Raw genomic sequence first — 144,179 nt, forward strand, 5'->3', positions numbered from 1 at the left:
TCCCGCGCCCTGGTACCCCTTTATCGTCCAGAAATCATCTCTTCAGGAACTGTCTCTGCTCTGTGACCCTCTGCAGACCACACCCATCGGTGTCTCCTCTTCCCAACTGCTAAGATGTTACCAAGTTAATCCATCGCCTGGATCATGTCATTCCCCAGCTTTAAAGCCTTCAGAGCTCTCATTTTTCTTCCGACAGGGCGCTGGGTGCCCTTCCAGGGTGACCTCGCGGGTGCCCACTGCAGTTCCTGCTTCTCCCCATGGGAACTGAGCGTGCCGCTGGGAACACAGCACTCACTGTGCACAGCTCTGCACATGTACTTATGTGGACACCACCCGCTTGCATTCATTCTCTCCTCCTCATCTCTCCCTTGCTGAGAGGCAGCGAGCCTGCCGAACGCTTCGTGCTGTTTCTGCAACGCTCACGTGCGGTCACACAGTTAGACATCCAGATGATGGATAGATGAGGAGACACAGTGCAGACTGGGTGTGGCTGACCACCACACGTGCCCCTGGAGCCACTGGCCACTATGTGGTCACACAGTTAGACGGCCGGCCACATGACGGATGGATGACAAGACACAGTGCAGACTGGGCGTGGCTGACCACCACACGTGCCCCTGGAGCCATGGGCCACCGGCTTCATTTCCAGGGCAGTGTTACAATCAAAAGAATGAACATAGAGTGATTTAAAGTCCAACCCCTTCCCTGTGTTTTCTGCACAGCTTGGAGGCCGCGCCCAGGTCCTGGACGCTCCTGGTGACTTTTCCTCTTTGCCCTTTGCTCTCCTGCTTGGAGCTCCATGCTGCTCCCTCCTGTTGTACTGAACCTGGCCCTCGTCGCCCCTGACGAGGGAAGTCCCTGTCCTCTCACGGCTTCCTTTTTATCCCCATCCCTCAGACTCTTCCTAATAATTATACAATACTAATTCCAAACGGAAACTGGAGGCACGGAGCCTATGCCGGTGTCTCCAGCTTCTCCAGAGGTAGGAATGGACACTCAGGTCTCCACTGCATACTGATGGATTTGGGAGAGCGTGATCCATCCAAGCCATGCGAAAATCTGCACGACTGAGTCATGGGACAGTGGAGCTTCGTGATATCGCGTGCTTTTAAATCCGAAAGGACAGTCATGATTTAAGGATTTGAAAGTCACACATTTAACATCTGGATTCACAGTCGTAGGTCTTAAACCATGATAGCTCGTGCTTCTGAGGGGCACTGAATTCATGCGTGGCTTTCCTAGACTTTATCCCATGGAACCTTCATGCGTCAGGCTATGTAGAGCCCTGAATCTCAAAGGGAGAGCTTGGTCCCAGCAGGTCTCATTATTTTGTATTATATTTTAATAGTTTATTTTCCCTCTTGCTTCTTCAATTCCAGGTACTGAATAGAAGCTTTACAAAAGATCCCGGTACCGGTAATAGCTCTGGGGCGCCCGCTTCACCGGGCCTGCAGGAAGTCCTGGGAAGGGACTGTTTCCACAAGTGGAACAAGTGGGCCCCCCACTGCCCTCGCCGCCTGCCCCTCTCTCCTCATTAAACCTTCAGAAAACACAAAGAAGCCGAGAGCCCCTTGTCTCTCCATCTTCCAAAGAAGACTTTTCAGTATAAAAGGTGCCCTAAATCCTTTGTGATGCCCGCCCACAAGCAGCATGCGCTGACACAAAGCAACGCCGCCGGCCGCTGCCGCCTGTAGACAAGAGGCCGACTCTTGTCCTTGTCCCGGGTCCCAAGAACGGGAGTGACTTTGTGGACTGGCACGCAGACATGTGTGCGGGGCAGCCCCTGGAGACACAGGCAGCTGCGATGTGAGTGTGTCAGGCAGAGGTTCAGCTTTACATCAGAGTTAAAGAAAAAACCTGTGAAGAAACTATTCAAGACATGCAAAAGGAGTGTTTCCCATGCACCCAGGGCAGGATGCTCGGTGAGGGGTGGTGGAGCCGTAGAGCAAACATCCTCCAAGAGCCAAATGTGCCTGCCCTTTGACCTTTCCCCTTCAGGAGTGTACAGTGAGGGAATACTCGGGTAAGCACAGAAACACCTGCAAAAACAACTCACACATTCGCCAGCAGGGACTCGGTCAAACCAACCAGGCCCAGGCTGTGCAATGTTAGGTGGCAGTTAAGACTCACGAGATAGGCACCTTCAGATGGGAAAGATGGACATGACCTGTCTCAGTGGGAGAAAGACAGCTGCAGAAGCTTCACACAATTTAGCCCGATTCCCACGAATAAACAGAAGAAAGGGCAGGAGGCAGACAGGTTTGTACCAACGGAGGAAGGCACTGGGACCCCACTTCAGTCGGGCATGAGTTTCCCCCAGAGAGGGGAAGAGGCAGGCAGAGGACTTCACTTTCTATGTAATCTTTGCCCACAGAGTTTGATGTTTTATAACTTTCCTGTATAATTTCCATCATCTGAAAGCCTGAAAAAAATAGCCAATTAAAAAGCTGCCATTGGTGATAAGAACGAAGCTATTGCCCGGATGGAGGAGGGGCTTCTTCAGAGCGGCCCCCCGCCCTGCACCTTCTGCCTCCCATCAGGGCTGAGTCTCCTCAGGCGGCTGAATATTTCCCACCTCAGGCAAATGGACACTAAGCTCCTGAGTCAGACAAAACAGTGACTCCCTGGAGGGCTGTGTGCCCAGCCCCTTCTCCCCATTCCCACCTGCTTTGCTCTTAGGAAAGTCACCAAAGGCTGGTTGGTCTGGCTCATTCTAGGTTTGACTCCTTAGGAATATGGCTTTTACCGGCGTGCTATATCCCTCCTGACAACGCAGCCGTTTGGTGGAGCATGGAGTTCATTGGAAATGTATTTTATTTGCTTGTAGCATACATGTGGCTAAGGCTCAGCACACACGGAGATTCACATGTGTGTGCACACCCACCCCCCCCACACGCACACACCGACACACATGTGCACCATCTGAACACGTGCACACACACACACTCCTGCACTCAGTCCTGCTCTATTAACAGGTTCTTGGGCTCTGCAGAGCTGACAGAGGCCGTGTTGGGTGCGGCAGGACAAGGCTGGGCGTGCAGGCGCCTCCTCCACAGGGCACTGCTCACGCGTCACAGCTGCCAGACTGAGGCTCCCCAATGGCGATGCTCTGACAGGGGTCCGTGACTCTCTTCAGGGAGGGGTGGCTGTTTCCAATGTCCTCCCTGGTGCCCTGTGGCTGGCGGGACCCTGCCCACCCTCTCCCTCCCCGTCCAAGCTCTGTTTTCGTCTGAACGCAGCAGCCATGGCTAACACGCCAAGTGTGTCTTCCATGCTCCAGAGCCTCAGGTCTGGTCAGAGCAAATTCTTACTCAGCGTGCAGATGTGAAGTCAGGTTTTATTAAAGTATTTACACAGCTCATTGCCGCCACGTGGAGGAGTCTGTGACATTCCACACACAATAACAGTTAAAGATACCTGCTGACCACTGGGTCCTGCATCTCCTGCTCACCAGGCATCTGTCAGGAAACAGCCGGCAGCTTGCCCCTCTACCAGGAGGAACCAGTCCTCGGCTCCGCTGAACAGTGGCACATGTGCGGTTGAGGGGAAAGTGTCCCCTGAGCACACCTGATGACTGATGACCACCCACACCCAACCATCGACCATCAACAACCAGTGCCTGGTAACTGCCTGACACGACCATTCATGCCCACTTCCTCAGTGTCCCCTCTGGGTCACAGCTCAGTGTCCGCACCTGGCCACTTACCCAACACCTTCAGTTACCACAAATCTTTGTTTTCTCAAAACCCTGAGAGTGGGTGGGGGATGCTCCCTTTTGTCCTTTGAAAGCTGGGCAAGGCTGGGGGTGGGTCTGTCCAAACCCTACAGGGGAGGAGCAGCCGAGGGGCGGCACTGAACCTGGGGTCTGCAGCGTCCACCTGCCTCCCTCTCGCTCCACACGCTCAGCCGTCCTTTCCTGGGCACCTGGCCTAGGCTGTGTGCTCCCCAATATTAGTCTGTGATGGAGGCTCTGCGGCCCCCAGAAATGGTGGGTGAGTTGTTCTGTAGATCCTCTGACTGCCTCACCTGTCTGCCCAAACCAACCTCGGGTTCATTCTCCCAGAAGTCCAGGGATGAGCTTGTTGCAGCAGAGGGGTGTGGCCGGCATGGCCCAAGGCGTGCAGGACAGGGTGTGGACCTTTGGGGATTGAGGGGTCTCTGGACACTGCTGCTTTGCTGTCTTAACAGCCCCTCTGTCCGGCCTCATTTTACTGGGGATGTGGGTTTTGCAAACCAAGGTGATGCTGACAGGATGTGTGAGCTTCCCTGTGGCTGCCTCCCGGCACGGCTGTCCCAACCTCTGGCATTGCGCTCCAGCTGGGGTCTGTGATGCCACCAATGCACAGGAACAAGGCATTCATTTTTAAGGGAAAAGCGGAGTCAAATGCGTTCAGAACAACTGAGTCTTGCGGTCGGGGCATCTGGGCCAGGGCTGGGCAGCCTGCTGAGGTCCATCGAGCGCTGTGGGGACCAGGGCTTGGCACACGCATGGAGACTGCACCCTGATATCCCCACCCTTCTGCAGCCGGCTCAGCAACATCTCCAGACACCCTCCCCACATCTGCAGATAACCCTTCGCCTGAAGGAGCAGCCGCTAGGGCTGCTGAGCGCCACCTCTGGGGAGGAGAGCTTGAAACAGTTTTATATGTTGTTAAAATAATTCTTACCCTACGATTATTTTTGTTAAAAAGAATAGGTTTCCGGTTCCCACTCAGCTGTATCCCGCACCCCAAGTAACCCCACCACCAGGGGCCTGCAGGTCTGGCCGCAGCTAGCCTGGGGCTGAGCGTCGGGTTCTGTGGCTCCCACAGGGTGGCAGGTGACCTCCTGAGGCCTCCGGAGCCAGAGCTGCTGAGGGTCCCATGGAACACCTGTGGGGAGAGGCCCCCTCCTTCATGGCCTTGCTCTCCTGATCTGGTTGTCTCCTCAGCCTGCCTTCCGTGGGGAGGCAGAACAGCCCTGTGGAGTTGGGTGGGGCAGGGCTCGGGCGGGCCCGGTGGGCGCCCCAGGAGAGAGGACGGGCTGCCCTCCTGTTGATTTCTCCTGGTCCTAACATCAGGGGGGCCCTGACTGGCTTCCCTGTGTCCTGCAGATGAGGGGGGCTGCCCTTATGGGACCTGGGAGGCCGCCCTGATGTGGGACGGATGTCACCCGGTGGTCGCCCAGGCTCATGCTGGGCCACACAACTGCGTTTCCACACTTGCTCCTTGGCTCCCCTATTCTCTTGGGCCGGGCCCAGTGGCTCACGCCTTTAATCCCAGCACTTTGGGAGGCCGAGGCGGGCCCATCACCAGGTCAGGAAATCGAGACCATCCTGGCTAACATGGTGAAACCCTGTCTCTATTAAAAATACAAAAAATTAGCCGGGCGTGGTGGCGGGCGCCTGTAGTTCCAGCTATGGGAGGCTGAGGCAGGAGAATGGCGTGAACCCGGGAGGCGGAGCTTGCAGGGAGCAGAGATCAGGCCACTGCACTCCAGCCTGGGCGACAGAGTGAGACTCCGTCTCAAAAAAAAAAAAAAAAAAAAGTGGACCCACTATACGGCTGAAACACATTTTGAACAAGATTATCTAAATGCTGGAGTTTAAACCGAGTCAATGACAACACGACCCCAATTCCAGGTATGGGGTTTAGTGGACAACCAGCTTGACGGAGTCAGGACCGCGCTGACCTGCCCGACACGGTGCCCGGGCTTCTGGAAGGAGGAAGCCGGCGTCTCAGCCCCGCAGAAGTCCCGCACCGTGCGCCTCCCGCAGCGTCCGACAGGCAGGGGTGGGGCTAGATGACCGAGGTCTCCGTCTGCAGGAAGGACTGCGCGCGGGAGCCGCGATGCAACTGCAGGGCGCCCTCCGAGCCGTTGCGGGAGAAGGAGGAACCGCAGACCCTGTAATCCCGGCTCGCGGACGGGGTCGGGCACCGGCTTCGCCATTTTCGCTTCAGCTCGCACTGCACCTGGGAGGTGAGGGCAGCGGGCACGCCTGTGAGCCTGGGCAGGTGCGGGCGGGTGCTATGGGAAGCGCGGCCCGCGAGCCTCCAGCTCTCCCTCCCGCCTGCTCCCGTGGAGGGTGGGGCTACATCTGTGTTCCCATCAGATGGACAGAAACAGAAACGGCCTTGGGGGTAGAGGCTGGAGGGAGCGGGAACTGGACGGCCACAGGAGGGCGGGGGACGCTGCCAGACTCTAAGGCTGTGCATGGGTGGTTCGGGGGTCGCCACTGCCACGGCAAGCGCAGTCCCACAGTCTGAGATAGTTAATATTTTTCTGAAAAGATTTTCCTTAGCAGCCAGGGATGTGACGGTGCTGGGCCTCCGTCTCCTTCCCTGTTCCCAGAGGGCAGGGAATGTTAGCCCTGGGAGGGGGTGGGGATGAGTGAGGGGTGCCCGGGGATGAGAGGAGGGAGAAGGACAAGTGGCACTATTCGGGCTCAGCTTTGCAGAAGCCCTGCTGGTGAAAGTTGCATGTCAAGCAAAGAAAGCACCAGCGACCGCAGCTTGGGGCGGGAGGGTCAGGGGTCAGGGGACGGGGCCAGGCCATTGGAGCAGCCCGGAGACAGCGTCCCTGGCTGGGGATGAACGCACGGCAGAGCTCGGCTCCCGGCTTCCTCCCCAGGGACTCACAAAACGCTGTGCAGCCCCACCCCTCAACCCAGGCCCGGCTTTCCGGGACTCACAAGCTATGGTCAGGAGACAGACGCTGACCATGGGGAAAAACGGATTGTCTAGACCCGGCTGGGAGCTTTCCCGAGAGGGCTCCGAGGCGGATGGCAGTCGATGCTACTTGGGGTGGAGGGAAGGACGGAGGGGTTTGGAAGCTGGGCCCAGAACAGTGAGTTTGCCTGTGTCGTTGTGGGTTCTCTGATGGGGACACAGAGAACTGTGGGGGCCTGGGCAGTGAGTCGAGCCCACGGGAGACAGGCGTGTGTGGGGGCCGCGGCACCAGGCTGGGCAGCATTTCAGGAACCAACTGAGTACCTGTGCTTGGTTCCAAGGCAGCCATGAACTTACCTCACTGTTCAGGAAACAATAGAGGATGGCCACCACCAGGCCCTGCAATGAGAAGAGATGGTCAGGCAGGACCCGCGCTTGGGGGAGGGTGGCCGCCTCTGCACACCTACCTGGAACGACCCCAGGCACAGTTCAAACAGTATCTGGTATTTGGAGGAGATGCTGATGGGAAACACGGCAAACACCATGTAGTGGACGCCGAACAGCGGGATGAGCAGGAGTGTGGACTTGGCCAGCCTCCTGCACAGAAGGAGAGGAGCCAGCTCAGTTGCTGGACCCGCGGACCCTCTGCAAGCCTGGCAGGGTCCTTCTCAGGAGGGGGCAGCTGGCTGTGGGAGGGGCTCCACACCCCCTCTCCACTACTGGAGTCGCCGCCCAACAAGAAAAACCACTGTTTCTTTACATTTATGTCTGAGGCCCCCGTACAGATCCAGCACTCAGGGCCTGGGAACATGCATTCCAGAAGTGTCCGTTTCTCCCAAATTCCCTCACAAGGACACACGCTGTGTCCTGGGGTTCATGGCTGGCAGGGGCAAGATTCCCTGTGAGTGACCCAAAACCTACACAGGCCCCGCCTGGGAGCCCCGTCCATCCTGAGGCAGGCACGGGACAAGAAGGCCAGCCTCCACCGCAGCCACGCGCAGGTTTAAATGATGAGGCCCGATCCTGCTCCCGGAACCGCAGCTCGTAACAGCTGGGCTCCGTGGGAGCCAGGTCCCTCAGTCAGTGGCAGAGGACCTGCCTAATTCCCTCTATTAACACATCTGAAGTTTGCTGGAAAAGAGGCCTCTCTGCGGCTGAGCTCCTGGCCCCTGTCCAGGGAGGTTTTGCTACTTCTGTGACCAGAGAGTTACACAGAAAGGACCTTGTGTGGCCTCAAGGGTGTCTCAGCCTTTTCTGTTGTCCTGGAAAGGGAACAGATTTTGTTTCCAAATAAAAGCATCCATCTCCAAGTCCAATTTAACAAACACTCCCAAAGAACCAATGCAAAAGTCAGCATAGAAACTAAACAAGATTCACAGGAAATCCAAGTTCAACCTGAAGGGCAACCAAGAACGATCTTACTCGGGGGTCTCTGCCACGCAGGCACCACCGGACTCCCCTGAGCAAGGACAAGGTCATGCTGCCATGCAGGGTCTGACATGGAATCCCATCCCTCATGTGAGCAGGCAGAGATGGATACTCCCCTGGATTTAGACACCACACAGCAGAATTAGATTCTCTGGTTTACCAGATTCTTTTGCAATACTCTGGTGCCAGGCAGCAAATATCCGGCAAATATAGACTGCATTGATCCTCCTGACCTTAGTGACATTATTACTTCCATATTACAGATGGGGAAGCTGAGGCATGGAGTGGCAAAGTGACTTCCCTCAGGGCACCGGCCGGTATCTGCACCCAGCTTTAGGGATCTTGGCCATGCTCCTGTCTAACGGCCCCTCCCCAAATCCATCCGTTTTCTAAGGTGGGAGAAAAGGGAAATGCAGGCCAGGCACCCTCCTAGGCCGGGCGGCAGGGTTCCTGCCACGGCGCAGCTCTGTGCACAGCCGCCCTTCCACCCCCGGTCAGTCTGAGCCCGAGGCGCCTTCTGGGCTGGGCCAACCACTTCCACACCAAGCCAGTGTTTAGTTTATACTTGAATTTTGGTTTTTACTTTAAAAAAAATAAATTCTTGATATAAATTTATGGAGTCTTTGCATTACTTTATAGATTCCCTGGATCATCATGAATTAGCTGGATGACTGGGGGTGACTGGCTGAACGTCTGCCCTGTCTTCATCTACTGAAGGGAGATCGCATTGCCATCTTCATGTAATCACGTGGGCAGGAAACGCTTTCTGAGTTTTTATTAAGCACAAGGCCTGGGATTAGGGCCGGCAGTAGACACACGGCCATGGGCTATGTGCTCTGAGGGGGGGACAGAATTAAATGTAAGATAAAAAATAATGTGTGGCCAAGGAGAAAGACAGGCTGTATAACATGCAAGTGGGCGGATGCTTAAACAAGCAAGCTCACTAAAGATGACTTTCTTCCGGCCTTGAAATAAAAGAAATGGTGCCTGACTTTCACAGTCGCCAAGGCCAGAAGTGCCCCTGCTGAGTCCTCCCAGGTCATCAGGTGCAGAATCACACCCTATCTAGACGGTGGGTGTTTTAAACCACCAGATTTTGGAGTGATTTGTTACTTCGCCAGGGAAATGCTGTCCAGGGCCTCTCTGAGCTTTGGGCAGGAGCAGAGCCCTGGGGCCCAGCCTTGAGGCGTGACGGTGGTGGAGGCAGAGTCGCCGCACCTCCAGGGCCTTCCTGGCAGTGTGGGGGTTTCCTGTCTCCACACACAGCATCCTCATCGGGGACGGCCAGGACAGGACACACACTCACTTGTACTGAGACTGGTCGTTGCCGCCGACATCTGGGGATGTTAACTTCTGCAGCAAAATTCGTATAATACTAATGAAAAGGACAAAATTGACCTGCACAAGAGATAATAAGTTTGTGAAACAGACACGTGGATCCCTAATTTGCCCTGAAGTCCACCTGATTTCGACCCTCCCCTCTGCTCCCTCAGTCCCTCCCTCCTTCCCCGGGAACTGTCTCTGGGGGTCCACATGCCTGAAGAGGTCCTTCTCCGGGAAGGCTGAGTGGATGAGTGGAATAGGGTCAGTTCTATTTAATAAAGGATGGCAGGCTTGCTGTCTGCCCAAGTGTGTGACTCCACAGATAATCCACATTTCAACAGGGGCTACTTACAATGATGGAAATTAAAATCGGTATTCGTATGACCCACCAGGGCACACTGTGGTCGTTTGTATCCCAGCAACTGTCAGAGAGAGATGGGAAATCAGGTTACCACCAACCACTTTCACAAGACAGGTACAGGAGAATGAGCGCCTGTGCCTGCCAGTGGGGCCGTCTGCCCCTCCCAACTTGCCCGCTCCCCTCGCCGTGGAAGCACAATTTCTCTGCACGGACAGATCGTAAAGGAATCTGTCCCAGGGAGTGATTGTGTTTTGTTTTATGCTTTCAAAACAATAGTCGGCTTGTGGGGAGGAGGAATGGAGGTGCGGCCCCAGAAGCCAGGACAAGGGCAGGAGGGCTGCTGACGCCCTCCACTCTGAGCATGAACTCGTGTCAGCCCCATTCAGCCGACATCAGGAAAAAAGAAACTTCCTCCTGAAAATTAGCTTCCCCTCCCCTCCCGAATGGTTTGCATGTGTATGGCAAAGGGTTTAAAATGTCCTTAGAGCCACCAGCTCTCCATCTCGTAGAATTTCGTTTTGATTTTCAGCGCATGGGGTGTCTCCAGCAGGAAGCTGTGACCCCTGGCTTGTAAAACGCCTCAGTGATTCTCCCCAGGGTCCACACCCTGCGCTGGGAGTCTGCAGCCCTCCCATAAAGCAGAATCTCCATTGTAGGCCTAGGTCCATGCTTTCCTCGGGGGCCGAGGGCAGGAGCCTTCCGGCTGGTGCAGTCTCAGACTGGCTGAAGGGGACCAAGGGGAACCAGTCCTCAAGGCCAGAAGTGCCCCTGCTGAGTCCTCCCAGGTCATCAGGTGCAGAATCACATCGTAACTAGATAGTGGGTGTTTTAAACCACCAAATTTTGGAGTGATTTGTTACTTAGCAGTGGATAACTGATGCACACTGAGGCCCTTTAAAAGGCAGGATATTTGTGCTGTAACCACACGTGCTCATGTCTGGGCCATGGTCTCGCTCAGGGTGAGCACAGTGGAGAAGCGCTCTGGGCCGCACGAACCAAGACCGTGCTTAGGAAGTGCCGGGGGGCCCTGCAGCCACCATCACCTGACCTTCCACTTTGCTCCGGGTAAACAACGTGCAGGGCACTTGGTTTTCTTCTGTGGACATCGTTGTACCCACTGCAGGGGCTGCCCCAGTCTCTGCCTGGCTTATCCCAATCTCAACTATGCTGCAAAACCTGGCTCACTTCCTGTCTCCTGCACGGGGCTTCCTCCAACACTCCAACCTCACAGGATTTCTCCCCATGAATCGCCCAGATGCTTCCTGCGTGGCTGTCGGTTGGCCGCAAACGCTCCCTGTCCTTCCAACCAGGTAACCTTCTGGCTTCCAAAGGACTTCGTGTTGCCAGATGTTGCCGGGCCCGTTTTCGAGGTTGCAGTCTGGGCATGGACTCACCCGGTGTCTTCTAAGTAGAGCCTGGCCGCAGTCCACGCACCGATGCAGACGGTGGGGAGGCCTGCAGAGAGACGCCTCGTTACACAGGTGGAGCGGAGCGGTGTACACGCACACAGGTGGGTGCCTTCACCAGCAAAACCCTCAAGGACACGCTTTCTCACGGGAATGTTAAGTGCAATCTCTTGTTTAAAGTCTTTGTAAATATTTACAAGTTTATGCTCTTGCCTTAGTAAGCAGTGAAGATAATTAAACACACGCTTGAGAGCTGAGAATCTGAGACTTGCCATTCCACATGAGAAGTGTTATTACTGGAGGCCACGGAGTTGAACGAGCGGAGGAGATGTGTTCACTGATTTTATGACCACCCGCGGAGCTATCGGCTACGTTTGCCTCATCCTGTCCATGAGGATGTCCCGAATTTGCACCCCTTTCCAACCCTGGGCAAGGCAAGGCTTCCGCTACCTGGTGTGCCTCTCCTCTCTGATCCCCACCCCCAGTGAAAGGTGAAGTGGGTAGAGGCGGGGAGGAGGAAACCGTTTTGTTACTTAACAGCCCAGTTTGAATGGGGGTACAAGGGGCCAGGAATGGGAGTATTTTAAACTAGGTTCCTGGTTACCAGAAATATTAACGTGTTGTTCGTAGGAGCCTCCAGTCATCCTAGAAGAGCTCTTCATTGTACGACCCTGACATGCATTCTATGGGGGCGGCACAGTGTTTTCTGAGCTGAAGATGTTTGCGTCGTTTGGTCCGATGGGATGGGATGGAGGGTTTGTGGGTGGGAAGGGGCACGCTTACCCCATCCGATCAGGAGGTAGGCCAGGAAGCACCTTCTGGGGGGGAGCATGGCCACCAGGAGGGTGTGGAGGTAGAGCCCCTCCACCAGCAGCCAGAAGAAGTTGGCCATGATGCAGTACTGCAGGAAGACCAGGCTCAGCTTGCAGCCCACCTGGAAACCGCAAACAGAGGAGAGGAGAGCATGACCTCATCCGGTAACAACAGCTCCCAGCAGGCAGCGCCGCTCCAGAACACAGGGTGCTTGGTATCTGTGCAAGGAAGGAGACACTGGTGCCATTGGGAAGGAAAGTGATTAACACAGTGGCCAGGGCGCTGGCCAGGAATGCCTGCTGGTAGCACCGGGCCCTTTGTATCCACGGCTCCAGAGGAAGATCACTGCAGAGGCAACCGTGAACAGCCCTCCCTGAGATGAGCTTACTCACTGTTGCGGGCCAGGAGCGCACTCACTGATGGAGGGTCCTAGACAGGCCGCACAGCTCCCTGGCCCTCCCGTTCTCAGCCCCTCCCCTCGGCTCCTCTACTTCCGCTTCTCTGACCGGCTTCACCACAGGAACCCCCGCAGTGGTCCTGCCGGCCAGCGAAGAACCAGAAGAGCCGGCAGGAGTTCATGTGTGGGGTGAGGTATGGGTGGCAGGGGTCCTGCAGGTGCCCAGGGCTCTGGCTTCTGTCCCTTTGTGTGAACAGAGCACGAGTGCAGGTAAAGGGTGTGGCACCTGCCAGCTGCCCTCACTAACAGCTCAGGTGAGCAGTGCCTGGGAAGAGAAGGCAGTGGACCCACACCAGGACCCAGACTTTTCTTCTAAATTTTTGACAACTATGTAAGTTCCTCAATTGTAAAAAACTGGTTTTAATATTGGGTAACTGCATTAAACATGAAAAAATAAAGGGGAAAACGAGAAATCTAGCAAATAAAATATTTTCTGAGATTTTAAAAGGATTTTCACTGGGAAAGAATTGCATATTATATAAAATAAATCTATTTTAATCTCTCAGACCTTCATCTAACTAAATGTACCAGGCATTTCAGCTTCATGAGCAACCATGAAACTACTTTTAATCACTAAGCTTATATAAAGTGTGCTGAAAAAGAATAGTATTTTCATTTCCATTCTTATTTCTATGTTTATGTTCATACATATCTATAGACATATGTAGGTGGGTGTACATATGCACGGCAGATATATGTATATCTGATACATATATCAGATGGATACACCTATACATATTTATGGGTGGATATACTATAAACATATAGCAGATGGCTATCCCTATACATATATATGGGTGAATACACTTTTTTATATATGGGTGGGTATACTTATATACATGGGTGGATACAGTTATATATGGGTGGATATACTTATACTTTCATATGGTGGCCTTTCAATTTGGCCTCCAGGGTCCTGAGAGCCACTGAGCCCTGCAGGCTGCCCCTGACCTCCACTGAGCCCTGCAGGCTGCCCCTGACCTCCACTGAGCCCTGCAGGCAGCCCTGACCTCCCCAGTGCTCTGGATCTGCCACCTTCCTTTGCTTTTCCTTTTTCCCAAGCATAGCAGGGTGGGTGCTTCATTTTCTGAGGCACTGCACAGGTGAGAGCTACCCTTATTGTCCATCTTTGCCACCAGAGCGAGGCGAGCGCCTGCACGTGGATCTCATGTGTCAACGCCTGGTGAATGGACACTCAGATCCCAGCAAGTTCTGCCCTGGGCATCAGGACACAGCCTCTTATGTGGAAAGATGATAACACAGCCATGGACACAGAAGAGTCACAGTATGTCAATTTGTGACTTACGGCCACTCATTTGAATAGTAAAGTGAAATAAATCAGGTTTTAAAATCTCTGGGAGGTGAGATTCTGGGAGTTGGTGACCCATCAGGATGCAACGTGCCTTCTTTTGTCTCTCGGTAAAAGACCGCATCTTAAACACAAGGAGTAAAGTGCAGATGAACCAAGTACACAAATGAACAATCTCAGAATAGAAACCTCTTAACCAAGATGGGAAATCTGAAATGAAAACAAGAAGTGCTAAAAGGATAGAAAGCAATTTTGGTTATATAAACTTTAAAAGCTTTTAGATGGTAAAAATACCATAAAAATACAATTGACAAATGATGAATTTGGAAACATATTTACAATAGAAATGACAAATGTTTAATTTTTATGACACCAATATTACAGGTGAATGCGGTGTTTTAGAGGGCCGGAACAGCTTGTGGAAAGATGCCAGTTCTCAGCAGGTGCCCTGCCCTGGAGTGTGCATGACAGCCACAGAGGCAGGCCAGCGCCCACCAGACAGGCAAAACGGTAAAACCAGTCAGGTCTTTGGGCTCTGGTGTGATCCTACGTGCAGCTGTCAGCTGTCTCAGCCTTTTGGAAGGCAATCTAGCAAAACAGACTTACTACAATTTAAAAATACACATGCAGCCGGGCGCGGTGGCTCATTCCTACAATCCCAGCACTTTGGGAGGCCAAGACGGGGGGATCACTTGAGGTCAGGAGTTCGAGACCAGCCTGGTCAACATAGTGAAACCCCGTCTCTACTAAAAACACACACACACACACAAAAATTAGCTGGGTGTGGTGGTGCCTGCCTGTGATCCCAGCTACTCAGAAGGCTGAGACATGGAATTGCCTGAACCTGGGAGATGGAGGTTGCAGTAAGCTGAGATCCTGCCACTGCACTCCAGCCTGGAAAACAGTGAGTCTGTGTCAAAAACAAAACAAACAAAACAAAACAAAACAAAAAATAAAAATATGCATGCCCTTTGCAATGGGCTGGAGGCTTCTTTATGCTGCCAGAATTCATGTGTTGAAGCCCCACCCGCTGTGGGAGGGTGTTAGAGGGTGCGGCCTTGCCACAGGGGTGGAGCCTTGCGATGGGATTAGTGCCCCTGTAGAAGGACCCCAGCAACATCCCTCGCCCTTTCCACCACGTGAGGACACAGAGAAGTCAGACCCGAATCTGGTGGTGCCTCGGTCTCAGGCCTCCAGAACTGAGAAGTAAATGTCTGCGACAGGAGCACACATGGATGGAGACACCCTCTGACCTGGCAGCCTCACTGGTGAGTTCCACCCGACAGAAATAAGAACACCAGTCCATAAAGACGCATGTCCAGTGATGCTTGCAGTGGCAAAAGAGAAAAATAAAGTACAGAGCGGACCCCGTACCAGGGGATGGGCTATGTGGAGGACGTCATGCCACACGAGGGGCCGTGTGCCGCCTGAAAGCAGGTGCCGACCTGGTGGGGCCCTGGCACATCCTGCTGAAGGAGCAAAGAGGATGCAGAAAGAGTGTGCTGAAGACGATTCCATTTTCTTCTTAAATGGTAACAAAAACATCTCTGCATGTTTTCGCATGTGCCCATTCGCCAAACAAGCACACTGAGGAAGGGAGGTTTGGGGAATGACGAGGCCTCTATTGACTTCATTTTCAACAGTGTGACCTTCAAACCTCATTACACAGGCTCCAGAGCACTGCAGGAGGGGCCCAGCGGGCCACAGGGGGTCCTCCAGGGCCAGCTGCCACCCACAGGGTTGATGTGAGGACCCCCAGCCAGGAGACCCACCAAGGCCCGGTGCCCAGTCAGCAGCTGGTCCCTCCTCAGCCCCGTGGCCTTGTCGGGGAGCCTCTGTGTGAGCGTGTGAGTACGCGCACATGTGCACGTAAGGCAGGCAGGACTCAGCTTAGTAAGCCTGGGGGTGTGCTTCTGGGAGTCCCACAGACCCCACGGGGAACCTGCTGTGGCCGATGGTGAGAATAAAGGGCAGCTTTGCTCCATGTCCCGGGACAGCCCAGGGCCCCAGAGGAAACTGTGTTTCTGTCTAGGCCACGTGGAAGGGGCCAAGAAGAGAACTGTTCATATTCTTGGCTGATCCTAATATCATGAGAAAAAGGCCCTGCACCTATTTTTGAGGTGCTGCCCCAGGTGTTCTGCCTGGGAGAATAATCTTGGTTTGGTGAAGTCAGCTGGGAACAAAAAATATACAAAAAAATGCAACTGGAAGGAAAGATATTTTTCCTGTTTCTTATACTGAGGTCTGACTATTTCTGGCTGACTTGTTTATTCAAAGCCTGAGCATTCTTTAGAGGACAGCGAGAGGGAAGACCCAGCTTGGCTCCTCTCTGGCCTCAGGCATCTCCCCTCCCTCCTGTCCTCTGTTCCCTCCCTCCTCTGTCTGTCACATGCTTTTCCCTTTGCCTCTGCTTTCCCCTTGCTGGTACTAGAGTCACGGGGCATCTGGCACAAGGGGCAAAACTGACTCCCTCTGTCCTCACAGAGCTCGACTCGGGGCACAGGCTCCGTGCTGCTGGGTGTCATGGGGCCCCACATGCACCTGGGCTTTGGATCCCGAGACTCCGGGCCAGTTGCTGGCTTCCGCTCAGCCTAGTTTCCTCGTCTGTGAAATGGGGCAACTGCTCTTTTAAAGGCGAATGAGTGTTCACCCAGTGTCCATAGAAACAGCCCAGCATTTAGAGGACGCTCTGCGCAGTGTGTGGGAGGCCAGGCCCTCCCGGTGGGGCAGCCACGCTGGCTCAGATCCACTCTGCCTCGGAGGTTCTCGACACTCCTCTCGGGTTGAAGCAATAGGGGAGAGTAGAGAGCTGCTGCTCCAGGCCAGCATCCAGTCCCGAGGGCCACCACTTTCTATGTCGCAGGTCTTCCAGGGTCCACTGGGGTCCACTGAGGGTCTATCGTGGGTCCTGAGGGTCTGTCGAGGGTCCTAACGGTCTGTCGAGGGTCTGTTGTGGGTCACTGCTTTCTATGTCGCGGGTCCTGAGGGTCTGTCGTGGGTCACTGCTTTCTACATCACAGGTCAGTTGAGGATCCGTCAGGGTCCTGAGGGTCTGTCGTGGGTCACTGCTTTCTACATCACAGGTCAGTTGAGGATCCGTCAGGGTCCTGAGGGTCTGTCGTGGGTCCTGAGGGTCTGTCGTGGGTCCTGACGGTCTGTCATGGGTCACTGCTTTCGACGTCATGGGTCCGTTGAGGGTCTGTCATGGGTCCGAGTGGTCCTCTGAGTGTCTGTCAAGTGTCTGTCGAGGGTGACTGCTTTCTTCATGAAGAGCTAAGGGCAAGGGATCTGCAGAGTGAAGCCTGAAACCATCTCGGTGAGAGAGAATCTGACACCATCCTCACACTTCTTATGGGCGTTGACCACTGTTACACATGTGGGAAGACCCTATTACTAGGACAGGAACTCCAGGGGCCCAACTCCACCTGGGGACAGGGGCTTGCCAGGTGAAAAATTTGTTTTTAATTTTGTTATCACAGCAAATCTGATTCACAGGCATCACGCGCCAGCTTATCCCCAGAGGCACATTTCCTGCATGAAGACGACGATGGGCTATGAAAAAGCTGACGTCTGTGTGGTTATAAACGGCTTTACTATCTTAAAACTAAGTTAATTCAAATCTGTTTAGACTGAGCAACTGTGCCAGCAGACGGACCTATCTGCATGGAATGCGGGAGGAGAGTCTGGAGCTCCTGGCTCCTTGAGAAGAACCTTGGTAGTGAGGGTCTCCGGTCGACAGTGAGGAACCAGGGGCACGAATCCTTCACAAAGATGTCGAGCATGTGGAGTGCTCTGGGCCAGCAGGGATGTGCTTGGTAGAATGGCCTGCATGTAGGAGGTGCTCAACAGCACTTGCTATGTTAAACTGACTTGATTAGGTGCTATATAACCACCAATAACTACCACAAATACAGCTGAGGGAGAAGGGCGTGTGTGGAGTGAAACGCCCTGTACTGCATTTGTAGGAACTAATAATTAAGATTATCCTCAAATCAAAGAGTTGGACGCAAGATATTCATAGACATGCAACTGGGTTCACAATCAGGCTTTGCATGGAATTTACCCATGGCACAGATCAAGTTCTTCCAGCAATCTGGAAGGAAGCCTTTACTGCTCAGAATCTAGGAGATTCAGACAGAAAGCAACAGAGTTGTGTGTGTTCATCTGTGCCAAGATTTCTCAACACAGATATGTGTGAGGAAGGGTGTGCCTTTCCTCAGTCTAGCTCCATGGGGTTCAGGGCTCAGGACCCTTTCACTTCCCAGCCCTGATGGTGCCTGGGACCCCCACCCTCCCTGCCTCAATGCCACCCCCCCATGTCTCAGCTGCCAACTGGGCCTGCTCTGGCCCCAGCCTCTCTGCCAGGCTTTGTTTCTCAGCCATAACCCTGTGCCCTGACAGGGACCCTGCACCAGCACAGAGGCATCCTCATCGTGAGAAGGGGGAACAGAGACAAAGGGACAAGACAGTCGGACCCTGTGGTGGGGACAGCCTTACCCAGGAGGATGGCTGGTCGGGGCAGTGCAACGTGCCCGAGCTGGAGTAGAGAACGTCATCCTTGACCAGAACTGAGATGGCTCTCAGGATGAAGGACAGGAACAGGTTCAGGTGGATGTAATTCCTGGTGCAGTGCAGCTTCCTGAGGTGGGGGAAGGGGAGAGAGAGGAATTGGAGGGGGAAGGGGAGGGAGGGAGAGAGAACCAGACAGAGATGAGAAACTCATACTATGATCAGAGAAGCACAGAAAAATAAGAGTTGAGGGCATGAAGCAGATTTCACCATGAATGGCAACTGCAATTTGCTGTGGCAGAGAAAAATGAAAAAGATCTGTTAAGAATTTTTTTGAGATAATAAAGTGGATGAGATGAAGAAATGTTTTTAGCAAATACACATTGAATTTGATAAGAAGTTTCCTATCAACAATTAAAAAACTGTTAAAATCCCAACAAAGGAGGTCAGTGAAAATGGTGGTATAGGGACCATTCAAGAAACAACAACAACAACAAAAACAAAGATACTCAAAGGCTTACGGCAACCAAATGAATCCTTAGGCGGGGGAAAGGCCCTGAATAGGCAGAAAGCATGCTGTATTTAGCTCACCTTTTGTCCACCCCACCCCAACATGGTGGTCATTTTGAAGACAGAGCTCATGTTCCTATTGTGGGTACTTGGTCCTGGAGGAATTTCTCATAAACCCAAGGAATTGTGTTTGTTTTGACCTTTCTGTGGGTTCTGGGCAAAAGACTCAAAGATTCCTCAGGCTGAGAAGTGGTTTTGCAGACATGCTGGAAGCTGAATGAATAGGCTCCTGCCACCTCAGGAAACACTTGGCAGTGGAGGCAAACATCAGGTCCTCTGATAGCCTGAGAGGAAAAGCTGGGGAGTGAGAATCTTGGAGAATAAGGGCTTCAAGAAGCTCTCACATGAAGTGGGGAACCTAGAAATCCAGGTGCACATTCAGGGCAGAAAGGACCAGAGAATCCCACAAGCTGTTATCTCAGGCTGCTCTTTGGGCTTAGCACAAGCAGGCAGCGAGAGCTAAGGCAGAGCTGCAGACAGTCTGGTAAAGTATTGAAGGAGTGCTCCCAACACAGAGCCAGCCACAAAGGCCTTTAGAGGGCACTTTTTCTTTTCTTTCAGTTTTTTATCTCTTTGACTCCAGGTGTTTGTGGAAATCTCTATCAAATAACTAGCTGACGACTGAGCTAAAAGTATAGAGTCTTCAGAGACCAATAAAGACCAAGAGTCTTTATAAAAATAGTTTTGAAAATCCCTAAATAAACAACTACAACCTGCAGCAAGAAACAACAAATCCTAGAGGTGGGAGACTGTGATTCTAGAGTCATCACATCAGAATATTCAAAATGCCCAGTTTCAACAAAAAATATAAAGCAAAAAATAATAATAAGAAAATATGGCCCATTTATAGGAAAAAGAAAATGAATCAACAAAAATTATCCTTGAGGCATCACATGAAATAGATTTACCTTAAGTTTCTGACTTAAAGTCATAGGCAACAACTTTAAATAAAGTGTCTTAAATATGCTTAAAGGGTGCAAAAAAAAAAACAAACCTAAAACAAAAAACTATAGACAAATAAAGGAAACCAGGAGAACAATGTCTCAACACATAGACAATATTGATAAAAGAGACAGAAATTACAAAAAGTAACCATGTAGAAATTTTGGAGCTGAAATACACAATTGAACTAAAAGATTCACTGGGGTAGGTCAAAGCAGTTTTTTTTTTTTGAGACAAATTCTCGTTCTGTCACCCAGGCTGCAGTGCAATGGTGCAATCTTGGCTCACTACAACTTCTGCCTCCGTGATTCAAGTGATTCTCCTGTCTCAGGCTTCTGAATAGGTGGGATTACAGGCACCTGCCACCATGCCCAGCTAATTTTTGTACTTTTAGTAGAGATGGGGTGGGGTTTCGCAACATTGGCTAGGCTGGTCTCAAACCTCTGACCGTATGTGATCTGCCTGCCTTGGCCTCCCAAAGTGCTGGGATTACAGGTGTGAGCCACCGCACCTGGCCTAGGTTTGAGCAGGCAAAAGAAATCATCTGTGAACTTGCAGAGAGGTCAAATGAAATTATCCAGTCTGAGAAGCAGAAAGAAAACAAAGAATGAAGGAAAATGAAGACAGCCCAAGAGCCTAAGAGACTTGTGGAATTCCGTCAAGTGCACCAGCACACGCATGGGGGAGTGCCAAAATGATGATCCTGAAGTCATGTGGAATTATGAGGGATCCTGAACAGCCAAAACAATCTTAAAAAGAACAAAGCTGAAGAACTCACCATCTCAATTTCAAACTTACTACAGACTACCAAATAGTGTGGCACTGCATATAGATCAACTGTATAGAACTGAGAGTCCAGAAATAAACCTACACATCTAAGGCCATTTGATTTTTGACAAGGGTGCCAAGGACATTCAATAGGGAAAGAATAGTCTTTTTAACGAATGGTGCTGTGACAACTAGATGTCCATATGTAAAATAATACAGCTGGACCCCTACCTCACAGCATATTAAAAATTACTCAGAATGAATCAATGACCTAAACATAAGAGCTAAAACCATAAAACTCTTCTGAAAAAACATAGGAGCAAATATTCACGACCTTTGGATTTCCTGTGTACTTGTGGTGTCAGCCACAAGTCTATTAGGCTCTGTTGGATTTCTTATGTTCTTATGTATGATACCAAAAGCACAGCAAGAAAACAACAGATAAAGTGGACTTCATCAACATTAAAAACTTTTATGTATTAAAGGACATTACTAAGAGAGTTCAGAGAAAACCTACAGAATGGGAGAAAATGTCTGCAAATTATATATCTGATAAGGATTAGTATCTAAAATATATAAAGAACTCTTACAACTCAATGACAAAAACCCAATTAGAAAATGGGCCAAAACTCAACTATCTATTTCTCCAAAGGAGATATACAAATGGTCAATAAGCACATAAAACCATAATGTGACATCATTGCATACCACTAGGATGGCAATAGTAATAATAATAATAAATCAAGAAAACAAAATAAAAAGTATTGGATGGGTGTGAAGAAACTGGGACCCTCATATATTGCTAGTGGAAATGTAAAATGGTACAGTCGTTGTGGAAAGCAGTTTGGTGGTTTCTCAACACAGAATTACAATATGTCCCAGAATTCCACTTGTTGGTATATGCTCCAAAGAGTTGGAAACAAGTATTCAAACAAAACGTGTACATGAATGTTCACAGCAGCTCTATTCACAACAGGCAAATGGTGAAACAGTTCAAATGTCCATGAGCAGATGAATGGATAAACTAAATGTGGCATATCCATACAACTAAATACTATTCAACCATAAGGAGGCATGAAGTACTGACGTGGATGGAACTTGAAAACATTATGCTAAGTAAAGACACCAGTCACAAAAGGCCACATACTGTATGATGCATCCAGTAGAGGCAATTCCATAGAGAAGGCAGATTCCAGCTTCCAGGAGCCGGGGGGGGCGTCGATGGGGAGTGACTGCCTAATGTATAGAAGGCTTCCTTTTGGGACAATAGGAAGTTCAGGAACTAGATAATGGTGATAGTTACACAACACTATGAAGGTGCTTAGTTTAGTGCCAAGGAATTGTGTACCTTAAGATGGCTCAAATGGTAAATTTTGTGTTATGGGTATTTTACCACAAATTTTGAAAATCCACCCTCCCCCTCAAATTTTTAAACAATTATGGCCAGCTGAAACAATTTGGATTCTTGCATAAAAAAGAAAAATAATTTTAGTCCAAAAGGATGTTAAAAGAAATTTTTATTTCATTTGTTAGAGAAATATAAAGACCAAACTAAGAAAGATATTTTACAAAAAGTAAAAATTTTCATTTAAGCCAAATTATTGCCCACAGAGTACAAGCCCTTTCTAACATTATTAAAGATCCTGGGCCAGGCGTGGTGGCTCATGCCTGTAATCCCAGCACTTTGGGAGGCCGAGGCACGTGGATCACCTGAGGTCAGGAGTTCAAGACCAGCCTGACTAACATGGTGAAACCCTGTCTCTACTAAAAATACAAAAATTAGCCGGGCTTGGTGGTGGGTGCCTGTAATCCCAGCTACTCAGGAGGCTGAGGCAGGAGAATCGCTTGAACCCAGAAGGCAGAGGTTGACATTGAACCCAGGTGCTTGAACCCAGGAGCCAAGATTGTGCCATTGCGCTCCAGCCTGGGCAACACGAGCGAAAATTTGTCTCAAACAAACAAACAAAAAAATTATAAAAGATCCTTTAATTTAAAACTTGAAAAGTTGCAAGTACTTTTCTTTGGTTTTTGATGAGTTGTGTGGTTAAGAGAAACTCACTGGACAATTAATATTTTGAATTCTTTAATTTCAGAAGAATTCCAAATTTATAAACAAATGTCAAATGATGGCCTAAAAATTAGAAATTATGGTGTAAATATTTTTTCATAGTTTCCATTTGTCAAAGAATTCGGTTATATATGAAAAAACTAGTTTCTATTATGCCAGACACTGCTCCAGCTATGGCAGGTCAAAAATCTGAATTTATTGCAATTCATTTGGAATTTAAAACAAGGGACAGATACTTCCATTATTGCTTCTTTCTACTGTATAATACTATTGAAAGTATTTGTGTTCCATTTTATGAAGGAGACTCTAGAAAAACCATCAAGAATGTAGTTGTTAAAATCTTTCAGTATTTATGTGCAAATGCTTTGAATCGCTGAGCGTTTACACAACAGCTGAAAGAAACAAGACAATGAACTGAATGATCTAGTGTTCTTTGCCAATGCTTGGGTGAGTCATGGAATAATTTTACAATATTCACTGTATTGGTAACTCCAAGTCAAGATTTTTCTCAAACAATAAGTGCTTTCCAAATATTCAATTATCAAAAGCAAAATGACAATATAATTTATGTTTTCTCACTGCTATCCTGTTGATTTTGGAACCTTGAAGAAAGGAGAGCTCATTTGTGACATAGCTAGGTATGAAAAATTATGTGGAAATAAAAACTTTCCATAATATAAATCATAACTAATGATTCAATATTTTTCTAACATGAATATGCAGAATATTTTAATTACAATCAAGAGAACCATTTAAACTGGCAGAAAAATACCATATAAATTTGAGAAACATTTTTTCTAATCAATGGATTTAGAGTTGTTTGCCAATTTATGCATTGCCCCTTGAAATTTGACATTAGTTATACTGAGCTGATACAAGGATAAGCTTATTTAATTTGAGAAGACATAATTTGCAAACAAAGGTGCTTTTGCCTCAAAGTTAAATCAACTCTTTCTAAAAATGGCGACCTAGTTTTGTTAACGTGGATATGAACAGTAAAGGGAAATGACTCCTGGTACCAGAGTGACTTGCTGGAGAACTTTCATGTATGTTTGGACAGCTAGGTATGTTTGAACAACTTTTTCAACTGTAAAGTTTAAAAACTCTAAAGGCAGATCAAGTATTTCCAATACAAATCAGTGACCAAATTGAACTACACTGTGTGAACTACAAACTGGATTTTGAAGACTTACTCTGAACACAAGAATGTAAATAGCTCATTAACATTTTTATATTGATTACATATTGAAGTAGTATTTTGGATCTGACAACTTTAATAAAATGTATTATTAATTTCACTGGTTTCTTTTTATTTTTAAAAGAAAATGCTAAAATGAGGCTACTAGAATGCTTACAATTATGCTAGTGGCTTGCCTTATGTTTCTGTTGGACACTGCTGATCTCAACAGCTATCAGATCGTGCTTTTTCAGCTCTTTGGGCTGGCACCTGTCAAACTCCTCCACAGCCAGCGTGCACTCAGCTCAACCCTTCCTGATGTCCTGCACAGCTCCAGGGGCTTTCTCTAGTTCTTCCACAAACCTCTGCTGGGTCCACTTGTTCAAGGCATGGAGGACCCTTCTCTCCCACTCAAAAGATTCCTCATTCTTAGCCTTTAGTTTCTTGAACCTTATTTTTATTTTTTCTATCAACATGCCACCCCCATTCCTGCACCCTCCGTGGACACTGAGCGTCCCTGTTCCTCTGCCAAGCACGCACTCCCATAAAACTTTCTCTCTTGGAATTCTCTTCTTCCAGCAAGACCCTCATCAAATGTCAACATGAACCTTTCTTGGGGCTTAACTTTATGTGACATCTTGCTTTTCCAAAAAGTATTCAGAACATTTCGTTTATAACTCTCTTAGAACACTTAAATTCTGCTTCAGAGAAGACTTAATTGGAACACACCCTAAAGAGGACCTCCACTTGTGGCTGTGAAGGATACCTCAGGAAAGGATCAAGGTGACCCTAAAAAGCAGCCCAAGGGCTTTGGGGAGCAGCTGCAGCCGTGGGGACCAAAGGGCTGGATTCTGGGGAGAAGGCAAGGGCACTGTGGGGAGCGCCTGGGCCCTCCAGGGCCTCCGTGGGTGTCTGCAGCTTTAGCTCTCCGGGCACAGAGGGTGTTCAGAAAGGACAAGCCCAGAGCCAGGGTCAGAGCGAGGGCAGCCTCACCCGCCAGAGCAGAAACGGGAGATAAGGGCTGTTGGGTGACCCTCGGGGAGCAACGACTCTGCAGGAAAGGAAATAGAGTCTGCATCCAAATCCTTTTGGTCTCTGAGATGGCTGTGTGTTGGGTGAGAGGCTGAGAAATAAACCAGAAAGCAGTGGCCAAGGGCGAGTACTTGGGAGAAATGCCTGCAGTTTCATGGGTGCCGGGTGGCAAGCACCAGGATTCAGGGCCTGAGGGTGGCGGGGTTCCCAGGCCTTCATGGGGAAGTCCCGAATACCTGTGGCCCAGAGTAACAACAAACCAGAGAGCACCTGGCTGCTTGAAACCTGAAACGCAGCCCCAAACCCACGTGGCCCCGATGGCCTAGGCTGTCTGCCCTTGTCACCACGAAAAATTCAAATCCTCTGCAGTAAGATAATCATCTGAAGTCTCTGCAATTTAAATATTTGTAATTTCAGTAACAATTACTAGGTATGCCAGAAACAAGACTAAGTAATCAAAAGCCAAGTTAAAAAGAAAAAACACTGGCCAGGCACGGTAGCTCACGCATGTAATCCTAGCACTTTGGGAGGCCGAGGTGGGTGGATCACTTGAGATCAGGAGCTCGAGACCAGCCTGGCCAACATGGTGAAACCCTGTCTCCACCAAAAATACAAAAATTAGCTGGGCATGGTGGTGCACGCCTGTAATCCCAGCTACTTGGGAGACTGAGGCAGGAGGATCGCTTGAACGAACCCGGGAGGCAGAGGTTGCAGTAAGCGGAGATCATGCCACTGCACTCCAGCCTGGGTGACAGAGACATCCTCCATCTCAAAAAAAACAAAAAAACAAAAACAACAAAAAAAACCAGACAACAGAGATTCAGCTGCTAGTGTTTTAAGACATGGACTATAAAATTAATATATTTAAGAAAACAGATAAAGAAATGGAGAATTTTATTAGATAATAAAATTAAGACGATCAAATAGAAAATTTAAAACTTAAAAAACCTTGAAATTAAGAGTTAAATAGAGGGGACTAACATTAATTTAACACAGCAGATGCGAGTACTATGAATTGGATCAGTAGTGTGTCTAGATTAAAGTAGAAACCAAAAATATGAAAAATATAGGAAAAAATAGTAATATAATACATGGGAAATGGAGTTTTAGGAGGAGAGGAGAATTAGGAAGGAGCAGTATTTGAAGAGATGCTAGCCACAAAGTTTTTTGAAACTGGCAAAAGACAGTAACAGATTAAAGAAACTCTACAAACCCCAAGAAGGAGAAATATGAAGAAAACCACCTTAAGTCCTATGAGAGTGTAACTGCTAAAAACTGAAAAAAGTCTTCAAAGCTTTCAGAGAAAAAAAGACACACTACCTCAAAGGAACAACGGTGCACTGGCAGCTGACTTTTCAGAAGAGGTCACAATGTACATCTTTAATGTGGTGAGAGAAAATAACTGCCAACAGAATTCAATCCTCTCCAAAATAGCCTCAAAAATGAAGGCAAAATTAAAATGATTTCAAGCAACCAAAACTCATAAGAATTCACTGCTGGTGGGACCGTGCTGAGAGAAACACTACAGGGAAATCTTCCTGCAGTAGGAAAATGATCCCAGATGGAAACACGAAACGCAGGAGAATGAAGAGCACCAGAAAGAAATGTTAAGGGAACGCTAAGTAAATGCGACTTTTAACACAACAACAATAGTATTTATATATGGAATTAAAATACATGACAAAAACACAAAACACATGAGAGGTAAAATGGAGCTAAAATGTTGTAAAACTCTTGAATTGAATGGAAAGTGGTAAAAGTAGTAACTGGAGGTTACTCATGAGAAAAGGATGCCTATTGTGAATCTGGGGTGACAACTAGAAGAATAATAACAATCCAAAAGGGGAGAAAACCAGAAGAATAAAAATATTTGATCAATTCAAAAGAAACAAGAATATGTGCAAAACCAACAAAGAACAGTTGAGACAATTAGAAAGCAAAGAAATGAAAGGTAGACTAGAACTCAGAGTTGTCCTAAGTAGACTGTGCATATGAAAATGCTGCGTTTAAAAATAAAGATTGGAGACAAAAAGCAAATTCCAATTAAATGGAGCTTATAAAATATCTACATTTAATGTAAAACACAGGGAAGTAGAAAATAAAAGCACAGAAAACCATATACCTTGAAAATACAAAACAAAGCTAATAAAATTATCTTAAATATCAGACAAAGCAGATTTTTAAGGTACGGGACATTACTACACGTTGGCAGTTTAAACTGATATACTCCTAATGACATAGCCTTAAAATATAGATGGTAAACAGTGAAAGAATTAAAAGGACAAATAGACAAGCCCACAATTATAGTTGGAGATTTTAATACATGTCTTTCAGTACTGGTAGAAAAATATATGTCTTTCAGTTCTGGTAGAAAAAGCAGTTAAAACAATCAGTAAAGATTTGGAATAATTACGCAACATTGAAAAAACGATGTCAATGACCTATGTAGCACATAACCAAGAACTGCATAATTTACATTATTTTCAAATGAAACTTTTACAAAAACAGATGGCATGCCAGATCATAAAGCAAGTCTCAACAAACTTCAGAGGACTGAAGTTGGTTCTTGGAAAACATTGATAAAATGGCTAACACTTTATTCAGTAAGACTCATCAAGATAAAAAGAAAGAAAACACAAATTGACAATACCAGGACTGAAGGAGCAGAGATCTGTATAGATCTTATATACATTAAAAACGTAACAGAACATTGAAAACATTGATGAAATGGACAGATTCCTTGAAAAGTACAACTTAGCAGAACTAACATACAAAGAAACAGAGTCTGAATAGTCCTGTATCTGGTTTAGAAATTTTGGACAGCCAAATAAAACCTGCTCACAAAAAAAAACTCTGCCCTGTTGGCTCTTCTGGTGACTTCTTCCAAACATTTAAAGAAGATATAACATCTTATCTAACCTAAACTACTCCAAAAAATAGAAAAGAGAAAACACTTTCCTCTTCACTTTATGGGCCAACACCAAACCTTACCAGATTGACTCATGGGAAAGGAAAACAATAGATCAATTTCATGAATGTAAATGCAAAAATCCCCAACAAAATATTATCAAGCTGAGTTCAGCTATATATTAAAAACATAATATATCAAAACCACATAGGGTTAATTTAGGAATGAGAGGTGGATTTAACATTAGAAAATCTATCCATGTAATATTTCAAATTAAATGAACAAATGATAAAAACCATATGTATGTACATAAAAATCATGATAAAATTCAAAAGCCATTCATGACTAAAAAGTCTCAGAAAACTGGGAATTGAGAGGAACTTAATTTGGTAAAAGGTATCTTCAAAATATCTACAGCAAACATCATGCTTATAGTGAAGTATGGAAAGCTTTCACTCTGAGTTCAGAAATAAGAAAATGTTGTTTGCTATCACCACTTCTATTCAACATTGTACTTCACAAACAGCATGAATTACACATAGAAAAACAAGTGAATTTATGGAATAAAGAATCCATAAATGAATTTAGTGAGGTTGCTGAAGCAAGAGGTTTTTTTTTTTTTTTTTCCTTCTAAGACAGGGTCTCACTCTGTCGCCCAGGCTGGTCTCAAACTCCTGGGCTCAAGCAAGCCTTCTGCCTTGACCGAAAGTGCTGGGATTACAGGCATGAGCCACTGTACCTGGCCTTTGAAGCAAGATTAATATACTAAAATAAATTTCTTTTCAAGAAACAATTAGAAATGGAATTTAACAAAATATTTATAATAGCATAAACAAATATCTAGGGATGACTATTAAATTATGTATAAGACTTCCACTCAGAAAATCATAAAACACTGAGAGAAATTAAAGAAAACCAAAACAAATGGAAGGATCTACTATGATCACAGGCTGGATGATTCATAATTAGAACGATGTCCTGTCTATCCAAGCTGATCTATAGATACAATGCAATACCAAATGAAATTGCAATAGAATTTTTTTTTGTTTTTTTGAGAGAAATGGTCTTGCTCTGTCGCCCAGGCTGGAGTGCAGTGGTGTGATCACAGCTCACTGCAGCCTCGACCTGGGCTCAAGTGACCCTTCCACCCCAGCCCCTTAAGTAGCTGGGACTGCAGACATGCGTAACCATGGCCAGCTAATTTTAAATTTTGTTGCAGAGACTGTAGAGATGGGATCTCCCTATGTTGCCCTGGCTTGTCTTGAACTCCTGAGCACAAGCAATCATTCTGTCTTAGCCTCCCAAAGTGCTGGGATCACAGGCGTGAGCCGCTGCAACCAGCCTGATTTTTTAAAATGGCAATTGACATTAAAAGTTTATTTTTAAGAGTTGATTTTTAAAATTCACGTGTAAGTACAAATGGCCAAGCTCTTCCTAATTAAAAAATAAAAAAAGGTTGATGGACTTGGACTCCTAGGAATAAAGACTTATTAAAGGCAAGGTAATTATAATAAACAGAAACAGTGCGGTGGCAGAAGGCCAAAGGAGCAGAACCAGGACTCCAGGCCCCCACACATGACACCGCCTGCTCTGTGAAGAGAAGCATTGCAGGCCATAGAAGCTCCTTCCTGTACCCGCTCCCGGACAACGGGATACACATGCTGAAAGCTCTAAAGAAACTTTACCCTGCTTCACACCATAGCAGAAATAAATCACAGGTGGATTATGGACAGAAACATGAAAAGTTAAAATAATAACATCTCTAGATGATAAAAAAAGAATATGGCAAAGATTTCTTAAGAGGACTCAAGAAACAATGTCATAAAGAAACAAATGGCAAATGAGCTTCATTAAAGTTAAGAGCTTCTGTTTATCCAAAGACCACAAAGAGAGCTTAAACCCAGTCACAAAGCTGGAGACAAAATCCATAATACTCATATGTAATGAAAGGCTCTAAGACTCCTAAACATTGACTTAAATAGAGGGAGAGACCAAATAGAAAAATGAGCAAACTCATTTTGAAATGGCACTTGAAAAAAAGCAAGATTTTGAAATGTATGAACTCATTTTCCACCAGGGAAATCAGGGAAATGTAAATTAAAACACCATTCTATGTTATTACAGACACACAAGAATGGCTGAAGGCTTAAAAATGAACAATAGTGAATGGAGGCAAGGGTGTGGTGCAAATCGAAGCCTCCTGCACTGCTGGTGGGTATGTACACTGGTAACCACTTTGGAAATTACTTGGCAGCATTCATTTCTTTTTTATAAATTTATTTATTTTTAATGGACACATGGTAACTATACATATTTATGGGGTATACTTTGATGCTTTGATACATATCTATGTGGTATGATGATCCCATCAGGGTACTAGCATATCTACTGGCAGTATTTAGGAAGACTAACTCTATGTATAGCCTATGACCAGTAAATATAAAATAAACACAAATGTAAATATAAATGTGTACATATACACACATACCTAAAGTAACATGTGCATCTGCACATGAGATGATGACTAAGAATATAACAGCAACATTATTTATGCCTCAAACTGAGTAACCCATATGTCCATGAACGGTTGATTGGATAAATACGTTATATTTTTGAGTGGAATACTATACAGCAAGAAAACATGGTAACTACATGCAACAACATGGATGAACCTCCTTGCAAAATGCTGAGTGAAAGAACCCAGAGACCAGGAGTTCCTTTTGCATGATTCCGAGGTAACGTTTTCAAAAACAGAAGTTGTCTCTGGTGCCAGAACTCTGAATAACGACTGCTTTTCAGGAGAGAGGTGGGGTAGACACAGGGTGGCTGCAGGGTCCCTGGTGAGAGTTGTATCCTACATCTCGATCTGGTGCTGTGTTCGCTTGGTAAATATGCATTCTGAACATATACTGCATTAGCAAACGTTTATTTTAGCATATGTAACAACACTGCCACAGAGCCTTAGTAAGCGAAGAATTGTAAATATGCTCTGAATTTTCTTGGTGTCTTGGGAGCAATTCCAAAGCTGCATGGCCACTGCACCAGGCTCATGCACCAGTGCCGCTCCCTCTGGCTTCTCCTCAACACCCCTTCCTCAGAAGGCAAATGTCCCCCACCGGTGCCATTTTGCTTCCCACTGATTCTCTCCTTGGCTGCGTTCATCTCTCCAAATCACCTTTTTCCCTCTCTTATTTTTTTCCTTCCCTCTCTCTTCCACCCCATGTGTTTCTGTGGAGTGGGGTTGGCACTCACAGCCATCGCTCAGAAATGAGCATGCTTTTGGTCCAGTTAGCAAGCCATCCAAATACATGTTTGCTGGGTTTCTCAGTGATATTCTTCATTACTCACTGCTTGTTTTAAATTTTCACTTCCATGTATGGATCTGCCAATGGGCAATGGAGGTAGTAGAAAGTGTGGCTTCCGGAAAGGGGGACCAGAGTCTGGTCATTAGCAATGGTGGGAAAGGATTTTGGAGGCCATGTCCATCTGACAGTGACAGAGGTGGAGGCTGCAGTGATGAGAGCCTGGGTTGAAATCAGGGCTCTGCATGCACCAGCTCAGCAACCCTGCAATGTCCAGCGACCTTCCTGGGGCTGCACTCTCCACCTGGAGAAACTGGGTCAGTGGCAGTACTTAACTGATGATGTTAACATCTGTAAAGTACTTGACACGGTGCATGTTAGCAGTTACAGCTGTCCCTCGGTATCCACAGGGGATTGGGTCCAATCCCCCTCCCCCAATATTGCCCCCCTTACCCCATGCCAAAATCCATGAATGTGCAAGTCCCACATTTGGCCCTTCAGGACCCACGGATATATGAAGCTGGTCCTCTGTATCTGCAGGCTTCTCATCCTAAGAATAGGCTGTATTTCTGATCTGTGGTATCCATCAATACGAGGGCTGACCGTATTGAAAAACATTCTCAGAGAAGTGGACCATGCAGTTCAAACCCTTGTTGTTTGAGGAGCAACTGTGCTGTGGACTCTGCTGGACTGGAGTCTCATCTGTCAGTCCCTGGGTCATGGGGCAGCTGTCACCATAGGATGACCCCCACAAAGCTGGTCCTGTATTTGTCGTGAGCATCAACACTGCACTTTGGGACGTGTTCTAAGAAGTAAGTAGCTCCATTTCCCGCGTATAAAATAAGAACATGGCTACTGAAGGCTTTCTTGGCTTATGGGGCTATTTTGGAGAAGAAATGTTCAATGCCGGCAAAGCATTCTGCTTCTTGGGTATAATTGCTGAGACAATGGAGCATGTTATTTTTATAATTCGGACTTTAGAATTGACTGTCAAAGCTCTCAGGAAGTGACACTGGACCCTGCTTCTGACAGAAGGACGTGGGATGAGCCCCAAGCCTACAGCTGCACACCAGCTCTGGACACTATGTGGTCACGAGCAGAATGACATCCAATGCAGACATGTACTTTTTTCAGCTCAGAAGTGCCACAGGCAAGTGAAGAACGATGCCCACAAATGGAGGAGTGTGTTCTGTGCCCTAAAGGATCAGTGTTCATAGGTGGGATAATTCCTGATGCTCTTGGGTTGCCTAATTAAATATGTCATGCTGTACATACATGAAGGAAACGGATGTGTATAAAAAATAGGGATTGTTCAATATAGGAAAATAAGATAAAATTTTCAGATTCAATTACCCTGGGTCAGCTTACCTCCTTAAAGTTTTCCTCTTTCTCTTCAGCAACTTAAAAATTTAAACATATATAGTAAAATAGTAAACATATATAGTAGAATATTATACTCTATAAAATATAGAGTGTAATAGAATATTAATATTGTACCAGCTTTTAAAAATAACTAGAATATGATAGGCCTTCCTCACACTTTTCAAAGTGCAGCCCTGTATTAAAGGTAGACTTATTCTTTCTGAGAGTTACCAACCATAGTTGAGATGCCTGAACAATGAAAAGCATAGCTCAATTACATTTGCTGGGTTTCTTAGCTGGATTCTCAACCACTCCTAACTTGTTTATTTTACACTTCCAAGTATGGATCTCCTAATGGACTGTTGTTAGTGTCTAGAAATATTCCATTTGTTTTATCATTGATTTTTATCTGACATACTGGCAAACATTTTGATTACATTTTAGCAAAGAGAAATAAAATATGTAGTGATTGATACATAGAATAAGCTGAATAGCCTCCATTTTATTTAGTGCTAATGATATGTAAGACAGATTTAATCCTAATTCACCAATGAGCTCTTCCTATAGAGAAATTGCTGTTCTGGGACCAAAATCTCTACCCCCAACCCAAATCAAACAATGATTTGATTGGTCAAATCATCTGTACTATGTCATCATTAGTTACCAAGAGACCCACTAAAGATGCAGGTGTGCAGGGGCCATCTCACCCCACTGCCAGGGAAGAGTGGGCAGCATTTAATAAGCCCTTATCACAACCTCACGTGCCATGCTAATAAGCCCTTCACATCTACCGACACATCAAGTTCTCAGAACAGCCCTCTGAAGGGGGCTTCTTAGTTTCCACATTACAGAAGCACAGACAACTTAAGTACTTTGTCCAAGGTCACACAGCTGTTAAGAGACTGACCCAGGATTTGAACTCAGACAGCCCAACTCCACCTTCATGCTCTTAAACATGTTGTAGCATCTCTCTAATAGAGCACCTACAGCCAAAACACAGGAGCTTCTGGATGGCAAGGGTGAGATCATATTTTTTCTGTGTTTTCCATGCATTTGCATAATGGCTAAGTATTTAATAAATGATAGCTGAGCTGAGTTCCTATCCAAGGTCAGCATTATCTCTTTACATAATAAATGCAGAGTATTTACATAAAAATGTAAACGTTAACATCATATTTCACGGCAGCATTCTCCATGGGAGTCTTATTGGCTTAGCACACAGAGGGCTCCAGGCTGGGTGGTGCCTAGAAGGCCTAAATGGAAACTTTGCTTGTCTTGTATTCTTTGCAGAATTACTAATTTCTGCTCCTTACCTGAAGAGGCACAGAATTATGCTTCCTGTTGCAAGAGACATCAGAGAGACACTGTAGCCCAGGGTATAAATGGCCTTCACCAGAATATAAAACGTGATCTACAAAGAAAGAAAATGGATCTGTAAGCTGAGGGTGACCAGCTGCACCAGATAACAGGAATGGTTCTAGGATCCAACCCTGTGCTCTGGCCATGAAGGACTCTTGCCTGCCTGGAAGGCATGAGACGGTCTCGCTTTATAATTCCACCTCCATTTTGAGCCAAAAAATGACACCCACCACTCAGAACTTCCACTTTTTTCTTATAATTCATCATGAATGACTTTGGATGGTTCCTGTAAAGCACCTCTGTCTGGAGGGAACACGACCCGTCACCATCAGGGAAAGCAAAGGAAGGAAGTGCTGAGCTAAGTTCAGAAAGAGAGCTCAGTCTGTCTCCGAGGCAGCACATCCAGCTTTCTGACACTCCTGGATGAGCGCAGGTGGACACACAGGTCTAAGTATGTTAAACACTATGATCTACAGGCACAGGGTAAGGTGTTCCAGACAGAGGTACTTGCCTAAGCCAGAGCCAGCTGCTGAGCTGCAGTTATCTTGGGAATTTTATTTCCTTAACATTTCTTGGTTTAGCAAAGTTCATGGCTTGATACTTTTAATCTCCACAAAATCATCAGGTACAGGAGGGATTCATGATCATCATGGTGGCAGAATCACTGGGAGTTCTATGACAACAGGGAATCCTGCACAAAAAGAACTGGGTCCTCTAGAAGGAAAACCAGTGCCTGTCGTGATAAAACCAGCAACACCTGCAGGGCATCATCATCGCTCACCACTCCCAAAGGCGGCTTCCTGGTCTGCATTTTCTTGATAAAGCTAATTCCTATAAAATAAAGAGGGAAACAATCCACGTGTGCTTACATGACGAATTTTATTTTTGCCAAGAGGTCCTAAGTCTGTATAAGTACAACCAAACCTCACTGTTATTTTACAATACAAAATTTAAGGCAAAACTCAGAAAGTTATGCTCTTGTTTATTAGTTTGGCTCTTAATTATAACTTTACTGTTTAATCATTTAGAACGTATTAACCCATTTGCTTTGCATTGCAGGAATCGCTTCTTGGGAACCTCGGCTCTGCTTACTTAGGACAGCTCAGAAAAGAGCACAGAGTAGTCCTGGCCAGATCCCTCCTCCTTGCTATTCCTCATCCTTCCCGACTCCACTCATGAGAAGCTGTCATTAACCACCACCCTCACCTCACCTCACCACCACTCTCAACTTACCTAACCCATACTCACTTCACCCAACCACCACCCTCACCTCACCTCACCACAAGTCTCATCTAACCCATACTCCACCTAACCATGACCCTCACCTCATCCAACCACCATTCTCAACTCATCTAACCATCTCCTTCACCTAACCACCATCTCACTTCACCTATCAACTTCACTTCACCTAACCACTCTTCTCACCTCACCTAACCACCACTCTCAACTCATCTAACCCATACTCACTTCACGTACCCACCATATTCACCTCATTTATCCATAACTCTTACCTCACCTAACTGCCACCCTCACATCACCTAACAACCACCTTCATCTCCACCTAACCACTTTCCTCACTTTATCTAGCCACCTCTCAACTCATCCAACCCATCCTCACTTCACTTACCCACCACCCTCACCTCATGGAACCCATCTTCACCTCACCTAACCACTAACCTCACCTCACCTAACCACTAACCTCACCTCACCTCACCACTAACCTCACCTCACCACTAACCTCACCTCACCTAACCACTAACCTCACCTCACCTCACCTCACCACTAACCTCACCTCACCTCACCTCACCACTAACCTCACCTCACCTAACCACTAACCTCACCTCACCTCACCACTAACCTCACTTCACCTAACCACTAACCTCACCTCACCTAACCACTAACCTCACTTCACCTAACCACCACTCTGAACTCATCTAACCCATATTCACTCCAGCTAACCACAGCCTGCACCTTACCTAACCCACACTCACCTCACCTAACAGCCACCCTCGCATCACATAACCACCACCTTCACTTTGTGGTAGAAAGCAGTTTGCTGATTTCTCAAAGAACTTAGAACTACCATTCAACCTGGCAATACCATTACTGGGTATAAACCCAAAGGAACAGAAATCATTCTACTAAAAAGACATGCCCATCACAGCCCTATTCACAAAGCAAAGACATGGAATCAATACGTCTCTGTCAAAGGTGGACTGGATAAAGAACACGTGCTACATGTAGAGCATGGAATATTAGGCAGCCACAAAGACTGAAATCACATCCTTTGAAGCACTATGGAGGCAGCTGGAGGCCATCATCCTAAGCCAATTAGCACAGAAACAGAAAACCAAATACCACATGTTCTCATAAGTGGGAGCAAAACACTGGGTACTCAGGGAGGAGAAACGGAGGGAGAAACGGAGGGGCAAGGGTTGAAAAACTAACTGTTGGGTACTATGCTCTGTACCTGGGTGGCAGGATCAGTCAGACCCCAAACCTTACCATCATGAAATATATCCAGGTAACAAAAGCCTGCACATGTGCCCCCTGAATCTAAAATAAAAGGTTAAAAAAAAAAAAAGCCAGGCTTGGTGGCTCACACCTGCAAAATCCCAGCACTTTGGGAAGCTGAGGTGGGAGGATTGCTTGCTCCCAGGAATTTGAGACCAGCCTGGGGAACAGAGTGAGACCCCCGTCTCCATAAAAAAAAAATAGAAAAATAATTAGCTGGGTGTGGTTGTGCGTGCCTGTGGTCCTCAGCTACTGGGGAGACTGAGGTAGGAGGATCGCCTGAGCCAGGAAGGTGGAGGCTGCCTAAGCTGTGATCGCACCACTGCCCTCCAGCCTGGGTGACAGAGCGAGGCCCTGTCGCAAAAAAAAGTAAAAAAAAAAAGAAAAAATAATCCACACTGCCACTCTTTCTCTAATTCAACAAGTATTTACTGGGCGCCCACCAGGGTTGAGAACGTGGGAGAGGCCGACAGACAGGAACGGCGGCCTTCGGGGTCTCACACTTAGCGGGAGGGCGAGCCGCAGGGGAGTACCGGGTCAAGTGCGGTACGCGGCTTCGAGGAAGCCAGGCCGGGTCGGAAGCACTGCTCGGGGGAAGGGCCTGCCGCTCTGGGGCCCCGGTGGGAGGAGAGCAGCGGCCGAGTCTAGAGCCGATGGTGGGAGGGCAGAAAGCCTGCAGCCTCTACAGGAGCCCCGTCCTGAGAAACCTGGTCTTGGGGAGCCCCATCCTGAGGGCCCTGCAGGGGGCGAGGTGTGGGGTCTTCAGGCGGGGGTGTGGCCATGGGGCGCCGGAGGGTGTGAAGCAGGCAATACTGGTTGGATCCCCACAGTGACTCAATGGGGGGCCAGCGGGCCTTCCCAACAGAGATGAAAGGAAATCAGGGCAAGGACACCCCGAAGACTTCAGCCTGAGCCCCAGCAAGTCACAGCCACAGCGGCCCAGAGGTGGGAAAGCAGCGCCAGCCTCGGGTCTGGGGGTCCTGGTGGGATCTGGGGTCCCGGCCGGGTGTCCGCAATTGGGGGGCTTTTGGTCTCACTGACTTGAATTCAAGAATGAAGCCACGGACCCTCACCGTGAGTGTTACAGTTCTTAAAGGTGATGTGTCCCCAGTTCGTTCCTTCTGATGTTCAGACATGTTCAGAGTTTCTTCCTTCTGGTGGGTTCGTGGTCTCGCTGGATTCAAGAGTGAAGCTACAGACCTTCACGGTGAGTGTTACAGCTCTTAAAAACAGCGCTCTCTTGAGTTGTTCGTTCCTCCCGCCCAGAGTTGTTTATTCCTCCCGGTGGGTACCTGGTCTCGCTGGTCTCAGGAGCGAAGCCGCAGACCTTCGCGATGAGTGCTACAGCACTCACAAAAGCAGTGCGGACCCAAAAAACGAGCAGCAATAAGATTTACTACAGTAAGAGTTATTACAAAAAGCAAAAGAACAGCATCGCCACCGCCTAAAACAAAACCCCAGCGCATTGCAACTGCGGGCTGGGGCTGCCTGCTTTTATTCCCTTATCTGGCCCCACCCACATCCTGCTGATTGGTCCATTTTACAAAGAGCTGATTGGTCTGTTTTATAGAGCGCTGATTGGTCCGTTTTGACAGGGTGCTGATTGGTGTTTATAATCCCCGAGCTAGTCGCAAAAGTTGCTCCAAGTCCCCACCAGATTAGCTAGACACAGAGCACTGATTGGTGCATTTACAAACCTTGAGCTAGACACAGGGTGCTGATTGGTGTATTTACAATCCCTTAGCTAGACATAAAGGTTCTCCTCCTCCCCACTAGACTCAGGAGCTCAGCTGGCTTCACCTAGTGGATCCCGCACTGCACTGCAGGCGGAGCAGCCCCCAGTCTCTCGCCGTGTACCCGCAGCCCTTCGGCGGTGGATGGGACCGGGCACCGCGCAGCGGTGGGGGGGCTAGGCGGTGCAGGAGTCCATGGTGGGGGATAGACTCAGGCATGGTGGGTTGCAGGTCCAGAGCCCTGCCCTACGGGAAGGCAGCTGAGGCCCAGCGAGAATTCGAGCACAGTGTCGGCCGGCCGGCACTGCTGGGGGAACCCGGTGCACTCTCCGCAGCTGCTGGCCCGGGTGCTAAACCCCTCACCGCCCGGGGCCCGCGGCGCCGGCCGGCGCTCCCAGTGCGGGGCCTGCCGAGCCCACACCCACCCGGAACTTGCGCTGGCCCGCAAGCGCCCTGCGCGCAACCCCAGTTCCTGCCCGCGCCTCTCCTTCCACACCTCCCTGCAAGCTGAGGGAGCCGGCTCTGGCCTCGGCCATCCCAGAAACGGGCTCCCACAGTGCAGCGGCGCGCTGAAGGGCTCCTCAAGCGCGGCCAGGGTGGGCGCCTAGGCAGAGGAGGCACCTAGAGTGAGCGAGGGCTGCCAGCATGCTGTCACCTCTCAGTGGGGTCTGGGGGTCCTGGGGGGATCTGGGGTTCCTGGCAGGTCCGAGGGCCTGGCGGGATCTGGGGGGCCTGGCAGGGTCTGGGAGTCCAGGTGGGGTCTGGGGGGCCTGGTGGGGTCTGGGGGGCCTGGCAGGGTCCGGGGGTCCTGGGGGGATCTGGGGTTCCTGGCGGGATGTGTGGTCCTGATTGGATCTGGGGGGGCCTGGCGGGGTCCGGGTGTCGTGGAGCACCAGGTGCTCACACCGGGCTGGGATTCAAGAGGAAGGTCTAGGCCAGAGGCGTCCCCTGAGACTTCCTCAGGCAGCACTGAGGCCCGCGGCGTTCACCAAGAAATTCAATGACAAAAACGCCTCTCATGCGATTCTGGATGGGGAAGCCGCGCTCCGCTTGGGTGGGCGCGGAGGGAGCAGAAAGGAGGCGATGCGGCTGCTGGGGTGGGAGAGGGGCGGCCCCACGCGCCGGGCCAGGAGGGCTCCTTCTTCCCGCATTTCACAGGAGCCCGGGTCACCTGCCCGAGGCGACCCTGCACCTGGGCCCCGTGGGCTCGAGCGGGGCCACGGAGGACCCCCGGCTGCCCCTCTGTGCAGAGCCCTCCGGGACGGGACCGTGGCGGGGAGGGATGCAGGAAGGGATGGAGACGGGGTGGAATCAGCGGCTCCCGAGTCAGCAGCGTCAGGGTTCGTTGTGAGTGAGGATTCTGGCGGGGTGAAAATGGGCGAGACCAGAACTATGGTCTCAAGTTGGGGCGGCGAGCTGGGTGCTGGGCTGAAGGTGGCAGCAGCCACCCGCTGTCGGGCGGGGCTTCGAGGTCGGCAGCAGCAGGAGCGCAGAGGCCTGGATTTGGGTCCTGGGTGCAGTGGCACAGAGGCCGGCCAGGCTGCTCTCTCGCGGCCGAGCAGTTGGTGCTGACTGAGTCCTGCCAGGTCAGCGTCCAGTCCTGAGGCGTATCCAGGGCCCTTTGCTGGCCCGGCCTTCATCCCAGTTCTGGCACCACATGGCCGCAGGGCTGCCTGTGCACAGCTGTGTGCTGGGGCACCGACCCTCCCTGCTTCAGTCCCTGCAGAGGCCTCGCCTGAAGGCCCGGGGTTCCATGCCTGGCAAGACAGGCTTTGATGAGGTGTGGAGGAAGCTCCTGTCCCAGCTTTGCAGGGGCCTGATGTTCCCCGCGTAGACTCTGCATTGCCACCTCTACTGAGAACCTGCCCACCTTCCAGAAGCAGGCGGTGGGAACTCCGTGGGCCTTGGAGCCATGGCGGGCCCACTGCACCGCGCTCTGAAAGCTGGGAGGGTGGAAATCACAACACGGTGTTGGAACCCCACATGATTCCTCCTGAACTAAGGCTTTCTTGGCTCTCCTAAAGGCTTGATCCCTAGGGAGTGGAAGATCTGAGAGCTGAGAGAGAAGTGTCTGGATGTGTCTGTGTTTCTGAGTTGTTCTAGAACCTCATGCATGCTGGGTTCTGGGCCATTGGTGGAAACGTTAGTGCTGTTCAAACAGATCATGACACCTGGAAGCCACACTCATCCCATGAGCTCAATGCTTTCAAATTTCCTCGCAACAAGAAAATGCTCCGCTCAATGTGGGTATTTTAAATCTCAAGAATGTACAATAGCTCTGATCATTACAGGATTCTAAAAACACCATGATTTCCTACTAGAAAGAAAGAATAATCCAGCAGGAAGTGTTCATGATCAGAAAAGGCCTAAACTAACAGCTGCAATTCCAGGGAGTGGCTCGGTCACAGCAGAAGTTAATTCCAGCACTGATGTTGGAAAGAAGGATTTGCAAGACCTTCAAGTTCTTTCCCTGGACCCAAGATCCTGTCAAGGCCAAGGAGAAGGTCGAAAGATAATCTCATAAGTTCAAGGCTATCACTTGGGCTTGCCAAAAGGAAGCAGGTACTTTGCTGCTGCCACTTGCAATGGTTTGTGGCTGGGCAGAGCCACCGCAGGGCAGGAAGGGCAGGTGCTGCGGGGGCCGCCAGCCCCTCTCTGCAGAGGTCCTTCTTGAGCAATCCAGGCTGCGGCTCCCGCATGCTAACCGCAGGGGAGCTGCTCATACCCAACTCCAGAAGTGAACAGCAACTAGCTCAGAAATTTAAAAACACTGAGGCCAATGGTGTGTTTACTGAAAATACCAAGCACGTCCTAGAACCTGGCCTTAGATACGAGTATTACTAACCCTGTTCCCACAGTGTGTAGACAGTGTGCTAAGACCTGAAGCAGCAGGTCCTCACTTCTGAGAGGAGAGAGTCAGCCCAGCCCCAGGGTTCTTGCCCCTGGAACTCAAGGTCCTTTAAAAAAACAGCCCCTCTCTTTTCACATGTTTTTCCTGTAAGGGGAATAGAACGAATTAAAATCTGTCAGAGAAATCATGCATGCTCAGCATTAATGGCAAAGCCATCTGACCTCAAACCCAGCGTTCTTTCCCCTAGAACACTGTCAGCAGCCGTGACCCATTTCTAATTAGCCACTAGCAAGGGCTCAATGCAGGAAGAGGGTTCCCACACGGCCAGCATGTGTTCTGTGTTCCACAGCATGTGTGTTTAGAAGTGAGTTCTCTGTTCTCTTGTTCAATTCTGGTCAGCGCAGACAGCCCTGGCACCCACTACAAAGCCTGCTGGGGCTAGGGCAGGCCTGAGTGTGAGGGAGAAAGCAGATCCTGCTGTTGGCTGCTGTGACGTTCTTTGCAGGAGTGGTGCTTCTGGATGGCGGGTGCAACAGCACGGCCTCAGAAAGAAGGAAGGATCTGAGGAGGGTTCTGAAGGTGTCTCCACAGCTGTGATTGAGGCCACTGTCCCCTTTCCAATTTCCTGAGACATTCCCATGGGGACCAGAGTGGAATGGCCGCTCCTCACCAATTATCTTTTGATCAGAGTTCAGACTAAACAGTCAGAAAATGGTGTTTCAAACCTACCAAAAGCATAGAAAACAATATAAGGAAGACACGCAGCTACTAACAAACAGCAGAAAGAGAACTGCAAGGGAATAAAATCTCAGTGGGTGCTGGCAGGCCCGTCTCTGGGCTGTGCAGCAGCACCATGGCCTTAGGCTTCACTGAGCCGTGTGAACCGTTCTGGTTCCTGTCCCTCACTGGGCAGCCTTAATCTGCAGGTACTCCTCACAGGGTTTCCATCTCCCCGCAGGCTCCTGGTTGTGCGGTGTGCGCTCCACCTGTCTCCAGTTTCACTACTGCCTAAGCGACTGTGCTCAGGGCTCATGGGGGCCTTTCTCCCTGCTCACTTTTCCTTCCTGAGTCTCAGTTCTTTCTCCTGTGTCCAGTTTCCCCTGAACTACCTTCTCCAGGAGCTCCAAGTGAGGGTTGCTGGCTGGGGACCCTGCCAGTCCCTGCTTTCTGGAACCTGCGTGCAGTCTGGCTGGGTATGCACTCCTGGGAACGAACGGCTGTAGGCCCCAGACAACAGTGCACTTGCAGCACTTCTCACGTGTGCGGAATCCATCTCTTGTCTCCAGAACTTTCCAGACCCACCACAATTGTCTGGCCAGATATTTCCTTTTATTCACTGTATTTAGGGTCCTCAGGTTTTCCGAATCTGAGGACTGGAGCCTCACAAAAACTCTGGAAAACCTCTACTAAGCCTGTGACTGGCCTCTGGCAGTCCTGGTCTCCGACCCTGTTGTTTTCTGTCCTTCTCTCTGCCTGCAACTGGGCTGGTTTCTTTGTATGGATCCTTCCTGGTCCAGAACCCTTTTTGCATTGTGTCTAATGTGCTGTTTAATGCACCCACTCCATTTTTCCCGCCACATAAGGGAAACTCATCTAACCCATACTTTTTAGGGTATCTTGTTTCTGGTTCACACTTTCACCCCCAGTTCCCCTTTTTAAAAAACATTTTAAATGCATTTATTTCCTTTTGGTGCCTGATGATTTCCTGAGCTGAAGATTGGGTGTAATTTTACTGTCTGTCATTGGCTGATTCTTGTTCATGGTGCTTTTTCCTTCTGTAGTTTGTCAACCTGGAATGTGAGCTGATGTTTGGAGTTTACCCATGGGAATTTTGTGAGGCCTGGTGGACATTTCCCTCCAGAAAGAACCTGTTTGCTCTGCCCGGTACCCCCCAGTGCTGCCCACTCAGCAACAGCTGATGCCAAAATCTCAGCTCAGGGCTTCTGTACCGAGGGTAAAAAGGAACTTGCCCTTTAGGAGGGCATATCCATGGTGAGATTCCTGGGAAGGACTTTAAAAATCTTCTTTGTGGAAAGCAAAGGCATATAAGGCAACTTTTCCTGCTGTGCCGGGGGCAGATTCCAAGCAGCCGCTCCTGCATCCAGGGCCACACGGAGGACTCCGCACACGCCCCAGGGCCCGGCGCCACCACCGCGGTCACTCTGGTTCTCAGCTGTTTTTTTTTTTTTTTAGATTTTCTTACTTTCTTGAAATCCCAGCTACACATTTTAAAGGATTATTGTTTTATTTAGCATTTTGGGATGATTTGTGGTGGGAGTTGTTTATCCCCAGTTTCTCATATAAGATTTGTGTTTCTTGCTGAATGTGTTTGGTATCCTTGGTTAATTTAATTCATTCTATCCAGGACATTCATGGATGCTTAATAGGATGCAGACACCATGTAAGGCATTGTGGGAAACACAGCAGTTATTAACAGAAGGGCCCCACAAGTCACTTGGCCTGTATTTTTCCACAGGAACTTTGTTTTGGGAATGGTCCCAGAAGACAATAAATGAGCTAGAAAGTGAAACGAATATGAATTAAAATTTGTGTTTGTCTTCACTAGAAGAATAGAAAGGTCTACATTTCAAATTATATTAGTTTGCTTAAAGCTGGTTTTGATTTTACACATCCCGTGCTTTCAATCATTTAAGAAGGCTTATTTGGTTTCTTGCAAAAATGCCTCCATTAAGGCCTTCGGGAAGCAAAGCAGACTGTGCGGTGAGTGCTGAAGTGCACACAGGTGGGAAGGTCCCGTCAGAACCTCGGCAGCATGGCCCGGCAGCGTGGCCCAGCAGCACACAAAACGGCACGCCCAGAGACTGGCTGACTGTGGCTTCACCACACAGGTCATTACTGGCAAGAAATCCTTCCCGTAGTCAGTTTTTAAAAACATGAGGCAACTCACAAGAAAACCACCAGGCTACTGTGTTGCAGGAGGTGGGTTGAGCAACTTCCAGGGTTTTTCTGGGTTGCACAGACATTCATTCAACCTCCTGTAATAAGCACCAATGTTTAGAACATGGTCATGAGGAACTGTGCACACTTTTCCATCTTCACTGTGAGGTTAAGTTTATCTTCATTAGAGGTGGCCAAGCCATCTCAGCAGTTTCAAGAACTGCAGAGAGGGTCTCTTCCTAGGAGGCCTCTGCCTCTGGACTCCAGAACCTTCCCTGGCTCAGCCTCTCATCTTGGCTTCCTTCCTCCTGGGTCCCCAGGCAGACCCTTGGCCTTGGACCCCTCAGAGAGTGCCTGTCTCCATTTGGGGCCTTCAGAGAGAATCTTGGCTCTGAGTGTCTCCCTGGCACTGACTTTTACACAGGCACCGCGTTCTGTTCTTCATGGTTCCTCAGTTGTGCCTGGAGCTCGGACCCACAGCCCCACCAGCCTCATCCCAAGGCCCAGGCCCCCTCCTTGTCCAGAACAGGAGTTCAATTCAGTGGTAATGAGTGAACCCATCCACATCAGAAAGACTGTTCACAGGAGAACAGGTGCAAAGAGTTTTCTCTTTAACTTTAGATCCAGAGGAGACTTCTGGTAAACTGGAATTCATAATATACAAAGTAGCCATGAAAAGTGCAGTCACACTGCACAGAGCACAGCCGGGAACCCTGCAGCACCTGCTGGATGAAGGCACGATGGTACTGGCAGGTAAGAAAACACACATCACTAGACTAGCAACAAAATCCAGAGTCCCATGTCTCTAAAGCTTGCAGAATGACACTTATGACTATAAAATTTTAAAGAGCAAGAAAATTAACAGTCAACTTATTTTCCAAATAAACTCAAAAAGTAAAATTAAAACTAGAAAAACAGTAAACATCTGAAAAAGAGAAAATGGTAACATTTCAAAACATTGTCAAAATTATGATCAGTGGCATAATTAGAGCCTTAAATACCTTCGTTAATAAGAAAATAAAGCATTCAACTAAAAAAGCCAGAAAAATGATAAAACAAGTCAAGGAAAGCAAGAAGAAGGAAATTATAATAATAAGAGCACAAAAATGAAAGACACAGAAAGTTACCTCCTTCTTGGAAGACAGGCCCATGAGGCCCTGGGCCTTGGTTTTGTAATTATTGATGTATATCCAAAATGCCCAGAACAGTGCTTGGCACACAGGAATACTCAGGAAATATTTATTAAGGAGAGTAAATTTTAAAAAATGGTCAGATTTACAATAACCCACTTTTTTGGTATAGCCTAATAGAGTAGATATATTTATGAAATATCAAAACAAGAAAAATAATGAGAAACATTATTTTACACATTTTAATTAAAGTGTGATGCACAACTCTGTGCTAACAAAGTCAAAACTTCAATGAAATGGTAACATTCTGGGGCTGTAAACATTTCCAGAACAGATTTAAGGAAAACCTAAAAACACCAATAAGTAGAAGAGCTATTTTTTAAAAGTCTGTGAAATATAAGTTGTAAAAATGTTAGTGAACCCAGGAGTTTTCACAGGTGAGTTCTTTTCATCTTCTAAGGTACACATTATTCCTAGGATATAAAAATTGTTCCAGAACATAGTAACAAATAAAGAAAAAGCACAACATCTTATTTTTAAAGCTAGCATAAATCTGATGTCAAAAGCAGACAATATACTGAAACAAATAGTAATAACTACAGACTAATTTCACTTATAAATACAAAAGGAAAAATCTCAAAATATCAAGGATAAAAGAAGATCAATTTAGGAGTATATTAAATACACACACCTCAATCAAGTAGATTTTCCCCAGGATGCAAAGATGACACATGCTTGCAATTAGTACAATATATTGCATCCGTATGTCCATGAAAAAAATGCTTATCCCAGTTGATATTTACTTGTCCTTGTTTATTTATTTATTTATTGGAGACAAGAGTCTTGCTCTGTCACCCAGGCTGGAGTGAAGTGGCCCCATCTTGGCTCACTGCAGCCTCTGCCTCCCGGGTTCAAGTGATTCTCATGCCTCAGCCTCCTGAGTAGCTGGGATTACAGGTGTGTGCCACCCCACCTGGCTAATTTTTGTAGAGACGGGGTTTCATCATGTTACCTAGGCTGGTCTTGAACTTCTGAGCTCAGGCAATCTGCCTGCCTTGGCCTCCCAAAATGCTAGGATTACAGGCGTGAGCCACCGTGCTCAGCCTATCCTTTTTTTTTTTTAAATTGAATAGAATTATAATTTCTTAGGTCTCATTAGAACAATTCTTTTCAGGCACAGGCAGTGCCACATGGAGTGGGAGAGCCCCAGGGCAGAACTCTATGCCTATTCTGGGCCGTGGAGCTGTCTGTCCATCTAAGGGAGACGTGGAACGTTTTTTTCTATAGGAAGAAAATGCACATAGGCATGAACGCACAGACAGACAACTGTGCACACAATTCTGGGGGCTGATGGAATCAGAGCCCTGACGACAAATTTCTCATTAACATTAGCGATGTCCACTCCTGCTTCTACCACAAAATGTTTTTCACATTTTAATCAATAAAATAAAACATGCAAAATGAAATTTTTTGCACATTAGAAAAGAAAAAAAACAAAACTGTTGCTTGTGGATCATGTAAGTCCATACTCAGAAAAATCAAGAGAAGTCAACAGAAATAATCAGTAAAACTATCAAGTAAATTTAATCAGGCCTCATTCAAAAGAGCTGCACAAAGTGTAAAATATATAGGAATAAACTGAGCAGAAAATGTTCTGGGCCTAAAGTGAGGAAACTGAAGCACTTTCCTAAGTAACAGAAGAGAAATCCAAATAAAAGGGAGACAGACCCATTTCTATATGAAAGACTCAGCTTGCTCAGGACGTCATTTCCTATGTTGAAACTTAACTTTTTGGTGATGGTATCAAGAGGTGGGGCCCTCTGGAAGGTGATCAGGTTGTGAGGGTGGAGCCCTCATGAACAGGGTTAGAGCCCCTTGTCCCTCCACCGTGTGGGAGCATCGTGAGAGGAAATGTGGCCTTACCAGACAAGGAATCGGCTGCACCTCGATCTGGGGCTTCGTAGCCTCCAAAGCTTAAAAATAAATTTCCATTTTTCATAAGTCACCCAGCCTATGGTATTTGGTTATTGCAATGTGGATAGACTAAGATAATATACTATTAAAAATTGTTCTTATGAGTAGAAATCTATAAGAACTTGTTTTTCTGGCTGGGAGCAGTGGCTTATGCCTGTAATCCCAAAGCTTTGGGAGGCTGAGGTGGGAGGATTGCTTGAGGCTAGGAGTTTGAGACCAGCCTGGTCAACACAGTGGGACTCTGTCACAATGAACAAACAAACAAACAAACAAACACCCAGATAAAAAAGAACTCGTTTTTCTTAAGCCAATAGAAAGAGACCAAAGAACATGTAGGAAAAACTGGGTACCCATTATGCTTGAGGTGCCATGAGACAGGTAACTTGGGATAGGAGTGTCTCTATGTCTATGAAAAGTGAACTCAATTAATACCTTATTTAGCTGATATTTAAATAGCTTGGCTTGGCTTTTGGAGTAAAGACAGGCTAAGAAACCTCTTGTTCTATGTTAGCCTTAGACTACCTGACTACATGTGGCCTTTGCAGATGCTTTTGAAAAGTTTAAGATCTCCCCATTACCACTGTTAAATAAGAATAAAAATGGAGGCTAGAACTGACCTTTGCCTGTAAGCCAATGGCCTACCCTGAGCCCAGCTCAAAATCTACAGATGTCCATTTACCCACTTAAACTGTAAACCAATTTTGAGCTTTATTTCTTTGTTGAAATACGTCAGCATATTGTAGCCAATTAGTGACCAAAGTAATTCACTCAACCTAACCAATGAGAATTAAGCTTATGAACTTCCTTTTTCATAGCATATAAACCTTGCTGTAACCAAGAGATAAGCTTCTTACCACTTTTGGCTTTGAAGTCTCCCTATTTGCAGTTTGTTTCTCACTCAATAAAACCTTCATATCATATTTTTGGTGTCAGGAGTGGGAACCAAAGAAGACCCCTTATGAGCCTTGAGGCCAGTGAGTAGCCCAGGGCCGACACCCACGGACCTGCCGCATCAGGGAGTAGCCCAGGGCTGGCACCCACGGACCTGCCACATCAGGGAGTAGCCCAGGGCCGGCACCACAGACCTACTGCATCAGTGAGTAGCCCAGGGCTGGCACCCACAGACCTGCTGCATCAGGGAGTAGCCCAGGGCCAGCACCCACGGACCCACGGCATCAGTGAGTAGCCCAGGGCTGGCACCACGGACCTACTGCATTTACTGCTTTCTCATGGGCCATGGAGGTCCAGGGTAAGTTTCTAGGATCCAATCGCCACACCCTTTGTGTTGGGCTTGCCCATTTTGTTGAGTAATCTTTGTTGAACCTTCTTGGTGGGTCACCCTGTTCTGTACAGAAGTGGAAGAAACAGCTGAACTGTTTTGGAACAGCTGTTCATGTCTGGGTGTTCATGTCTGGGTAATTTAAGGTAAAGATGGGTTCCACCTGGTCCAAAATCCTCCGTGGGCCAGGATCTTGTGCCTTTTTGGAAAAATGGGTAAACTTAAAAAAGGATAATTTGGAACTGCCATGGCCACTTTGGGGAACCTTTAACATTTACACATTAGAAAAGAAAAAAGCAAAACTGTTGCTTGTAGATCGTGTAAGTCCATAAGTAAGATAGATCAGCTTAGGGGTACCCTTGAAAACAGAGGATCTTCATCTTTTCAGAGACAGTGAAATGCATTCTTTGTTATGCAGAAGCTTCTAAAAGACAAAATGATTCTCCAAAAGAATCCTTACAGTGCACAAATAAAAAATCTTTAGTAAAAAACTCTTTAGCCATTTGAGCAAATTATTTTATCTGCCAGAAACACAATTTGGATCCAGCTATTCTTTTATAAACTAGCAAGTTTTGTATTATTGTACCAGACACATGACTAAAATCTCTAAATGGAAGCTATAAGATCTCTGTGTCTGTCTCTATGTTTATGACATGTGTATTTTTTTTAACCTCTGGATGGCATTTCCAAAATTCATTTATAAAAGAGCTCTATTTAATTGGTTCAAAGAAAAATAAGCACTTCTATAAGTAATTCTAAAACTCTCAGAAAAACAGGAATTTACTCAAATGCTTTTTAAGTTCATGTGACATGGATAATCTTTGGTAAGTAAGAAAATTGTTGGTTTAGTTTTTTAAAAAAAGAAAAGGATATACCTTCAGAGTTGTCAATATTAGTTATAATACAGATATACAACTTTTATTACTAGTTAAATTATCTCCACTTTACAAAATTTCCAGGCAAGAAAGATGAAAAACAAATGAATTAAACTGATGAAAATCTAAATAAGATAAAATATTAAAACATTAATTGCTCAACATAAGCTTATCTACTTTTAGACAGAGAAACTGAAGATATTTGGGTCTGTTAGTAAATATGTCCTGTACCACATAGAAAAACTGTATTCATGGATTTGCCAATCTTCAAAATGCTGGTGTGACAGATGGTTAATCAATACATATAGAAAGTTGGTGACAGTGAGAGAGAGAGAGAATCTTGTGTGGTCAACTGGCTAAAATTGAATTACAAGAGTTTTTAAAAACGGGCATTAATGACAAAAATACACAGATGCAAAGCTAGGATTTAGTCTTCTCTGTTAAAAGAACAAAGTTATCTTAGCGTACTGATCTACTCTAAATTAAGTCCTTTGTGTCACCTCCTGCCCCAACTCCTATCACCCCACCTCATGGCCCAGTATGTACTAATCCTCAGGTCATCTCTGTTCAGGGGTCTTGCTTTCTGTGTCTGGCCACTTAGCCCTTGCGCTGTTCCCTCCACCCCGCAGGAGCCAGTTGCAGTTTTAACTTTGCCCTGTTTCTACCCCTAGCCCAAATAAAGCCTGTGAACTACTAAACAGAGGTGACCTGAGGAGGCCAAGGGTTAGTGCCCACTCTGTCCCAGGGGGCTACTGTAGTTAAGGAAGATGCCACACACAAGAAGATGCTTGTGCACTCATGACCCCATCTCTCAGTCTTGTCTTTCCCAAACCATCTGTCAGCATTCCCCACTGCTGTGTGCACCCAGAAATGTACACAGGTAAGCTGTCAGACGGGCACTCTGAGTAATGGGAAGCTCAGAGTTGGGCACATCAAACCCAGCAGACCCAGAGCTTGGGGGCCTCACAGGAGAGGAAGTCAGATGGGAACATCAGTATGTGATACCAGGTGGAGAATTCAGAATCAGGAAGGAGTAGCTGCTGCTGCTGCTGCTGTGAGAGCCAGGAAGAGATGACTTCTAGTGTTTGTCCACATATGTTTTGAGTAATCTGCCTATGAAACAAAGGTTGTGTGTTTTATCAAAATAATTTGACTACTTAATCTTCTCTATCAAAAAATGTAATGCTTTTCTTTAATACAATGATGTAATTCTGTATTTGCCTTTGAAATCTTTGTCACTTTTGTTAAATGGATAATGTCTTAGTTCATTTTCTGTTGCTGTACCTGAATACCTGGGAGTGGGTAATTTATAAAGAAAAAAATGTGTTTTTTATAATTCTGGGGGCTGGAAAAGTCCAAGGTCAAAGAGCTGCATCTGGTGTAGGCCTTCTCACTGTGTCTTCATAAGGCAGAGGCCATCATACGGTAAGAGGGCAGGCCAGCTCGTCTTTCTTCCTCTCCTTATGAAGACACTAGTCCCGTCACGGACATCCCAGCTTAATGACCTTATCTAATCCTGATTACCTCCCAAAGGGCCCATCTCCAAATGCCATCAACGCATGCATATGGGGGTTACGTTTCCAACACATGACATTTGAGGGACGCATTTAAGCCATAGCAGGTAACTATCTGTGATCCTAATCAAGTGTTTTAAATCTTTTGATATTTTTTACAGACTTTCCAAAATCAAATTCTAAATGAGGTCTTTTTGGTCTCAAGCAAACTTTTGGATTTTCTAGAGGTCCTCTGGTAAATTTAAAAAAAAAAACCTCTCTCCTTATAAAAAGAGAGATGTTAAACTAATCAGGCTTATTTGCATGGGAAGAATTTTCAAAGGTACAACTATTCAGGTTTATTTTACATGTTAAATTACATGAGAAGCATTGTCAAATAAAGGTGATGATTAACCTTCTTTATGTTATATTTGTATGGATATGTGATTAATATAAGTGTTCCAAAAATTGTATAAAATTAATGGAAATCTGATATGTCCTAGCATAATATTGTTAGTCATAATTTTAGTTACTATCTTAAAATGTTAACAATAAATTTTCATTAAATTTTTTATCTTTTAAAATTATTTTATTTATGTATGTATTTATTTATTTTTTGAGACAGAGTCTCGCTCTGTTGCCCAGGCTGGAGTGCAGTGGCATGATCTCGGCTCATTGCAACCTCTGCCTCCCAGGTTCAAGCAATTCTCCTGCCTCAGCCTCCTGAGTAGCTGAGATTACAGGTGTGTGCCACCACACTCAGCTAATTTTTGTATTTTTAGTAGAGATGGGGTTTTACCATTTGGTCAGGCTGGTCTTGAACTCCTGATTTTGTGATCTGCCTGCCTCGGCCTCCCAAAGTGCTGGGATTACAGGTGTGAGCCACTGCACCCGGCCTATTTATTTGTTTGTTTTTTTTTTTTAGATGGGGTCTCCCTATGTTGTCCAGGCTGAACTTGAACTCCTAGGCTCAAGTGATCTGCCCACTTCGGCCTCCCAAAGTGCTAGGATTACAGGCTTGAGCCACTGCACCTGGCCACTCATCAAATTTTTAACCATGACCATTTTAAGTCTTTTGTCATACATAGATCTTGTTTTTATTCTGTTTTCTTGAAAACTTTTGCAAGCAGCTATAATACAAAATGGAAAGAATTCATGGAAAAGACTAACAAACAGAGCTCTCTGGTAACTTTAAGATCATACCATTGAACTGGGTAAGAATTTCCAAAACTCTAATGTCCAATTGATGGATTCATAAAACTGCTAACCCAAGATCAAGCAGAAAAAGAATTAATTACATAAGACTGAATGAACTGACGAGGATGATTATCATTTTTATGACTTTTTTGAAATTTTGCTGGTTCTTTAATGTTTTGTTTTCCAGATTTAAAGAACCTCTTTTGGCTTTTTTCTTACGCATCTATAACAAAGTAATTTGGTTAAGTATACTTTTGTAAATAAAAATGAAGCATTCATCCTTTTTCTCTCTACCTGAACCCTCCAGAATTCAGAAACTCTTACTGCGTATTCTTATTTTCATGGCAATACAGGTATTTACATAAATTCACTAAGAATCTGTTTTCATTACAGAAAACAATTGTGCAAGTCCATGGCTTGGTTGCTTAGCCTGGAGCAGCTTTTAAAAGTTTAATCTGAGATTCCTTATTACCAGACAGTTTCAATGAGTAGAGATTGACATTATGGAGCTAATAACCCCTTTGGTTATCACCAAAACTTTGACTGGAATGTCATATTTGAGAATGTGCAATGAACCACTATCCTTGATGCAGTTACATAAATGATCAGTCCAAGTTTAATGAGACTAGACTGACTTTGCAAACAGATTAGTCTTAGTATGATTATCTTTGGTAGGAATTGGGGTGACTGAAGAGACAAAAGTTGTGTTCTAGTAGAAAACTACAGTGTACCTGTTATCAGATTCTAGCCCTGTTCAATGTCTCTGAGGTACTACAGTGTGCCTGTTATCAGATTCTAGCCCTGTTCAATGTCTTTGAGGTACTACAGTGTGCCTGTTATCAGATTCTAGCCCTGTTCAATGTCTCTGAGGTACTACAGTGTGCCTGTTATCAGATTCTAGCCCTGTTCAATGTCTTTGAGGTACTACAGTGTGCCTGTTATCACATTCTAGCCCTGTTCAATGTCTTTGAGGTTTGCTGTGTACCTTTAACCTGGACTGGAACTTGAGTTTTTCCTTTTTCCTCCAATGTCTGGCTATGACTTTCAAAATGAACATTTCCAATTTTTCCCACTCTTCTGACCTGGAATCACCAGAAATAAAACTGTCCTTTCCCTCACTCCCTGAAGGTCGAAACTCGAAAATTTGATATAAACTTCAGAGAAATCACTGCTACAGTTCATGCATGGACAACATTCATGCCTGTTGCTGTGTGGGCCACTTAGAGAGTGCATTGGAACACCTGGTGATATTGCCTGGGACATTCAAACTGCAAATCAGGAAAATCGTTCACATTGAAATTTCCCCCCCTCATTTTACCATCTAAAGATAATTCCAGCTCAAATCTACAAATCTCAACGGCCTTCCCTCTGAACTGAGAGACTGAGTTTATAATTTGTTCCAACTAGTAACCTTTTTTTGTTTGTTTCCATAGAAATATCTCTTAACAAATACCTGATTGCTCACACCATGTAGAAGCCTAATTTAGGAGGAAGCTCTCCTGTAGCACTGCTTCCTGAAATGAGACATCCCCATGTTTATCTTGTCTTAGGTAATCATGACATGGTTCAACACTGTAAGGCACTAATGCAATATTCAAAAGCTTATTTCCACCAGATCTAAGAAGTTTTCTGTGATCTGCTTCCAAAAGAAGGCAACGTGCCCCATACATTAGAACTTGGAGACTTAGTTTATTGGAAAAGATGCCAACGAAAGTCTGCATTTGAGTCTTGTTGGAAGAGGTCTTTTTTACTGCAAAATATTTACAGTTATAGAAAAGATCTATCCACTGTTGAGCCAGATTTGCATTAGGCAACCACACAGCCTTGGGCTGTTCATGGCTGAGGAGGAGCACGTTGTTGCATCACGTTGTGCCTACATAAGTAACTCAGGAAAAATGGAAACCCAATTACACGTTATCCAGGAAAATTCAGGTGGGCTTGGAAACGTACAATCTGAATCAGACTGTGACCCATTTTATCTTTTGAGCAGGTTAAATCTGGGCACGTGGCATTTTTGGATGCTAGGTGTTATCCTCCTGAAAGTAACATCCACCACCTCTCTCGGATGTTGTATCCACTCCAGTGCCCACTAACTCAGCGAATGGTCTCTGTGAGAACCAAGCAACAACCTGGAGGGCTCACTGAGATCCCACTTTGAAGCCTTCAGTGTCCATGGAGGAAGGACAGGTGGTGAAAGGAACGCTGAATGGCCGCACTCTCAGCTCCACTCAGCGAAAGACCACAAGGGAAGAATTGTCAAATAAACACAGAAATGCAGGTGGGGACTGACCTTCACTCCAACCATGGCCCCACCCACTCAGTGAGATTCCAAAATTGACCACATAGTTGGAAGTAAAGCACTCCTCAGCAAATGTAAAAGAACAGAAATTATAACAAACTGTCTCTCAGACGACAGTGCAATCAAACTAGAACTCAGGATTAAGAAACTCACTCAAAACCATTCAACTACACGGAAACTGAACAACCTGCTCCTGAATGACTACTGGGTACATAACAAAATGAAGGCAGAAATAAAGATGTTCTTTGAAACCAATGAGAACAAAGACACAACATACCATGAATGTCTGGGACACATTCAAAGCAGTGTGGAGAGGGAAATTCATAGCACTAAATGCCCAAAAGAGAAAGCAGGAAAGATCCAAAATTCACACCCTAACATCACAATTAAAAGAACTAGAGAAGCAAGAGCAAACACATTCAAAAGCTAGCATAAGGCAAGAAATAACTAAGATCAGAGCAGAACTGAAGGAAATAGAGACATAAAAAACCCTTCAAAAAATCAATGAATCCAGGAGCTGGTTTTTTGAAAAGATCAACAAAATTGATAGACCACTAGCAAGACTAATAAAGAAGAAAAGAGAGTAGAATCAAATAGATGCAATAAAAAATGACAAAGGGGATATCACCACCGATCCCACAGAAATACAAACTACCATCAGAGAATACTATAAACACCTCTACGCAAATAAACTAGAAAATCTAGAAGAAATGGACAAATTCCTCGACACATACACTCTCCCAAGACTAAACCAGGAAGAAGTTGAATCTCTGAATAGGCCAATAACAGGCTCTGAAATTGAGGCAATAATTAATAGCTTACCAACCAAAAAAAGTCCAGGACCAGATGGATTCACAGCTGAATTCTACCAGAGGTACAAGGAGGAACTGGTACCATTCCTTCTGAAACTATTCCAATCAGTAGAAAAAGGGAATCCTCCCTAACTCATTTTATGAGGCCAGCATCATCCTGATACCAAAGCCTGGCAGGGACACAACAAAAAAACAGAATTTTAGACCAATATCCTTGATGAACATTGATACAAAAATCCTCAATAAAATACTGGCAAACTGAATCCAGCAGCACATCAAAAAGCTTATCCACCATGATCAAGTGGGCTTCATCCCTGGGATGCAAGGCTGGTTCAACATACGAAAATCAATAAACGTAATCCAGCATATAAACAGAACCAAAGACAAAAACCACATGATTATCTCAATAGATGCAGAAAAGGCCTTTGACAAAATTCAACAACCCTTCATGTTAAAAACTCTCAATAAATTAGGTATTGATGGGACATATCTCAAAATAATAAGAGCTATCTATGACTAACCCACAGCCAATATCATACTGAATGGACAAAAACTGGAGGCATTCCCTTTGAAAACTGGCACAAGACAGGGATGCCCTCTCTCACCACTCCTGTTCAACATAGTGTTGGAAGTTCTGGCCAGGGCAATCAGGTAGGAGAAGGAAATAAAGGGCATTCAATTAGGAAAAGAGGAAGTCAAATTGTCCCTGTTTGCAGATGACATGTTGTATATCTAGAAAACCCCATCGTCGCAGCCCAAAATCTCCTTAAGCTGATAAGCAACTTCAGCAAAGTCTCAGGATACAAAATCAATGTGCAAAAATCACAAGCATTCTTATACACTGATAACAGACAAACAGAGAGCCAAATCATGAGTGAACTCCCATTCACAATTGCTTCAAAGAGAATAAAATACCTAGGAATCCAACTTACAATGGATGTGAAGGACCTCTTCAAGGAGAACTACAAACCACTGCTCAATGAAATAAAAGAGGATACAAACAAATGAAAGAACATTCCATGCTCATGGGTAGGAAGAATCAATATCATGAAAATGGCCATACTGCCCAAGGTAAATTAGATTCAATGCCATCTCCATCAAGCTACCAATGACTTTCTTCATAGAATTGGAAAAAACTACTTTAAAGTTCATACGGAACCAAAAAAGAGCCCACATTGCCAAGTCAATCCTAAGCCAAAAGAACAAAGCTGGAGGCATCACGCTACCTGACTTCAAACGCTGGCTACAGTAACCAAAACAGCATGGTACTGGTACCAAAACAGAGATATAGACCAATGGAACAGAACAGAGCCCTCAGAAATAATGCTGCATATCTACAACTATCTGATCTTTGACAAACCTGACAAAAACAAGCAATGGGGAAAGGATTCCTTATTTAATAAATGATGCTGGGAAAACTGGCTAGCCATATGCAGAAAGCTGAAACTGGATCCCTTCCTTACACCTTATACAAAAATCAATTCAAGATGGATTAAAGACTTAAATGTTAGACCTAAAACCATAAAAACCCTAGAAGAAAACCTAGGCAATACCATTCAGGACATAGGCATGGGCAAGGACTTCATGTCTAAAACACCAAAAGCAACGGCAACAAAGCCAAAATTGACAAATGGGACCTAATTAAACTAAAGAGCTTCTGCACAGCAAAAGAAATCAACATCAGAGTGAAAAAGCAACCTACAAAATGGGAGAAAATTTTCGCAACCTACTCATCTGACAAAGGGCTAACATCCAGAATCTACAATGAACTCCAACAAATTTACAAGAAAAAAACAACCCCATCAAAAAGTGGGCAAAGGATATGAACAGATACTTCTCAAAAGAAGACATTTATGCAGCCAAAAGACACATGAGAAAATGCTCATCATCATTGGCCATCAGAGAAATGCAAATCAAAACCACCATGAGATACCATCTCACACCAGTTAGAATGGCAATCATTAAAAAGTCAGGAAACAACAGGTGCTGGAGAGGATGTGGAGAAATAGGAACACTTTTAAACTGTTGGTGGGACTGTAAACTAGTTCAACCCTTGTGGAAGTTGGTGTGGTGATTCCTCAGGGATCTAGAACTAGAAATACCATTTGACCCAGCCATCCCATTACTGGGTATATACCCAAAGGATTATAAATCATGCTGCTATGAAGACACATGCACACGTATGTTTATTGCGGCATTATTCACAATAGCAAAGACTTGGAACCAATCCAAATGTCCAACAATGATAGACTGGATTAAGAAAATGTGGCACATATACACCATGGAATACTATGCAGCCATAAAAAATGATGAGTTCATCTCCTTTGTAGGGACATGGATGAAGCTGGAAACCATCATTCTCAGCAAACTATCGCAAGGACAAAAAACCCAACACCGCATGTTCTCACTCATAGGTGGGAATTGAACAATGAGAACACATGGACACAGGAAGGGGAACATCACACACCAGGGACTGTTGTGGGGCGGGGGGAGGGGGGAGGGATAGCATTAGGAGATATACCAAATGCTAAGTGACGAGTTAATGGGTGCAGCACACCAACATGGCACATGTATACATATGTAACAAACCTGCACATTGTGCACATGTACCCTAAAACTTAAAGTATAATAAAAAAAAAGAATGTTTCTATGAGAGAGCAACATTCTGAATTCATCTTAATTACCTGTTCACCCATTTCCTTTGGGTTTCTAAGGCAGTAGAATAGGCTGTGCTGAAAACAGACAGACAGACAGATAGACCTGCAGACAGATAGGCAGATAGGCAGAAAGCCAGACAGACGTGCAGACAGACAGGCAGACAGACAGACAGATAGACCTGCTCCCAGATGGACAGAGAGGCAGCTATCATGAAGGGTGGCTCAAGACCATTCCCAGTGTATCAATGGGTCACCGAATGTGTGATGAACAATGATTAGATCCTTCCTAATTACATGCAAATAAGGCTAACCATCATCCTCATGTAATTACACATGGTGTTATATCATATTTGTTTCAGCTGTGATTGGCTTCAAGAATAGAACAGAAGGGCAAGAGCTTCAGTGTTCTAATACTGGATCTTGGTGGCCACACCCCCAAGTCTTCCTGAACCACCTATCCCTGCCTGTTCCTGGTCCCACCGGTCCTACCTGCCCCTGTCCTGACTCCACCTGCCTGTCACACACACTAATTCCATTGTCCACCCCGGAGCAGCCTTCACACTCACTCAGCAAGGATCCCAAGCCCACCCCACTGCTCTGCAGAGCCCCTTCCCTTCATCTTTGTCTGGGTGAGGGAGTCTCCCCCATCTTCATCTGGAACCTTGTGGCCATGATGGAGAAAGTGCTTCTGTTCCAGTCCCATTTGCGAGGAATCTCAATTGGCGCCCAGCCCACTTTGTTCCCTAAAGCAGTGACCTCAGGTAGCTCCCCTTCTGGGAGCAGTTTCCTCATCCCTAAATGAGTGTGTTGGTCAAGGAGGTGTCTAAGTCCCTTCCAGCTCCACCTTTCCATAAATATCTGCCCTGAAGTGACGATAGCAGAGTCCTTCACACAGCACGCGCGTTCAACAGCTTTCCAGGCAGCAAGCCACAGGAGCCAAAGCCTGGGCGGCCAGTACCCACTAGCCGGGCCAGGCCTGTTTCTCACCTGCTGTCCTGGGCAATCATGCACAGCCCCGTTCTCTTGAGAGAGGCCAGGTCTGGTGGACACGTTTACTGTCACTCCATTCATAACCCATCCAGGAGGTATGCAGTTTGGTGGGTGACAAGCAACATTTGGAAGAGAACCTGTGGTTTTGTGAGGTGTCTGCACTGCATCACAGTGTGAACTGTGTCCCTAACTGCAGGTCTCAGGCAAACTTGAAGCAAGCCTTGGGCTAGGCCAGGGGGCTCCTGACTCTATGGCTGGCCGTGCTGGAGCCTGCGTCTGCTGCAGGCAGTGTCTGGGCTGGTGCATGTGAACATTCTCAGGAAACCCTCAGATAGAAGCCTTCTTTACCCCTTAGCAGATGTGCCCTTGCTGGATGGGCTCTGACAAAGTCTCAGCTTCCCAGCCCACTTCAGCCCCCATCACACACATCTCCATCTGGGAAACTGCTTCTTCCAGACCTTTTGTGTAATGATGAACGTCTTAACCAATGCCACTTTGCACAGGGTGCTCTGGGGTGCAGAAGGCAAAGCCGCATTAGTACTCAGACAGCTTCTGTCCGGTCCTCAGTAAACAAGACCAATACGTACCAGGCCAGAGGGGCAAGGGCCATGCCTCTGAGTTCTGCAGGCAGGCAGTGGACTCTTGGCAGGACCGCATGAGGCGTGGGTGGGAGGAGGAGAGTGCTCGGGGCAGGAACCCTGGGAGCACTTAGTGGGTGAAGGGAAATAGCGAGTGATGGGGCAGGCGGCTGGGCACGCTGGAAGGCAGTGCTGCCAGGTGGGACAGGAACAGCATGAGGCAGGAGACAGGACGTGGGGGCCCCTGGGGCAGCATTTCATGCTGAGTGACAGCACCCTCCCTTGGCCTCTCCCTCCCAGAGTGGCACAATGTGTCCCCTGTTCCCTTTGCCAGGCTTCCGGCTCCTGCAGAGAGGGCGCCGGGCACAGGATTCAGGGCACTATGCCTGTGCAATGGCAGGCAAGGTCAGTGCCTGGTCAGTGTCTGCAGGGGCCCTGGCGGTGTGGCCTCATGCTGCAGAAAGTGCGGGGTTTGTCTGCACCTCTTATGGGTCCCTGGAGCATGTGGGCCTGTTGGGGGGCCTCTGCCTGGTGCTGGTGCGGAGTGGGGTACAGGGAGGATTTCTGGGCATGGACTCCACCCCTCACCAGAGGCCACCAGTTGCCAGTCTCAGAGGTAGGAGGTGCCAGTTCTTGCCTTAGAAGTCGAAGGCTGGAGCTTCCTTTTGCTTCTCAAATGTTTTAGACACCGTCAGAAACCACAACCTATTTTTGTGGGGAATGTTCTCCAAGATGCCACTGCAATATTTTCCAAGGGCATCATGGCCCATGGAAGCTTCTTCCGAAGATGGAGGTGCTGTTTCAAGATTCAGGATGAGAACACTGCACTGTGTAAAAGCATTAGCAAGTTGAATTTTTCTTCTTTCAAGTTACTGGCAAAATATCCTTTGAGGACATTTACTTTGAGGATATATCCTGTGGCAAATATCCTGGTGTGAAGCATCAGATTCTACAAGTCACTCCACTTAGGAGACTGTCAGGACCATCATCATGATGGTGCAGCGTTTTGCAATTTACAAAACGAATTCGTGCAGTTCTGGCAACAATCCTGTGAAGGCACCAAATTGAGTCTCACTGCTCCGTTCTCATGACACGGATGAGGCGGGTGGAGGGTTTTGTTTTGTTTTTTGAGACAGAGCCTTGCTCTGTCACCCAGGCTGGAGTGCAGTGGTGAGATCTCAGTTTACTGCAACCTCTGCCTCCTGGGTTCAAGTGATTCTTTTGCCTCAGCCTCCTGAGTAGCTGGAACTACAGGCACGTGTCACCGTGCCCGGCTAATTTTTGTATTTTTAGTAGAGATGGGGTTTCACCATGTTGGTCAGGCTGGTCTCGAACTCCTGACCTCAGGTGATCCGCCCGCCTTGGCCTCCAAAGTGCTGGGATTACAGGCATGAGCCACCGCACCCAGCCTCATGGTGAGTTTAAGGACACAGCTGTCACGCTGAAGCTGACACCAGGATCGAATCCCATGACACCGTCTCACTGGAGGAAGCCTCCCACTGCGAGAATCCAGAGTTGCTCTTTTGTTTCAGTTTTTTTTTTTTCGTTAGGAGTAACTGGTGATTCCATCTGAAAAGGCCACTTGCTGCAGGATTCCAACGCATGACATTCTGGAAAGGCAGAACTATGGAGCCAGGGCAAAGATCGGCAGTTGCCAGGGGCTGGGGAAGGAGGGACGAAGAGGCGGAGCACAGGGGGGTTTCAGGTCAGCGAGGACGATCCGCATGCTGCTGTGATGGCGGGTCCTTGTCATTAGGCATTTGTCCAAACCCACAGAATGCAAAGCACCAGGAGTGAACCCTAAGTAAACCAGGGACTTCAGGTAACAACAAGGGGTCAATATTATACCAAAGCCATCAGTTGTAACAAATGCACAACATTAACAAAACATGTTAATGAGAGGCACTGGGCAGTGTGGACTGCACAAGAACCCCCTGTACTTTCTGCTTAATTTTTATGTCACCATAAAACTGCTCTAAAAAGTCGATTAACTTGAAAAAGCAGGAGCTGCTAAGTCTAGTGGAGAACTCAGGGACTTCTGGGGAGGTTCCATCTTAAGAATGTGTGTTCCAGTGAGAACTGTTTTTCCAACAGCAAGGTAAAGCACAGACATGATCTTGACTTGTTTTGCCCATGGAGTCCTGTGAAAATCAGACCGTGCTGAGCTGGGTTGTGGTGAGGTACCCTGTTCTGACCCACGCGGGGGACTTAACATCCTGGAATCTGAGGTAAGCTGAAAAGGCCTTCCCAAAGCAAAAGCTGTGACAGCCTGGATCCAGCACCATGGCTGCGTGGCTGAGACCTGCCACATGGGTTCTGCCCCCAGGAAGGGCTGAGGCTGGGGCCTGCATGGTTCTGCTGAGTCTTCAGGAAGGTGAGAGAGAAGCTCTCAACCAGGGGGATGTCAATATGAAGTTTCTTTCCAGGATGCTCTTCCTCTTTACATGGGCCACCTGGGTGTGGCAGCTGTGCTGATTCTCCATGGCCAGGCGTTGTGCCCAGGAGCTGGTCCTGCTGGGTCTGAGTTCTGCCTGCCTCCGAGCGCCTGGCCCAGGACCCTTGGCTCACGATGCTTCCTTCCCACCCTGTGGGATGGCACAAAGCCAGGACTCCTCAGTGAGTAGCTGATACCCATGTAATAAACATGGAAGTGACACAGTTCTCTGAAGCAGCAAAAGTGCATCTTGGAGGCTGGTTGTGACACCAGCAGGTTGTCTTCAGGTTCTGTGAATAAAACATCAGCTCTCACCTCAAATGGTCTAGAGTAGACTCACATGTCCTCATGTGAAGAAAACCACACTCTGCCAGGATCCCGATAGTGAGATACGTCTTCCCAACAAACAATACCGAGGATCCTGATAGTGAGATACGGTTTCCCAACAAACAATAACCACACTCTGCCAGGACTCTGATAGTGAGATACGGCTTCCCCAACAAATAATACCCAGGATCCTGATAGTGAGATACGGCTTCCCCAACAAACAATACCCAGGATCCTGATAGTGAGATACGGCTTCCCCAGCAAATAATACCCAGGACTCGGATAGTGAGACACGGCTTCCCCAACAAACAATACCCAGGATCCTGATAGTGAGATACGGCTTCCCCAACAAACAATACCCAGGATCCTAATAGTGAGATACGGATTCCCCAACAAACAATACCCAGGATCCTGATAGTGAGATACGGCTTCTCAACAAACAATACCCAGGACTCGGATAGTGAGATACGGCTTCCCCAACAAACAATACCCAGGATCCTGATAGTGAGATACGGCTTCCCAACAAACAATACCCAGGACTTGGATAGTGAGATACGGCTTCCCCAACAAACAATACCCAGGACTCAGATAGTGAGATACGGCTTCCCCAACAAACAATACCCAGGACTCTGATAGTGAGATACAGCTTCCCCAACAAACAATACCCAGGATCCTAATAGTGAGATACAGCTTCCCAACAAACAATACCCAAGTGCGGGCACTCCCTATCCTCTCCCTGCTGCCCCCATAATCCAGGCTGCAGGAAGTCCTGTGGCTGGCTGGGGGCCCCAATCGGTGCTCACCCGACTCCTGAAGGCACTGAGCCTGAGGGTCTTTTACAGGGGAAGCCGGTAATGAGCCTTAGGGTCTTCTGACGGTCAAGAATGGTTGTTCCTCTACCTACTAGAGCACAGCATCCATCAGCCTTGACTGTTGCCCAATCCTGAGAGAACCTACAGAGGAGCCAGCATCTGCAGCAGCACACTGGTACAACCACATACATGCTGCAGCACAGCCATACACCTGCGGCAGTACACCTGAACACCTGCACACCCACTACAGCACACCTGTTCATCTGCACACATGCTGCAGCAGAACCACACACCTGCAGCAGTACACCTGAACACCTGCACACCCACTACAGCACACCTGTTCATCTGCACACATGCTGAGCAGAACCACACACCTGCAGCAGTACACCTGAACACCTGCACACCCACTACAGGACACCTGTTCATCTGCACACATGCTGAGCAGAACCACACACCTGCAGCAGTACACCTGAACACCTGCACACCCACTACAGCACACCTGTTCATCTGCACACATGCTGCAGCAGAACCACACACCTGCAGCAGTACACCTGAACACCTGCACACTCACTACAGCACACCTGTTCATCTGCACACATGCTGCAGCAGAACCACACACCTGCAGCAGTACACCTGAACACCTGCACACCCACTACAGGACACCTGTTCATCTGCACACATGCTGCAGCAGAACCACACACCTGCAGCAGTACACCTGAACAGCTGCACACCCACTACAGCACACCTGTTCATCTGCACACATGCTGCAGCAGAACCACACACCTGCAGAAGTACACCTGAACACCTGCACACCCACTACAGCACACCTGTTCATCTGCACACATGCTGCAGCACAGCCATATACCTGCAGCAGTACACCTGAACACCACACACATGCTGCAGCACACCTGTATGCCTGCACACCTGCTGTAGCATACCTGTACATCTGCACAACTGCTGCAGCCTACCTGCACAACCGTACACCTGCGGCAGTACACCTGCACACCTGCTGCAGCACACCTGTACACCACACACAAGCTGCAGCACAGCTGTTCATCCACACACATGCTGCAGCGCACCTGTACACCTGCGGCAGTACACCTGAACACCTGCACATCCACTGCAGCACACCCGTATACCACACACAAGCTGCAGCACAGCTATACACCTACACACCTGCTGCAGCACACTTGTACACTTGCAAGGAGTCAGGACAGTCCCACCGCGTTATTCACATCACAGCGAGCGAGTGCACAGGACAGTGTCTCCCAAGTTGGACTAAGTCCTGACCTGAGTAGGATTTCTTGGAGAAGCCACTGTCTGAGCTGGAGAGGGAATCACACAGCAGTAGCGGCATGGCCTGCACCACGGAGTGAAAGCAGTGAGCTCTGGAGTCCATTCAGCTCCTCCAGTCACAGCCTGGAAATGCTGCTGGGAGAACAATCCCAGTGCCTCCAGGCCTCAGTTCCTCATCTGTGGAATGGGAATAGTTCCTATCTGGCAGCGTTGTGCATTAAATTTAGAATTTCATGTAAAGTGCTTGGAATACAGTAAGCCCTTAACAACAACTATTATTATCATTATAACTAATATTATTAGCACATTCTAGATGTTCAATACATATTAGTGATTTTTGTCAGCAAGGAAACCTGAGACAAGTCTTTACATGCTTTATAACTCAGGTTTCTCCACCTGTAAAACAACAACAACAACAAAAACCTGTCCCACTGTCTCAAAAAGTGCATGGGACCCTAACAAATAATACCTCACTGGCTGTACACTGCATACAGGATGACAGTACGAGGTGGCATTTCTGTGACAGCAAGGCATTCCACATCTAGAAGATGTTGTGATTAGCAAGGATTACTGTGGGGAAGGGAGAAGTTATGTGTGGAAAGAAAAGAAGAGCAAATCAGGACTTAAAAAATTACTGTGGATGAAAGGTGATGGCAAATCAAAAGCAAGGCAGGCACCAAAGGAGGTACTCAGCACAGACACACTGGGACTATGCACAGGGGCCACCTCTTCTGACCATCACAATCCCCAGTGACCTCAGCACAGACACGCTGGGACCACGCACAGGGGCCACCTTCTGTGACCATTTTACCAAACGGGTAAAGCCTGGATTCCTTGGGAACCTACTTTGCCCCAGGAGCTCCGTAGAAGCATCGAATTGTGGTTTACGGAACTGGAGCAACACAAGTGAGGTTAATAGAGGGCTTTGCGCATGAAGCAGAGGATAAGGGCTGATGTCTTGACTGCTCGTGGGAATCCCCTGCTCATGGATGAGTCTTTGGCTGCCCCTTCTGAGCCGTGTCCCCGTATGGTAAAGTGTGGTCATGCAGCACCTTATCCCATGGATGGCTGGGGGATTGAATGAGCTAGTTCATGCAGAGTTCAGCATGGTGCCAGGTGCTCTATAAATGCTCAATAATTTATGCTATTTGGTGTGATATGATGATGAAAGGAATTTTTATAACAGAAGGGATGTGAAAGGTTGTGTAATCCCACAAGTGCAGCCCTCCTTGCCTCCTTTGCACACACCTGCCTCACAGGGGGCCCAGGGAAAGCCCCGCCCTGCACGTCACTCCTCACACACTCCCGTTCTCCCATCAGCATCAGCAGTGGGGGAACGAGGGGCCACAAGACCTGCCTGACCTCCTCCCGTGGTTCCCGGGATGCAAGCACTGGTCGGTGCCACAGGAGGAGGCTGGAACACTCAGAGCTGCGGCTGGGAGCCTGCCTGACCCCGAAGGCTGCTTCCCAGTCAGCTGGGCCTGGACCTGTCCTCCTTCCACGGGCCTGAGCAACCGCAGTTAGAAAACCCACCTGGGCCAGGGGCAGGGGCTCATGCCTGTAATCCCAGCATTTTGGGAGGCTGAGGCAGGTGGATCGCCTGAGGCCAGGAGTCTCTACTAAAAATACAAAAATTGGCCAGGCTGGTGGCGCACATCTGTAGTCCCAGCTACTCTGGAGGCTGAGGCACGAGAATCGCTTGAACCTGGGAGGCGGAGGTTGCAGTGAGCCAAGATTATGCCACTGAACTCCTGGGCAGCGGTTAGTCACTCAGAAAACAGAGGTGAGAACCTCCCAGGGCTTTCCTGTGAAGACAGAGTCAGAGGCTGATGTGAGGGCTTCCCACATGCACAGCCTGCCCACCTCTGCCTGAGCTGTGGACTCTGCAGGCTGAGTTCATTTTAAGCAAAAGGACACAGCAATGGATGGCTGGGGCCCAGAGTGAAATCGGCGAATCTGACGCTTATGAAGCTGAGAGCACCAGGTGCCACAGGAGCGGGTCTTACCCTGTCCCCTCCAGACAGGCCCAGCCACCATGTTCTAATCTGAGGTCAGAAGGAGGAGACAGTGACCTGAGTACCCCATTTACCCTCTCCTCTGGGATTTTCTCCTCAAGATGACAGGGTGAGGAGGGTTTCTGGGTTCTGGTCTGCCACTGCCCTTTGAGATATTTATCTTCAAATATTCATTTCCTTTCCCATTTTAAACTAAAGAGTCTTGACTCATTCCAAATTGCACAGCCTCTGGCATCAAAATAACTTGAACCAAATCACCAAAATAACCTTCCATGGGCAATTTCAGGACGCTTTTTGGCAGGAGGCTGTTTTCTTTTCTTTTTTTTTTTTTTGAGACAGAGTCTCGCTCTGTTGCCCAGGCTGGAGTGCAGTGGTGCGATCTCGGCTCGCTGCAAGCTCCGCCTCTGGGGTTTGGCTGTTTTCAGAGATTTGTGTGTCTGCCAGAGGGAGGTGGCCGGTGTTTGCAACGTGGCTTTCTGCTTGGAAGGACTGTGGCTCAGCGTCTCAAGAGTCCTGGGCCCTGGATGTCTCATGGGCCTGGTGCTGGGCAGCGGCAAGGGGCTGCCAGCAAGAGCAGCCTCAAGACTGCTCTCAAGACTCAGGCATTGGGAGCACAGGCTGTGACTGTTGTTACCCACACATGCATGTGAGTGTGCAGCCTCTCCAGGGAGAGTGGGTGACCTGGGGGAGTCAAGGCAGGTGGAACAAGCCATCCACTTCTGCGTTGGTGTCGTCCACTCAGAGAACCCGTCCAAGCAGAGGAGATGCTGCTCCCAAGCAGAGAGGTGTGGTCCTGTGGGGGCTGGTGGGGGCAGAAAACATTTCTTCAAGACACTGGCAGTTACTGGAGGAAGGTGAGAGGTAAACGTCATTGTATTTTTAAAAACACTGTAGACTTTGAGAGCTTTGTGTGCTCATTTACTTTTCCTTAGGTTGAGACTGAAAACGTCAACACAGGAGGCTGGTCTCGTCCATCTTCTCAGAGGTCATCCTTGAGGGAAATGGGAAACTCAGACCAACCGTGTTTTAAGAAGTGTCCTTTAGTATAAGTCAGGGCAGGCACCGCGGCTCCACGCTCACTTTCGAGGGTGCTGGCGGGTGTGGCTGGGGCTCACTCTCACTGCCGGAAGTGAGGAGCCGCTCCACCTCGCTCAGGGGAGATTTTTAAAAATAGTCTTATTTCTCACAGAAATAACCACTTCCCTGGGCTGAAAACTCCCCTGGAGTCTGTCAGTGCAGAGCAGTGCTGGGCTCAGGATCCGAGATGGGAACGAGGAGCTGTTCTACCCACAACAAGCAGGTGCCCACAGCATCCCTGGGTCCGGACATGGGAGGCCCCACAGCGTCCCGGGGTCCAGACATGGGAGGCCCCGCAGCGTCCCTGGGTCCGGAGAGGGGAGAGGCCCCGCAGGGACCCTGAGTCTTCTGAACAATGGCCACCCCGTGCCCGGTGCTGACGGGCGCCCCTTGTGACTCCCTCTTTCAGGGCTGGTGGTCATGTCTGGGTGATGGAAAGGGAGCAGGAAGCTGAAGGGTAGGATGGGGAACGGGCTCACATCTGTGATGGGAAAGTCTGCCTTGACCTCTCAAGGAAAGACTCAATTTTTAGGGGAAAGATTTCCAAATCATTTAAGAGGCCCCAAGAGGAGAGATGCAGAGGAGGGGATGGTCTCTCACTGCAGCCCTGGTCTCATTTTCCACAGGGGAGGCTCCTCCCCTCTGCTCCATCCCCAGGGGAGCCAGGGCCTCGCCTCTGCCATCTGGGATGTGAAACCTGTGGCTTCATTTCCAGACTCAGCAGAGGAAGAGGCCATGGGGTCTCTGATGAGCACGTGGAATCTTGCCCCTTAAATCTTGCTGTCTGAGGAATGGGGACATCATTTAGACACAGGCCAGAGAGTGCCCAAGGCCCATGGAAAGTTGAGCCCATGGCTGCTTCTGACATCAGCCACTAGCTAAGCTCAGCCCTCAGGAGCCCTTGGAGCCCCTGACCCGTCAGCCAGGGCTGGCACTCAGGAACCAGAGCTGCTGGGAGGCTCAGGCCGTGGCCACGTGCACAGGCACCGCTCTCCCTGGGGGAGCAGCAGAGACATCCTTGGGTGGCTCCTGTTCCTCCTCTGAATAAGGGCTGGTTTCCCAGAGAAGAGTGTGCACTGCTGTTACCCCAAGTGAGCCTGCGGTGATAATTGCAGTGTGATTTCACAGCTTCTTTGCAGGGTGGCATCCGGCTCTGGTGGTGACGTTTTAAAGAGGAAGATCCTGCGTGTACACGGCTGTGAGGCAGACAGCCCGTAATCAGTGCGACTCCATCCTGTGCTACACGCCTTATTTTAAGCCACGTGTTTCCTTTGTAGTGTGTCCAAGTTAGAGGGATAACTTATTTTCTTTTAAAATCCAAACATGACATTTCTGAAGTACAGAAACAGTCAGAGACATTTGGAGCTTTTTATCCCATTGAGACCTAGTTCATGCATAGAGCTTAGGATTAAAAAAGGCAACTGACCTAGGAAGTGGGGGCCTTTGCTTTGCTAGCAAATATTCGTAATTTGCTTTAAAACATGTGCCTGGCAGATCTCCTGAACCTAGTCCTAAGGAGACATCAGACAGACCCCAGCAGAGCCACTTCGTGAAATGAGAGGGCCGAGGTCTCTGAGGGCATCACGGCCACAGAGATGGAGAGGGGCTGGGGAGAGTCCCAGATTAAAGCCAGGGAGCCACCATAACCACACACAGCGCGCTATCCTGGCTTGGAGTCTATGAAATCGGAGCCGAGACAGCAAATCAGATGACAGCGTTAGTGAAAATGGGACATTTCCTAAATTTGATGACACTACTGAAGAGATTTAAGAGACCAGCCCTGCTTTTAGGGGATTCTCTAACATTTAAGGGGTGAAAAGGCATGTGTGCAACCCACCCTCAAGTGACTGTGTGCTGCACACACCCAGTGTGAGGGCCGGGCAAACGCTCACAGCCGGTAACGGGGCTCACAGTCGGGGAACCTGGCCCTGTTCTTGCAACTAACTTCAAAACAGCTTCTAAGAAAGATACAGCAAAGAGAATGTGACAACTGAGTTTCCTCTTTGTACTGACAAAGTCTGGGGTTCAAAGGCAAAGCTCGTATAAATTTAAGTGGTTTTTTTAGTACTTAAAATTTGATTTTTGTAAATATAAAACCAATATATTCTTATTTTTGAAAAAGCAGAAAATAGAGCAAAAGGACTATTAAGAGGGGGAATAGGAGTGTCACCAGGAGCCCCAGGCTCAAGGCCCTGCTGTTCTGCCCCCTTGGCCGCTATCCTGCCCACAATGGTCTCCAAGAGCCCGTGCTCCTATCCAGGTTCCAAATCACACGGATGTGACAGTTGGTGCCGACCTGACAGGCAGTAGGTGAATTCCTTCAAAACTCTTCCTTCTCTCTCTTTTTTTTTTAAGTCTTTAACAGACCTCCCTAGAACCCTGAAATTTGGGTTTCCACACTTTCTTTAATTCAGTTGTTTCTTAGGACCATAAATGCTGAGTCCTGGAGCATGTGCTGTGTGTCCTGGAGGGGCCAGTGTGGTGTGTGGTGTATGATCTGGAGGCTCCCGGGGGGCTCTTGGCAACAAGCTGCAGGGCGCACACCTTCTTGGAAGCAGTGCCCCCGCCCCAACCACCTGTGGGGCCCAAGAGCCAGCTGCTGGGTGCCCAAGCTGAACATCTGCCGCCCACATACAGACCTCTCCTTAAGGGGAGCAGCAGGGAGGCTGGACCCTTCCCCAGAGCACAACGCCGGGGATCCCACCCAAGGCTGCTGAGCCCAAAGACAGACCTCCTATCCATCGAGACCGGGAGAGTTTCAACCCCTGCCCGGGGCCACACACTCCTTCATGCGGAACCTGGTGTGCAGACCCTGCTGCCTTGGATGGTCCGTCCTCCAAGGCTGTACCTCCCCTCCTCCGGCATTGGCCAGCTCCACGCCCAGAAGCGCCTGGTGCACCACTGTGTTTCCTACAGGTCCGCTGTCCCGTGCTGCACATCATCCTGGTGTGCTGCACATCATCCTGGTGTGCTGCACATCATCCTGGTGTGCTGCACATCATCCTGGTGTGCTGCACATCATCCTGGTGTGCTGCACATCATCCTGGTGTGCTGCACATCATCCTGGTGTGCTGCACATCATCCTGGTGTGCTGCACATCATCCTGGTGTGCTGCACATCATCCTGGTGTGCTGCACATCATCCTGGTGTGCTGCACATCATCCTGGTGTGCTCCTCCATCCTTCCACCTTCCTGATCACGTGGACCTCTAATTCCTTCACCTTCATCTCCCTCCCATTAGGAGAATCTTCCCTAGCGGATTCCTTTAGAACTTAAAGAACTTGGAGACCCAATCGCCGTCCCTAGGCACCAGCATATCCGTGCATTTCCTTTTTAACCGCCTTCCCTGGTTCTGTGTCTCCTTTGGCCCTGAAAAGACTCATTCATTTATTTGGAAAGTATTAAGCATCACATGCACAGGTTAAAACTAAACAGCAGAAAAGTGCTCATAATCCTGTCTGGTTGTGCCAGGTGACTGCTGAATGATTTCTGCCTGTGGCCAGATTTCTGCCCCTGCCTGAGGTCTGTCTCGTGGGCCCTGCAGCAGCCACAGGCCCAGCTCTCATCCTGACCCACCTCGGGATGCTTCCGCAGTACTGTGTCCATGGCCGAGCCCACCCTGTCCGTGGCCGCCTTGCTGTCCCCGTTCCCATCACTCAAGCCAATGCCCTCGGGGCTGGCACCGAGCTTGGCACCTGCTGGGCCTGAGGACCATGAGGGGAGGCTTCCTTCAGAAATGCTGCTGCTTTCAGAGGTGATTTGGGGCAGGCTGCTCTGGGGGTCTCTGCCAGGCTCCTCCTGGCACCCTGGGAGGCTGGTGTGTCCTTGCAGGGTTGTAGGAGGGTTGGCAGGATGATCAGATGGTGCCTCCTACAAAGGCATCTGCAGTGCCAGCTGCTGTGATCTTTGTCACCAGGGATAGGAGCCCTGGGGAGTGAAGTTTGCCATCAGTGGGAACGAGTCACCGCGGTGGCCTGAGTGCTGGAGGAGGGCAGAGGCTTATTTTTAGGGATGTGGCGTAACTCGGAAGAAATGTGTGCACTTGAAGCATGGGAAGGCCGAAATGCCAAACAGTTCTCTTGGCTAAATTTAGCAGACGTGCTCTTTATGTAAGAACGGAGTTAACAAGTATGTAACACGGAAGACTTACGGGAGCCGGCCACCTCGCGTGCCCACCACGGTGTGCTGCTGGGTCCATTCCCGGGAACGCCACACTCCACCCTGGCCACCTCCACCACAGAAGCAACGGCAGAGCTGTGAGTGCCCAGGGTCTTAGAGATTCGACTGCGTTGCCTCTGCCTGACCCTGACTCAAGGAGGGAAGCCCCCACTCAGTGCTCTTTCATCGGTGCCCAAGATGAAATCCAAATCACCAAGGAGAATTCCCACTCCCTTTGACCTTTTGACACAAAGTGTGCTTTTCAGTGTCTTGTTTCAAGAAACAGGCTTGAAGAGGCACCTTCCAGAAGCTGAGCAGCAATTGTAGCCAGTTGGGACACACAGACTGAAATTTCTGGGTCTGATCCCAGGAGTGGGACAGGGCGGGCACAGGGCTTTGTGCAAAGTCACTCAGCCATCAGTGAGTGACAGCTGGGCGGGTTCTCAGGCCTGGACTGCTGAGGCCAAGGCTTCTGGCCTCTCGTGTAAGGATTCCAGGCTCTGACTCCAACTGGTACCAGCTGGGAACATGCTGGAAAGGCAGGGTCTCAGCCCCCACACAGACCCACTGGGCCAGAGCCCACACCACGATGAGTCCCACGAGCTCCTCCGTGGCCTCTTGGAAGCCTGAGCCCTGCCGGGGTAAGCGGAATCCCCAGCCTCACACCAGCCCGGCTGCTGCCGCTCCCGTCCTCTGCCTGAGCCGTTCTGTGTTCCACGCAGTGGGAACCCCGGCCCCCACCCATCAGCACAGAAGGGTTGTGATGGGATGAAGGGCAGGGCAGGGCCGGGCGGTCGGGCCCCAGCACATGGCTCCGGGAGCCTTCCACGCTTGGTGATCCCGAGCCCTCAGTCTGCTGGTGGTGTTGCTCGAGAACTGTGGCTTACGGCGAAGTGCGGGTGGGCAGGCGGAGAGGAGCAGCTGTGGAGGGCAAGGGCTGGGGCCGTTGCTCCTTGATACACTGTGGATAAAACCCTTTACTCAGTGAAGACCTAAGACTCCCCCAGGCCTGAAAGCTGGTCTTGGTGGGAGGAGGACACAGATGGGAAGACCTTAGATAGGGAGACTGATCCCTGGCTGGTGTATCTGCTTCCGGATCTGATTGCAGCAGGTGAGACCCCAAATAAAGGCCAAGGCCCGTACAGCCCCTCGGGCTCTGGGTTCAGATGAGATGCAGCTGCTCAGCAGCGCCCGGGGCTGCCCTAGAGCCCTCTGGTCCCCAGAGCCCTTCTCCTCCCAGGGGCTCCCACACCCACATCTCTGCTGATTCCCTCACACATGTAGCCAAGTCTGTGGCTTCTGTGGAGGCTAATTTTTTTTCTCGAATTTAATTAATTTTGAAAACAATAAACAATAATGATTGCACACACAACACCCAGGGCAGACTTTGGCCCTGTGCAAGCAGGAAACACAACTAAAAATGTGAATCTGGGAAGCAAGTGGGCCTGATGGGACGAAGCGTGAGCTCCGGGCAGGAGAAACTCTGTTCAGTTCAGCTCCCAGGCAGCCCTGCACTTGCCGGCGGGCAGAGCCAGCCCAGGGCTGTGCATGTCCACCCGTGGCTGCCTGGGGCCTGTTCTGGCGCTTGCAGCCTCCAGAACCGCCTGTGCTATGTGCCGTCGCTTCATCTTGGAAGCGAGTCCCTAAACCCACCAAGTATTCAAAGTATTCAACGAGCAGAAACTGCAACAGGAAGAAAAATTATTCATTTTGGTTTTGTGCCATCCTTTTCTTTGCTTTCTCACTTTAAAATATTTTGACTTTCTAATCCCTTAGCAGTGAATATGCACTTATAATATTTGCAGAATCTCTGAAATGTTTAATTAAGAAGAAAAATAGTTCTTCAGACTAAACAGCAAAGCATCAGGGGATCACAGAGCCACTATTCTCACGCAGGCAGGGTTTAGTTATGGGCCTTGATGAAGGACCAATGGACCCAGAAGAGCTTGCCACGTGTCCCTGGGATGCCTCGCAGGGTGTGCCCAGGAGGACACAGGAGATAAGGAGCTTGGGCATGACTCTGTGGGCTGACACTGCCACAGCAGGCGGCGGCTGTCACTGCCTCCCAGATCCACGTCACTCTTTATAACCCAGGGGGGCTCAGAACGGAGGTTCTCAGGGAATGCTTATTCATGGAGTGAATAAAGGAAGGAGAGAATGAACGACGGAGCCTGCACATACGGGGCTCTGGGTGACGCTGCTGGGGGGCTTGGTCTCTGCTCTTCACCAGCACTTCTGTCCTAATGTCTCCCAGGCACAGCTGCCGGCCAGGTGCAGATGAAGATGAAGACTCAGAGGTGGTGCCTCCAACACACTGGGGATCCCACCTGGACCTTGAAATCCCCCCCAGGCCACAGAAGGCCCAAAGACCCCTGGCCGCTCCCTTTCCTATGGAAGCCTGGGGCAGATGGTATTGTCACTGCTGTGATTTCACACACCAGAGCCAGCTGTCAGCCATGGTGTGTGATGACAGAGGCTACAATGTTCCCCCTCTCCCTGGCTGAGCTGGGTGCAGCCATGCGCCCCAGGACCCTCCCTGAGGACCTTCCTCAAGGGCTCACAGCCATGCGCGCCAGAGCTGGGCCCCCAACACTCAACTCAGTCTTCTTTCAACTCCACTGGATGCCATGGGGGACAGTGCATCTTAGACGGGCCCACAGGTCAATGTGGTCCCCAGCCGGGCGGCTCCTGCAGGTGCCTTCGACCCACTCAGCGAGGGCGGTAGGACCAGGAGCTGTCCCGACCAGATGGCAACAAGCAGACTGCATGGGAATCAGACTACTGGGGCCTGGCTGTGGCTGCTCACCAGTGGGGAGCACACCTCACCACTCCCCTAAGCCTCAGCTTCTCCATCCATGCAGTGAGTTGTTTTCAAGCCTAACTGAAGTAACACAATGACAGTGGGCTCACAGTAACACCCGCCAATGTCAGCCACCACCACCTTATTCACTGAACACAATGACAGTGGGCTCACAGTAACACCCGCCAACACCAGCCAGCACCACCTTATCCACTGAATACAATGACAGTGGGCTCACAGTAACACCCGCCAATGTCAGCCACTACCACCTTATCCGCTGGCCATGTGATATGGTTTTCCTGTGTCCCCACCCACATCTCATCTTGAATTGTAGCTTCCGTAATTCCAACGTGTTGTGGGAGGGACACAGTGGGAGGTAATTGAATCATGCAGGCGGTTCCCCCGACTGTTCCTGTGGTAGTGAACGGGTCTCACGGGATCTGACGAGGTGGTTCCCCCGACTGTTCCTGTGGTAGTGAATGGGTCTCACAAGATCTGATGGTTTGATAAGGGGTTTCCCTTTTCGCTTGGCTCTGATTCTCTCTTTCGCCTGCTGCCATGTAAGACATGCCTTTCACCTTCTGCCATGATTGTGAGGCCTCCTCAGCCACACGGAACTGTGAGTCCATCAAAGCTCTGTTTCTTATAAATTACCCAGTCTCAGATACGTCTTTATCAGCAGTGTGAAAATGACCCATATACCATGGGTCAGGAGTTTTACCTTCTAATCGTTGGGATATTGGTTACTGTATAAGATACTTCCTTTCCTAGGGTTTAATAATTTGGCGGAGAAAGAACTGGCTTAGAGTTGTGAATCTTACAGAAGTGAGCAAAGGAAGCCTCTGTGAGAAAGTTTGGCTCATTCGCCCAAGAGGCAGCCAGGCAGCATTGCCACCATCCCCTGGGGGCCCAGAGGGCAGAAGCCACACCTCCAGGAGGGGCAGGCGGAGCAGGGTCAGGGCAGGAGGTGATCGGCCCACAAGCTGGCCACACCTCCAGGAGGGGCAGACGGAGCAGAGTCAGGGCAGGAGGTGATCGGCCCACAGGCTGATGCTTTTGCCTGGAATGCTGTGGGCTTGTAGGAGAACATTTGCATGTGGGGAGCCCGATACTTCCCGGGGCTCCTTAGAGCAGCCTCCAATGCATCCCCTGTCACCTGCCTCGCCCTGTGCAGGGAGCACACTCTGCACACACCTCTGGCTGCGGGTTGGTACGGCGCCCGCCACCCACCGGTGCTGCTAGGGCTGCTGGGAAGGATGGAGGTCTGTCTGGTGATAAACCACAGGTAGACGTAGCGCAGAGTGAGCCCTCAGGAGAAGCAGCCGCCTGAGGCAGAGCTGGGGAAGTTTGCACGGATGGACTGGAGCAGAGCTTAAGGCCACACATCCCACACTCGGGAGAAACATCTTCATTACTGAAAGATAGCCCTGCAGAAGGGTTCACAGTGGACATAACACCCGAGAGCTCCAGATCACTGCAGCAAGTTTGTGCAGCCCGGATGGGGGGGTCCCCAACTCATCCTGGGACCCCTGCTCCCAGACGCCTCTTGGCGGTGGACAAGCTGGATCTCTTAGCTTGAAAAGACACCCTAATGTGGTCACATCTTCTGCTGCAGGCTCAGGGCTCAGGAAACCATGGCACTGACTTCTCAATGCCCCAGAATGTGGCAAAATCTTAAATGGGACAAGAAATCCAAATGCGGAAAGGGCGTGCTCTCCAGGACCCATCTGAAAAGTAACTTTCAGGCAGGTGGGGCCACTCTCGGGTTCTCCTCACCATCTCCCAGACACGCACACAGCAGGCCAAGAAAACCAGCCTTTCCCTGCCTGCAAAATGACGGAACAATCAAACAATCCCAAGTGTCAGCAGGGACTTTGCTTAACTTGGAAAGCGGGAAGTAGCGTTGGTACTTAGAGGATTATTTAGGGGAAAAATCTACATAATTCTTGCAGGGCAGGAGGGGGCTGCTGGTGCAGTGTTAGGAAGTGGAACCTCACCACCGTAGCACCACGCAGGAGCCTACCTTGCTCTCATCCTCCGGGTCGCTGTAGCCACAGGCATCGACGAAATCTGGGAATGTCTCCGACCATCCGTCACTCGTACAGTTTTTGCTTATGTTTCCTGGAAAGTGAAGTTCAGATATTTTATCTGGAAGTCCATGAAAACTGGCCTTAGAAGGAACCTTAGTCCGTGCTGAGCCCGTGCTCTCTTAAAATGCTTCCCACACCTAGGGGTAGCTAGGAGACAGGACTGCCACTCAAAAAGCCTTCCTTGGTCTCCTAGTCCATGTGACCTGGCCAGCAGGTTACCTCTTGGGGCTGGCGGGACCTGAGATATGAGTGAATGCACTGTGTCATAAGTCCTAATTACCGCAACTGTAAGTGTAGTTCTTTTGGGGCAGAATGAAAATTCTTAACAGACTCTTAGGTTCTGCCACCATAAGTGATATATATAGCCAAGCCCTGGCCATCCTGGAGCCAGGTGCCCGGCCTGCCCCAGTTCCTGACAGCACCCTCCCTCCTCCCGGCCAGGCCCTCACCACCGATGGTGACCGGGTACCCCACCTGCTCCAGTTCCGGACAGCACCCTCCCTCCTCCTGGCCAGCACCCTCGCCACTGACGGTGACAAGGTGTCCCGCCTGCTCCAGTTCCCGACAGCACCCTCCCTCCTCCTGGCCAGCACCCTCGCCACTGACGGTGACCAGATGCCCCGCCTGCTCCAGTTCCCGACAGCACTATGGTCACAAGGTGTCCCGCCTGCTCCAGTTCCCGACAGCACCCTCCTTCCTCCTGGCCAGCACCCTTTCCACTGATGGTGACCAGGTGCCCGGCCCAGTTCCTGACAGCACCCTCCCTCCTCCCGGAAGCACCCTCCCTCCTCCCAGCAACGCCCTCCCTCCTCCCAGCCAGGCCCTCACCACTGACGGTGACCGGGTACTCCGCCTGCTCCAGTTCCTGACAGCACCCTCCCTCCTCCTGACAGCACCCTTCCTCCTCCCGACGGCACCCTCCCTTCTCCCAACAGCACCCTCCCTCCTCCCGACAGCACCCTCCCTCCTCCTGACAGCACCCTCCATCTTCCCAGCCAGGCCCTCACCGCCACCCGTCACTGGGTGCCTGCCCTGCTCCATTCCTGACAGCACCCTCCCTCCTCCCAACAGCACCCTCCCTCCTCCTGACAGCACCCTCCCTCCTTCCAGCCAGGCCCTCACCACCGACGATGACAGTGCCCCGCCCAGTTCATGACAGCACCCTCCCTCCTCCCGGCCAGCACCCTCGCCACCAATGGTGACCGGGTGCCCAGCCTGCCGCAGTTCCTGACAGCACCCTCCCTCCTCCCGGCCACGCCCTCACCACCAATCGTGACCCAGTAGGGCAGGCTCCATTTGGCCACTGGTGTTGGAAGAAAGGATGGCGGAATTACAGTTTAATTGTGGGAAACCAAGGCAGTTGTTCCCTTACAATCTCATCTTTTGCTCCTAGGAACTAAAATCATATGTAAGCTCAGAAATTCAATGTTCCTTTTATTTGTGTGTGTCCTTAGCAGATGGCCACACAGAACAGTAAGTGATAAAGCTCTCGAAGGTGTCCGAGCCGTAAGAATAAAACAAGGCACTGAACGCCGTGCCAGCCTTGCCCCAGGCATGGCTGCATGGTGTCAGGATCACCCCCACAGCAGAGCCCAGGAGGCCAGACCCCTCCATGCACTCCTGGCGCAGCCAGAATGGAACCCCTATCTTCCTGCCTGGGAAAATATTTAGCAAATATTTTCACTCCCATGACTTTTTAATTTCAAGACAACCCTGCAAGACAGACTTGGTGGGCGCTGCTGTTCCCATTTTACAGGAAGGGAAAACAAGGCTTTGAAGACTCAGTAGTTTCTGAGTGGGGTGCGTGCATGATTCTTGTCCTGCAGTGATGAGAGGCAGAGAGAGGGCTGGGCCAGGCTCTGGCTGTACTGGGGAGGAGTGGGGTGGGAGACTGGTCTCAGCAAGGCCACAGGGCCAGCCCTGCCCACTGGCACCCCGACACCATCACCAACCAGGGGCTCTGACTACAAGGCCCACAACTCACACAGGGAGCCCCAGCGGGGTCTGGGGGCCTCTTAGCTGCAGAAACCCCGTACACGGTAGAGGCAAAACAGAGCCCTAAAGCAGGCAAGACTCCTAGAGACCTGGTCCCACAGCCCCATTGTGCAGACAAGGAGACAGGTCCACAAAGATAAATGATGTGCCCACCACAGACTCAGGAACAGCACTCATAATAGTTATTATAATAATACTAGTTATGTGGTATGGCTGCTACGACTCACTGAGCCCTCAGGAACACCGGGCTCTGTGCTTGCATCAGCCCAGTTAATCCTGACACCACAGGAGGCAGCTCTCCAATTAATCTCAGAGATGAGATGGCCAAGGCTGAGGAAGTCGTGTCACTTGCCCAAAGTCACACTGGTGAGTGATGGGCCAAGCGCCACACCTGACAGCCTGGCTCTCACCTGAGCAGGGCACCTGCAGGCCCCTATCCTGAGCCTGGAAGCCAGGACCTCGGTGGGAGCTGAGCCTGTCACTCATCCTCTGCGAGGTGCAGCCTTTTTTCCTTCCTACAGGAGATCAGTGTTTACCAATGCAAAGAAGATGCTGAAATAAAACTCCACAAACTAAGTAAGTCATTCTATGAAGCGCAGATTCCCTCACAGGTTCTTTATCCTTTCTGACTTCTCACTCCTGAGACACATGGGGCAGATGTGGAAGGACAGGAAATGACTGAGGTGGCAACTTGCAGAGAGAGGCGGGGGAGGGGCAGAGAGAGGCGGGGGAGGGGCAGAGAGGCGGGGGAGGGGCAGAGAAAGGTTGTGGGGGGCGGGGGCACGCTCTCGCCCACTTGCAGGATGACGAATACTTGAAGGTCTCCCTTAGGGCTTCAGTGCTTCTCAGCGACTATTCCAAGCCCCACGAGCCTACATCATCCTCCACTGGGGGATGTGCTCATGCCCCTTTAAAGGCTCAGAACCACACCTGGCCCTACACCTGTGCTGGATGGGTGGCTGAGCTGCTGCCCTGGGTCTGGCTAAAACAGTGCCATGCAGAATTGGCAGGTGAGCACCAGGAGCAACTGGAAACACAGAAAGAAAGTCAAGGGAGAAAGGTCGGCACACAGCTGTCAGAGCGGCCTCCTGGGCCCTGAGCATGGGGCATGAACAGCAGCTGCTCTTAGAAGGCTGTCCTCCCGGTGATGAGTCCTCGTGCCTCTCACCCCGGCTCCCTGCTTCCTTTGTTCCCCTCTATGCAGAGAGTTGGCTCATTGCCTCCTGGAGGGGATGGGGGCAGGAAATGTCTGAAGCACCTAATCCTCACAGCTTTCCCCAAGCAGCAGTGGTGAAGTCCAGCCCGGGTGGGAAGAGGACTTGCATCCCGGGTCCCGCTGCTGCAGGGCAGGGTTAGGACCTGGGGAAGGAGCTGCCCGCTGCTTCTGGAACTGCTGCAGGGCAGGGTTAGGACCTGAAGGAGCTGCCCGCTGCTTCTGGAACCGCTGCAGGGCAGGGGTTAGGACCTGGAGAAGGAGCTGCCCACTGCTTCTGGACAGGGCCCAGGGTCCCGCCTGGCACAGAGACACAGGGCGCCAGTGTACTGGTCACTGTGACGATGCACAGTGCCGGGCACACGTGACGATGCCCAGAGGCCACCTGCTTAGCGTAGGACAGACAGCCCCCAAACCTCTCACCTGCTGGAAGGATGAGAAATCAAAAGAGAAAACGTTTCATTAGAATGGTGACTTATTTCTGGAACATCTGGGTTTGTGGGCAGAAATGATTCCACGTGTGTTCTATGACCCAGCTTTCCTTACAGATCATGGGAGGAGCAGCCATCACATGTGTAGAGTGTTCTGTAGACCACCGAGCACCATGCAGACGCAAGCCTGACTTTCATTTCATTCTAAGACTCTACAGTTATCCTGCTGAATTTAGTCTCTGAAGCCTCAGCCTCTGTGGTACGATGCCAGGTGGCTTCACCCCAGCCCTGCTTGGCCCCCAGTCGCATCCACATCTCTTTAAGTATTTGCAAAGGATGCCCATTTAATGCCCCAGAGATGAATTCCATGCAGACATTCCATGGGGACCATCTGTCCACAGTTTGTGCATGTCCTCGCATAGCTCATGTTTTTGTGATCAGTTGAAAAAGTAGAAGCATATTTCCCCTGCATTTCAGATCATCTAGCTGCGACTACTCAAGTGCCCAGACTTGGGGAAACACCACGTTTCCTCACAATAGCAAGGTGGTGTCATGCTGCCTGCTTGGGAAAAAGGTGGAATAAGCATTTAACCCAAAACCAACTGGGAGTTTTCATTCTCACAGGGGGCGGCAGGATGCTTCCAGGCAGGGCTAGAGCTTCTGTCTGGCAGAGGCTGGACTGGATTCTGGTGTTTGCTAATGTGCAAACTACCAGGCTGCTAGGTGCTTTCTGGAAGCCTCAGAACCATGCCATTGACTAGGAAAAGCCAGAGTCCATAACAATTCCCTCCAGATCGCCAGGAGAATGGATGCAGCCCAAGCTGCTCAGTACAGATGCTACTGATTGGAGGGAACAGTTCTTAAAGTTCAGGTCATCTAAAGTGACTTAGGTTCTAACTCAGGGGTGGGCAATGATGCTAACGCAAGCATGGTCCCTACCTTCAGGCTGCTTTCCTGGCAACTTGGGGTGAGAAAGTCAAAATCTTCTTTTTGGAATCTCCTTCTCCTCTGTCCCAATCTCTTTTCCAAAACTCTGCTTTAAAACACTACAGCATTATTACTTCCCAAAGTCTTTACCTTTTAACCTCTGTCCAAGATAAAAGCAAATTCTCCATAGTGCTCCAAAGTATTATGCTTTCTGTTTCGAGATGTTTCCTATGTTTTCTATTTTTCTGAATAGACTTCTTCACACTATGAAAATCTGAATCACTCACAAAAACAAACAAAACCCTTCTCTCAGAATTCAGCCAAGAGATATTTGCAGCACCGCATACGGAGCATGCCCTGGGTGCAGAGGAGGAGCCTGGAAGCCCAGAGAAACTGCAAATTCCAGGCAGCATCAAACCTGTGAGGTGACAGGGAGGTCGGGGGAGGGGGTTCGATAAACTAGGTGTGTCCTGGGGCCTCTGCCCTGAGCATGGAGGCTCTGGGTGCCACACTTCCCACTTCCCAGAAACTTCCAGAGCATGCTCTCTGGGGCTCACAGGGCGACTCAGCGGGAGGAGGGGAGCCTCCTTTATGCCGCTCTCGCCTCCCCTTCTCTCTCATGCATGTTTCCCATGCTTTGGTTCCAATTTGGCTCCGTCTCCCATGATTCTTTCCCTGCAGTTGCCCTGCTCTCTGGGGTTTGGCTGAAGGCAGGTGATGCCCTTCTGCTCCCTAAGACGGGCACTCACCCCAATATGCCACAGCTGTTCCCTGACCCCCAGGGTAGCAGGAGATGCCTGAAGGAAAGTGATGTTCCTGCTTCTTGGATGGAAAAAATGGACGCTCAGATGCAAACACCCTGGAGAAGCTCAGGAACTCAACCCACAGACAGTACCTGCTTTGCTGTAAAAATTGCTGAAGACTTTTGGGCAGGGCACTGTGACGGTCTCTCCCACGTTGGCAGGCCGCCAGCATGTGATGTTGTCCCAGACGCCACTGCAGGCTGGAAGGAGAGAAGCAGAGTGAGGCAGGTGCAAGGTGACAGAAGCGTCACGAATAGAAACGCCATTAATGAGATAACTGCCTTGCAAACTCCTTCCCTGTGAAACACACTTGCACCAACACAATTATTGAGACTATAGTTAGCGTGTGGGTTCATCTCAATTAGCTTTGGAGGAATAACCTTATGGTGGTAGAAAGCATTTGAATAATTCAATGTATACCATGTACCTTCTGAATTTTAAGAGAATCATTACTTACTTCTTGTGATCAGCATTTGCTAGTGTGATGAAATGGGCACCACTGGGTATTAGTGTATGGGCCCACTGGGGAGGGAGATGCCCGGGGAAAGTGTGCTTCTGCTTCTGTGGAATCTGACTTCAGTGATTATTTGCAAATAGAAGTATTTGATAATATTTGGTTGATTTTTCACTGTCAAGATGCCTTATTAGCAACAAAATCTTAGGTTACCTTCATGGAGTTATCAAATAATTTGCATAATGCATAGCTTAAACATTTTTAGACCTACTATTTGGTCTTAATAACCACCTGGTGAAGGTAAGATATAAAAATATTGCATTAATTATCTTCCAGATGAAAAGCAGTAAGGTTCAAATCATTTAGTGACTTCTCAGTATCACACAACAGTGATGGAATCCATGTTTAAACCCAGGACTTTTTCCTACTTGTCCAGGGTATTTATACTATATTTGAGACCTCTAAAATTTTACCTCTTACTTAAACCTCAATATCGGAAATGCAATGTGCTAGCCTCGGTAAAAACTAACAAACAAACGAACATCAGTTTTCCTTTCAGCACATGCCACCCAGACCTGTGCAATAACTGCAAGAATACATCCATGGAGAACACACAGCTTTGGTGTGAACACAGGAGTGTTTTACTTTCAAGAATACAGAAATGTCTCTGAAAAGCTGGCCATGAACTAAGTTTTGCAGATGAAAATAGTTTCTAAATACTTTCAATAAAAGTAAAAATATATTTATTATAAAATAAAATTACATACCAATAGTTGAATAAGTGCATAAATTCATATTACATTAATGTTAACATATTTAAAGAAAATGTTGGTTTTCTTTTAAAATGTTCGAAACAAGTGATCAAATATAAATGCATCACTAGAAACTCCAGATGTGCCTCGGGCTCACCAGGCGTGAGCCCCCGTGTAAGGCTGCTTAGAGTCTAAGTAGTAGAGTTATTTAAGTGCTAAGTTCATAAACCAAGCACCTCTAACTCTGGTGTGTAGGGCACGTGATGGAGAGGTGTCAGGATGGGGTTCCTAGCCAAGAGTGAACAAGATAGAGAGGAAAGTGAAGATGTCTAGGCCTCCAAGTGAAGACTCTGCGTGTGATCAGCAAAGTTCTGTCCATCTCCTATAAAACAGCAAGCTCTGGCAGTTTCGTGTCTGATTATTTTGAAGGTTCAGCTTTTTATCACAAAATGACAAATTTCTGCCTTGATAATAGTAATGGCTGGGTGTGGTGGCTCACACCTGTAATCCCAGCGCTTTGGGAGGCCGAGGTTGGTGGATCACTTGAGGTCAGGAGTGTGAGACCAGCCTGGACAACATGGTGAAACCCCGTCTCTACTAAAAATACAAAAATTAGCCGGGTGTGGTGGTACACGCCTTGTAATCCCAGCTACTCAGGAGGCTGAGGGAGGAGAATTGCTTGAACCCAGAAGGCAGAGGTTGCAGTGAGCCGAGATCACGTCACTGCGTTCCAGCCTGGGTGACAGAGCAAGATTCTGTCTCAAAAAAAAAAGTAATAATTATACAATATTGTTATTTTAAAATAATGGGCTGGGTGTGGTGACTCATGTTTGTAATCTCAACACTTTGGCAGGCTGAGGCGGGATGATTCCTTGAGCCCAAGACTTCAAGACCAGCGTGGGCAATATAGCGAGACCCCCATCTCTACAGAAAATATTTAAAAATTCACGGAGGTCACAGAGCATGCTTGTAGTCCCAGCTACTTGGGAGGCTGAGGTGGGAGGATCACTTGAGCCTGGGAGGTCGAGGTTGCAGTGAGTACAGATCATGGCACCGCACTCCAGCCCGGGCAACAGAGGGAGACTTTGTCTCAATAAATAAACAATAAATAAGATAATGTATAGTGAGATAACTAATACATAATATAAATTGTAATGCAATAATTATATACTGTATAATACTAATTGCTGCTTTAAATTTCAACAGAGATACTAAATTCACATCACATCAAACAGTCTTTGCATTACAGTAGGATCTGATTTAAACGTCTAGAGCTTATCATCTGATCCCTTCAATGGCTAGGGAAAGTCTTCCCTTCATTTGTTCCTTAATTGAACCGCACGTGAGGGAGCAGAGCTAGAAGCTGTCAGGATATGAGGAAGTGGACTCGAGGGTGTCAGGGCGCCGAGGCTGAGCTAGCAGCAGGAAGTGCAGCCGAAGGCGCAGCCGGAAGCGCTGCCACAGTGCGGGGCGCACACGTGGCACTGGCTGCAACCTCCCGGCAACAGCCGCCAGGCGGGAACACAGGAGTTTCTCCCTCAGCTTCTCAACCTCACGGAAAGGACAGCCAAAAATTTGAAAGGGCAGCACCAAGAGATGTCCCTGCAGCCTTGCAGACAGAAGCAACTGTGTTAAATAGGCAGGCAGAGGAGGGGGAGAGGCGAGAGACAGGCCATCGATACCCCTCGCACCGGCACGGGTGGAGGACGCTGCAGGGAACCGCGTCCAGCTGGAGTCCCGGGCTCTGAGACTGCAGCCTCCTGGAGGCCGGGCCATGGCGCCTACCTGGGACCGGATCTGGCCAAGAGCCCCAACTATGAGGAGGAGGCACATGGGGCCTACTTGGGACCGACCCTGACTGTGAGGAGGAGACTCACGCTGCCTACCTGGGACCGGACGCGGCCGAGAGCCCCGACTGTGAGAAGGAGGCTCACGGCGCCTACCTGGGACCGACACTGACTGTGAGGAGGAGGCTCACGGCGCCTACCTGGGACCGACACTGACTGTGAGGAGGAGTCTCACGGGGCCTACCTGGGACCGACACTGACTGTGAGGAGGAGGCTCACGGCGCCTACCTGGGACCGACACCGACTGTGAGGAGGAGGCTCACGGCGCCTACCTGGGACCGACACTGACTGTGAGGAGGAGACTCACGGGACCTACCTGGGACCGACACTGACTGTGAGGAGGAGACTCACGGCGCCTACCTGAGACCGACACTGACTGTGAGGAGGAGACTCACGGGACCTACCTGGGACCGACACTGACTGTGAGGAGGAGACTCACGGGACCCACCTGAGACCGACACTGACTGTGAGGAGGAGTCTCACGGGACCCACCTGAGACCGACACTGACTGTGAGGAGGAGTCTCACGGGACCCACCTGAGACCGACACTGACTGTGAGGAGGAGACTCACGGGACCCACCTGAGACCGACACTGACTGTGAGGAGGAGACTCACGGGACCCACCTGAGACCGACACTGACTGTGAGGAGGAGGCTCACGGGACCTACCTGGGACCGACACTGACTGTGAGGAGGAGACTCACGGGACCTACCTGGGACCGACACTGACTGTGAGGAGGAGACTCACGGCGCCTACCTGGGACCGACACTGACTGTGAGGAGGAGTCTCACGGCGCCTACCTGGGACCGACACTGACTGTGAGGAGGAGGCTCACGGGACCTACCTGGGACCGACACTGACTGTGAGGAGGAGACTCACGGGACCTACCTGGGACCGACACTGACTGTGAGGAGGAGACTCACGGCGCCTACCTGGGACCGACACTGACTGTGAGGAGGAGACTCACGGGACCTACCTGGGACCGACACCGACTGTGAGGAGGAGACTCACGGGACCCACCTGGGACCGACACCGACTGTGAGGAGGAGGCTCACGGCGCCTACCTGGGACCGACACCGACTGTGAGGAGGAGGCTCACGGCGCCTACCTGGGACCGACACCGACTGTGAGGAGGAGACTCACGGGACCCACCTGGGACCGACACCGACTGTGAGGAGGAGGCTCACGGCGCCTACCTGGGACCGACACTGACTGTGAGGAGGAGACTCACGGGACCTACCTGGGACCGACACTGACTGTGAGGAGGAGACTCACGGGACCTACCTGGGACCGACACTGACTGTGAGGAGGAGGCTCACGGCGCCTACCTGGGACCGACACTGACTGTGAGGAGGAGACTCACGGCGCCTACCTGGGACCGACACTGACTGTGAGGAGGAGGCTCACGGCGCCTACCTGGGACCGACACTGACTGTGAGGAGGAGACTCACGGGACCTACCTGGGACCGACACTGACTGTGAGGAGGAGGCTCACGGCGCCTACCTGGGACCGACACTGACTGTGAGGAGGAGACTCACGGCGCCTACCTGGGACCGACACTGACTGTGAGGAGGAGACTCACGGGATCTACCTGGGACCGACACTGACTGTGAGGAGGAGGCTCACGGGACCTACCTGGGACCGACACTGACTGTGAGGAGGAGACTCACGGCGCCTACCTGGGACCGACACTGACTGTGAGGAGGAGACTCACGGCGCCTACCTGGGACCGACACTGACTGTGAGGAGGAGACTCACGGGATCTACCTGGGACCGACACTGACTGTGAGGAGGAGACTCACGGGACCTACCTGGGACCGACACTGACTGTGAGGAGGAGACTCACGGCGCCTACCTGGGACCGACACTGACTGTGAGGAGGAGACTCACGGGACCTACCTGAGACCGACACTGACTGTGAGGAGGAGACTCACGGGATCTACCTGGGACCGACACTGACTGTGAGGAGGAGGCTCACGGCGCCTACCTGGGACCGACACTGACTGTGAGGAGGAGACTCACGGCGCCTACCTGGGACCGACACTGACTGTGAGGAGGAGGCACATGGGGCCTACTTGGGACCGACACTGACTGTGAGGAGGAGACTCACGGCGCCTACCTGGGACCGACACTGACTGTGAGGAGGAGGCTCACGGCGCCTACCTGGGACCGACACCGACTGTGAGGAGGAGACTCACGGCGCCTACCTGGGACCGACACTGACTGTGAGGAGGAGACTCACGGGATCTACCTGGGACCGGATCCTGACTGTGAGGAGGCTCATGGCGCCTTCCTGGGGCCAGATCCCTGCCCCAGGACCCCGACTGTGTGAGCAGGCGGCTCACAATGCCTGCCTGGGGCCAGACCCCAGCCCAAGGATCCCGACTGGGCAAGGAGGAGGAATCCAGAGGGAGTGGCTCTAGGAGTGAGAGAATAGAGACAGACCCTCTCATATTGTTTTAGATTGTTTTATACTCAGAAAAGGAAAGAGAAGCGAAACTAAAGGCAGGTAGCCCAGCGCCTAGGAACCAGACCCGAAACCAAGGAACCAGAACCGATGCGGGGCGTGGACCTGCCTGACCCAAGCCTGGTAGTTAGAATTCGACCCCTGATCTAGCAACTGATGTTATCTATAGATTCCAGACATTGTATAGAAAGACAATGTGAAACTTCCCGGTCTGTTCTGTTTCACTCTGACCACCGGTGCACGCAGCCCCTGTCACACACCCCCCGGCTTGCTCAATCAATCACGACCCTTTCATGTGAAACCCTTAGCGTTGTGAGCCCTTAAAAGGGACAAAAATTGTGCACCTGACAAGCTCGGATTTTAAGACGCTACTATGCCAATGCTTCCAGCTGATTAAAGCCACTCCCTTCGCTATCTCGGTGTCTGAGGGCTTTTGTCTGTGGCTCGTCCAGCTACAGGAGAAAAAATGGAACCCTGAGACCACCTCATGAGTGCAGTGTCTTGAGAGTGTTCTGGCCTGAGGTTTGATGCCTAATTATTGACAGGTAGGTGAAAAACCCAGCAACAGAAAAACGAGGAAAAGTGTAAAGTTATGAAGAAAGGAAATGCTGGATATTATGTGGCTCAACTGTGATGGCAATGATGTACACCAGCAATGTTAAGTGAGTCTATCAGGAGGCTGGTGGGATGATAAATTATACTTGGGTGGTGAGAATGGCACAGGAGAGACAGATCTTTATTCTTGTTAGAAATCTAATGGACACTGATGTAAATTGGGAGGAAGAAAGAAAAGAAACAGGAGCATAAGTATGCTGTTTAGAAATAAAATAAATACCAGAGAAGAGATGAAAGAGGTGCTGCCATAGGGCTGAGAACTGGGAATGAGGAGGGGCTGAGGAGGGGCCGGAGACTATTATCTTCATACAGCCTTGTAGTATCATTTGCCTTTTACAATTTTATAAATGCACTCTTTGCTGTAAACTAGCATTTAAAGTGTATCATAATATTAAGATAACCATTTTTAAATGTTTACATTTTTAAGGAACATTGTGCAGGCCAAAGCAAAATAGTGCATGAATAGGTCATCAGTTCAGTGTCGGACATAAGTGATTTAAATTCGGCACAGCAAACCCTTTGGGAGAGGCAGCGAATTTGGGAGAGGCAGCAAGTCCTAATGTAGGAGTGTGCGCCGAGGCACAGGACGGCATGGGAGGAGAAGGGGAGGCAGGCAGGGACACCCCCCAAAGAAGCACAGCCACTTGGAGACGCCTGTCTGTTTGGAAAGCAGTGAGCAGCTGAGATTTCATGAAACAAAGGATTTGCAGATGGAGGTAGTGAGAAACAAACAAAAGTGCTCAGATAAGGCAGTCAGGAAAACGGGACTTGTTAAGCTCTGGTGGCAACCTAGGTTTTCGAGATGGTGATCATAAAATCAAAGGTCGCTCTGAAAAGTGGAAAATGTATCAACAGACTCTGAAAAGTTACTTGGTGAAATTCAGTGGCCATTTCTAATTTTTTAAAGCCCTAAATAAAATAGTAAAATAATGAGACTCCCTTAACATAACAGAGAATATTTGTTAAAAATAGCAAGCATTAAGCCAGGCACCGTGGTAAGTACCTGCAGTCCCAGCCACCCAGGAGGCTGAGGCAGGAGGATTGCTTGAGCCCAGGAGCTTGAGTCAAGCCCGGGTGACTGAGTGAGGCCCTGTCTCAAAGAAAAGAAAAGAGGAAAGAAAGAAAAGAAACAAAGAGAGAGTGGGAGAGAGAAAGGAAGGAAGAAGAAGGGAGGGAGGGAAGGAGGGAGCAGGGAGAGAAGAAGAAAGAGAAAGAAAGAGCAAGTATTAGACAGGTTTAAACAGAATTGTACAACTGAGGAGCCAGGTTGGGTACTTGCAATTCATTATTATTCAACAATGTGTCATAAGTTTCAGCTAAAACAGCAGATAAAAGAACTAAGAGGTATAAATTGGTAAAAAGTAGAGAAAAAACCCTAGAGCTGTACTTTCTATATGGCAACCACTAGCCTCACATGGCCATTTAAATGAAAGCTAATTAAAATGAGATGCAGTTAAAGGTTTGGTTCCTCAGTTGCAGCCACCACATTTGAATGTTCCACAGTGGAACACGGCTGGTAGCCATCACACTGGCATTTCCACTACCATGGGAAATTCTACTCGACAGCACTGTCTAGGGTCAGAGTTAGACAAATGCAACATAAACCCAGCAAACCTGTCTCACAAATCAAGAAGCAAAAAGAGAGAGAAAAGAGCAATGAAACCCTTTGGCTCACACACCGAGGCAGAAGCTCAGAGGAGCCGCTTCTCTGGGTCATTGCTCTTCAGCTAAAATGTCCCATATAAATAATCCAAAATACCTATGAATCAATATAAATGATAAAGTTGTTTCACTTATCACCCCAATCTTCCTCTTTCAAAACTTGGCAGAGGGGTAGAGAAGGAGCCTCCTCTGATCTCAGCAGCCTCCCACCCAAAGTCACGGCCAGGGCTTCGCAGGCAAGCCTGGCTGAAACAGGACTGCAATCTGTCTGCTTTGGACATCTCACCTTAATTAGAACACCGCAAGATGTGTCACCACTAGTGCTTAGAATGCGTCACCAAAGCCCCTGAGCTCAGGCTTGCTGGCTGGGTCATCCCTTGGCCTTTTCAGATCATGCCCCTGATGTGCTGCCTGCAACCTCCAAGGTCAGGGTGCTGGGAATGGAGGAACTCAGGCTGGCAAAGCTGGTGTCCGAACTGCCCCACGCCCTCTAGCTGCCCTTTTCACCTCTGATTCCGTTGCTGCTTCTAGTCTTTCCTAAGCACTCAAGTCAGCTTCCTGGGGCCACGTGCTTCCTTTCATATACCAGCTTAGGCTGCGTTTAGCTAAGTAGTCAGGCAGCAGGTGTGAGGCATCGATTTGTTTGCAAACAGCAAGGTCTCCCAGGGCTGCTGTGGGCTCCTCCCATCCCATGCACACCAGCTCCACTCACTGGACATGGGGTCTTGTCCCTACCCTGCTATGTGGCCCCATGACCTGTGCTGACCACTCGGACTGACAGGCTCTCCTTCCTTCTGGAAGGTGGGCATCACGGAAGGGTCGGAGCAGTTGGTGGGAGCCCTGGTCGGAGAGGCTGCAGGGAGAAGCAAGGCTTAGGCACCTGCTGAATGTAGGAAAGGAACAGCTTGGGTGACGTGGGCAGAACCTTTTGGGCCAACCTCAGAGCCCTGGGAGGAGCCAACTACTAATTTTGAAGCCAAGTTTCAGGAGATTTGTGCCATAGCCACACATAACCAGGAGCAATTCTTCCTGGGAAGCAAACAGCTGGCGGAGCAGAGTCACATGGGCCCTCCAGAGGGCCCTGCAGTGGGTTGGCACCGGCATGGTCAGTGCCTGCATGGTCAGTGCGTTCAGGAAAGCAAGTGGGCAGAGTGGGCAGTGACCAGTGGTCAGTCACAGGGGCCGGTCAGGGGGCTGGAAGCTTCCAGGCAATGAGTGACTTTTCGATGTAGACTGGCAGTGGTGGCTTCCTAACTTTTAGCTTGAAAATCAGCTTAGTCTCCTGAAAAAGACATTGTAGACTAAGTGGTTCAGAAAAACGGACCCTGTGATGGTGCAGCCTTCCGACATTTCTGAGACTTCACAGCATCTTCAACGGGATACACAGGGTTTGGGAAAGGCTGCTGCTAGAACAGGTTCTTATCAGTATGCTGGGAATTCCTCCAGGTGGAATTCTGAGGAACACAGCAGTAACTCAATTATGTGACACCTTCCAGCCAAAGGGGAGTGCGCACAGAGTGGGGAGAAACCTACAGGAACCTGCAATCGTACCATATCAAAGACGCTGCTTTCTCTCCAGAGACTCCCTAGGAAGTCCTGGCTCTTACAGATGACGTTATAGGTGTTACTTTGAGCTCTGGATTTGGATTTATTTTCTCATTATTTCAATGTCAATGACATAAACATCAATTAAATTTCAAGAGACTCTCACGACATGCTCCCCCTTATCTAGGAAATGACTTTTACATATACTCCATTTTGTCCTCCCAGCAACTCCCTGAAGAAGGCGAGAGCCCCTGTCCTCACACTGGGGAGGAGACCAGGTTCATAGACGGGAGGAAACACACTCTGAGCCACAGGATGGAGTGCGGGAGCCGGCCGAGCAGTCGGGCTGCTGGGTCACTGCCCTTTCCCTAGAAGGTCACTTGCCATCTCAGACCTCATGGGACTTGCTTTATCACCAGTGTATACCACACATGAGGCTTCTTGTGAATTAATTTCTCCATGATTTTGTAATTATAAAAGCACTGGTCATGGAGCCAATGGGTAGGTATGTGGGTCCAGGATCCTCTTTAAACCTCCGGCGTGAATGAGGATGAACCCCTTTGTATGGCCTGTGAACAGACAGGATAACAGTGAGCACATCACACACCACACACGGTGCCGCACCACGCAAAGGCAATGCAGGATGTCATCTCGGAGGTGGGGCTGCACCTGCTGACCTGAGTCATGGACACAGACAGGTGCAACTCCAGTTGCTACCTGCACCATGCTTGCCACGCAGCTCATGCTCTCTTTGGACAATGGGCAGCTCTGGGAGGTGGTGCCCTAGATCTTTCCATGGTTCCCCCACACCCTCCTTCCATCTTCAGAGTCACCTGCCCCTACCCCACATTCAACTCCACAGAGAGTGGCAGCTGAGGGTGGGTGGCCCAGGAGACCCGAGTCATGGGAGGCCACCCTGCTGCTGTCATCAGTGACCACCAAGTGTCAGCAGGACTGGGACGAGGGGCATGAGGGCTGAAGGCGCTTCATCCAGACAGGGCTGGGGAACAGCTCTAGGAACCAGCAAGTGGGAAAAGGAAAGCTGAGAAGCAAAGCCTCCTGAGATTGGCCATCGGCTCGGATGACAGCTTGCCTCCAACACATTTAGAAGCAAATATTTCCAATCGCATCCTCCATTCAAGAAAGCTTGACTTATGTCTCAAGTGACAACAACAAAGCTTCCTCCAGAATCTGGGCAGAGCAGGAAGTCCCAGCTGGTTCTCACGGGGAGCTCAGAGAGGCCGGGGGCGTCACAGTCATCAAATACTCCCCTTGCACGGCAAATAACAGGCTGAAGAATGAGCCTCTCTCTTCCTGCTGGGGGGCTGCTGAAGCCCCTGTGACCACTCCTTCCAAAGGTGGGTGTTTAAATACCTTCCCAGCCGCATGTCTGAGTGGCTGAGTTCTCTGCAATCCTCACCACTTCTGCCCCAAATGGTAACAGGATTCTTCCTGGAGATAGCCACGAGGAAAAGACCCGCAGGAGGAATTCTGATTGCCTGCTTGTGATGGAGTGTGCTGCTGGATACCATTTTCTGTGTCTCAAGGAGCTGCATGTGAAAGCAGTCAGCCTGGTCCATCTCAGGGAACAAGCTTAAAACACAGGTCCTGATGAGCAAGACCAAGGCGGGAGAACAGCGTGCTCAGCATCCCACCTCCCCTGCGTCCTGATCCTGCCTCTTCCTGTGCAGTGCTTCCAGGTTCAGTGGGTGTTTACGGTGAATGAGATGGAGGGGAAGGAAGAGAGAAATGGAAACGTAGCCGTCATTCAATGGCAGGTGTGAGCCCGGCTCCGCTAGCCCCTGTCTTCCAGCCCAGACAGAGATGCATGATCAGATCCAAGTTCTTTCATTATAGAAAGTGACTTTTTTTCTTGCCTTAAGAGAAACCAGAAAAATAGCACTTCTTGTACCGCGGTGATTCTTTGTATAAAATCTGCTGTGACCAGAACAATGTGGCTCCCACAGTCACTTGGCACCGGTGCACAGAGCTGCTCCTGGATGCTGTCACCGGCATAGGCTCTGCTGTCCCGAGTGCACAGAACCGAGGCCTGGGTGTGCTGCACAGGGCTTTGTGCACTCCTACAGACCACACCTCCATACAGACCACACCTCCATACAGACCACACTTTCAGAGGAAAATTAGCTATAATTTCCTTCAGAGGAAACTGCTATAAACACCCACACCCCAGGGGTTCTGGTTTAATTTGCCTGGAGGATGTTTTTATTGTTTCAGGATTCTTCGTGGTTCCAAGTGTACCCAGGGCTGAGGCCCAGCCTTGGAATGCGGAGGCTGGAATGGGGTCACCATGCAGGGTGGTCCCTAGCCATCCATTTAAACAGGCCCTGGCGATTCTGACGACGGGCCGCAGCTCCCCAGGCGTACACAGGAGATAGGAAGGATGGGACCAAGGCACGCAGGGGTCCCGCCCCACAGCTCCTGGCTGCCCCTGAGCATGTTGCTAACCCTAGGCCTCAGTTTGCTCCTCTGCAGAACAGAGATGACACCAGGTAGGAGGTGATCACGAGCACTGCAAGGCAGAGCTGGGTGCATGGGGCCTCGACTGCAGGGGGCAGCACTCAGAGCACCTGCAGGACAACACATGGCCTGCGTCTCCAGACTCGGACTCATGCTAGCTGTTCCCCCTGCACCCATAGGAGCCCAGACGCAGATGCCCAGACCAGCCTGCTGCACGGGGGAGTGGAGGCAGCGTGTGAGGCAGAGGCTGAGGCAAACCCCTCCCAGGGCACAACCCCAATGCTCTGACGTGGGAACTCATTCATCACCAGAAGCCCAAGGGCAGGGGGCACCACCAGTCCCATCTCCCATGTGTGTAATGCCTGAGGTGAAGCAGCCAGCGGGCGCCCAGCCATGCCCTAACCTCTGCTCCCAGCCTCCACACAGCATCCTCCAGGGCGGGGTCGGCTGGGCTGAAGGCCAGGAGGGCCCGGCCTGGGAAGCACAGCCTTGCAAGGCATTCCTACCCAGAGCTGTCCAGGGATGCACGAAGCCTGGTAGGTGGGGCCGGAAGAAACGCCTGTCCCCCTTGGAGAGGGGACAGCATGCTGGGGCCACCCTCAGCTCTGAGCTTGTCCCTGGTGACATCTCCCACAGTGGGCCCCTGACCTCTGCAGGGGCACCTCCTGAGCTTCCTGTACCTGCTGAGGGTCCTCGCGGCCCACCTGGGTGGGACACGGGCAGGGACAGGGAAGGGCTCCCACCACAGCCGTGCCTGTGTTCTGTATTTTGGTTCGGTCCAGACTCATACTAAACATCCCTGAATGGGAAAAAAATTTCACGTTTTTCTCACTGTATTTGTCATTCTCCTCACCTGTCTCTTAAATAAGGAGCAGCCTTCTACCAGGGAGAAGAGCAGGCAAGGATGCCTGGTGCAGAGGGTCATCCAGGAGGCAGCAAAGTGGGGCCGGACGGTCCCCCTTGGAGTGCTCACCAAGGAGGGGCTGCCCACCACACCTGAACCCCTCCCAGGTCACAAAGGGAGGGACAGAGGGGGCCACCGCCAAGTCTCATCACACCAGGCTGCCCTGGGCCACCAGGATTCTTTTACTGGAAACAGCCTAGAACTTTTCATATCTAAGGTGACAATACACATGCCTCACTTCAATACGTCTTCAAGATTCCAAGAATTTTTCCAGGTGTAAATTTTCAAATTAGGAAAATAATCTCTGCCTGCTGGGAACATGTTTCAACACAACACAGCACAGGCAGAAGAGTGAAGGCCTCACGTTGGCACCACTGCGTAGTAACAGGCTAGTGTGCAGCCTGGGCAGCAGGTGCAGCTGTGCAGGCTCCATCTGTGTCCCACTGCACTCTATTTATGACAGGTAAGAGGCTGGGCCTTGTCGCTTCTTACCTCTGTGAGCAGGTGCCTCTGTCCCTAGTATTTCCGTCCACTCTTTGAAAATGCATTTTCTAACCATCCTAGTCTAAGGTATGATTTCATTTCCTTATTTAATACATTTAGCTCCAAACTTTAACATTTAAACAGGGGCTGTCTAGCCCTACTTTGCCGCCTCCTGGCCGACCCTCTGCACAAGGCACCCTTGCCTGCTTTTTAAGCTTGGACTTAAACATCAAAGTTTGGAGCTAAACGTATCAAATAAGCTTTGGGGCAGAAACCTGCATGGGAAGAGGGGAGGCCTCTCCCTCCCATGCCCAGGGCGTGAGGAGCGGGAGGGGAGGGTGGGAGACTGCTCCTGACCTGCTCGGGAGACCTGAGTGGTCACCTCCCTCCCTCCCTCCAGGCTGCTGTTCTGATTCCTCCTTCCTCATTGTGCGGGGCAGACTCTAACACAGGCTCCCTCTGCACAACGCAGCTCCCAGGGCTCCATTTACTAGGGGAGGTTTTCCTTCCAGTCCTCTCCCTCCACAGGGGATGGGGGAGAGGCATGACATTCCGAGGGCAGAGGTAACTATCAGGACACCACTTCTGAGTCCAGCAACATCAGGGACTTGCTTGGGAAGAGGACCTCCCTGCTTAGGGCCATAATGAATCTGAGACCCCAGGAGTTCATTTTGACACACTGTTACACATGCTTAGGACCCATGCATGGGATACACAGAAGTTACGTATGATATCTTTTTACAAAAATATGATATTATACATATGGAAATCTTCCTTGCTTTCCCACTTAATGTATCATGCATATTTTTCATGTTATTCATGTAGAATGCCATCATTTTTAATGGCTGTATAATATTCCACAGTACAATCATAACACAGTTAAATGCCCCATTTCCATTGTAAACAAATGGAAATGAAATAATTGTCTGATAGGAAATCTAGTTATTCAGTATTTAATAGGGGCCAAAAATGCTTGGACTTCTCTCTTGTCCTTTTAAAAGGAATTGTGGTTCTTTCCCAGTCAATGAAGAAAAGCCTTTCTTTACTGCAAATGCTCATTAATAATGTGTGGAGAATGATTAGAATTGGAGAAGTCAACATGGTTTAACCTTCAAAGACAACTGATTGGGTACGAATCATTGACAGATACAAAAGCCAAGACATGAAAAGTTGTTGAACCAGAGCTTACACCACTGTGCTAGCAACCGCACAGGTGATTCTCCAGCCCCGCTTTGACTCCCTAGGAAGGGAAAGAGACGCTTTTATGCATGGAGTTCTGGAGGTCACTTCCTAACCAGGTGACAAAGAGCATAATAGGAGGTCAAGGGACATGATGGGCGGCAGGATCGTGAGGTCAAGGGGCACGACGGGCGGCAGGATCATGCACTGGGAGATGCACCAGCAGGCTCACAGCGTCCCCAGACGTCTTCCTCCCGAAAGTCTTGGACCCCGAATCTAATCAAGCCTTTAGCACCAAATTCTAGTTCAAAGGAACCACAGGGAACAGAGGAAGAAGAATTCAACACCAAAAGGAAATGCTGAGACAGAATGTGGGCTGATTAGGGGACAGACCTGTCTGTTAAAATGCCTCCATTGTCAAGAGCCTCAGGCACGGTTTCCCAAAATATGCCCTCTAGAGTCTGTAAACACAGCGGGAGCGAATGCAGCAAAATGTTGCCGAATCCAGGCCGTGGAATGCGAGAGTATTCCACATACCCTTCCAACACCACGATTATACAAACTTTCAAACATTCAGAAAGGAGCCAGCATTACTATTGGAAAAATGCTCGTTAAGATGAGAACGAAGATAGGGTTCCTATACCTGCAGAGTCCTGTTTGGCTCTGGAAAAGCAGGAGCTCACGGAATCCTGAGCCCTTGAATGAGCAACGCACCTGGGGAGGCTGTGATGGGAAGCTGCTGGCTCATCCAGCAGAGCTAGCCAGCCCCCTCCCACGGGGACCCCGAGGTCATGCACCAAAGGCTGCACAAACAGAACTGAGGTGGTGCCTGGCTGGTGGCAGAGACAAGGCTCCAGGGGCAAGTGTGCTCCCACCGGAATCTCTCTTTGAGGTCTGGAAGTCATCTCCTGAGCCACTGCTCTCTTGCTTCTGTGGAGCTCCCCTGCTCTCCCGGGAAGAGACTGAACTGGATAAAAACAGACCTGGCAACAAAGGAGAGTGAAGGCTCTCACCTCACTTTCTGCCACTGGGTGCTGGCTGACTGTATTTCTGAGTCCCTGCCACTAATGTGAAAGCACAGGTCACGTACAGGTGCAGGGCACACCTGTGAGTCTTTGTGTCTTCTCTGGAAAGACAACTGCTGAGCAAGGAGGTTTCCATCTGAGCTCTAAAATGCAGATGTAACAGAGTTTCTAGAAAAACTAATTATCTTCATTTTGGCCATCAAAGCCATTGATCCTCTATGCCTGTTATCAATTTAAAGGACTAACAGCTTGATGGAATGATTCACCGGTTGAGGTGGGAAAATCTTTTTTTTTTAACTTTTATTTTAGGTTCTGGGGTACATGTGCAGATTTGTTATATAGGTAAACTCGTGTCATGGGAGCTTGTTGTGCAGACTATTTCATCACCCAGGTATTAAACCCAGTATTCAGTAGTTATCTTTTCTGCTCCTCTCCCTCCAACTAGGGGAAGACCCGGTGTCAGCTGGGTGCGGTGGCTCACGCTTGCAATCCCAGTACTTTGGGAGGCCGAGGTGGGCAGATCACAAGGTCAAGAGATTGACACCATCCTGGCCAACATGGGGAAACCCTGTCTCTACTAAAAATACAAAAATTAGCTGGGCATGGTGGCATGCACCTGTGGTCCCAGCTACTCAGGAGGCTGAGGCAGGAGAATCGCTTGAACCCGGGAAGCAGAGGTTGCAGTGAGCCAAGGTCACACCACTGCACTCCAGCCTGGTGACAGAGCAAGACTCTGTAAAAAAACAAAAAACAAAAAACAAAAAAAAAAACAAAGAAGGAAAAAGAAAAAAGAAAAAAAAAAGAAAACCCCAGTGTCTGTTTCCTTCTTTGTGTTCATGAGTTCTCATAATTTAGCTCCCACTTACAAGTGAGAATGTGTAGTATTTGGCTTTCTGTTCCTGCATTAGTTTGTTAAGGAAACTGGTCTCTAGCTCCATCCATGTTCCCACCAAAGACATGACCTGGTTCTTTTTTATGGCTGCATAGTATTCCATGGTGTATATGTACCACATTTTCTTTATCCAGTCTGTTACTGATAGGCATTAAGGTTGATTCTATGTCTTTGCTATTATGAATGCAGCTGCAGTGAACATTCATGTGCGTGTGTCTTTATGGTAGAATGATTTATATTCCTCTTGGCATATACCCAGTAATGGGATTGCTGGGTCAAATGGTAGTTCTGTTTTTACGTCTTTGAGGAATTGCCAGTCTTCCACAATGGTTGAACTAATTTACACCCCCTCCAACAGTGTATATGTATTCCCTCTTCTCTGCAATCTTGCCAGCATCTGTTATTTTTTTACTTTTTAACAATAGCCATTCTGACTGGTGTGAGATGGTATCTCATAATGGTATGGATTTGCATTTCTCTAATGTTCAGTGATGTTGACCTTTTTTCCATATGCTTGTTGGTTGCATGTATGTTTTCTTTTGAAAAATGTCTGTTCATGTCCTCTGCCTACTCTTTAATAGGTTGTTTTTCTCTTGTAAATTTGAGTTCCTTATAGATGGTGGATATTAGACCTTTGTCAGGTGCATAGTTGCAAATGTTTTCTCCCATTCTGTAGGTTGTCTGTTTACTCTGTTGATAGTTTCTTTTGCTGTGCAGAAGCTCTTTAGTTTAATTAGACCCCATTTGTCAATTTTTGCTTTTGTTGCAATTGCTTTTGGTGTCTTTGTTATGAAATCTTTTTCCATTCCTGTGTTCAGGATGCTATTGCCTAGGTTGTCTTCCACGGCTTTTATAGTTTTGGGTTTTACATTTAAGTCTTTAACCATCTTGAGTTGATTTTTGTATATGGTGTAAGGAAAGAGTCCAGCTTCAATCTTCCACATATGACTAGCCAGTTATCCCAGCACCATTTATTGAATAGGGAGTCTTTTCCCTATTGCTTATTTTTGTCAGCTTTGTTGAAGATCAGATGGTAATAGGTGTGCAGACTTATTTCTGGTTCTCTATTCTGTTCCATTGGTCTATGTGCCTGTTTTTGTACCACTACCATGCTGTTCTGGTTATGGTAGCCCTGTAATATAGTTTCAGGTAGGGTAATGCGATGCCTCCAGCTTTCTTCTTTTTGCTTAGGATTGTCTTAGCTATGTGGGCTCTTTTTTGGTTCCATATGAATTTTAAAATAGTTTTTTTCTAGTTCTGTGAAGAATGCCATTAGTAGTTTGATAGGAATAGCATTGAATCTATAAATTTCTTTGGGCAGTATGGCCATTTTAATGATATTGATTCTTCTTATCCATGAGCAGGGGATGTTTTTCCATTTGTTTGTGTCACCTCTGATTTCTTTGAGCAGTGTTTTATAATTCTCACTGTAGAGATCTTTTACCTCCCTGGTTAGCTGTATTTCTAAGTATTTTATTCTTTTTGTGGCAATTGTGAATGGGGCTACCTTCCTGATTTGGCTCTTAGTTTTGCTGTTGTTGGTATATAGAAATGCTAATGTTTTCTGTTCGTGGATTTTGTATCCTAAAACTTTGCTGAAGTTGTTTATTAGCTGAAGGAGCTTTTGGGCTGAGACTATAGGGTTTTCTAGATATAGAATCATGTCATCTGCAAAAGGGGATAAGTTGACTTCCTCTCTTCCTATTTGGATGAGCTTTATTTTTTTCTCTTGCCTGACTGCCCTGGCTAGGACTTCCAATAGCATGTTGAATAGGAGTGGTGAGAGAGAGCATCTAAAATCATTTTTTAAAAACTGCTTTGTCCTCAGTGAACCCTGACATTTGCTCTGAACTGAATCATCCCAGACCAGACAAACTGACCCCTACTTGCTGACCTTGCAAAGCCAATTGGCGTCCATGCCTATAGGGAGGACACAGTCTTTCCTGCAGTGTAAGATGTTCTTGGCCACTCCGCAGGGTCCCTGGGTGAGGAGGACACAGGGAACTGTGGTTCTTTCCTCACTTTAGACTGGACTAGTGGGTGCCCAGGACTGGAAAGGCCACAGAGCTTGTCCAGGGCAGCCCAACCCTCTGGTTACTCTCAGGGTCTGGGAAGTCAGCACCTCCTGCAGCAGCTGTCCACCTCAGTTCACCAGAAAATTCTCCGGTATGTCCTAGGGCCAGAATCTGGCTACTTGTGATTTCTACCCCCAGCCCTAGTTCTGCTTTCTGGAGCCTTCAAGGGGCCGCTGCAGTTATGACTGGCAGCAGTTTAGCATGATTTCCATCCCTGCCTTACTTTGACTTTCTGCTCAGAGACCCTTCAAAATAACACCATTCCTGGACACCTGGTGTCAGCCTGGACACTCAGGGCCATCATTTCTCAGCCGCCCAGCTGACCGTGCAGAGCAACGGCCCCACGGTGTCCATCTCCAGAGCTCAGGGGCTCATAGTTGAGAGGTGGGTGGACGTTTCCTCAGAGCCACTGCCAGTGTCCCTGCCTACCCCTTCAGGGAGCAGTTGTACAGAGACCCTCAGTGTTCTAGTAGCTGCATTCCAAGACCTTCTTGTCTTAGTGTTTATGGTTAAACAAAGCTCCAGAGTGAAGCTGATGAAACAATGCAGGAAGCTGGATGCGACACCATCCAGGTCCAGATTTCACAACCCTGTGGAACGTGAACTTGGGGGCTCTCGTAAACAAACCTTCCCTGCATCTGGAGACACTGAAATGGTGGCCCACACTGCCAGACTCCTGAAATCTCCCTGTCAGTGACATTTTTGAATGCTGCCTGTTCAGGTGGCCAATTACAAAATATCTTGTTACTCTCAGTCCTACAGAATCTCAGTTATTCTAACACAAACAGTGATTATACAAATCTACCAAATGAAGGCTTCTGTCTTTCTTTTTGTTCTGAGGATGCATGTTTACATCATTTGTTCTTAAAATATTTGCAAGTGATATGAGGAGAGCTACATCTATGCATTCGCTAAGCTGGGTATGATGCCAAATGCCATTTTAGAAATGCTGCAATTAAGAATGATGACAATAATTGCTTTTGGCAGAAACAGAGAGGAAAGAGCCTTTGGAGGGAAATACACAAAGCAATTACCTGTCAAAACTAATAAAAGGAGCATGCCCTGGAATGCACGGAGTACAGAAATGATAATGTGCTCTTCTCAGGAGACAATCGGCGGAGGTGTGAGATGGCCACATGCTGGGAAGGGCCTTAGCTGCAGCCGAGAGCTGAGGGACTAACTGCAGAGATAATCAGAGAAGGGGCTCTGGGCGCCACAGTAACCCTACCGTCCACAGAGGCAGAAACCAGGCAATACACCGTCCAACTAACAGGCTGCTCTTGATGATTTAGCATGGTTTTCAGACAAGTTTCTTCTACTTGGCAGTAACGAGCATTTGTTTCTCCAGCAAACGTTTACTGAGCATCTCCTGCACCGCCATGCACTTTACTATGGGCAGGATCACCTGCCACTGTCCAAGGCTCCCTGACCAGGGCTTTTCTTGCCAGAAAGGATGGCAAAGCTTAACCCTGCAAACACAGCCTTGAGGTGGAGATTTGCTCCTAACATCCCCCTGGCTGGCAAGAGTCCGCTCCTGGTCCCTGAGAGAAACAGCTAAGATGGGAGGAGACAATGCCCCACAGCACAGCGCGGTCTCCAAACATGTTTAGAATGCTGCAAAGGATACTTTACAGCAAGCCAGATTTTTTTCAGATGACTCAGATACGCTGACATTCTGTCTAATTAGTGCGCTGCATGCATCCCACCCTCAACAGCCTGATGGTGAACTACGGACTGTGTCGGGAAATGCCATCTCCTGGGACACCGCCCTTAGGAGGCACCTGGAAACTGGATCACAGCAGAATTCTGAATTTCAGAAACAGCGGTTTGATTCTGGGTTGGGGTTCAGGTGGATTCCACAGGCGGGGGCCACATTCTGGTACCTGAACAAACATTAAGCCCACGACTCCAAATCCAGAAATAACCAAAACTATTAAATGAACAAGAGGATTTTTCAAAGTAACGTTTATAGGTCCAGACAGAACCTATGAATTTTTAAGAATGTGCTGAATCCAATACAACCCAAACATCCAAGTATGCTCCAAATTGAGCCTGAGTCAGTCCAATACATGTGGTTGGGATCCTGACCAGCCATCTCTGCCTAAAGAGAAGGAATCACTGCAAATGCCTCAGAGGTGGGAGTCTCTCCCACACCTGCAGGGTCCTCAGGGCCCTCAGCTTTGCACTGACAGGGACACTGAGTAAATGCATGTGGGCATCAGGAAAATGGATGTGTGTGCTAATTCGTCTGCAAAATACCTGAACTCTTCCTCTTCCAGATGTTTGCTGTTATTACCTTCATGGACAGCCAGGGCTTCCTTCCATGTCAAATATTCTCAAACCCTATTCCCAAACTCCTGCCGTGGCTCGGATGCTGCTGGGGCCGCAGGGGCTTAGAGCTGGGGCCATGCGAGGCCTTGGAGAGGGTGAACATTCAAGGCCTCAAAGCACGGGGAGTCCTGCCGTGCTGGCCAAGGACAATCTTCCATAGATTTATGATTGAGACTTGCGTCTCTTCCTGGATCATCCCAGGACATACATCCACAGCGCCAGGACAAACCACCCGCCCCCACCTAGCAGCAGGGCCTGACCATGGGTCTCGGCAGGAATGGAGCCAGGTGAGGACACCTGGTAGTGGTCTCTCCTTCAGGATCCTGCTGCCTCTGCCCCTGCGGGACGTGACGGGGGTGGGGGGACACCACCCCAGCTTAGTCAGGGCCAGCAGCTGTGCCCAGAGTCCACAGAACAGCCGGCCATGGTGTGGGACAGCTGCTGGGCCCTGGGACATCTGCCCCATCCATACCCTGAGACCCAGCTCTCATGATCTCACAGCCCCATCCTCCCCCAACCCCTGACCACCCTGGAGTAGTTTTGAGCCTGCAGTGGTCTCCTTGTGCCCCCAGGTGCCTGCTGGCACCAGGACACACCTTATGTCCCCCAGATGACTGAGGTCCTAACAACTGTGTAAAAACCTCTGCGCCCCCCTGGCTACTTCCCTCCTGCCTCGGGCCTCCCACCTGCATGCTGGGACCCCTTCACCCTCCCTCCAGCAGCCTTGGCAGTCCCTACCAGAGGCACTTTCCTCGCCTCTGACCCTGCCTTCTTTGCTCTCCGTGAAATTTCAGGAGGAGCATCTACTGCCGTCCTGCAGCCTGGGTCCTGTCCTGCGGCCTGGCTCTGGCTCCACTGATCCTCGGAGGTGGCTCCTGGAGCTGCCCTTCCCACACTTACCACAAGGGCATCTCCGTCTCCCACCTGGAGGAACTCGATCAATGAGTTTCCTCATTTCCAGGAATGCCCTAATTCCTTCCGGAAATGACGGCTCCATGGACCTTCCTGAAACACAGCTCACATGCGAACCCCACTTCTCAGGAACCTTCAGTGGTCTCAGCTCTGCAGGTTGGGCACGCTGACTGCTCTTCTCCCTCAACCGCTCCCTCCTTCCCTCCCTGCGGCTGAGCTCAGGCCTGACACAGGCTTCTTCCACCTGCTGCACACCAAAGCCCGCCACCCTTCAACCTCCAGAGCAAAGCCAGCCTGAGCGCAGGTGTAAATGCACCCCCTCCCTCCTGTGAGCTCCCACAGCACATTTTGGTGCCAGGAGACAGTGGTCTTGGGGGCGATGGCACGCACATCTGCAGATGTAAGAAGAACCCGTCACCACCCGCCTGGGGGGGACAGGGCCAGGTGACCAGCTTCACACTTGTCCCCTCAAACTGGCCTCTGGGGGAGACAGGGCCAGGTGACCAGCTTCACACTCTGTTCCCTCAAACTGGCCTCTCGGGGGGACAGGGCCAGGTGACCATCTTCACACTCTGTTCCCTCAAACTGGCCTCTGGGGGGGACAGGGCCAGGTGACCAGCTTCACACTCTGTCCCCTCAAACTGGCCTCTGTCCTCCCCTGTTGAAACTACCTTCACAAAAATTATAACAGTGAGAAAATGATGGCAGTGAAAGAGACCTGATTTAACCACCCCCCATCTTGCCTTTAGATGCCCTCAATTATTCCTGGGCTTAGGTCAAGCTAGCTTCGGGAGACTTTTAGGTTATGGTTTAAGTGATAAGAGCCCTTCCCCCAAACTCAGCCATCTTTGTAAAGCTAATGAGAGACCACTGGGCTGGGGGAGGAGAGGAGGCTGAATTCTGCTAAGGCACAGATATAAATGATTGGCAGCCATTATTCTGGAAGTCACAAGATAGGCAACTTCCCTAGTTACCCCTGCAGATGACATCACTATTATGGAACCTAAGATTGGCCTTTTGAGATGTCTTTTCAGGGTTTCTGCACGTCTGGCACCATGGCTCCACCTGGACCGGCCAAGCACTCCTGTAGCCCCACCCAGAAGTGATTCAGCCCACTGAGGACCATTTCCCACACCCCCGTGATGGCACCCCAGCCAATCAGCAGCAAGCACCATTGCCTAGCATCCTCCCCATCCCCAGACTACCTTTGAAAAACCCTAGCCTCTGAGCCTTTGATGAGGTGATTGGAGTAACAACCCAGTCTCCCACATGGCGTGGCCAGCATCACGTCAATTAAATTCTTTCTTGACGGAGATGCTGTGTATTGATTTCGTCTGTGCCGTGGGCAGAAAGAACCCATCAGGCGGTTACATTCTCCACTGGCACGGAAAGAGCTACAGGTAAGTTACAGATCCTCTGAAAAGCTCTGTTAATAATCTCCTGGGATGGCAGGAAGGTTGCCTTGAAATTAACTGTTAATTCTGAGCCACAGAAGCACTACAAAAGGCAGGATACTCAAGTGGCTGCAGACATCTGAGCGTGCTCTGGACACGGCATCCAAGGCCCAGCATGGCAGTCTCCTCTTCCGGACAGAACGTGCTGCCTCCGCCCAGTTCATCTACACGCAGAAACATAGAGAATGGGGTGGTCTGTGCCAGGGGTGTGAAAGGGGAGACTCTAGCCAGTGGAACGAGGAGGGGTCATCAAATCTTAGAAAGAAGAACACGGGGCCCTGCGTCAAACTTCAAAGAATCAACAGACCAGAGAAGAGAAAATGCTGATTTCACAAAGTGGATGGTGAACAAATGGAAAACCTTATCTCCCATGTAAAGGCAAACAGAAAACTCTCAGGACCCCCAAACTCTTTATGCCAAAGGGAAAGTTAAGGATGGAGGCCCAGTTCATTTCACACTGATCATGTCAATTACAAGCTTGTCTTCCCAGGTGCAGAATGACAAGATGAGATCAGCCATTTCCTCTACCTACCCAGAAATACCTGCAAAACTGATGCTTCCTTTACCTCCTTTCTTTCTTCAAAAGTTCATCTGGTCTGATGCAAAACGCAGATTTACTGGGTACCAACTAAAGTCTCAGCATGTGACCATTTGCCTTACTCCCTCCTCGCCCCTCTCCCCACAGGACTTCGCCGCTTTAAGGACAAGTATAAACACTAACCCTCCTGAAGACCTCTTCAGAAAAGATAGTCACGGATGTGTCTGTGACTCAGGTTTTTCTGGATCTGCTGTAAGACTGGTTTAATAAACCTCTTGAAACCTTCATTGAAATCCATGCCTAAGTCACTGATTTTGGTTATCACCAGAGGTGGCTTAAGCTTCTCAAAGTTAAAATGGAGACAGCACCTGAAAAATCCCTGAGCAGACACAACCATTCAGGTCTCATAAATTACCTCAACCTTGATTGATTTGCAGACATAAGCGACACTTAACCCGAGCCATTTCTTGTAAATTCCCATTTTAAAGAAGAGTAGGATTTAAGCTCAACAACCAGAAGTAGCCAACAAACTTTTAATAATCATATCTACAAGGGACTTTCCAATGGGATAGAACAAATAAGGCAGCTGTGCAAGTGTAACCAAGCCAACATTCTTTGTTTTACTTCTGTGTTGTCTATAAAAGCCTCCCCCTCACATTCCTTCAGGGAAGTTCCTGAACCACCTCTGGTTTGGAGCTGCCCAGTTCATGAATTGTTGCTTGCTCAAATGAACTCTTTAAACACGTCACTGTGCCTCAGTTTACCTTTTTGACAGTCTGGTGTCAGAAGTGAGATCCCCAGGAGCAGCGAGTAACCAGGCGTGGGCAGCCCCTGGGCCACTGCACTCACTGCTGTCTCGCTGCATTTGGTGGCCACAGGGGAAGCCCCTCTAGGAGGTCGAGCACCACAACTTGCATCCTGAGGTCTCCGACTCCATGGGAGCAGTTTTCATTCCAGAGCTCAGCCTGGGTCTGACAGGGACTGCACTTCAACCTGGACTGGGATCTAGAGTCACACTGGGTGTTCTACAGGAACTGGCCTGGATCCAGTTGGAGGCCTCAGGTAAGAAAAATGTGAGAAAAACAGGGAATTATGGGTTCATCAGAATCCGTGGAGTCTGGGACACCCCATCTGGAACTCCAGCTAATTTTGTGTTCAGAAACTACAGACCCAGAGCCCGTGCCTTTCTAGAGAAATGGGTGCAGCTCAGGGGGATGACTCTGAGTCACAGTGGCCACACTGGCAAGTTCATTCCACATGAAATCATTCACGTACGGGCACATTCAAGAACAAGGAATCGTGAGTGCCTGCAAACCACGCAATACATTTTTTGATTGGCATACAGATTGATTTCAGACAGAATGACTGGCATACAGATTGATTTCAGACAGAAGGACTCCAAAATACAGCCTCCCTAAAGGAATCTTTACACCACTCGAACAAAACGCTATTTTGAGTCTACTAACATTTGATTTCTTGCCTTTTCCATATGAAGATTCTGAAAACCAAATTCCTTACAAATTAAATCCTCCACTGAGCCTGGGGCATCTGCAACAACTCACTCAGATTTTGGCCTTGCACACAACCCTGAGCTATTACAAAAGCAGCCACCTGAGGCTGAAGAAAAGGACTCGTCAACACACCAGTGTCTCCTGGCCACCCCTAAACACGGCCCACGGTCCCAATAAATCTGACCCTGGACAACAGGCAACTATGCCCACAACTCCTTTCTGGAGAAAACTTAATGTCCTTTCTCCCTGCCTTAGAGATACCGAAATCTTTAAAATGCAGGCATCTGGGAAATGACGCATCAGAAGGGAGAAAAAATGGGAACACTGTAGAAAAAAAACTGGCAAATGGAAAATCTTAAAGTCCTTTCCATATGTATTAACAAAAGACTTTGGCCATCTGAACAGGTAACTTTATCTGCCAAGAACACAATTTGGACCGACCAGTGAGTTTTGTATTACTGTTCCTGGCACAGGGCTACAATTTGAGAACAGAGGCGAGGAATCTCTGCTTCTGTCTGTTTGGTTATGTATGTCTATATGTATGTATGTTATTTATATCTCATATTACCCTACCTTCTCATGTTATTATTAGAAATAACATATAAAAGAGATCTATTTTGTTGGCCTAAAGAAAATTAGGTGCTTGTATAAATTAAATATTTTGTGAGGAAAAAAAGGAACTAACCCAATGGTTTTCAAGTTCATATAACTTGAGTAATCTTTAATAAATAAGAATATCAATGATTTAGTAGAAATGGACATTCTACCTAGCTGAACTAGTCAAATAAGCTCATTCCTGTTAAAAAATCTGTCAACAAAAAAATAACCTGAGATGACAGGTAGTTTGATATTATCTGTCTGTTTAAAAACAGTTTCCAAAATATTTTTGAAAACTTGAAACTCTGAAATTATACTAAGTTAAATTAAATGATATTTACTACATATCTAGATCATGCCCAAATAAGATAAACTACTAAAACACTAATTCCTAAAAAGAAGTTTAAGCTTAAGTATTTTTGGCTTATTCTAGAGGAACTGGAGCTACCTGGGTCTGCCAGTAAGTGTGTCCTGTGCTGAGAAAGTACATGCCATTTAGTAACTATGATATCATGTACTTCCTAATTCACAGTGCATATCAGTGTCACTAAGGATTAAGAATTTGAATTAACAGATGTAATTAAAACCACTAGAAATAAAGATGAAAGCAAACAACTGTATATGAAAAAAACACAGAAGGTAGGATGTGTTTTTAATAAGGAAAAGTATACGAGGTCTGTGTTTAAGGAAAAAGAGAGTACTTTTATCGTAAAGCAAGATTACTGATTGTTCCAGAATAAAAAAGAAGAAAATGAGTAAGACAAAACTGAGTGGGTATACACAGTTGTAGAAAGTCTGACAAAAGAAATTTTATGTGTGGTCAAACTACTAACATTAGAATGATTTTATTTATAAGTTTTTGTTAAAAAAAGCTTAAAGTACTGACACAAAGTGAGTTTGTTTTCTATTAATAGTACAATATTTTCTTTTTTTTTGAGACGGAGTCTTGCTCTGTAGCCCAGGCTGGAGTGCAGTGGGTCCATCTTGGCTCACTGCAAGCTCTGCCTCCCGGGTTCACGCCATTCTCCCGCCTCAGCCTCCCAAGTAGCTGGGACTACAGGCGCCCACCACCACGCCCGGCTAATTTTTTGTATTTTTAGTAGAGACGGGGTCTCACCGTGTTAGCCAGAATGGTCTTGATGTCCTGACCTCATGATCTGCCTGCCTCAGCCTCCCCAAGTGCTGGGATTACAGGTGTGAGTCACCGCGCCCGGCCAATAGGACAATTATTTTCTTGAATATTGGTCTTTTCTTAATTACAAAAGTTTTTTTTTTTTTTACATTTTAAGTAATTGGCCTAGAAAACAATGATTTTGTGTTTTATCAGGATAACTTATTAAGCTTCATGTTGCCTTTATTTAGTCTTTGATTAGTTAAGAAAAGTCTTTAATATTAAAAAAGGGCCGGCTACAGGGGCTCGCGCCTGTAATCTCAGCACTGTGGGAGGCCAAGGCAGGCGGATCACTTGAAGACTTCAAGACCAGCCTGGCCAACATAGTGAAACCCTGTCTCTACCAAAAATACGAAAAATTAGTTGGGCATGGTGGCACATGCCAGTAATAATCCCAGCTACTCGGGAGGCTGAGGCAGGAGAATTGCTTCAACCCAGGAGGCGAAGGTTGCAGTGAGCCCAGATTGCATCCCTGCACTCCAATCTGGGTGACAGAGTGAGTGAGGCTCTGTCTCAAAAAATAAATAAAATAAAAATAATATTTAAAAAGGAAAGTTCTTTATTACAATCTGGTATCTGTTCTATAAAAACCTGCTGAAAAATGTTAATAAATGGGAGGAGGCCAGGCACAGTGGCTCACGCCTGTAATCCCAGCACTTTGGGAGGCCAAGTCAGGTGGATCACCTGAGGTCAGGAGTTCGAGACCAGCCTGGCCAACATGGTGAAACCCCATCTCTACTAAAAATACAAAAATTAGCTGGGCTTGGTGACAGGCGCCTGTAATCCCAGCTACTCAGGAGGCGGAGGCAAGAGAATTGCTTGAACCCGGGAGGCAGAGGTTGCAGTGAGCTGAGATCACGCTATTGCACTCCAGCCTGGGCGACAGAGTGAAACTCCATCTCAGAAAAAATAAATAAATGAGAGGATCAGCCAACGTCAGCAAATGTCAGCCGGATGGTTTAATTTCCACTCAACCCACGACACGAGGCAACCCTCAAACACACAGGCCCTGGCCATGAAGCCTTTGGGGCATCACAGGACTGGGTACTGACCCAGAAAACTCTACAAAGCTTTGTGACCAAAGAGGTTCGAGTCCCAAGTCCCCTTCAGGAAGAGCTGCAGTCTGCTCAAGTCTCCTTCAGGAAGAGCTGCAGTCTGCTCACGTGTCTAAGTTTGCCTCTGTTGCTTATAACAACATACCGGAAACGGGGTAAATTATAAAGGAAAGGCATTTATTTCTCACAGTTATGAGGCTGGACAAGTCCAGGGTTGAGTGGCCACAACGGTGAGGGCTTTCTTGCTGGCGGGGACTTTTCAGGGTTCCCAGGTGGCACAGGCCATTGTGTAGTGAGGGGGCTGAGCGTGTTGGCCCAGGTCTCTCTTCTTCTTATAAAACCTCTCCCACGAAAACCCACTAATCTATTAACGGATTAACCCACTTATGAGGGCAGAGCTTTCATGACCCAATCACCTCTTCAAGGCCCGTCTCTCAATACTACTACATTGAGGATTAAGTTTTAACCTAAGTATTGAAGGGGATAAATATTCAAACCATAGCAAATCAAAAACATGTGAGAGCCGAAGTCACCAAGAATCTGACAGGTTGCATGAAAGCGCACATTAGTGTCCATCCACAGTGGCCATGTACCGAAGACAACCACTGCTGCCCAGGAAGAAGCTGAGAGGTCACTGGCCACACACTGAGGAGCTGTGTGTGTGGTGAGCTGCATGCTGGCTGTGGGTTTGGTTTCCATTGAACCAGCCCAGGTCTCTGAGCCTCTCAAGAACACCCGCATCAACACAGTCCTTGTAGAAGAACAGGCTGAGCCCAGGAGAAGGCGGACAACATGCTGTAAAAACCATGGCTCGTAAGTAAAGAATGCGAAATGGGTATATAAATATAAAATCATAAAAAATGAGGCCAGCAGGAATTGTTACTGCTGTGGCCATGTGGAGGAGCAGCAGCCACTCGTCACCAACCCCCACCAGCAGGACGTGAAGCACCCAGGTTCTGAGCACACCCAGGCATACCTGGGGAGGAGGAGGCAGATGTGAGAGCCCAAGGATGGAGGAGACAGAGATCAAGAGACGCGAGTGGAGAAGGCAGAGAGGTGTGCACCAGGAGAGGCTATCGACTGCTGGGAGCTTGCTGCGTCTGGGGTCACCAGCACCAGACTGAGCCCTGACCTCAGCAGGAGGGGTGGGGAGGAAGCTGACTCTGACCCCATCAGCAGCAGCTCACCGCAAGGGGCCGGCCGCCCACCCCGAATCACTTCCTGTGACCCACTGTGGTCACTCAGGCAACAGCTCCGTTCTTCCCAGACAGGAGAAGCCATTGGTGCACTTCTGAGTGGCCCACTCCTTCACCTGCCAGGAACTGACTTCTCAACCATAATTCCCTTTATGATTCTTAAGCATTTTATTCAGGGTAAAAATTAATTCAGTGAGATTTGTTTCCTATAAAAAGTAAATATAAAGACATTACTTTAAAAAAAAATAGAGACAGCTTCTTGCTCTGTTGTCTCTGTTGTCCAGGCTGGAGTGCAGTGGCGCCATCATAGCTCACTGCCGCCTTGAACTGGGCTCAAGCAATCCTTCTGCCTCAGCCTCCTGAGAAGCTGGGACTATAGGTGTGTGCCACCACACCAGGTTAAGTTAAAAAGTTTTTCTGGTGTCTTGCTATGTTAATCAGGCTTGTCTTGAACTCCTGCCTTCAAGTTATCCTCCTGCCTTGATCTCTCAAAGTGCTGGGGTTACAAGTGTGAGCCCATTGCACCAGGCATAAAGACATTACTTTAAGACTGTCCCAACCAATAAACAGTTATTAATTATTTAAATATCCAAGACAAGGAAATGACCTTAAGGAGTTTAGAAAATAGAAGAAATCTAGTCAAAAAGATCCAAAAGAAAAAAGTGACCAGGCTGTTTATCTCATCAGTCCAAAAAGTTATTTGGACTAGAACAAGGACCTACTTATATCAGAAAGAAAATGAAAAGGAAAGATATAGGCACCACTTAAGATACAACTGACGTCTACACCATCAATATCGACATCAGAGGAACCTACTTCTCTGCTTTCTGCCGTGGATGCCAAAACTGCTCGGTTCAGACCTCCTGGAGCATAACACAGTGATTATTCATTTAGTTTCTTAGCACAGGTCTGCCTTGAATGTCTGCTGAAGACCAGGAACAGCGAGCTCCCACCAGAGCTCCAGCTCCCGCAGCAGAGGGCAGCATCGCAGGGCAGCTGAGCTGAGACCACAGAGCGAGGTGGCATGCTGCAGCCACACAGGGCCTTGGACCCCCCGAGGAGGGTCAGTCCCCACATGACGCTGTGAGCAAGAACCCATTTGTGGACACTGTCTGGTTTCCTCTGACAAAGAGAAACAAGCAAGAAAGGGCTAGGTGTAAAATGGGTTGTGATTAACCATATTCCATGACATGACCGTCACAGGAATGAGAAAGTGGGCTAAAATAGTGTCATTTGGTCATAGGAGATGGTGATTCCAATTTTATATTAGTGGCTTGAAGTTAACCCTCAAATGCTGGTGAAATATTTTATTCCCACCGACGAAACGGTCACTAGAACATTGTTTGTAGTAGCAAAATATTGTCGGCTACCTAAAAGTCCATCGACCTGGGAGAGGCTAAAGAAACACATTAGAATACTATAGCAGCTCTTAAAGAGAATATAAGAACAAATACAAAACAGTCGCCAAATACATCGTTACACTGAAATGCAGAACAGAAAAGAAAAGCAAGATGCTGAGTGCATGTGTGAAGAGTGTGCCAGCTTCCACGTATCTGGAAGGAAAAGCGGGGTCTATCCACGTGTGGATGTGTGCGCACCCCAACTCTCTAGGGGCAACTTGGGGCTGGCAGCAGTGGAGTCTGTAGAGACATTTCCTATTACATACATTTTTGAACAGAATTTTTCTACGTGCATATTAGATATATGTGTATATCACTTAATTTCTACTGTGAGAATTTTCATTAATTTGTTCAGCAAAAGCTTTTAAAATATCTCTCCAGATGCTAAGTTCTGTGTGAGACTTGGGAGAAGCAGCAGAAACATGATGCCATCTCCTCTGAGCACTGTAGGAGAAGGACCAAGAAATCACACAGTGAGTTATGATGACGAAAGTCACAGGATGCTGTGGGACAGTAAAGGAAGCACATTTACATCCTACTCAGCAGCCACCAATCCTTGCTTTAGGAGATCATTCCCCCAAGTATGATAGATAATATGTTTCTCTGACATAAGTCATCCTTCTTTCTGAGGATGTCTGTATAGCAAACAACCTAGGAGAGTTCGATAATTAAGATAATTACAATATCATCTCTCTCTGTAACAAACGCTGGGGATTTGCCAGCAGCCTCCTTTTGACACTGGGGGTTTCCTAAGCCAGTTCTCCTCAGCTACGACACAAATGCACTGCATCCGAGGGGGCAGCTCCCACTGCTCCTGGGAGGCTTGAGAAGCAGAGGGAACCCATGGGCACATGCCTGCTGTGCCGTGAACAGCAAGTCTCTTGTCTCTGGCCCAGAATCTCACGTCTTCTGCAGCATCTGCAAAACTGTGGCGGGCGACCTTGTTAGCCTGCAAGTGGGGAATGACCTCAAACCCTTCACAGTTCCTGACATGTAGATCAAAATTAGTTCAGCATCCGTTGTTTTAAAAAAAACAAAGAAAAGTTAGTTTTTAAGCCTAGCACTTTCCGTGGCCTGGTCTAAGCTGACACTCGCAGTCAGATCCATTTCACCCATGCGCCTCTGAAGGATGGCTCAGAACAGTGAGCTCCCAGAACACACAGAGACCACCTCTGCTTCTCCCCAGCGGAGGTCACACCCCTCCAGACGCAGGTGTAAGAATGATATAAAGTCACATGAAAGTTCCTGTCCAGCCTGTGCCTAGGCAGGAAGCCTGGACAAAGCCCCCTCAGGGACCTGTGCCTTCCACCTGTGAGCTGGCATGGCCATGGGAACAGGGCTGGATCTCGGCTCTGAGGCCGGGAGTGCCTCATACACACATCGGCAAGAGAAAGCTTGTCTTAGTGATGCATTGATGTTAAGTCATACAGCTCCAAATAACTCCTAAGCTTACAAAAAGAATCCTGTAAGAGAGCTTAGAATTGAAACTGGTTTCTGTCTGGATTTACGTGTTTTTTTGTTTTTGGTTTTTTTTTTTTTTTAGATTGAACATGTAATAAAGAGAAACATTTCCAAATCAGACTTACACAAATTACCTCACTGGAATTGGAAGCTAGGTTTTTTTCACCTCATTTCTGGCACTCTTTCACACAAATTTCTTAATTGTATGGATTTGAAAGTGGCTGTAACAGACCCTCAGTGTCTCATCTCACCTGGCGTCAGGTGCAAATGCACACTGTTGTCTCGTGGAATCACTCAGCCCATCTAATCAGACGCCTGCCTCAGCCTCAGCCTGTAGATTCTGGTTCACATCGCTGATAGCATCTTTATTCTGGTAACTTACTTCTATTTACATCCCTGGCATTTGAGCCATGCATATTTCAAAGAGTACAAAAAAACAAAAGAGTGGCCAGGCTGAGGCCCCGGCATGCTACTGCTTCTCTCCTGAAGGGCAGTGTCTTGTTACCAAGTACTTCGTGCAAGTCAAAAAGGTAAAATGGATCAGATGCAGATATTTTTCCTACAGAGCTGATATTGGAAATAAGAGCCTTCAATACGAGATGTCCAGGTAGACATCTGTCGCTGCAAGAAAGCCCAGTGACAAGTTTCCCAACCAACGCTGCCTACGAGGGGCTCTCAGGCCTGCATCTGAACCCGCCCAAGTTGGTGTGGGGCTGAGTGACTGCCTGGGACCTGTGGCCCCTAGCACCCGATGTGACTCACACACAGACTGCCCACTGAGGGGGAGCCCCTGTAAATAGTGTAAATGTGCTGACCTGCCTTTGGGTGAGGGTGTTCCAGGAGGCGTCGCCAATCTCAGGTTAAGCTAGGGTCCAGCTACCGTGCAGAGAGCCATCAGACGGCTCCAGGCTCCCTCAAAATCTTTTTTTTAACGTATTGTTTGCAAACTTTTAAGAAAGTGGAATATTTTATATAAATCTGCATTTCTAATATCCCATGAAAACAGGAAGCTGGACAATTTGGAACTTGGAGGTGAGGAGGGCTGCCCAGGCCCCCAGGCCCCCAGGTAACCCTAAAAGCCTGTCTCTCCTCAGGACTACCTTTCCTAACTCAGAATTTTCACTGGGAAGAAGGACCCTCCATGGCCACGCTGCTGCTTCTGCCGTGGCGGACTGGCTGCCTCCTCCATCCGCATCTCCTGGGCCGCGTCAGCATTTCCCAGGACAGACTCTCAGCATGGCTGCAGCCAAGTTACTTTATTTGCCTTTCTCTGGACAGAGTTCACCCAGACAATCTGGAAGATGGGCCAGAACCATGCGTGCACCACGGAATCGCAGATCTTTAAAGCTGGAAGAAGCCTTGGAGGCAGAGCCTGCATGCTTCAGACCAAGAAATGGTGGCTCAGAAGGGGATGGGAACGGGGAGGGACACCTGTTTTAGCGACAATCTACAGCCCATTGTCCAGCGTGGAGACCGCTGGCCTCCTGTGGCTACTGGACCTTGAAATGGGGTCCAAATTGTGTTGTGCTGTAAGCACAAAAAGCACACTGGACTTCTACAACTTAGCATAAAATAAGAACGCAAAATTAATAATTTTAGGTTGATTATACGTCGAAATGTTAACGATTCAGATTTATTCAGGCAAATAAAGGATCCTATTAAAATTAATCTCTCATGCTTCTTTTTACTCATTGTAATGTGGCTTGCATTCTGTTGCTGCTGGGCAGGGCTATTCTTGAATAAAGCCCACCATCTGAGGCCCTCTACAGGACACCACACTGTTTTAACACAGATTTAATTTCTTTCTTGAAGAGGAGAAAATCATGACAAAGAGCAGAGAAAGCTGAGGGACAAAGGCCTTGCTACTATTTATAGGCCGGGTGCTATTCCAGGGCAGAGTCTATAAACAGGTTGTTAGCAGGCCCAGTTGGAGCATGACAGCCCAGCATGCCTCTGTCAAACCTGAGAAGGCAATCTGCACGTTCACAGTGTTCACCGCCGGCCCGTCTTCAGCACAACCTGAGTCCCATTTTCCTGTTTGCTTTCTGCCAAGTACCCACCATCCTTAACCAGATCAAAATCATCTGTCCTATAGCTAAGAATTTAAAATGCAAGAATTCAGATAAATGCCTTTCTCCTGGAAAACTGAAGCTGCTTTTGCAAAGCATAACAAAGCCCACGAAATTGTTTTAGTAACTGTTGCTATCATCTTAAACCATGGAAACAGTTACTACTAAGGATTAAGGTTTTCTTTTTAAAGGTGTGTGTGAAGACCCTACCTATCCAACTCTCTATGAGTTTTACCAGTAGTTCATTAACCAACAATGGGAAGTGGCCTTTCTTTTTCTTTTTTTTTTTTTTTTTAAGATGCAGGTGGTGACCCTGAACCACAGCTGAGTGAGGCGCATTCCCGGGTGAGAATGTCACTGGAGTTCTTACTCACCAAGCCTCTGCCTTACCTTTGTGTTTTTCTGTTTGAGACCTCAGAAGCTCTGCACATTTTGTTTCTTCCTCCTGTATTTCCAGATGAAATCGGCATTCTGGGTGAATGCTGTTCACCTGTTCACGGTTAAAAGAAATATTAATAACTAAAAATTCCACAATAAGAAGAAAAGCAAGCAAAAGTTCTACAAAAACAACCCCAAACCTCGCAGTTTTAAACTGCTTCCAAACCAAAATGCATTTAAAACCAATCACCTTGATTTTTCTGGCATTTAAAAAAAACTTCACTATTTACTTTGTAAAGGTATTATAAAACAAACACAAAATCTAATAGAATTTTTTTTTCTGAGCAGGAAAATGAACTTACTAACAGAATACATCGGTACTAATTTGGAGGCAACAGAGCTCTTTACTCCATTAATCTCTCGATACCCGGCTCCTCCGTTTCACAGCCTTTTGGTTTGGTTTAAGCGGATGCCTGTGGACTGTGCAGCTTCCTCCGAGGACGGCCTCCACCCGGGAAAGAGCCGTGATAGAAGGGCTTTATTTTTAAAGGTGTTGGTACATGTTCAAAGCTTAACCCTCTAACTACAGATAAAACTGCAATCATTTTGACTAGAATTTGGGGTGGAAGAGATATTCAAAGAAATCAGCAAGATGAGGAGGGAGGCAGAGGTGGGGGAATCACACCATTGTGGCCCCACAGGGAAGAGGGGGCGATTTCCAGTCAGGCTCCATCAGGGGAGCGAAAGATGCTACAAAGATAGTAATTAACAGTCTATTAATGTGAGAAGAAGACAGAATTACACAATGCTTTCTCCCAGAAGGCACCGTTTCTACCTAGATCAACATTCTTGTTCTTCACGCCCTCCCCCAAGTCAGCACAGGGCCTGCCAAGCAGCCCTTGGGGGCTTAAGGAGGGCTCCCCCCACCCATCCTTTTGGTCTTGATCTTCCCCCTCCCCCACCACCGACCAAATTCTACTTGTACTAAAGTAGTAACTAAAGAGAATCATACTGTTGGGCATACTATGGCCTATGTTTAGTTATCTTACTATTGAAATGGTCAATAAGAGTTCCAACCAGGAACACACTATCCTAACGGAATTAAGGGGAAAACAACGCTGGAACTTCTGCCACCTTTAGCCCCATTTAAAAGGGCCGCGAGCTTGCTTCTAGCTCGTGACTGAACCAGCACCAGGCACTGACTCTGGGCTCCAAGTCCTCTGTTTTCACGCTGGACAAGTAAGTGGCTTACATTTCAGAATTAAGGAAATTACATTGATGTAAAAAGAAAAATTTTGTTAAAGTATAAAAGACATTAATAATACCTGACGTTCCTGGAATATGCAGAGCAATGACTTCTTTTAGGACATTTTAGCAATGAAAGCGGCATTAACCATGATAAAGCCCGGTACTTTCCAAGGACCCGCTCCGCAAAGCGCCCACCCTCGAGGAAGGAAAGCCAAGCTGCGCCTCTGCGCAAGGCCAGGGAGTGTGGCTCCAGCCACGCTGCAGACCGGGCGTCGCCGGTTAATCAATGACACTGTCGGGTCAGCAGCGCAGCCTCCCAGCTGCAGAGGGGCCGCGGATCGATCCAGACCTACCTCGGCTGCGACGCGCACGAAAACCGCGCGCACCGCAAACCCGCTTCAGTCTCCAAGAGGAAAGCAAGAAACAAGGCTCGGGTTTTTTTCTTTCTTTCCTTTTTTTTTAAGGTTCACAAAGGGAATAATTCAGAACTCCATGTGCGAAGCCACTTATTCAACAAACTTATGCGCAGTTATTTCCTCCAATGCTCTTGGGGAAAAAAGCAACTATTTCCAAAAGGAAACTTTATTTAACCGACGCCACGTCTCCCGACACTAAAACCAACAAACCAGTAAGTACAGGGAGGGGCCGAGAGGCATCTGCGGCCAACGCCAACCCCGATCTCCCCGTGAAACGCGCAGCCAGCGCAGGTGCCCGCAGCTCCCAGCTCCCGGGACGGTCCTGAACGAGCTCATCGTTGACACGTCCAGGAAGAAACGATCCCGTTTCCAGCAAACCCCGGACGGTGGGGCGCGGGGAAGGGCGCAGGCAGCCTCCCAACCCGAGTCCCGCAACCCAGCGGGGCCGGAGCTCGGCGCTTCACGCTCTCCCGGAGGAAGCTCCGGACCCCGGGTGACCCCCGCTCCCTCTCCCGGACCCCGCCCGCGCTCCAGCACCCGGGAGGAAGGCGAAGCCCAGCGGGAGGAGCGCTCTTCTCGGAAGGGGAGAACCGGGTCCGGGGCGCCGTGGGGCGGGGGTCGCGGGCGCACTCACGGGGGCCAGCAGCCAGCAGGTCAGCAGCGCGGGCGGCAGCAGCGTCCGCATCCCGAGCTCAGCGTGCCGAGGGCCGCCCAGCGCCCGCCGCCTCTGTCCTGGGTCCCGGCGGTTCCGCCGCCTCCAGCATGGGCCGGGAGCGAGTGCGCGGAGACCTGGGGCCCCGCAGCTGCAGCCGAGCGGCCCGAACGCGTGGGCCGCCCCCTCCGTCCCGGCAGCTGGAGCGCACTCAATGCACGCCCGTCCCCCACGCGCCCCGCCGCTCCGCCCCCGGCCCCTGTCCCCGCCCCGCGCTGCCCCAGTCCTCGTCTCCCTCCTCCCCCGAGAACCCCCGCTCCGCGCCCCTCCTCCCCGCCCCCCACTTCCCCTTCCCCTGCGCCCCGCGCCCTCTCCTCGCCCCTGGGCTCTCTGTCCCCGCCGCGCGCGCTCCCTCTGGTCTCCGCGACCCCCCCAGCCTCTCTCTCCGGTCTCCTCCCCTCTTCTCTGCCCCACGCCCCCCTCCCGGCCTCGCCTCCCCGATTCTGTGGGCGGAGGGGCCGGGAAGGGGGTGCTCAGTGCGCTCCCGGCTCGGAGTAGAGAGAACTGGGGAAGAGCGGCCGGCGCGGGGCCGGGAGAGGAGGACCGGGCCAGGTGTGCGCTCGGAAGGGGCGGATGCCTTTGCGGCCGCCTGTACCTGCCTTTCTAAATAACTGCGGAAGCCCAAGAAAGCGGCCAGAGACCCGTCCGGGGTGGGCGCGCCGTCTTTGTGGCCAGTGGGGCTCGGTTGGGGCGTCTGAAAATGGAGAAAATTAGAGTGCTTTTTGGTGGGGACCCCCGCAGCCTCAAAAGAAGACATCAGGTTGAACAGAAAGCTGGAGAAAAACGCAGACGGGGGTATAGGTGGGTCCCAACCTCAGCTGGGTGGCTGGTTTTGTGTCCTGCGTTTGCAAAACGGGGGTCATTCTCTCCCCGCAAACGCAGCGGCGGGTGGGGAGCGCTGGGCGGGGACTCAGGCGGTGCCACTGGGGCCGCCCCGCCGCGCCCCACGCGGGACTGTGCGGCCTCCCGAGGCGCCCGCGTGACCAACCCAGGAGAGCTTGGCGTTCCCCAGCAAGTGGAAAACGCTGGAATGAGAGATACAAGTTAAGTTTGTGTTGTTTTAATTTTTTATTTGGAAATAATTTCAAACTTACACAAAAATTAGAAGAATAAGAATATCACAAATAACTCCTTTTTATCCTTTTTGTGGATTCGGTCATTAACATTTACCTCATTGGGCTTATCCTTTGCTTCTCTCTGATCCCCCACCTCCCGTATTCACAGATATCGATTTTTCTATCATCTGATGTTTATCATCCACGTTATCTATCATCTACCTATCCATCATCTACCTATCATCTATCGATCTGTCATGTACCTATCTATCATCTATCATCTTCCTATCGATCGTCTATCTGTAATCTATCATCTATTATCTGTCATCTGTCATCTACCTGTCCATCTACATATCATCTATCCATCTGTCAGGTATCTATCATCATGCGCCTATCATCTATCACCCACCTATCCTCTATCACCTACCTGTCATCTATTATCTATGATCTATCCATCTATTATGTACTTATCATCTATCATTTGCCTATCTTTCATCTGTCATTTACCTGTCTATAACCTGTCATCTACCTATTTATCATCTATCATCTGCTGTCATTTATGATCTGTCCATCTATCATGTACCTATCATCTCTGTATCATGTATCAATCAGCTATCATCTCTCTGCGATCTATCATCTATTACCTATTACCTACCATCTACCTGTTTATCATCTATCATCTACCTCTCTGTCATTTATCTATGATCTATCCATCTATCATGTACCTATCTATCATCTTCCTATCGATCGTCTATCTGTAATCTATCATCTATTATCTGTCATCTATCATCTGCCTATCCATCATCTGTGATCTATCATATCTGTGACCTACCTGCCTGTCATCTATCAATTATCTATCATCTGCATATCTGTCATCTGCCTATCAATCACCTATCATCTGCATATCTGTCATCTGCCTGTCATCTATCAATCATCTATCATCTGCATATCTGTCATCTGCCTATCAATCATCTATCATCTGCATATCTGTCATCTGCCTGTCATCTATCAATCATCTATCATCTGCATATCTGTCATCTGCCTGTCATCTATCAATCATCTATCATCTGCATATCTGTCATCTGCCTATCAATCATCTATCATCTGCATATCTGTCATCTGCCTATCAATCATCTATCATCTGCATATCTGTCATCTGCCTATCAATCATCTATCATCTGCATATCTGTCATCTGCCTATCAATCATCTATCATCTGCATATCTGTCATCTGCCTATCTATCAATCTTCTATCATCTGCCTATCTGTCATCTGCCTGTCATCTATCAATCATCTATCATCTGCATATCTGTCATCTGCCTATCTATCAATCACCTATCATCTGCATATCTGTCATCTGCCTGTCATCTATCAATCATCTGTCATCTGCCTATCTGTCATCTGCCTATCAATCATCTATCATCTGCATATCTGTCATCTGCCTATCTATCAATCATCTATCATCTGCATATCTGTCATCTGCCTATCTATCAATCATCTATCATCTGCATATCTGTCATCTGCCTATCTATCAATCATCTATCATCTGCATATCTGTAATCTGCCTATCTATCAATCACCTATCATCTGCATGTCTGTCATCTGCCTATCTATCAATCATCTATCATCTGCATATCTGTCATCTGCCTATCTATCAATCATCTATCATCTGCCTATCTGTCATCTGCCTGTCATCTATCATTTGCCTATTTGTCATCTATCTGTGATCTATCATATCTGTGATCTGCCTGTCATCTATCCTCTACCTGTTATCTGTCTGGCTTCATCCATGTGTATCTAGTGGGAGACTATAGAGAGGGAGACCTGGGTCTTAGGCGAGCTGCTTGGCTTTTGAAGAAAGCTCATGATGCTGGGTGCCTTCGACAAACGCATCTTTTTCTCCCGGTTCCATCTGGGCGAGCGATGAACTTTGAGCTCTGTGCACTTGTAGGAATGACAGCACCTGCCCTTCCACCGCAGAGGGGCTCTATAAGAATCAAGGTAATTAATGCACACGTCAATACCTTGTTGAGGGCCTACATTTTAGAAGTGACTGTCCAGGGTGCAGTGAGGGGTCGCATGACGGGTGAGTCTTCCCCTGCAGCAGTGCGTCCCATTGGGCAGGGTAGACCAGGAGAAATGGCTGTGGTCATAGCTAGATGGCACACTTCTCTGAAGGTCCAGTGTGTGTGTAGTCACGGGCTTTGCTGAACACCCCTAAACCCTGTGGTTACCTGATGCTCTTAGAAAAATGACCAAAGTCCTCAATATGCCTTTGTAAACAAAAGATAAAATTCTAAGCCCCCCAACCAACTTAATGGACTCCCCTGTTGGCCAAAGGGATCCCAAAGAAACCTGAAAAACGAGTTCAGGCCATGACAGGGAGAGGGGGTTGGAAAGGCCTCACTACACCCTCCTTTCCTGGAGTTCATGACCAACATTAACATAAAAACAGAGCTCCTAAGGCTGACCAAACAGACTCTTCGTAGCAATAAGATAGCAAATTCCCACCAGACTCTAGTAGAGCATCACATGACGGCCAGCAGGCCCTGAAGAAATATATTTCTTTGACAGATTTTGAAATGGCCCAGCAAAGCTGTCTGTTTGGGAATCTTGCACGCTGTGGAGAATCCGTGTCCCTCACTAGGTCTTTCTGGAGAGTCTGACACCCTTCAAGGCCCTGATAGTAGACGTTCACATTCACTCTCTCTGAAGCCTGCTAGCCGGAGGCTTCATCCACAAGAACCATGGCTTCCACAACCCTGTTTATCTTCACTCAAGCTCATTTCAAGTCTTCAGGCAGATCTTAACTCTGTTTTACCCAACTGCCAATCAGAAAATCCTGTAATCCACCTGTGACCTGGAAGGCCCCCCCACACCCCGCTTCGAGATGTCCCACCTTTCTGGGCCAAATCAATGTATACCTTCCAGATATTGCTTTATGTCTTTTTCTGTAACTTCAGTCTCCCTAAAATGTATAAAACCAAGCCATACTCTGTCACCTTGGGTGCGTGTTCTTGGGACCTCCTGAGGCTGTGCCCTGGGCCATGGTCCTTAACGTTGGCAAAAATCAACCTCTAAGTTGATTGAGACCTGCCTCAAATACATTTTGGTTTACACCTTTGAACAGGCAACCACCTGCCATGCTGGGCCTGGCCTGGTTTTGCCCATTGCCCCAGCGTAACCATTACTCGTGTCCCCCTATTCTTGGAAATGTCCTGGTTTGGACATATTATGGGAAGCACATGGTCACCCTACATGCAAGGCCACACCTGATCTGGGCCTGAGTCTCCTCCTGGACCCGTCTCGCAGCCTCCACTCTGCCTCTCATGCCTCAGCCTTGCTGATCTCTGGAAGCCCCAGGCACGCTCCACGCCAGGCACATGCCTTACAGCTTTCTCCTGTCTTGGCTCAGGTGTCTGCCTTAGGAAAGCCCTCCCAGTCTGGAGAAGCATCCTGCTTTTCCTTGCTGGGGCAAAAGCAGAGACCTTTGGACATATCTAAGCAGAGTTTAGTGCCAGGCCAGCCGGGGACCCCTACTCAGCTCAGCAGGAGGCTCTGCGATAGAGCCAGAGCAGCTGGAAGAACATCTCAGATGGTTTGTCCAAGAGCCGGGCACACACCAGCGCGTGCCGCAGCCCTGCCCGGGGCCCCCTGCCACCACAGGGAGGCACACACCAGCCTGTGGCGCAGCCCTGCCCAGGCCCCCCTCCCACCACAGGCAGGTGGGGCTCACAGAGACAGGCCACCAGCCTCTCCCTTCTGATTCTGACCAGTTCTTCCAGGAGTTGTCTCTTTCTCCTCTCCTGGGGCCCTGACTGTTGCCATCCTCCAATTTCTCAGACCAACCAGGCTCAGAGTTCTTTAAACTCTCCTTTACAAGGAGGTGTTGCCACTTTCTTGGAGAAATATTCTTAGCTTGATATAATATGATGTGATAGGATACAGTATTTAGAGAGATTATTTGATGTCTGCCCCTCCAGTGAATGCCCAGCATTGTGGGTTTGTACAGCAGGTGTTCCCTGTTTGTTGATGAGCAAGTGGGCAGATGTATGAGTTACTCCTGGTTCCACTCACTCCAGTCTGGAGGGTTCAGCCAGCGGCTGCCAGGACAGCAGGGCCTCTCCCTGAGCACTTGCCCTCAAGCCCAGCCCAGAGCCCACGCTTCAGCTCCACAGGCAGGGAGCAGGTCGGTGGGGCTGCCCTCCAGACCCTTCCCCTCGCCAGGGCCTCCTCACTTTCTGGGTTATGCCCTCCTCTCCGATTCCCTTTCAAAGGAGAAGCAAGAGGTGCTAAATCGCTAACATTTGTGCGTGAATTGGTAAACCAGGACTCTCCTTTTTGAGAGGTGAGGCCTGGGTGGGGCCTGCTGGGAGGAGGGAGAAAGCTGTCAGCTGAGCCTCGCTGGTCATCATCAGTAGGCATCGGTCACGCATTTATCACGTGTCCAAAATTCCGAGGGTGTGGGGGATCCAGGGAGCATGGAGAAGGGGAGAGGGGGTGAAAGGAGGGTCCTGGGAGTGACGGGGGACCCTGCAGGCCGGGAGGCCAGTGATTCCAGGCCAGAGGGTCCTGGACTTCAGAGAGAAGCAGGGTCTGGTTTGATGGCCATGCCACCTTTCCAAGTGGCTTTTTAGGGAGAAGAGAAGAAAACAAACAACATTTAAAGGAACAAAATAGGGAACTATTTTTAGCTGCATATGAAGCAGAAATAGAAATCCCATTGAGGAGTAAATTGGCAAATGAGACTAAATTTAAAAGTTTGCTTAGAAATGAATAGGGAAGGATAATTAATGACTCAAGTGGCCCTTTAAATAATTAATAATGTTCTCCTGGGAGTAATTAAAGCATCACATGAAAGTGAGGCATTTTCTGTGCCTAATTGTTCTCAGTTACTATTTTTACACACAGAACCAGAGTTTTTATAATAGCAAGAACTTTTGTCCTCGTATTTTCATTAAAATACTGATTTTTTGTTCTTAATCTTTTTTCCCATTTTCTAACCTATTTTACTAGGTCCTGTCCCCAGTTCTGAATGCCCTTTGGAAGAGGATGGGGACAGACAGATGAGGGTGACAGGATGGAGATATTCCCTCAACATAAGAGGTTTCAAAGTGTTATTTGCTACCAGTTACTAAGCCATGCTTTCCCAAGGCATAACGCTGACAGTGGCTGATTAACATCTCCCTCGCTGGCATCCTGAGGAGCAGGGTCTTCTCTTTTATTTTCAACCCTGTGGCAGTCAAAAGAGCCCTGGGCACCCAGAGGCCCAGGTGTGCCGGCTCTACCTGGAGGCATTATCTGATTTCTCAGGACACAAATCTCCTCATTTGTAAGGGGAACCAGTTGAAGGGCTGGTAGACTATTTCAGTGACCCCCCAGCACCCTCAAAGGCAAATTAGGGTGACATTTAAAAACTGAATTTAGCTTCATTTTCATATTCACTTGGAGTCTTTAACAAAATAAACTGACATTATGAGGCGTTTTACCTCCTATGCTCTCAAAACCGGAAATAAAACCCCTTATAGTTTCTTCTTTTGCATCTTTGGAAGACGGAAGCCCTGGAATGTTGGCACACCTGGGATCAGGAGCACTCCTGTGGCCACGGCTGTGTCTCGGCTGCGCTGTGGGATTCTGTCCTTACCCCAAGGATCAGCTCCTCATCTGAAGGAAAAAGGTATTACAGTGACAGCTCACTCATCAAAAGATGACTTTTCCAGGAAAGTCGCTGTCTGAAAATTGCCAAGACCAGGGACATTTGTAACAGCCCAGTTCTAGGAAAGCCAGGAGGAAACTGCTCTCTGACAGGGAGGGCATGAATGCTCCGCCACGCAGAGCTGAGGTCTGGCTTAGACCCTGAGCCTGGCCACCTCCGGCAGTGGGAACCCTGTCTCTTCCAAAGGCTGTGGGCCCAGCTGGCCGCATGGCTGGCCCTGCTCACCCCCATCCCTCAGTCCTTTCAGACTCCAGGGATGTGCCTGGAATTCCATCATCACAGTTGGAGCTTCTAGCCTAGGGCTGCTGGCTGCTGTCAGTGTTTAAGCACAGATGCCACTGCGGAGGGGAACTCTTCACATTGGAGAGCGGAGGACAGGAGTGTGGGGAAATGAGGGGTGAATGAGCCACAAAAAGGGGGGCTAGGGATAGAGATTCTCAGGGTAAATTTGTCAACCTCAGAATTTTTCTGTGACTTTACTTTCAATGAAGCTCAATTTTGTGAAAGCTGATGTTACTTCTGGTCTTTAATAGAACGATGCATACCTGTGGAAATACATTTTCTTTCCACTTAACTTTTTCTGTAATCTCTATTTATAGTAAATGTGTTAAATAGCTACCTATTTTAGAGCATGTGCACCGTGTCAAGTCCCAAGCCAGGTACTAGGAACTCTGAGTAACTTCCTGTCTCGTAGGGACTGACACTTGGGGACTAGCAGAACCTTTTAGGAAAAGCCACACCCTGTGTTAGAGTTCTCCAGTGAGACAGAACCGGCAGGACATGATGTAGATATGGGTATGTGAGAGGGGGATTATTGGGGGCCTAAACTGGCTCACACAATTACGGAGACTGCGATGTCCGGTGACGTGCCCTCTGCAAGCTGGAGCACCAGGGAGGCTGGTGGTGCAATTCAGTCCAAAGGCCCGAGAGCCAGGGGTCCCATGGTGTAATTCTCAGTCCTGGGCTGAGGGCTTGCGTGTCCGGGGGCTGCCAGGGCAAATACCCAAGCCCTCGGGTCCAAAAGCCAGGGAGCCTGGAGCTCCGAAGTCCACAGGCAGGAGAAGCAGTGTCCTGGCTCCGGAAGAAAGAGAATTCTCCCTCCCTCCACCTTTTTGTTTCCTCTGGGCCCCAGCCGATTGGGCAGTGCCGGCCCACGGTGAGAACAGATCTGTCCCACTCCGTCCTCCGACCCACGCGCTGATCTCCCCAGAGACACCCAGAAATCATGCTTCACCAGCTTTACAGGTGTCCCGAATCCAGTCAAGTCGATGCCTAAAACTAACCATCACACACGCACATGTGTTCTGCGTTCTCCTTGAGGACAGATTCTATCCCCCATATTTTGCTGAGATTTGTGTAGGACTCTAGGATACGACATTTCCCATGGGCACAATGCTCTTCTCAGAGCCTTGAACTGTGTGAGACACCAGGGACTTGCATGCTTTTCCCGGAAGAGGGTTAGAAACCGTGCATTACAACCTGGGGGGCAAAACTCATTAAACCGTGCATTACAGCCTGGAGGGCAAAACTCATTTTCCAAATATTAACTACTCCATTCGTGATAAGTTTTTAATTTTAAAATATCAGATGAAAAATTTTCTACACAAATAAATGGATAGGAGAAAACAAACGCACGCGATCGAACTGCGTGGCAAGTGTGGGTTGTTTTCAAGAAAGGCTGTCCTGGGTTCCTGGGTGAGGCTGCCTCTGCCACCTCCATCCCCCCTGCTCTCCCTCTCCCCCTCTGCCACCCTAAGACAGCAGGACCAAGCCCTCCCCTTTTCCCTCCTCCTCAGCCCCTCCAGGTGGGGACGAGGAGGATGAAGGCCTGTAGCTCTGGAGAACAGAAGGCAAGTTTGGAGGCGGTTTGCAGTGCTGCCGTCCTAGTCACCGCCCCCTCTCATGCCAGGAGGCAAGGCCTTCATGACGCACACTTCTATTTCCTGAACGGTAAACTTAGTCTCTCTTATGGTTTTCTTAATACCATTTTCTCTATCTTATTTTATTGTAAAAATAGAATATGTAATACATGTAGCATACAAAATACGTGTTACTTACCTATTCATGTCAGCGGTAAGGCTCCTGTCAGCAGAAGGCTATGAGAAGCTAAGTGTTTTGGGGAGTTAAAAGTTCTTTGCAGATTTTCAGCTGTGCAGGGGGTGGGAGGCTTTGGGCCCCAAACCCCCTCTTCGTTCAAGGTCCACTGTATGTGCTCTTCCATCTTTTCCATCAAGAAGCAAGTGGTGATGCACTTTCAAGGATCTTCTTTCTTTCGCTGTCTTCTCCAGTCCACAATCATTCTACGTGCCCGATGACGCTTGGTGTGCCAAAAATTCAGAAGTTTCCAGACTCAACTAAATGTGTGCCTGGCTGTAGTTAAAATCCTTTTCCTCTTTGATGTTTAAGTTGAGGCATAAGTTACACACAGTAAAGGGCAAAGTTGTAAGTGGGCGACCAGCGAGTTTTACAGTGGCCTACATTTGTGGAACCAGTCCTCGAATGAAGATTGGAACATTGGAGGACACAGGGGCTCCCTCGCTCCACCTCCCGGCCATGATGCCACCTCCGCTACCTGGCTCAGCCGTGCCTTTCGTTTCAAAACTGCAACCAAGGCAGTGTCAGAACGTGGGCGATGGTGTCAGAACGTGGTCGACGGTGTCGGAGCGTGGGCGACGGTGTCAGAACGTGGGCGATGGGTGACGCGGCCCAGGACTATGGCTGGTGCTGCTGCTGCTGCTCATTCTGACGGGTAACCACATGCCGATTTGTGTGACCTCTGACTGTTTTGTGTTTCCACGTCTCAGCTAGGTTGCAGACTTGCGGAGTGCAGGGCCTCAGACCTGTGTCTCTTGTCCCCAGTGGTGCCTAAGGAGGTGCTTTCCACATGGTGCTGTTTGCCAGCATAGAACTTGCAACATTCCATCCACGTCCCAGTCGTCTTCAGATGGTCTCACAAGACAGAAACTCCCTACTGGTTAATCAATTATTGACAATTTACTTAGGACCCAGGATGTGCAACGTGCTTTGCTTGGCATGTGAGGAGAAACAGCAGTGAGACCACGGACCATGTCCTCTTTAGTACTTTGTTCTAATCAACTCAACTGACCACACAGATGGAATTTAGATAGACAGAAAATAAACTAAATAAGTATTGAGCTTTAACTAAAGTTCCTTTATGAGTCAACAAAACAGCTAAACACATCAACTTGGACACATAGTAATGGCAGAAAATGAAGATCTGTTAAGCCCACAAATCAACCCACATTTCTCCTGAAGAATTTTCTTATAATTAGGGCACTTGAGCTGTATTAAAGTGTTTCACTCCTCAAGCGGTCATATTCTACTTTAATTTCCTTCTTGCAGTATACCCTCCCTCCAGACCGTAAAAGATGTTGTGGTAAGGAAGTGACAAAGAATGTGAGGAAAATGAAGAGGATACTCAAAAGCAAGATGCAGAAACGACGATTAGATTTACCCTGTGTTGATTTCACCACTCCATCGTATGGAGCCAAGTGTGCTGGGAAGGGTGCTTTGTTTTGTTGCCCGGGTGGCGTGTGTGGGTTATGTGAGGTTGATCCACGTCATGACTTGTTCCCTGGAACCTGGTGGCAGCAGTGTTTTCATAAGCACCGCTGGCATGTTGACAGCTGTGTGGAGTTCAGAGTCCATGGACCCTGGGGACCATGACGCCCCCGTGTGCAGGTGAGAACACGCCTGCTGAAGGCCACGCAGTCAGCTAGAGAAGCCAGGGCCGGCTGCTGTGTCTATGCAGGATGCTTCTGCTCCTCTGTCCCAGTGTGAGGTGCCATGACAACGGTCAGGCCTCTCTCAGTGCCTCAGCAGCCAGCCCAGGGCTTGGAATGCTTTGTTGGATAGATCTGTAGGCTACATCCAGGACAACACTGAATTACCAATTTCTGTTATGTGTGCTGAATTTTCATTGCCGTAGCCTTGAGTCCAGGCCTTCTGTTCTGGCTGGGACAGGGTAGCCAGGGGCTAGTCCCTGTGGAGAGAAGCTGCCTGTCCACCACCTCCATCAGAGCAGGCCCTGCCTTCCTTCATCCTAAGAAGGCCGTGGCTTACTTTACAGCAGGCACTTCACATGAATATTTGATTAAATCCCGCTCATTGCTATGGAGTAAATGTTATTTGTATTCCTGTTTTAGTGACAAGGAAACTGAGATTGTGGTGGTAAAGCCTGATAGGGAATCCCAGTGGTCTCATTTTAGGGCCCATAACCTTAACCTCTTCCGAGGCTCCTTCCTTCTCACTCTAAGGCACTTGCCTTTCTGGCCTGCACAGAGGCAGGTCCTATGATTTCAAGATGCGTCGGTGTGTCTCTGCCCTCTCACTGGCCAGCATGAAGCTCTGGATCCCAGAGAGGAGCCGACCGTCGCAGCAGCTTCGGGTAAATGCTTGTGAATGAGCAGGGAAGGAGCGGCTGATGGTGCCCAGCCTGGCACCTGCACCCAACAGGCCTGGTGCTCCCACCTGCTGTGGAGGAGTGGGTCCCCCAGACTCTGTGACTCCGAGACCCTTCTTATCCCTAGAAGAAAACATCAGCTATGGGAGACAACTGTTTAACAAAATGTCATTTGCTCACTTGGAGGCAAAGTTCAGCCCAGCCACTGCTGCAGATACTATGGACCCATTTTTTTTAATGGAAGAAAAGGACTATTTTTTAAAAAAAATCATTGATTTTATTACTGAAGTGTACAGAAACCCAAAAGGACAAGCTGGTGTGGAGCAAACCCCCTGGTTTCCCGATGGGGCGTTGCAGCTGCTGAGCCAAATTCCAGACTGGAGACTGGCGGCGCCCGTTGAAACTTGACTGGCGGTTCTGCGGCTTCACAGCCTCACATGTTGCTTTGAATAAGAGAACGTTCCTTTTAATATACCAATTTCCTGACAGTTCTGTTTATGAAATGCTCCTTTGAAAATACTAGTTTAATGCAATCTAAGAATTTAATTCCTAAGAAAATGGAAAAATGAAGTGCTCTGAGTCACCAGCCAGAGATCACAGTGCTGTGCTCCGGGGCGTTGCTGTGGGTGGTGGCTGCGGGACCCTCGGGAAGCTGTGCTTGGTGTCCCTCTAAGAGGCTTCCCAGAGCCGCAACTCTTGGTGCAGGAACAGCCCTCTTGCTGGTGACAGACTCTTCCTGACGTCTCCACTAAATTGCTCATTTTTGTCAACATCCAGCCTAGACACCGCTCACACCAAGTAAGAACGGCTCACTCCCCACAATGACTCCTCGGGAGCCATTTCCCACTGTGGGATTCTTCCGCATCTTTCCTGGCAGGCCCGTCTCTCCTTAGCGATACCACAAATCACCCCTTCCATGACCAGACCCACCCAAATGGATGGCTTCTGTTCTCTTCCCCACCCGCTAAACACTTGTAAAATTATAATTCCAGTGAAGTGACCCATTTAACGGGGGGTTTCAGTGGAAGAAGAAATGTCGTGGGAAATTTCACAAAACCAGTGAAATTGTTATTTCATTTATTTTATTTTATTTTATTTTGAGACAAAGCCTCACTCTGTTCCCCGGGCTGGAGTGCAGTGACATGATCTCGGCTCACTGCAACCCCTGCCTCCCAAGTTCAAGTGATTCTCCTGCCTCAGCCTCCTGAGTAGCTGGGATTATAGACATGCGCCACCACACTCGGCTAATTTTTGTATTTTTAGTAGAGATGGGTTTCACCATGTTGGCCAGGCTGGTATCGAACTCCTGACCTCAGGTGATCCACCTGCCTCGGCCTCCCAAAGTGCTGGGATTACAGGCGTGAGCCACCCCGCCCAGCCTGTTATTTATTTTTGAAGTTGAAGTTCATGAACCGATTTTTATTTTTAAATTATTTTACTAGCTTTATTTTTAAATCGTCTGCTAATTCATCCTTAAAAATCAATTCTGTAAGTTTTTCACTTATTAAAAGTGAGGCTGGCGTGGGCCCTCCACCCAATTCACTTGGGACCCTCACTGGGGAGGTGAGTGAGAAGCCTGTCCTGAGCCCGCCATGCTGAGGGGCTGAGCAGAGACGTGAACCCCTGGCCAGGCGTGTGTGTGCCTGAGCCGCGTGGCATCCAGCCTGGGGCTGGCCACGGCGACATGAATGGCCCCACGTGGGAACTGCCCAGCTGAACCCTTCCCAAGTTTCTGACACACAACATTTTGTGTATAGGCAAAATAAAATTCATGTTTGAAGCCGCTAAATCCTGGAGTGTTTGTTCCACAGCAGCAGCAGCTGAAGCAGGTCCTGGATGACGTCAAATGTCTTGCAGCCGTGCAGAGGGCACCATTCATCCTGCACCTTTCTCAGCTGACTCTCAGGCCGGAAAGCGTCCCGATGAAATGGAGTCCTAAGGTGACGCCAGCCCTGGCCACAGTCCCAAATGCTGAGAGCCTCTAGGTGAACTCGGGTCACAAAGTCTAACACCTTCCTTGCAGGTTTCATGTTAGCCTGTTTCCAGATGCAGCCTGGGAACAGTACGGGTGGGTACACCTGTTCTAGGTGTGCCACTGTGTCTGGGTGTGAATGCTTTTAGCCCCCACGGGAGGCAAATGCCACTTTATCTTCACTTCGAGATGCAGAGAGTCATGAGTGCAGGAATGAGGTGAAGCAAAGCTGTGTGGCTCCGTGGGGCAGGACTCGCCCCAGCCCGTCTGGTCCGGCAGCCGCACTCTCAGCTGGACCCTTAGACGGGAAATCTTAGCGACTTTTCTAGGGTGAAGCTCAATGGCGTTGTGATGGGGTGTTCTTGATGCTGCTTTCTTAGCCTAGAAAAGCACAGAGTGGGCGCCCTCCCTGCTCCGTGGTGCGCGTTTTGATTGTCTACTGCTGTATAACAAACTCTCACAAACGTTAGTGGCTTCAAACACCTGTTTGATTTTGCACAAGATTCCATGGGCAAGGGATCCTCTGTTCCCCTGGGTGCTGGTGCAGCTGAGGCTGAAGGACCCACCTCCCACCGGGTGCTGGTGCAGCTGAGGCTGAGGGACCCACCTCTCACTGGGTGCTGGTGTGGCTGAGGCCGAGTGACCCACCTCTCACCGAGTGCTGGCGTGGCTGAGGCCAAGGGAGCCACTTCTCACTGGGTGCTGGTGTGTGGGCGGCAAGCCATCCAGGTGCTGAGGCAAGAGACAGAGGACACAAGCTGTTCCAGTATAATAAAATATAAAACAAGAATAGTTGTACCAGATATAGATCTTAGATATGATTAGATATGAATATCATTAATCATTAGTTTGTAGCAATTACTTTTTATTCCAGTATTATAATAATCCTCACTGTATAATCATAGCCTAGGAAAAACCAGGCCATACAGAGATAGGAGCTGAGGGGACATAGTGAGGTGTGAGTGGAAGACAGGAGTGCGAGCCTTCTGTTATGCCCAGACAGGGCCACCAGAGGGCTCCTCGGTCTAGCGGTGACACCAGCGTCTGGGTAGACACCCATTGCCAGGCGGACTGTGGTCCAGCGGTAGCGTAAGTGTCAAAGGAAAACACCCGCTACTTAGCAGACGGGGAAAGGGGGTCTCCCTTTCCCCGGGGGATTTTAGAGAAGACTCTGCTCTTCCACCTCTTGTGGAGGGCCTGACATCAGTCAGGCTCGCCTGCAGTTATCTAGAGGCCTAACCGTCTCCCTGTGATGCTGTGCTTCAGTGGTCACACTCCTAGTCCGCCTTCATGTTCCATCCTGTACACCTGGCTCTGCCTTCTAGATAGCAGTAGTAAATTAGTGAAAGTACTAATAGTCCCTGATATGCAGAAGTAATGGCATAAGCTGTCTTTCTCTCTGTCTCCTCTCCCTCTCTGCCTCAGCTGCCAGGCAGGGAAGGGCCCCCTGTCCAGTGGACACATGACCCACGTGACCTTACCTATCATTGGAGGTGACTCACTCTCCTTACCCTGCCCCTTCTGCCTTGTAATAAATAACAGCGCAACCAGACATTCGGGGCCACTACCAGTCTCCACGCATTGGTGATATTGGTCCCCCGGGCCCAGTTGCCTTTTCTCTTATCTCTTTGTCTTGTGTCTTTATTTCTACACTGTCTCATCGCCACACACAGGGAGAGACCCACCGACCCTGTGGGGCTGGTCCCTACACTAGTGTGGCTGAGGCTGAGGGATCCACTTCTCACTGGGTGCTGGTGTGGCTGAGGCCGAGGGACCCACCTCTCATTTGGCTTTTCTGAGGGTGCCTGGCCTCTCTCTATCACTCCACGTGGGCTCTCTGTGTGGCTGGGGCTGCCCACGTGTGTGGAGCCAGCATGGTGCTTCTCGCTTGGGGTGGCTTCCCGAAGGCAGGTGACATCAGCCGCAGGCCAGGTCAGGGCTGTGCCTGCAGCCAGCAGCTTCAAGCCTCCGACCCTCAGTCTGAACCGCAAGTCCTGCCCAGGTTAAGGGGTGAAGAAACAAGAGCCTCTCCCAAGAGAGTGGCCAGAGCAGACTGCAGAGGAGAATGTGGGGTGGGAGACGCTGGAAAATGCCATCTGCCACAGCAGGTGGGTGAGCAGGCAAGAGAAAGAGAGGATGTGGCAGCTCCGCTTCCTGGGAGGTTTCACCCCTGCTCTGGCACAAAGACCCATCAGCTCCGCCTGGCCAGGAACCTGTTCTCACCTCTCCTTCCTTTGCAATGGAGACGATGTCTGTTACGCCTGACTCTAAAATCAAATGTGGTTGGGGCTGGGTTGGAGAGCAGAGTGCTGTGGAAATGTCCGTTGGTGTTGTTTTCTGAAAAGCCATTGTGCAGCATGAGAACAGAAGATGACACACTGCCCTTTTGCCCCTGGAGACCCAGTTCCACCTGGAAAGCCAGCACTATAAACGTGAGCTGTGGACTTTTGAAAATTGGAGAAGCTGCATGCAGAAAGTTCCAGGACTCGCCAAGCTGCATAGCTAGCAAGCAGCAGAGCAAGAGAGAGGCCAACACGGTACATTCTCAACCAGCCCAGCTCATCCTGTGCCATTTTTACCAAACCCTCAGCCATTGGAACTCAGCAATCCGATTCGGACCATTATGGTGTCAGCTTCTTTCCAGGATGACATTGAGTAAGGAAATTCATTTTTAAAACTTTTAGCTGTTAAAAATATAAACCAAGGCCAAAATTTTTACTTTAACAGGTCTCAGCAAGCCGAGAGGGTGACCCGACAGTGCAGCACTGCTCTCAGCTGCCACGACCCACACAGTCACTGGGAGGGAGGGTCCTGTGGAGGATGCATTGTTCACTGTTGCACTGTGAGGTGGGTCTCGGAGCCATTGTTGTCCAAGGTTTCCTGGGCATTGAAGGCCTGGGGAGCAGGATGTGGTTTCTCCACGTTGTCTGTTCCTGAGGGCAAGCATTTGATGTGTGAGTGGCTGCTGGAAAGCACTGGAATTCCCTAAGCAGATACAACACACTGGGGAGAAAACAGCCATAAAGGTAAGAAAGTAATAGCCAAGGACTGACAAACTCCCTGGAGCAGAGACCCTGGGGAGCCGAGACTTAACCAATTAAATCCATCAGTGGAGGAGGCAGCATCTGTAGATGAGAGACTTGTATTTGTTTCCTAAGCGCCTTTAAATTTTGGGTAACAATTTCTAATTTATTAACACAGAAACAATTTTTTTTAGATCAATAAGAGCAAAAATTCCTCCTTACTAACCTGTTGAGGTGTCAAGAATGTGTACTTTGGAGTACCATTGAGGCTAAATTGTTCATTTCAGATTGTATTGCTTGAAGGGAATTCAAGGTATTGTTTCATGAAAATAAGAAAAGCAAAGGTTAACATTTGGAGCAAATTATGATCTTAGTGGCTGAGTCCAGAGGGCAGCTGTCAAGAAGATTTCCAGATATGAGTTTGAAGCATCTTGAGATGCTGGAATGTGGACAGCAGGTGAGATCCGATGGACCTCTCTGGTTTGCAGCTGGCATGTCCCTGGTGATGTCATCAGTTGTTCTGGTGAACCCTGAGTGACCGCGTGGCAGCGGCCATGAACATTGTCCATCCGTGGTCTGCCGCAGGGATTCTCCTGAGTTTAAAGTCATCCAGATTCAGTTTGCAGGGCTTGGGAGAAAAAGATAAATATTCTACCTTTTTTCTTTCTTTTTTTTTTTTTTTTGCAAAAGCCTATTTTTTCAAATGGCTGCAAGTTATACACAGCTTAATAGAAAAAAAGGGTTCTTTGAATCTGAAAAATCAGATATTAAGGAGCCAGTAATGTTTCAAACAAAAAGTCATAAAAGTTATAATTCTTCTAATAGTTAATTCAGTGCCATATAATTAACGGTACTGAATTTTGTTTTGTTCAGTCTTTGCTTAGCGGTTTTATGAATCCATCAGTTTTTCATTACAGTTCTGGAAATCCTTAATAGTATGATCTTAAAGTTATCAGACACAAGTACTTGTTACAGTTTTTCTCATGAATCTCTTGCAATTTTGTATCAAGCAACTGACAAGAAAATTTGGTTGATTTGGTGACATGCCACATTTTAAGAACATAATTAGAGTATGACTGATGATGTTATGCCAGAACATATCAGTTTAGAAATTTCATGTAATTTTTAAGCACTTCTATGAATAATGTATATCCATGTATGTGTAACCTAAGATTCTGTATTTGACAGTGCTTCTCATGCAATTTAACATAATCAATAAGCTCATTAGTTTAGCATCTCTCTTTTTATAAGGAGAAAAAATGTTCTTTTGATGTATTCCCCAGGGTCCCTCCTGAAAACTACCAAAGTTAATTTGAGGTGAAAAAGACTTAATATAGAATTTGATTTTGGGATGCCGTTAAAAATGTCAAATGGCTTAAAACACTTAAGACCACAGGCCACTGCGGAACAAGGCCAAAGTGACAGAAGATTTTAAAGGCTAATACAGAAAGCAGCTTAGTTGCAAAAAAAAAAAAAAAAATCTTAGCTTTTTTAGTATTGAAAAGACTATTTTCTTAAGTAATCTAAGACCTGATAAAAGACAACATGAAGCATAAGAAATTAATCTGATAAAACACAAAATCATTGTTTTTTAGGCCAATTGCTTAAAAGGCAAAAAAACCTTTCATAATCAAGAGCAGACCAACTCCAAGAAAACTTTGTCCTTTTAACAGAGAGAAAGCAAAATTCCAACTCAGCGTCAGCACTTCTTAAACCTTTTTTTTTAAAAAAAACCTTATAAGTAAAATTATTCTAATCTTAGTTTGACCATACATAAATTTTTTTTCTCAGACTTTCTACAATTTTCTATATGCATTAAATTTTTGTCTTACTCATTTTCTTCTTTATTCTGGAACAATCAGTTATCTTGCTTTAGGACAAAATCTCATTTTTCCTTAAACACAGACCTCGTATATTTTTTCTCATTAAAAGCACATTCTACTTTCTTTGTACATTTTTCATATACTATTGTTTGCTTCAGTCTTTATTTTTCTAGTGGTTTTAATGACACATGTTAATTCAAATTCTTAATCCTTAGTGGCATTAATATTCACTGTGAATTAAGAAGTATGTGATATCATATTTATTAGCTGGCCCGTGGTTCCTCAGCACGGGACATGCTTACCGGCACACCCAGGTAGCTCCAGTTTCTCTGTAATAAGCCAAAAGCAATTAAGCATTAATTTATTTTATGAAACATTAAACTTAATATTTTAGTAGTTTATCTTATCCAGGCATGATCTAGATATTTAATAACTACCATTTAATTTAAGTTAGTATAATTTTAGGGTTTCAAGTTTTCAAAAGTATTTTGGAAACTGTTTGCAGGCAGACCTTACTCCTTGTCATCTCAGGATATTTTCTTGTTGACAAATTTCGTAACAGAAATTTTGTAAGCTTATTTGACTATTACAGCTAGGTAGAATATCTGCTTCTACTAAATCATCAATATTCTCATTTATTAAAAATGACTTACTGGGCATGGTGGCTCACGCCTGTAATCCCAGCACTTTGGGAGGCCAAAGGATTGCTTGGGGCCAGGAATTTCAGATCAGCCTGGCCAACATAGTCAGACCCCTGTCTCTACAAAAAATTAAAAAATTATCTGGTGTGGTGCTGCATGCCTGCAGTCCTGGCTACTTGGGAGGCTGAGGTGGGAAAACTGTTTGAGCCCAGAAAACTGAGATTGCAGTGAGCTATGATCACATCACCGCACTTCAGCCTGGGCAACAGAGAAAGACTCTCTTAAAAAAGAAACAAAACAAAAAGATTATTCACGTTATGTGACTTCGAAAATGATTTGGGTTCGTTTGTTTTCTGAGAAAATTTGTATAAGCACTTACTTTTCTTTAGGCCAGTAAAATAGAGCTCTTTTAATATTATTTCTAATAATACCATCCAGAGGTAGAATGATATAACATATAAATAACATACGTACATATAGACATACATAACCAAACAGATGCAGAGGTTCCTGTCTTCTGTTCTCAAATTGTAGCCCTGTGCCAGGTATAATAATGTAAAACTCACTGGCCGGTCCAAATTGTGTTCTTGGCAGATAAAGTTACCTGTTCAGATGGCCAAAGTCTTTTGTTAATACATACGGAAAGGACTTTAAGATTTTCCATTTGCCAGTTTTTTTCTACAGTGTTCCCATTTTTTCTCCCTTCTGATGCGTCATTTCCCAGATGCCTGCATTTTAAAGATTTCGGTATCTCTAAGGCAGGGAGAAAGGACATTAAGTTTTCTCCAGAAAGGAGTTGTGGGCATAGTTGCCTGTTGTCCGGGATCAGATTTATTGGGACCGTGGGCTGTGCTTAGGGGGTGGCCAGGAGACACTGGTGTGTTGATGAGTCCTTCTCCTCTTCAGCCTCAGGTGGCTGCTTTTGTAATAGCTCAGGGTTGTGTGCAAGGCCAAAATCTGAGTGAGTTGTTGCAGATGCCCCAGGCTCAGTGGAGGATTTAATTTGTAAGGAATTTGGTTTTCAGAATCTTCATATGGAAAAGGCAAGAAATCAAATGTTGGTAGACTCAAAATAGGGTTTTGTTCGAGTGCTGTAGAGATTCCTTTAGGGAGGCTGTATTTTGGAGTCCTTCTGTCTGAAATCAGTCTGTATGCCAATCAAAAAATGTATTGCGTGGTTTGCAGGCACTCACGATTCCTTGTTCTTGAATGTGCCCGTACGTGAATGATTTCATGTGGAATGAACTTGCCAGTGTGGCCACTGTGACTCAGAGTCATCCCCCTGAGCTGCACCCATTTCTCTAGAAAGGCACGGGCTCTGGGTCTGTAGTTTCTGAACACAAAATTAGCTGGAGTTCCAGTTGGGGTGTCCCAGACTCCATGGATTCTGATGAACCCATAATTCCCTGTTTTTCTCACATTTTTCTTACCTGAGGCCTCCAACTGGATCCAGGCCAGTTCCTGTAGAACACCCAGTGTGACTCTGGATCCCAGTCCAGGTTGAAGTGCAGTCCCTGTCAGACCCAGGCTGAGCTCTGGAATGAAAACTGCTCCCATGGAGTCGGAGAGCTCAGGATGCAAGTTGTGGAGCTCCACCTCCTAGAGGGGCTTCCCCTGTGGCCACCAAATGCAGCGAGACAGCAGTGAGTGCAGTGGCCCAGGGGCTGCCCACGCCTGGTTACTCACTGCTCCTGGGGATCTCACTTCTGACACCAGACTGTCAAAAAGGTAAACTGAGGCACAGTGACGTGTTTAAAGAGTTCATTTGAGCAAGCAACAATTCATGAACTGGGCAGCTCCAAACCAGAGGTGGTTCAGGAATTTCCCTGAAGGAATGTGAGGGGGAGGCTTTTATAGACAACAGAGAAGTAAAACAAAGAATGTTGGCTTGGTTACACTTGCACAGCTGCCTTATTTGTTCTATCCCATTGGAAAGTCCCTCATTGATATGATTATTAAAAGTTTGTTGGCTACTTCTGATTGTTTATTCTGATATGATCCTTGATATGATAATAATTGATCTTATTGATATCAATTATTGATAGATTGATATAATTGATATAATATGATATTCTGATATGATTACTAAAGGTTTGTTGGCTACTTCTGATTGTTCTGATAACTTAAGTCCTATTCTTCTTTAAAATGGGAATTTACAAGAAATGGCTCAAGTTAAGTGTTGCTTATGTCTGCAAATCAATCAAGGTTGAGGTAATTTATGAGACCTGACTGGTTGTGTCTGCCCAGAGCTTCTTGATATCTGTTTCTTTTTAAATTTACTTTAAAATAGCCAGTCTAACAATATTAGATGTGCTTCATGCATTTAACTTAAAACATTATTTTTTCTGAAGACTATCTTTGTTTATGGTATAATATTATAAAATACTATTTTATTTTGAATTAAAAACATCTGTTTTTCAGGTAATATCAAAAGAGGATGCCAACGTGGCCTCTAAGAATATACACACGTGCTCCATGTTATTATTTCTCATTATTTGTTAGGGAAGTGCATTAGACACTCAGTGCAGAGGCTAAAATTAAAAAGGCTGATCATACCAAGTCTTGGCAATGATATGGAGTAACAGCACTCACATTGTTGATCAGGGCATACATATGTGCAATCCCTTTGGAAAACCATTTGATGGTAGGTACTACAAACTAGACATATGTCCACTGATGACCTAACGATTCCTCTGCTAGGTACAAACCCAAGACAAATGTGTGTGTGTGTGTCCACCAGCCTACACATCCAAGAGCATATTAGCCAATAAGTACAGACAACCTAGACACGCACTGATGGAACAGTGGGCAGTATGTGTGTGTCCAACAGCATACACATCCAAGAGCATCGTAGCCAATAAGTACAGACAACCCAGACATGCACTGACAGAACAGTGGGCAGTGGCCTGTGCTGTGGTCACACCTTGGGTCCCTCTGTGGCAGGAGAGGACAGGTGCACACAGAACAACAACACATCACAGACATGATGAAGTGGGGGGAAGCCAGACACAGGAGTCCTTAAAGCAGGAGCCCAACCCTAGAGAGTTTGAGGGCAGACACACTTCTCTGTGCTGATAGAAGTCAGAACAGTGACCCTCTGGGGCTGGGGTGATGACTGGGAAGAGGCACTGGGGACTCCTCCTGGGTGTCGGGAATGTTCTATATGTTCATCGTGAGGATGTGGCATGTGTGTGTGTGAGTAGCATGTGGTATGTCTGTGGTATGTATGCTCTATGGAGTGTGTGTATGTGTGTGGTATATGTAGTGTTATATGTGTGTGGTGTGTGTATGTGTGTGGTGTGTGTATGTGTGCTGTGTGTACTGTGTGGTGTGTGTGTTCTGTGTGTGTTGTGTGTATGTGTGGTGCATGTGGTGTGTGTTGGGTGTGACGTGTGTTGTGTAGCATGTGGTACATCTGTTGTATTTGCTGTGTGCTGTATGTGTATGTGTATGTGTGGTGTGTGTATATGTGTGTTGTGTGGTGTGTGGTGTGTGTATGTGTAGTGTGTGTGTTGTGTGTGTTGTGTGTATGTGTGGTGTGTATGTTTAGTGTGTGTGGTGTATGTGTGTGTGTGTTTAGTGTGTGTGGTGTGTGTGTGTTTAGTGTGTGTGGTGTGTGTACGTGTGTGGTGTGTGTGGTGTGTAGTGTAGTGTGTTGTATGTGTGGTGTACGTGTGTGTTGTGTGTATGTGTATGTTGTGTGTATGTGTGTTGTGTATGTGTAGTGTGTGTTTTTTGGTGTAGTGTGTGTGGTGTGTGTGGTGTGTATGTGTGTGTGTGTGGTGTGTGTCTGTGTGGTGTAGTGTGTGTGTTGTGTGTATATGTGTTGTGTATGTGTGGTGTTTGTATATGTGTGTTTGTGTTGTGTAGTGTGTGGTACACAACTAGGTGTCAGGAATGTTCTATAAGTTGATCGTGGGGGTGTGGCGTGTGTGTGTCTGTGTAGTGTGTGGTATGTCTGTGGTGTGTTTGCTATGTGGTGTGTGTATATGTGTGTTGTGTCTGTTGTGTAGTGTGTGTTTTGTGTGTATGTGTGGTGTATGTATGTGTGGTGTGTGTATGTGTGGTCTGTGTAGGTGTGTGGTGTGTGGTGTGTGTATGTGTGGTATGTGTATGTGTGTGGTGTGTGTATGTGTGGTGTGTGTGTTTGGTGTGTGTGGTGTGTGTTTTGTGTGTAATGTGCGTGTGTTGTATGTGTGGTGTGTATGTGTATGTGTGTGGTGTGTTGTGTGTGTGTTGTGTGTATGTGTGTTGTATGTGTGTTTTGTGTTTTGTGTGTGGTGTAGTGTGTGTGTTGTGTGTTGTGTGTGGTGTATGTGTGTGGTGTGTGTCTTTGGTGTGTGTGTGTTTGTGTGTGTGTGGTGTATGTGTGTATGTGTGTGTGTGGTGTGTGTGTGTGGTGTATGTGTTGTGGTGTGTGTGTGGTGTAGCGTGTGTGTTGTGCATGTAAAATCCATTGTGTTACATAAGATCCATTCAGGTTATGTGCCTCCATTTTCTCAGTATTCTCAGGAGCACACAGGAAAACGCCTTCTTCACATAGAAGCACATAATGGTGGACGCTTGAGTCCATTTGGAGAAAGACTGAGAACACTAACGTTTAACTTCTTGGATTCTTCTCAGCCAATTGGTGGATTTTCTTTTAAAGTTTACACATTTTATGTGGCTTCAAGGGACAGCAAAATGTTACAAAACTGAAAGCCAAACGGAAATATGCCTTGAAGAAGTTGCAGACACTGTTTTCTAAAAACACTGTTTTTGGTTCTGTCAGCAGGAAACTGCAGCTTTCTTTCTATGTCACAAACGATGGTGGCTCCTGGGGTCACCCAGTCAACAACAGCTGCCAAGACACCAGCTCCTCGAGACACCGCCCTCCTGAGCTCTTGGCTCCACAAGGTCATTGGCCAAGCATTTGAAGAGCGAATCACCAGTGTGTGCTTGGAGAGCGCCCAGGCCACTGCTGGGACCCTGCGACCTAGGCTGGCTGCTGACGCTGCCTCTGAGCAAGGGGCTTGGGAAGGGTGCCTCAATAAGCCGCTGATGGCTGCGGCAGCTGTGCCTGCTCCTGCTGGCCTCTCTGGGAAATGATGTAAAACATGCCCCAGAGCCGTCCCTCCGGGGGCCATGGATGCCAAGGCACTCACCACCTTCTCCCCTAGCTGCTCCTGGGCAACAAGGACCCACCAGAGACCCAGGTGGAAAGTGTGGGTTGTCTGAGCAAGGTGTGTCCTGAGAGGGGAATGCTGAGGGGCTGTGGGCAGGATGGCACTTCCCACCCACTAAGTGCTCAGAGTGTCAGCATTGTTTCCAAGTCACAGGTGAAAGTCAAAATACACACCCCCTTCCTTCAACACCTTTTCTTCAATCACAAATTTGGTGCTTAGAACTAAAATGAAGTTAAAAAAGTTAACTATTTCAGACAAAACCTCCTTCCTCTTGATGGAACATAGTAAGAGATGTTGGTCCAGCTAAAATTATTTTCTCCTAATTAGACAACCCACAGCATGGATGGTTACAAAACGTACTGATAAAGGGTTAATACCCAAAATATGTAAGGAACTTAACCCAATAGCAAGGAAACAACCTGATTTTTAAAATGGGCAAAAGACCCAAACAGACATTTCTCAAAAGAAGACATACAAATGGCCAACAGGTTCATGAAAAAATGCTCAACATTACTAATCATTAGAGAAATGCGAAAGAAAATCATGAGCTATCACATCACACCTGTTGGAATGGTTATTCTCAAAAAAGACGAAATATAAGCATTGGTGGGGATGTGGTGAAAAGGGAATCCTTGCACCCTGTTGGTGGGTGAAAATGGGAGAAAACATAAATTAGTTCACCCATTGTGGAAAACGGTATGGAGGTTCCTCAAAACACTAAAACTACAACTACCATAATTTCTGGTGATCCCACTACCGGGTTTACAGCCAAATGAAATGGAATCAGTATGTCGCACAGGCACGTGCACCCCCACGTTTACTGCAGGACTACTCACCACAGTCACGATGTGGAAGAAACCTGTGTCCATTAGAGGACGAATGGCTGAAGTAAATGTGGTATTAAATAATGGAATACTACTCAGCCTTAAAAAAGGAGAAAATTCTGTCACTTATGACAACATGGACAAACCTGGAGGACGTCATGTTAAGTGAAATAAGTCAGGCACAGAAAGGCAAATACTGAACGACCTCACTACAAGAGCTGAACTCATGGAAGCAGAGGGCGGGATGGTGGTTACCAGGCACTGGGGAAGGAGGGAAGGGAGGGGATGGGGAGATGTCAGTCAAAGGCTGCAAAGCTTTAGTTAGGAGGAATACGTTCTAATGATCTATTGCACAGCAGGGTGACTACAGCTAATGCCAGCTGACCTGGGAACAGTGAGGGCCTGAGCTGCACATCCACACAGTCGGGTCAGCACAGCAGTTTCCTCGTCCACAGCCAAACACTGAGGGATGAGAATCCCGTGTATGCGGAGGGCTGACTTTTTGTATTTGTGGGTTCTGCAGGGCCGACTGCGGGACTAGAGTATAAGATTTTGGTGTCTTGTGGATCCTGGAACCCATCCCCCATGGATACCAACGGATGCCTGTATATGTTTCAAAATCGAAGAGCAATTCTCTTAACTTCAAATGCTCCCACCACAAAATAACGATCAAGTATTTGAGGGGATGTTAACCAGCTTGATTCAATCATTCGGCATTGTATGTAAATTGTAACATCAAATCCTACCTCAGAAATGTAACACAATTACTATTTGTCAATTACAAGTATTCTAACAGTAATGAAAAAGGATCCTTTTCTGAAGGGCTCATTTGCGGTCACTGCCTTCACCTCCCCTGGGAACTTCCTCCCACTTAAGCTTCTGCTCCTCTCACAAGCTCAGGGTCACGTGTTTCCAGTACAGGGAGATATTTTGAATGATTTCAGATTTTCTCTGCTTGTTTCTATGGCCCAAACTGAGTTCAGACCCCACATACATGCGTGGGTAGACCTGGAGGCCAGGGAACACGAGTGAGTGCTGAAATCTACAGTGACATCCAAAAGGTGAGTGTGCGGCTGGAGATGGCGCAGGGCCTGGGCATGCTTGCTGGGCCTGGGAGATGTGTCATTGCCTGTTCCCAAATGGCGTTGTTGCATCCTGGGGTGAACTTTGAGGGAACATGAGCAGCTCCATGCCACCTACCAAGTGAAAGGCAGGCCCGATGCCATGCCTGGAGTGGGGTCCACATCTCCAGTGGCAGTGATGACTTGCCACACCACGTGCTCCTCCACCGCACCCTTCCCACGGCACTGG

At 48.4% G+C, this 144,179-nt stretch overlaps 1 protein-coding gene across 2 annotated transcripts; it reads right to left on the bottom strand.

Annotated features, from left to right (window-relative positions):
• Positions 1 to 3,317: 3,317 nt before the first annotated feature.
• Positions 3,318 to 118,367, bottom strand: VIPR2 (vasoactive intestinal peptide receptor 2). Of its 2 annotated transcripts, XM_024249821.3 has the most exons (13): positions 118,150 to 118,367; positions 115,864 to 115,963; positions 81,492 to 81,599; positions 75,964 to 76,061; positions 33,696 to 33,793; positions 18,242 to 18,383; positions 11,949 to 12,099; positions 11,154 to 11,214; positions 9,751 to 9,820; positions 9,382 to 9,473; positions 7,115 to 7,244; positions 7,005 to 7,046; positions 3,318 to 5,951 (listed from the first exon to the last, which is right to left on the bottom strand). In XM_024249821.3, exons 1-13 carry the CDS (start codon positions 118,198 to 118,200, stop codon positions 5,778 to 5,780), a joined length of 1,317 nt encoding a protein of 438 aa, XP_024105589.2. In that variant the 5' UTR covers positions 118,201 to 118,367; the 3' UTR covers positions 3,318 to 5,777. The 2 variants fall into 2 exon arrangements, with proteins under 2 accessions (XP_024105589.2, XP_054416080.1); XM_054560105.1 differs by having other exon boundaries at positions 5,815 to 7,046.
• Between the last annotated feature and the right edge of the window lie 25,812 nt (positions 118,368 to 144,179).

Source organism: Pongo abelii, chromosome 6 (assembly GCF_028885655.2).
Source record: "Pongo abelii isolate AG06213 chromosome 6, NHGRI_mPonAbe1-v2.0_pri, whole genome shotgun sequence".
NCBI lineage: Eukaryota > Metazoa > Chordata > Mammalia > Primates > Hominidae > Pongo > Pongo abelii.

Bases quoted from the DNA above. Each gene is read 5' to 3' on its own strand.
- VIPR2 (XM_054560105.1), bottom strand. From the start codon at position 118,200: ATGCGGACGCTGCTGCCGCCCGCGCTGCTGACCTGCTGGCTGCTGGCC. The intron at 12,100-18,241 runs GTAAGGCTGTCC...TGCGGTTTCCAG, and splicing joins CCGACCAGCCATCCTCCTGG to GTGGGCTGCAAGCTGAGCCT. The intron at 7,245-9,381 runs GTGAGTGTGTGT...CCTTCTGTGCAG, and splicing joins AACGACCAGTCTCAGTACAA to GAGGCTGGCCAAGTCCACAC.